The 144,179-nt window shown below is 35.4% G+C and overlaps 6 protein-coding genes and 1 pseudogene across 6 annotated transcripts; 5 read left to right on the plus strand and 2 right to left on the minus strand.

Annotated features, from left to right (window-relative positions):
- Positions 1 to 2,382: 2,382 nt before the first annotated feature.
- LOC147382405 (uncharacterized) lies at positions 2,383 to 5,368 on the plus strand. Its single transcript, XM_086428872.1, has 2 exons — positions 2,383 to 3,949; positions 4,874 to 5,368. The coding sequence occupies exons 1-2, from the start codon at positions 2,528 to 2,530 to the stop codon at positions 4,880 to 4,882; spliced, it is 1,431 nt and encodes a 476-aa protein (XP_086284998.1). The 5' UTR covers positions 2,383 to 2,527; the 3' UTR covers positions 4,883 to 5,368.
- Positions 5,369 to 8,828: 3,460 nt separating this feature from the next.
- LOC147382406 (pentatricopeptide repeat-containing protein At2g13600 pseudogene) lies at positions 8,829 to 10,406 on the plus strand (annotated as a pseudogene).
- A 2,038-nt stretch (positions 10,407 to 12,444) lies between these two features.
- On the minus strand, positions 12,445 to 17,300 carry LOC147382407 (putative phospholipid hydroperoxide glutathione peroxidase). Its single transcript, XM_086427833.1, has 6 exons — positions 17,143 to 17,300; positions 15,506 to 15,582; positions 14,294 to 14,355; positions 14,077 to 14,195; positions 13,017 to 13,184; positions 12,445 to 12,772 (listed from the first exon to the last, which is right to left on the minus strand). The coding sequence occupies exons 1-6, from the start codon at positions 17,278 to 17,280 to the stop codon at positions 12,740 to 12,742; spliced, it is 597 nt and encodes a 198-aa protein (XP_086283959.1). The 5' UTR covers positions 17,281 to 17,300; the 3' UTR covers positions 12,445 to 12,739.
- A 10,321-nt stretch (positions 17,301 to 27,621) lies between these two features.
- Positions 27,622 to 29,217, plus strand: LOC147382408 (uncharacterized). Its single transcript, XM_086427161.1, has one exon. It carries the CDS (start codon positions 27,622 to 27,624, stop codon positions 29,215 to 29,217), a length of 1,596 nt encoding a protein of 531 aa, XP_086283287.1.
- A 15,331-nt stretch (positions 29,218 to 44,548) lies between these two features.
- On the plus strand, positions 44,549 to 54,963 carry BIO2 (Radical SAM superfamily protein). Its single transcript, XM_086428249.1, has 6 exons — positions 44,549 to 44,901; positions 49,230 to 49,409; positions 50,115 to 50,221; positions 51,381 to 51,586; positions 52,177 to 52,316; positions 54,497 to 54,963. The coding sequence occupies exons 1-6, from the start codon at positions 44,719 to 44,721 to the stop codon at positions 54,803 to 54,805; spliced, it is 1,125 nt and encodes a 374-aa protein (XP_086284375.1). The 5' UTR covers positions 44,549 to 44,718; the 3' UTR covers positions 54,806 to 54,963.
- Positions 54,964 to 60,558: 5,595 nt separating this feature from the next.
- On the plus strand, positions 60,559 to 70,432 carry LOC147382410 (uncharacterized). Its single transcript, XM_086428026.1, has 3 exons — positions 60,559 to 61,238; positions 63,020 to 63,451; positions 69,913 to 70,432. Exons 1-2 carry the CDS (start codon positions 60,640 to 60,642, stop codon positions 63,276 to 63,278), a joined length of 858 nt encoding a protein of 285 aa, XP_086284152.1. The 5' UTR covers positions 60,559 to 60,639; the 3' UTR covers positions 63,279 to 63,451; positions 69,913 to 70,432.
- Positions 70,433 to 74,254: 3,822 nt separating this feature from the next.
- LOC147382411 (BTB/POZ domain-containing protein) lies at positions 74,255 to 94,336 on the minus strand. The gene is made up of 9 exons (XM_086428024.1): positions 94,096 to 94,336; positions 87,913 to 88,039; positions 85,241 to 85,757; positions 85,000 to 85,133; positions 84,448 to 84,893; positions 77,000 to 78,142; positions 76,597 to 76,749; positions 74,647 to 75,156; positions 74,255 to 74,523 (listed from the first exon to the last, which is right to left on the minus strand). Exons 1-8 carry the CDS (start codon positions 94,302 to 94,304, stop codon positions 74,727 to 74,729), a joined length of 3,159 nt encoding a protein of 1,052 aa, XP_086284150.1. The 5' UTR covers positions 94,305 to 94,336; the 3' UTR covers positions 74,255 to 74,523; positions 74,647 to 74,726.
- Positions 94,337 to 144,179: the final 49,843 nt, after the last annotated feature.

Raw genomic sequence — 144,179 nt, forward strand, 5'->3', positions numbered from 1 at the left:
GGAACATCAAAATTTTAACAGCCATAGACCATCAAAATTCAATTTATAAAATCAATGGGCCTTGGGCCGTTGAATTTTCCAATTTTTAGGAAGGATGTAAGCATAGGCAGTTAAGCTAATGGTCTCTCTCTCAGTTAGCGATAGCAAAGGTCTTCACTTAGTGTGAAAGAGACACACCTTGTTTTGTTTTTTTTAAAACAACACCAGGCCAGTCGAGTTGACCAACCTAGCAAAACCTTGTTTTCAACCTAATTGCATAGCCCCTAGACCTCAATTTTTTCTAAGAGACTAAAGAAAATAACCTAAATACCCTCATCTTAAATCTCTTGCTAGCTAAAAGTCGATGATTTTTCGATACAAAACTCTCATCTTCAACCTTCATATTTTTATAAATAAACAAAATAAAAAAATAAAATTCCTTAACTGCCAACCTTGACATTTAAACAATTAAACTCAATCAATCTTCAAAGCTCAAGGACAAGAATGGAGTTTTGAGACAGTAGAAAAGTCATTAGATTTTTCTTAGAAAAATTGAGTGTTTTATATAAGAATTGAAGATGGGGTCAAGTATAGGTTTGAGGTTGAAGAGTTTGAAAATGAGAGATTTAGAGATAAAAATCTAAGGGCGTGTTTGATTGCATGACAAACTCTAATGAAAATAGTTTGCCGTGAAAAACTTAAAGTTAACGATATTTGAGTGCAAAACAAATACAAAGAGAAGGGAAAATGATTTGTCACATGCATGAGATTTGTTGTTTGAGGCAGCAAATCTTTTCTCACCCCTCCCCTTTGTCAGCGATCTCCCATTAATTCTAAAATTCACGATTTTTTTCAATTTTTTCAATGAAAGTATTATTCTCCAGATTATTGAATTATTCTAAATAATTCACGCATTTTAAGTTTAAAAAGAATAAAACACAGCTTTTGTTATACGAATTTTACGAATATTTATAAAACTCGGTGGAAAAAAAAATGCTATTGTTCCTCGTTGTATTGTAAGTTGTGACGTATAGCACAAGTCAACTTTGAAGCGGCCATGCTTCAAAAATTTGGAGGAATTTACCTTTTTACGTGATATATGTCACTTTTATCTTTGAAAAAATAATAATATGGCCTTCTACATTTATTTGAGATTAAAATTAAATTTTCCAAATTAATGATTTGTCCCTTGACTTTGGTCTTCTTTTATAAATCAATGGAACAATAACCTCAATCCCTCATTATCACCACCATCATTATCATATTACCGAATTTTTTTTAAAAATTTTAAATTGAGACGGATAATACATGTTGTAGGTGTCAAAATTTTGACAAGATCCCAACATCTTTCACAAATTACAAGAAAAACCCTAAAAGTTATAAATGGGCCACACATCTAAATTAAGCCCATTGATTGATTGAGAATGAGCCTCTTATAAGGGTCGTTGAGTTAAAAAAGATTACTAAATTTGCAATCCAATATCATAACCCTCTAGAATTTCATGGAAAAACTCAGATCCAAAAAGAAAAAATTAATGTTTTTAGACTTGATCCATGGTTTTGAAAATGAATTGCTATTGAATTCTTGGCCAACTCCCAAATTTAAAATTAAAATTTAACAGTGAAAATGAATCTTTTTTAAGTTTATTTTATTTAAGTTCATAGAATTTTTGTCATTTATGTCCCTCTGTCATCGGATCATGTTTTTGGATGCTACAAGGTGAGCTCAACAACCTTTGTAATATTTGAAATCTTACCAAGTAAGGCTAGACTTAATTTGAAAAAATCTAATCAAAAGAACTTATACAACCCAATTTAAACAAAAGAGTATATACAAAGACATTTCTATGTGATTTTCCATGATTTGCTCAAACAGTGGAAAGGAGTTATCGATACATCGTTTGCTTCGCAAATGATTTGTTAGGTAAATATTTTCCTAGCCTAAAGATTTTTTTTTTTTTTTTTTTGCTATGTTAAAGATGAGGGCAATTTTAAGTCATTTTGCATGACTTTTCTTGAGTAGACCAAGGTCAAGAATCTATACCATCAATTTGAAACTTCAGAGAGGTAATCTCAAATATTCCCCCAAAATGGAGGGTGTATGTTTAAATCACCCTTTGTTTTTCTATAACTTTATTAAACCCTTTTACTTGTTCATTTCTTCTTCTCAAAGCCCTTCCATGCTCCGACGGAGTAACATGGAATCTGTTCTTTCGCTGCAATTTTTTTCAGACCCACTCACCTTCTCTCTTCTTCATTTTCCTCAAACCCTAACCCTAAACCCCGAAATTCTCTTACCAGAAACCCTAAAATCAATAACAAAAACAGACCCAATGATTCTCTCATTCGTCGCCGAATCACTCCAATTTCTCATGAACTCAGGTACAATTTCAATCCCCCGTCATCAGAAATATCAGGAATTTCTTCCGCTGATGTTGTTTCAATTTGTTCTTTACTCTCCAAATCGAGTGGGCAATCCAGAAATCTCGATAATTTGCTTAAAGAGTTCAAAAACAAGCTGAATTCAGACCTAGTTTTAGCAATTTTAATGAATTACAGAAATTTAGGGAGAATGAACACTTTAGACTTCTTTTCATGGTCTGGATTTCATTTGGGTTTTCAATTCGACGATTCAGTGATCGAATACATGGCCGATTTCTTAGGAAGGAGGAAGCTTTTTGATGATTTGAAGTGTTTGTTGAAGACGGTGTCGGTGATAAAGGGTCGTGTCTCATGTCGTACGGTTTCGATTTGTATTAGGTTTTTGGGCAGACAAGGGAGGGTTAATGAGGCCATTTGCTTATTTGAAGAGATGGAATCAGAGTTCAATTGTAATCCAGATAATCTTGTGTTCAATAACATGCTTTATGTTCTTTGTAAGAAGGAATCCTCTGGGGAATTCATCGATGTCGCTCTTACAATCTTTCGTAAGATTGAGTACCCTGATACTTACTCTTATAGTAACATAATTGTCGGTCTTTGTAAATTTGGTAGATTAGAGAGTGCCCTTGAAGTTTTTCATGAAATGGGTAAAGCTCAATTGGTCCCCACGAGGTCTGCCATTAACGTTCTCATTGGTGAATTGTGTGGATCAAGTACGAATAAAGAACATATCGAGAGACTTAGAGTTACGAATTTTCGAAGACCCTTTACAATTTTAGTTCCGAATGTTGGTTCGAATGGTGTTACCATAGAACCTGCGATTCAAGTTTTTTGGGCAATTCATGATTCGGGTTTGTTGCCTAGTGCTTTTATAATCAATCGTCTAATTTCCGAGCTTTGTAGATTGAGGAAGATAAAAGAAGCAATTGAGATTATGAAGGTTGTTGAGGATAGGAAATTAAGATGTGTGGATGAGAGTTACACGATTGTGATACGAGCTTTAAGTGAGGTACGGAGGGTGGATGAAGCTTGCCAGTTATTTGGGAGGATGCTTTCCCAAGGTTTGAAGCCTAAGCTTGTAGTGTATAATTCGATTATTTGCTTGCTTTGCAAATTGGGGAGTGTTGAAGAAGCTGATAGGATCTTTGAAATTATGACTAAGAGGAGGTGTGCACCGGATAATGTAACCTATACTGCACTAATTCATGGTTATGGTGGAATTCGTAATTGGGAGGCGGCCTATGGGTTGTTGATGGACTTGTTGGGGATGGGCTGGTGTCCACATTTCCACACGTATAGTTTGGTGGATAACCTTTTGAAGGAGCACGGGCGGGTTGATTTGTCTTTGAAGTTGGAAGGTAAATTGGAAACACAGCTCTTGCTCAAGCATTGCAAAGCGGGTCGGCTTGAGGTTGCATATAAGAAGTTGAACTCTATTATTGAAAAGGGTTTCAACGTGCCAATCTATACTAGGGATGCGTTTGAACGCGCTTTCCAAAAAGCTGGCAAGTGGAAGATAGCACGTGAGTTGCTTGAGAGGATGGACCGTGACCGTAATGTCTCAGAAGTAACCATCGAGCAAGAGGAGGTAAGATATCGAAGCTCCCTATGAAGAATTATTGAAATTTATAGGCAAACCAGATTTCAAGTGTTAGAAGGAACATGAGAGTTACCTGTTGGCCTTGTCTTTATCATGAACTTGAGTCATTGTGAATCAGCTCACACTTCAACACAATAATCGAAATTTTAGGCAAATCAGTTGTAAAAGTAGTGACATGGGTTTGCTCCCTCTGGTCGTCTGTTTGAAATTGGGTGACCTCCTGACTTAGCAGGTTGGGAAACTTCTCTACAATCAGGGTGTATAATTGTAGGGAGTAGTCCCATCCCAAAAGGGTATGGGGATACCCTGCGATCTTAAAAAGAAAAAAAGATGGTCTTCATTTTGTCTAAATTTAATTTTTCTTCATTTTCTCCGATCACTATCCCTTAAAACAAATTATAGCAACACCGATAGGAATTTTAAGCATTGTTGAAGGCCGATACTTTCAAGTTTGAGGATGGAAAGAGACTATCCTCCCTACTCTTTAGTAATCGAATTAGGAATTGGGAAACTCTGTTTGATGGGTCATTCCAAGGAGATATTCTAGACCAAAAACAAACATGTGTGGAAGATCCTAAGCATCAAATGTGCCACCTTTGTTTATCAGAAATATGATCTGATTCATAAAGTTTGTCTATAGATTGATGATTGGGGTCTATCAATATTGGATTTGATACTATTTTTATAATGGTAATCAAACTTGTCTCGTCCTTTATCCTTTCTTTAGATCAGCAATGCAAGCCTAGTGCTTTGATTTAACAGCTTGAGAACAACAGAAACGAAAAGGGAAAATCAGACAGCATATATCAATTCATGCAATCCATTGTAGCTACCTGTATATGTATTTTTTTTTTCTGTTAATTGTTAAGATATTCGACCATTGTTGTTAGTTTTGCTGAATTATACTCTCAGATGTTTTGATAAAGCTTCCATTTCTTATGGAGCAACTGGAAATTAGTCTCTTGGCATTGTCATTGAAGAGAAGGAGACAAACATCGTCCTTCCAAATGCTCCCAATCTTCTTCAGCACCTATGATTGATTATTGGTGACACTGTCACATAGGATCACAGGGTGTCAAATTTGCTGTTTCATAGCTGTGATGAGTGGAAAAGGAAGATTATCGTGGAGGAGCATTTTTGCCAATGTGTTCACCTTCATTGGTTTGCTTTAGTTCTTCAATAGTGAAGCATCAATGGGGATTTAGTGGTTCAAGGGAAACAATTCAAACCAGTTAAGAAATTCTTTCTCAATCAGATGAAGATTAGCCTGAATGAAATTCAATTAATTGTAATAATTTCTTATAATTCAGGCTTAGCTCAAAGAAAATTCAACTTATTTATAGTGGATTTTTGTTCTCTCTGCAAAAAGAATTGTTGAAATATAAATCATTTATTTCTTCATTGTGAGATACCCTTTATTTGTTTGGTTTAACTCTTTTTAACCTACATCACTGGATTAATTTTACAAGCTATACATTCTTTTCCAAAGTGGGTATTCCTAGACTTTTAAATGTAGACAGAAGTCTCTAGAAATTGATTCTGATTGTGAGGGACAAAAGGATATTCGAATGGAAGGAGACCCAATTGAAGATATTATTCTCGATGTTACGAGCTCTTGTTTAAGCTCCATAAAGAATTTCAGGATCTTTTTTTCAAGGATTTCCTCTTTATGGGATCATGTTATGTTGGGAAGGAGTTAGTAATAATCTTTCTCGTTTTAGGTTTTGGCGATAAAATATTTATATATCAATCCAATACTTTTTAATCATGTTTCTCGGTTTCACGAACAACTTTGTGGACTTAAACAAGCACTGCGAGCTTATATTCAATGTTTAACCAATTTTTATTTGATAATCATATTCTCACTAGCAGTAATCCTTCCTTGATACATACTCTTTATCACTCAAATGGATTCACTGTTTGACATGAACAATTTGGGAATATTACATTACTTTTTAGGCATGGAAGTGCAAATGGAGTATTTCTTTCTTTAACGAAAGAATAAGTCCCAAAAACAACATACACTGTTTGACATGAACAATTTGGGAATGTTACATTACATTTTAGGCATGGAAGTGCAAATGGAGTATTTCTTTCTTTAACGAAAGAATAAATCCCAAAAACAACATATAACATAGAGCTTCATAATTCAATCAAAATAAATCAAGTATTATAGCCAATAATATAAATCAACAACATACAAATAAAAGACAGCTCTATCCCAATCCTTACATAGTTCAGAGAGCTTAGTAGTTCAACAACCAAAATCGTAGCCAAAGTGTTTTTGTCCTGTAGGGGGTAAAGTTTCATAATGAGCTGATTTTTTATGAGGGTGAAGATATAATCTTAAAAAAAAATAAAAAAATAAAAAAATCAGCCTGTTCAGAAACTTCTAACCCCAATTAATAGGTTGAAGAATCGTGTATCATTAATTTGAAACCACTTTTTATAGGGTTAGAAGTTTCAGAATGGCTGATTTATGTGAGGATGATCTCTTACCATAGAGATCATCCTCCCCAAAAAAATATATAGATATAAATAAATAAATCACTCCATTCGGAAACTTCTAGCCCATATAAGACAAAACTTTGACTCCCATCTTGGCAATCGAACGTTGACCTATAATCTTAGTCTACCGAATATGTGAAGTTATTCCTTTCAAGGATGTTACCATGTGCCGTAGTATTATGGGCACATTACAATATTTAATATTTAACTTATGTTAGTTCATCCATAGATAAACATTTTACCATTGTCAAACATTATTTGATGATATATAATATTGGATTAGAGGCCATGATTAGATGTAATTATCAGTTATCACATGTCAGCTTGCATTACACCCTTTCAAATTTCAAAATTTGTAGTTATAATGGTTGTAATAATCTATATTTAATGGTCTTGTTAACTTGTGCTCTTAGGGCACACATTAAAGAGCAATAAATACACCTAGGGAATTGGAATCTAAGGAATTTTGGTAAAAACAAAATTTTTTAAGGGCATTTTCGATATAAGATTCAATTTCGAGTTGTATTTATTTCATTTTAATGTGTGCCCTTTGAAAACATGTTAACAAAGCCCTATATGTAATAAGAAAAATTACTTACAGGACAATGATGAAGGGACCTTTTTCTAAATAATCCCTAAGTTTTGGGAGGCCTCTTAATAGTTCATTTAGTAAACTTTTCTTTTCTTAACCTTGGACCTCATCTCCCACATTTCTCCTGATTGAATGCTTAAATTGTTCGAACTCATTATTTTCATAATAAAAAAAATTGGACTTTTGACATCTCAATCGAGTTTCGTAGACTCCATTTTGTAAGAAAATATTCAAGAAAGAAGAAGTCTTTTTCAAACATTTTGAAGATGTATGTAAAAAATTAAGATTTTTTCACTTTTTTTCTTAGTTTTCTTTTTGAATGAAAATCGATCAAGAATGGTTCTTTGGGACTGAAATCATCTAAACAAGTCTTTTATCTCAAGTTTTTAGTTGATATTTCTATGTATTTTAGTCTAAAAAACCCGAAAATTGAAAATGGGTGGGTTTTACCAATGTCGAGTTCACCACTTTTATTTTTAAAGCAGTGAACTCGACAGTAAAGAAAAGCATCTAGTTAGATTATAAATAAGGGAACGGTTCGACAGCCCTAAAATTTGCCAAGTTTGGTGCCAAACATTTTTTGTAAATCACTTTTGATGGGGTTAGAAGTTTTGGAATAGGCTGATTTTTTGTGAAGATGATCTCTAAGGTGAATAGATAATCCTCACCAAAAATCAGCTCATTTTGAAACTTCTAACCCTAGTTTACAAGTTAAAGAATCGTGGACCGTCCAATTTTTGTAAATCACTTTTGATGGGGTTAGAAGTTTAGGAATAGGCTGATTTTTGGTGATGATGATCTTATGAGAGATCATCCTCACAAAAAATCAGCTCATTCCAAAGCTTCTAACCCATATTTTGAAAAATGTTTGACACCAAACTTGGCAAACTTTAGGGCTGCTGAACCGTCCCGAAAATTGAAAATGGGTGGGTTTTACCAATGTCGAGTTCACTACTTTTATTTTTAAAGTAGTGAACTCGACAGTAAAGAAAAGTATCTAGTTAGATTATAAATAATGGTGAGTTTGATAGTAAAAATTATGAACTCGACACTAAATAAAAAAGCTTCGAGTTCAACGATAAATAAAAAGTGGTGAACTAGACAGGAAATAATAAAAACTGTGATTTCACCAATAACAAGGGACCATTAACAAATAAAAAATTTACTAAATATCCTATCAAACTACCATGCAAAACTTATGAACTATTTAAAAGTAAATCCCTCCGTCAGGGTCTTTTAAGTAATTTTTTCCTATTTAATAAGAGTGAACTCTCCCCTCTCTTGCACCACTATTATGAGACGAAGAAATTCTCCAACTCTTCTATTGAGTTGTGCCGACGCTACCCTTCCAAAAATTTATTACTTTTCCTTTGACACTTGTTTTCTTTTTAATTTTCATTCAAGGTGGTGCACTTAAAACAAATGCAAGGTGCAAATAGAGTGATCCATGTTTAAAACCTCCAAAGTTCAAACGTTTCAAAGATTACAGTGGAAATGTAGAAATGTGGCATTTGATGATGAAGGATTCAGTTATTATTGAAAACTAAAAGTCTCTCCATGCTTTCTCTCCTCACTCTCATAGAAACCTGCACAACCCTTCAACAACTTCAACAAATTCATGCCAAATCCATCATCTCTGGCCTCGCCTACTCCCAAATCATACTCACCAAGCTCATCAATTCCTTCTCATCCAATACCAAACATCTCCATTACGCCACTCTCATTTTCGATCGAACCCACCAACCCAATAATTTCATCTGTAATTCCATGATCAGAATCTACTCTTCTTCTTCATCATCAGAAACTACAATTCTCGCTATCTCAACCTACAACAAGATGAGAGATCTTCACGAAAGCGTCCAAGTCGATAACTTCACGTTCCCTTTTGTTTTCAAAGCTTGCGCTAATCTTTCGGTGATTGAAAAAGGGAGGGAGACTCATGGGTTAGTAATTAGAATTGGGTATGATTCGGATCTTTTTGTACAGAGTTCTTTGCTTCATTTCTACTCTGTTTGTGGAGAAATCGATAATGCACGACGGGTTTTCGACAAATATAAGGGGAAGGATGTTGTTTTTTGGAATGCTATGATAATGGGTTATGTTAGAAATGGAAGGATTTTAGGAGCTTTAGAGGTTTTTCAAGAGATGTTGTTAGAGGTAAATGAGATGAGACCCAATGAAGGAACAATTTTGGGTTTGATCTCGGCTTGTTTAGGATCGAAAGACATAGAATTGGGAAGAGAGATACATGGGTATGCTTCCAAGAGGATGAATTTTACAATGAGTGTGAAATTGGGTGCTGCCTTTGTTGATTTTTATGCAAAATGTGGACGTTTGGATGATGCAAGGATGCTGTTTGAAGAAATGACTAAGAGGAATACCGTTGTGTGGAATTCATTGATATGTGGGTATTCACAAAATGGATGCCCACGCCAAGCAATCGATCTTTTTCGGGAGATGCTTGTTTCGGATGCTAGGCCTGATAGATTCACGATCTCAGGCATATTATCTTCTTGTGCGCAAATGGGCGCTTTAAATTTAGGCAATTGGGTCCAACAATTTGCTGAGAAAAATAAAATTTGGGATGTTTTTGTTGGGACGGCTTTGATAGATATGTACGCAAAATGTGGTTTGATTACAATGGCTAGAGAAGTTTTTTGTAAGATGACTCAAAGAAATGTTGCCACATGGAATGCCATTATTTCGGGTTTTGCATCTCATGGGCAAGCTCGAAACACGTTAGATCTCTTCTACGACATGGAAAAATCAGAATCTAGACCAGATTCCATCACTTTCGTTTCTATATTAAATGCGTGTGCTCACGCAGGATTGGTCCAAGAAGGGTGTCATTTCTTTGATTTGATGATTAACTGTTACAAGATTGCACCCAAGGTTGAGCATTATGGGTGCATGGTGGATCTTCTCGGGCGGGCCGGGCTTCTGAGGGAAGCAAAGGAGTTGATAGAGAGGATGGAGGTTGAACCCAATGTAATTGTGTGGGGAGCTCTACTTGGTGCTTGTAGCGTTCATGGTGATGTTGAGATGGGTGAGTGGGCAGCTCAACGTGTCTTACAGTTGAATCCGATGGATGGTGGGTCTTATGTGCTCTTGTCGAATGTGTATGCGGTGGGTCAAAGATATGATGGGGTTAAAGTGGTCAGGGAGATGATGGCACAAAGAGGTGTTCGAAAGGCACCCGGGTGTAGCATGATTGAGGTGGGGGATGTTGTTCATGAGTTTGTCGTTGCAGACAAAGCGCACCCTAGAGTGGAAGAGATCTATGGAGTTTTGGATGAGTTATGCTTGAGAATGAAGATGGAAGGCTATGCACCATGCTTGCTCTAGACCAAGAGAGCTAGAAGTTTGATCTTGTTTGCCCATACGAGGAAATTAAAATTCTTTCTCAATCCTATTTATGTGAAATTAAAGCCCTAGTCCCTCAGTTTCAATAGAGAGACGCCATGGAAGGACTTTTTTACCTCCAACAAAGTTAGAACCCAGGCTTAGACCTATAGCTCAGTTGGTTTGACACATTGCAAAGAAACTTCGAGGTCGTGTGTTCAAGTCCTGCTTACCCATCAAAAAATAAGTTCGAACCCAGGAGAGGGATTTTGTTGCCAACTTGAGAATACTTGTGATTCTATGAGCAATATTTTGTTACCCAAACCATATCCATCTCCCGGGCCAAATTTCCAAGTACAAAGGGGCAGGATTTCCATGTTTGCTCTGATCCATGATTTGTAAATGTTGACTCCCTCAATTTTGATTTATGTGGTTCCAGTGTAATTCCACAATGGTGCTTGATGCCTATTGCGAATGAAGCCTTAGAAATGTGTTCAAGTTCTTGGAGAGCTACTCTAAATGAGTTTTATCCTTCCTTCGGTGCAAAACTATTGGAGAGCTACTCTAAATGAGTTTCGCTACTATGTTAACCTTCCTAGTTGGGGTTTCACAAAGCTCACAGATGATGAACTTGATGCTATTCCTCGTTTAAAAATATTTCCAAGAGAACAAGACCGCCTAAGAAGAAAGGAGAGTACCTCATTCGTTGAAAGTTGGAAGGACCGGAAGGATTGAGCCCTTCTCGACCAAGGCATACCATGAGTTGCTTGCCCCCTAGAAAGAATCCTGTTCGGTTTCAAGAGACAATGGTGACCATGAAGGGAATTATGATGCTGACACAATCCGTTCCTTCGCCCCAAGTACTTCCATAGGAGATACATCTGATCGTTTAGCCGTTATGGCATTCCTCATAGATAGGGGAGCGAAGTAGTATTAAATCTTGGTGGATCTCATCTAATGTCGGAGTCTTCGTCAGGCACCGCATCGCTGCCTCCTTGTTTCATCCACCGGCGCCTACTTGTTCGTATAAACAAAGAGAGGATGATTCTCAAACTATTCTGCAAAAGTTTGGTCGATATTGGCCATATTCCTCACACTTACCATATTGGATGATTCTCAAAGTGCTCTACAAAAGTTCACCTTCGATGTGTTGCTAGTCGTACAAGCCACAAAGATGAAGCATTTATAAAAAGAAGCCTTAAGGAACTTAATCTTCAGTCATCTAATCAAACTCATGGAACGATTAGATTTCAATGTTGGTTGGCTTCGCGATCGCTTAGACCGTGCTTTTGAGTTGCTTAGCTCTCATGACCAAGTCTTAGCCAAGATTGCAGAAGCAGAGGCATTTGTTCATAGAAGAGAAGAAGATATGCGAGCAGATGGAAGGGACTTGACCAATCTTAAAAATAAAATTTTGGTCATTTGTGAGGGATTTCGTATCCTTCACGAAAAGTATGAGATGTCATCATCTAGTACGAACACAATTTATCTTCATAAACAAACATTCAATGTATGTTTGGCAGATGATTTGTAAAAGATGTCTTATGTAAAAGCAAGAGATTTTATATTGACATGGCCTTCAACTTCTTAAGCAAATCGCAACTATTCCTTAAAACAAAACGTGCCTAATTAATGAGTGCAAGAGACCAGTAGTTTGGGAAATTTTCACCCTAATTATCGGCATTTAGCACCCATTTCATCATTTAATCTTCGTTTAAGATGGAAAGTAGAACTAGGACTGCCTCGATCACTTCCAACTATTTGCTTTACATACCTTGGATTGGTCTGGTTCTTGAGAATGTTTCAGTAGTGGGATTATCATAGTGTACTAAGGCTTTGGTTCAAAATATCCACCCCAACTTTTACTTATTCTCAACCATGGGCTTACTATCACTATTTTTTAAATTGAGGTGTAATAAGTACAAGTTGGGGGTGTCAAATACAATCTATCAAATGCATAAGCTACTTTTTACCCAACATTAACAGTCACCAAACAATCGACGTCGCAATATCTACTTAATAATGATGGAGAAAATATCACTACATCATAAACTCCCTGCTTATTCACCAAATCATCTTAACATTTCACATAGTATCTATCACTGATACAGTCATACAACTTACTTTATTCAAATTCATTAATGTAACTTAATAACCTACAAATATTTCCAACAAATAAAGACAATAGATCCTAATGAACCAAACAACTTCCTAGCTAGGCATATCATGGAACACCACTTTATTTTTATTTGAGCTTACAAGACAAAAGTCACATGTTCATAATAGAACAAAAGTCACATGTTCATAATAGAACAAATCTTTGTGCCTCTGCAAATTCACGAAACTCCCAATAGCTTTTTGATGTCTTTCTGTAAAGAGAACAAGTACGGAAAAAAAAAAGTCAGATAAAAACAGAGTTTAAAGTTTTTTTCCATCTTAGAAAAGCTTTGGCCAAGACATTTTGGTTTTGTCCAAGACCATAAACATTGCCCCAAGACAAGATTTTAAACCTTGAATGCAACATTATTCACTCTTAATATAAAAAGAAATTTAAAAAAAAAAATGAATTAGAAAAAAAAAAAAAAAAAAGCAAAAGGGGATCATTTCTCGGACCTCAATTTTCAGTGGAGATGTGGTGGGAGCATATCTCTCCACAATCTTCCCGTCTTTGTCGACCAGAAATTTAGTGAAGTTCCACTTGATGCCATCACCGAATATCCCCCCTTTCTGTGATTTTAGGAACTTGTAGAGTGGTGCTGCATTATTCCCATTCACCTCAATCTAAGAAACCCAGAGAAATTTACAAGAACATTTTCAAAATTCGATCATGGGAACACAACAAAAATATGTCAAGTGAGAGCTGTCAATGTATTAGATCGAACCCAATATTTGATCCAATCCAATCTGATAACTAAGGGCCTGGATCAAGGAGTTGAGTTCTGATATTGACGCAATCCAAAAACAATACAATCAATAATATATGTGAAACCCTTGGTATACAAATGATGCTTTCGAGTTTCTTCCTAAAAACCCAACAATAACCACCTCACTAAAAACCCAATCTTGTTCTTGATATTTGAAGGTTGAAGATAGAATCTTGAGGTTAAAGAGTGGAAAAAAGAAGGGGAGGTGGGATTAATCAGAAAATCATCAATTAATTTCTCAATTGAATCGGTCGGCCCTTATTTTTTCAAGTTTTCGGAAATATTCACCAAACTTTTTGATGGTGGATGCAAGTATTCCAATTCTTTCATTTCCCTTCTACTTCATAAGAAACCATGATTTATCAAACAAATGAAAGAAATCTGGTGACTGCTTGGTTTCGGAATTAAGAAAAGCATCCCTTGTTTCATAAATATAACATGAAATCAGGAGTTCAACAACAACAACAATAACAATAATAATAATAATAATGTTAAAGAAGGCCAAGGTTTCAAACTTCGGGAGGACCGGCCGACCCTTTTTGTCACTCTAAAGGAGAATTGTTAGTTGGACTGAAAATGTGTTCCAAAGTCAGGAATTCAAGCAAACTTGGCCTTGAACCGACAAATATGAAACAAGGTGGAAAATCATTTCATCTTGAATGATTAAATATCTCTCTTCTCCTATGAACACCCTAAGATTGATGGTTTTTATTGTACTTTTTAATTCAGTTACTCGTCAATGATGATACCTTATCAAATACAGGGAATTCAGCTTTGAACATCGTGCATACGACTTCTTGAATCTTCTCATTGTTTCCCGGTTCTTGACCAGCAAACTGGTTGCAAGGAAATGCCAAGATCTCAAAACCTGTCAGAACAATACAACCACTGGTGTGTTACTAACAAAACCTGGCATTTCCTAAAACATTGAAATAAAAGGATCACTCTGCAAGAATAGCTATAAACCTTGGTTTTTGTATTTATCATACAATATGTTGAGTTCCTTGTAGTTTGAATGTGTTAAACCACTGCACAAAAAAGGGAGCGAACAATGTGAAAAAAGATACGAAGTTATAGAATTTACTTGGAATCAAGCACCATTACCGATACAAAGACCAAAGATATAAATGCTGAAGGAATCAAATACTACAAATCATGGATATGAAAAGTTTAAGTGTTGAGTATATATTTCCTCCACTCTTAGGGGTGTAATACCCCAGTTAAGCCCTGTGACCCTCTTATATTCATAGTTCTCCTCTCCAACAAATTGGTCTTTTAGAGTAGTTAGTTGGTTAACACGCTATCAAAGCCTAGGTTCGTATAGGTCACGGAGGGGGAGAGTTGAGTGTATATTTTTCTCCACTCTTGGGTGTATCATACCCCAGTTAAATCCTGTCTTACATTCATAGTTCTCCCCCTCTCTTAACAGATTGGTATTTTGGAGTAGTCGATTGGTTAACAGTAAGGACAAGTGCCAAAACCCAAGACTGGATCGAATTAAAAGTCAATTGTATTTTTCAGTTCAAAAAGCCTATGATCGAAGCTGTTTTTTTTTTTTTTTTTTTTCAAAGTTATTATAGAATTTGGGCATATTCTTCCGGAACTCATTCAAGCGTTCTCAAGATCTAACAATCCAACTAGCCCCTTCAACTCGACTTGAGTCTTTGGATCAATTGGACTCTTTTCACTTGAGTTTTTTAAAAAGTTCAAAAAGTTAAGGCTCACAAGGAAGACATCAGATATAAACATTTGCTGCAATTTGGGTGCTTCTTTCAATCTTTCACTCTTCCTACTAGATAGGTTCAACAATCTAAGCTTATAGAGTATTTCATAACTTATCTAAACACGGAGTAATAAGTGAGAAAAGAATTTGTCATAGAAGAAAGATAATCATTCATTCAAGACACTAATATTGGACACAATAAGAAAGTCTTCCACCAAGCAATAGGTAGTCATCACGAAGCTTCTCCTACGCGATACTATGCAAATGTAGGCCCCCCTACCACCACAATAATATCTTTCAACCCTAACTTTTGGGACAAGCAAGCCCCCCCCCCCCCCCCCCCAAAAAAAAAAAAAAAATGGGGGCTGAAAAAGGCCAGGTTGCTTCACTCTAGTGGTGCAGTGGGGTGGGGGGTGGGGCATCTTAATGAGGATTTAGGTGATATAATCAAATACCATTTGGAAGCAACATTGACTATCATAAGGACCTTTCCATTATAAGTGCTCAGGTTTACATCATTGCCATTAATATCCTGCATTTCAATTTAATCACCAAAAACAAAAGTGAATGTTAGAAAAGAATGTAAAATAAATAAATAAAAGGAAAAAAGAGAGAACAAAAAAAGAAAAGCCTCCAATTTACAAAAAAGAGTAAATCAAAGGAATACAACAAGCATCTACCCTAAGAATTTAATAAATGAAGCAAGGGCACAGCCATAAAGTTCACATCTATAAATATAGAGTCAATTTTTTTCTCCAATGATTGAGTTGAAGGAGTAACAATTTGGGAGCGGGAGAAAAGTGAGAAAGTTACAAAGGCATAAATTATGCCATTTATCTAAAGCATATGCCGCATAGTTGGTTGGCCTAGGAATGCATGGGAACGAGAAGTCCAAGGATGCGACCCAAGCCCTAATTTACTAAATTCATCGCCGTAATCATCTACATATTATCCAAAGTTGGGGTTGGTAATACAAACCTGACTTAGTCAAATGTATGAATTCATTTAAAGAGATTAAGCGCCAATTTTACTATGGCAGCCAACCGTACTCAACCTTCCTCCCTAATTCTTTAACCAATATTTGCAATGACTCCAAGTCCCTTTCTTCTTACATAAAACCCCGATTAACAACATTACTCAAATTGTTCTAAACTACTAGATACCCAATTTCAAACCCTTATAGACTCTTAAATCAAAGAACTCAAGAAAACATGAATATTTCTTCACTTACTATTCCTAAATAGTTCGACAAAATTTCACAACCAAAACATTATAGAGTAAAGTCGAAACCAAGGCAAAAAATTTCAGGAGAAACACCTCTATTTCTAATATTGTTATGACCTCAATTCATAACTTGACAATCAAATCACGAAACATCAATAAAAAACGAAGAAGACAAGAGAATGATCTGATTTGAGGTAGATTGGATGTCCTAGATCAATTAGAGATGGTCAATCTCCTAAATCCAAAAGGATTGTAATAATATTTCTCATTGAATTTCAATTGAATGACAATGCTTATTTATGGAGTAAATTCTAAACCAACACAATTCAAATCAAATTCCTAAACTTAATCTTACCAATCAATATTACTAGTATGTAGCATGACCTATTATATTATAGTATGTAACAGATACACAAAAATAAACAAACCCAACAGAGGAAAAAGGTCAAAAAGCTCAAAAGCAGTCTCCCTAATATGCAAATCAGAGAACAACAAAGCAACCAATCAAGAGTTTTTTTTTATAAAAACGAAAACCTAAAATAAGAAATCAGAGTTAAAATTAAATAATGAAAGAATAATCAATAAAGAGGGCATCATCACCACTAAAAAGTTTAAAAAAATTGGAGATATCAGAAGATAAAATTAAATAATAGAAAGAATAATCAACAAAGACAGCATCAACAATTTAAAGGTCAAGAACTAAAAACATGAAACCATACAAGATTCTTATGGAAATTTAACCTGCCCAAAAGGGTAAAAAAATATCAATAGAAACACAACCCCATTAGAAGAGAAGAACCTTGACTATGAACTCAAAATAATTAAATTAAAAATAAAAAATAAACCATGAAAAGAGAAGAATTATTACCTTGACTGTGAAATCATAAATAGATTTGGGCGATACATCTGCCATGTTTTGAAGAGAAGTAGATTGGTTCTTGTAGAACAATATAGAGAAAGCAAAACCAAGAAGAATAAGAGAAACCCAGTTGATGAAACTATGCATATATATAAAAATAAAAATACCTCTAGAGGTGTGATGGAAACAAAAGCCAACATAAGTAACCGAAATAAGAAAGCTGCGATAGGCACCCTGACTTTTACTTGTTACACTCCAATTAAAATTAAATAAAAAAAATTAAGGGTGAATCTATTTCTTGCATATTCATGCGCGGAATATGACGAAATTCCAAATTCGCCACATTGTTCATTTTAATTCTGAAAATACGCATTCGTCAGTTTTTTAACCTCTAACTCACAAGTTCATCACTTTTAATATTTACAAGTTTGTAACATGATTTTCAAACTCGTGCAAGATCGAGACGTATCGTCCAAATTATCTCAATATCAAGTATGGACGAGACGAATGAACAAGTTGAATTTTTGGATGAGATTTAAAATTTCACATTTATTTTTGAACAAGACATTTTAAACGTGCAAGATCCAGATGTATCGCCCGAGTTGCGCTGAAACCAAGGTTGTAGTGCATTTGTCATTTGTGTGTTTTAATTTTAAATTGGGTGTGATAAATAATTTAAGAAATTGGGATGCAGTAAGTAAAAGTTGGGTGCAAATAGCAGTTCTCAGAGAAAATCCTCAGAGTAACCGGAAAGCTTTGACTTCTAAGTTTGATACCGACGTGGTATCGAGCTCAGATCCCCTGCTCAAGAGAGTAGAGCTTCTAACTGTAGTCCAGCTGTATCCATCTATTTGAATTTACGTTCATACCCTTCTTTTAATATAAAATGAATTTTTTAAGAATAATGCTGAAGTCACCGCAAATCTCACATCGCATTCACTTTCATGTCAACAAATGCAATATAAGGCTCCAGCTTGAGGTCACTCTACCACGACTTAATGTTTAAAGTTTAATAAAAACTTTCCAAAAAGATAAATATAAAAACATTTTTCTCTTGTTTTTTTTTAGAATCTTCAATTTGTATATATTCCTCTAGTGAAGATAATAATCAATTTTCTTTTAATTCATCACCAATTGAATACATATATATAATTTGCCCGTTTAATTTGTAATTTATCTTTATTATTGGTCGTTCATCTCATCGATCTCAACATCCTCATCTGCACTTGTTCAATTTATTAATGTAATGTTTCTCAATTGTTCAAAATTAATTTTCGTGAGGCATAAATTACTTTATTTGTACTCTTATATAGTATTTCTTAGAATCGTGCTAGAGTGATCTCACATCACACACCCTAACTTTTCATTTGTATCTCGTGAAAAATTATTTATAATTCTTATCCACTTTCACGTTAGGGTGTGCGATGTGAAGTCCAATATTAAGGTAACTTCAACATTGTTCTGGTATATGAGTCGGTCACATAGTACTCTAAAGTGGACAACCACTTAGCCACCCACATCTAATCCCTTTGACAATAGTTTCCTCTACGACCCACTTTTATGTATAATAATGGACTTGCAATAACAAAAACGATCACATGAGAATATCTTTGGACTATTATTTTCCACTAAACATTCTTCTTCATAGGTGTGCTAAATTTAAGTTCTAAAGACTCAATTTTGGATGTAGTTATTCTAACGTTATTGGATTTCAATAAAAAAAAATTTATGGATAAGCTGAACTTGAACCCATGACCTCAAAATTGTTTTGCATTATGTCTAAGCCCCTTTGGACTTCAATCTTCAAAATTAAAATGATAAAACTCAAATGGATAGAATTAATAATTATTCAAACTGAATTTTTTATTTATTTACTTTTTTTTGTATTTCTTTACTATTATAATGAGAGAAGGCAAAGTAGAAGTGGTTCGACACTAAATTTGGATCTCAAAAATGCCTCTACCTTTCCATTTAACCTTAGTATGATTAAGATTAATTTAATAAAAAAACTAAGAAAATCGCAATCCCACACCACCTTGGTTAATTTTCAAAATCACAAAAATATATGTTTTACCATGTAATATTCAAAAACCCTTTAAATTACAAATAAGCCCTATTAATACTTGTTAGTTTACACATGTCACCATCTAGTAAACTATATTATAGTATGTTATATGACATTTTAGGATGTTCGTAAGACAAACAAATGAATAATGATTTTCCTAACCACCCCCCCCCCCCCCCCCCCCGCGACCGAAGCCAGGATTTTGCTCATGTGAGGGCAGCTAAGAGTAGGAAAAAATTTGTGGGGACAATTAAGATTGAAAAAAATAATTGTGGGGGCAATAGGGACAGATTTTTTTATCCACCGCTAAAACCTGTCACAATAGCACATTAATCCATAGAATTTGAAAACTCCTGTAGGGGCAAGTGTCCCCATTCTAAATCCCCCCCCCCCCCGACATGTGAGTTTTCAATCTTAATTTCCTATCCCATCTTATTGAAGAGCAATAAAAAGTTGACTTCGATAAGAAGACTTTTTTTTCCAAATCTTTTAAAAGAATAATGCTAAAGTGACCTCAAGATCTTACCTCGTATTGTACTTTCTTGACAGGGAAGTACATAAGAGCCATAGATATTTTTCATCGAGATACATGTGAAAAAGCATATATGGTTCTTACACACTTCCACATCAGAAAAGTACGCTATGAGGTACAATCTTGAGCTCACTGCCGCACAACTCTTTCGAAAAAGAAGAAAAGAAAATTGGGATGACTTGTTAGTTGCATCTCGTTATAAGATGATTTTGGACGAGTCACCTCAGTCTCAAATGATTTTCAAAATCATAACTCATATGCATATGAAAGAGTCCAAAAAAAAAAAGGGTAAGTCATCAAAAGGTACAATGAAACCATCTTATTAACTGGGACATACCCATTTCAAACTATATATACAGTAAAATAAGTATTTTTGATGAATAAATTAATTTTTAATGGTTAAAGGGCAATATTTTAATTAGAAATCCAAGACCAGCTCTCTGGATTTTATGTACAAACTCGAATCCAAAAAAGAAATAAAAAATATTAAAAAATAAAATAAAATAAAATTGGACTTGATCCAAAGTTTTGAAAATGGATGGCCTCAAGTGCGGATTTACAATGGGAGCACTCCCCCCCTTTCACACACACACACACGCACAAAAGAATTTTCAAAGTCTAAGGATTTTATGAAGCATACAATGGGTTAGTGCCAGTCATTATCTACCTTAAAAAGCGCTCTCTATTTTCAAAGGGCAGCGAATCAATGAAGGTTGGGATCTCTATTCCTATTCTAAAAGGGCAAGCGAATTTGAATTGCTTGGGTTAGCATCTTTAATATTAAGCATTGGGCGCTTAGCCGTTCTTAGGTGATTAGTCCATGGATGATAGAACCGGCCCTTTTTCTTTACTTTCTGTTTCTCGGCCCAACCTTTGATTCTAGAATGAACTCCAGCTTTCATTTAGAACTTGGAAAATATAAACGATGGGGTGCTTATAAGATGTGTTTTTCATCCCTTATGAAAAGAAAAGGGCCCGGCCGAACACCACCACATTCACCACCATTGCCCCCACAAAAAAAAAAAAAAATTGGCTCTTAATTGCCCCCATGTGAAAAAGAATCATGGCTCTGTCGTCGATGGTCCCCATTGAACTCTCAAATTTAAAATTAAAATTTAATGATAAAAATTATTATTAATTTTTTTTTCAAGTTCATAAAATTTTGTCATATACAGTCTTGTGCCATGTATTATGTTTTTGAATGGCACAAGGTGAGTTCAATGTCCCCTTATAAGATTTGAAATCTTACTAAGTTAGTAAGAATAGACATGTTAAAAACCAAAAACTTCATTAATATCAAAGTAGATGAGGTTGGTCATAGAATTAAAGAAAGTGGGTGGAAATGCCAACTGATTTGTCTGAATTTAAGTGTAGAGAGAGAGAGAGAGAGAGAGGCGTGTTAAATTGGTTTAGTCAAAGTGCAGATATCGTAGACGTTTTCAATTGGTAAGGTCGATAATTAAATTTGTCAAAATCTATAATTAGAATAACTATGTCGGCCATTTTTTCAATGGTAGAGATCATCTTTTTACAACCATCGAGAATAGTGATTATAAATTGTCCACCTCGACATTTTAATGTGAATTATTGAGATCAACATTTAAATTATCGAGATTGACACAGGTACAATTGTCGATCTTGAAGTTTTTATTATGTGTCCAAACTTCAAGATCGAGTTTGTTATCTGAGGGGTTATTAAGAAAGGAAGTTTTTATAACTGGGTTGTTAAGAAACCACCCACAACTAGATCGCTCGCGTAGGCTAATAAAGAAAAAAAAATTCCTTTTTTTTCTCACTATTACATGAATGTATACACTATCTTTGTTTTGATGGGCCTATTCACTAAAAATCCGACAATTTAGTCATTTTGAGAAGGAGTGTCCATGTTTAAAACAGTATTTCCGTTCCAATGTTTCACATTTCTCAAAATCAGAACGAAATTGAAACATTCGATACATTCAAAATGAGTCTTTCAGAGGAGACCCAAGTCGAGGGTCATGTCATTATTTTCAAAATAAGGGGGTTTCTAAAATATTAGCTTAATATGAAGGGAATTTCCCTAAATCCCTCGAGCCTTTGATAAGAGACTATGGTCAAAGGCATCTAATTGCTTCAAAACAAGGATATCTATTAGGAGGAAGAAAAAAAAAATCAAAAAATCAAAAACCAGAGGATAGGAGAGAAGAAGAAGGGACTGACCTCAAAAGCTCGATCTCCGACGTTGATCAAGTCAGAGCTCTCTCTCTCTCTCTCTCCACCTTGGACCTCTCAGATTTGGTATCTTAACCTCTCCTCTTGATCTATAAGATTCACAATAGAAATCCGAAGTTTAAATATAAAATATGAATGTTTCGATTTCAGTTGTGTTTCATCTCAAAATAATGGAAAACCAAAATGTCTCGGCCAGTACAAATTGAAACGAAACGATATTTTAAACCATGGGAGTGTCAATGGGTCGGTTACAATTCCACTCCTAAAGAACTTAGAACCATAACCATTATATTTTAGTTCGATTTTAGTTGTTATCGATTATGAGTTCGGCTCCAAAATAAATAGAATAAGAACAGCCAAAAATCACGGGTACCCGTTGATTTCGGTTCTCAAGAATTGAATGAGAAAAAAAGTATTTCAAATCATTATAACTTTTTTTCATTTAAAAAAATTATTAACTTAGTCATAATTTTTTATACTAAAGATTCAAATTAATGATTTAAAAAAAAAAAAAACAAAACTTTACCTTAATTAAAAGTAATATTTTTTAGAAGAGTAACTCGTTTTAAGCTCCAATCGATAATTTATAGGGGTGCAACTTGGTTCAGTTTGAGGTCAAATTGGAACCAAACCGCTATAGGTCAGTTCCTCTAAATAAGAACTAGAACTAAACCAAATTCCATTGGAACCAAACCGAACTAAAGTCGGTTTAATTCAATTCGGTTCTATGGGTTGCCAATATTATATAAATTGTAAGTAACATTTTTTAATGAATAAATAAACATAAAATTTCATAAAATAAATCATTAATCTATCTATAGAAAACCATTAATTTATACATAAAGATCATTAATCTATGTCCTAACTTCTAAAATAATTCATAATAATTATTATATACATATATACTTATTTATTGCATAAGTGTTCGGTTATCGATTTGGTTCAGTTCTATACAAGCTTGATCCGAGGACCGAACCAAATTGATTGGTTCTCCATTTTTGTAACCCGGATTTGAACTGCAACTTCTTCCAAATTGAAACAAACCACGCTAAAGTTATCAATTTGGTTTGGTTCGATTCTCTATTTGAATTGGATCAAGTTGCAATTGTACTCCTAATAATTTAAATGAAAAATTGAAGAATTTTATATCACATGCATTTATTTTGAAATAAAAAAAATATATATCTTAAATCATCTATAGTATGGAAAGAAATGACAAAATAAATCGGTCCCGGGTACCTATTAGATAGAACCTAACGGTTCCGGTTCCTAACGGTTCAGCTCCATTTTAGACCCAACTCTAACCAATTCTAGTAGAAAGGGAATCGGAATCAGGGTTTTCGATTCTAGTTCCAATTCGGTTCGATTTCAGTTAAATGAGTACTCATTGACACCCCTACTTTTGATAGGGAAATTTTAGTAATATCCCTATGAAATAGAGATATTAAATTATTCCCATAAAAATGCAAGATTAGGGTCTTGATAGAGAGTCAATGTCTCTTTTTGTCAATGAATTAATGGCAAAAAATTTATTTTGTTAAAAATATCCTTCTAAAACTTAAATTACTAATTCAAAATTTGAATAAAATAAAAAACATACTATTAATTCATTAAAAAAAAGTAAATAAATAAAAATGATGTTAACTTTCACTAATCAAGTCATTCCAAGCTTCTATTTTGTGGGGGAGATACTTGATATCACTAATTTCGCTAGGAGATATTACTAAAATTCTCTTTTCAAAGTTTGTATTCCACAAGCTTTCTAGCATCATAAGCTATTGAGTATTGTCTTGTATTCTAGTTTTTGGGGTTTCTTTTAGGATTGGATTTTCTTGTGGAATTGGTTTTCTTGTTATATTAGGATAGTGGTAACTAACCACTATCCTACTGGGTTAAGAATGTCACTCCACATCTTATTTGAATTTTAGTTGATCTTTAGCCTTCCCTCATAAATATTTGGGTATTGGATTGTACTCTGTACTAAGTCAATTTTTCAAGGGTTTGAAAGAGAAAGAGAGGGGTGTACAAGGGTTTCGTAGCTTGGGTTTGGAATTAAAACCTTGCGTGGTTATTTCTTGTATTGTTTTCTTTTAATTTCTTAGTGAGAAGTTTGGATTTATCCATGGACATAGGCATCGTTGTTGAACCACATAAATCTTGGTGTTATTTGATTTGTTCCTTGATTTTCTTTTTAATCCTATTAAATAGGGATCTCCAAATTTACAACAATTGGTATCAGAGAAATCAAGTTCATACAGAGAGATCGGCTATATTTTGGAGATTGTTATTTTCTTTTGAACTCTTGTAGAAGAACGCACTACCAAACTAAGGTTTAATACAACGCTAGTTAAGTGTTCGAACACGAAGTTCGAGGTTGAAAGATTCAACGAAAGTTATAGTTTCAATCTATGGCAAAGAAAGGTGAAGAATGCCTGGATAGAGTGTTGAAAGGGAAGTTCAATAAACCAGAGAAGATAACGGATGCAGATTGGGAAGACATCGAGATGAGAACAATTAGTACGATTCAGCTCTGTCTTACAGATAATGTTTTGTCTAGTGTTATGGAAGAAGAATTGGCATTGGAACTTTGTAAGAAGTTGGAAAATCTCTACATGGATAAGTGCTTGACCAACAAATTATTTCTAAAATGATAACTATATGCCTTGAAGATGGTAGAAGGTGAAAATTTCTTGGAACACATGAATCTGTTCAATTAGATTTCGGATCAGTTGCACAAAGTAGATGATAAGTTGGAGGAAGAAGACAAGGTCCTTATATTTCTTAACTTGTTTTCAGATTTCTATGACAATTTGTTGACAACGCTTCTATACGGGAAGATACAATGAAGTTAAAACAGGTCAAATCGCACACTTCTATCCAACGATATTAGAAAGAGGCCTAATTTTGAAGGTAATGGTCAAGGGTTTATTGTTCATGGAGGGATTCAATGAGGAAGAACTTTGAATAGAGGATTTGAAAACACTAGGAGTAGGTTAAAATCAAAGGGAAAGGGCAATGTGCAGTGTTACTACTATAAGGAATATAGTCATATCAAGAAGGATTGTCTGGCTAATGCGAAAAAGAAACAAAAAAAAATAGGGATAGTTTTAGTAATGTGATTGTTGTAGTGGTAAGTGAAGATAAACATGAAGGTAACTATGGAGATGTTCTCACCGTCTCTAAAGGAAAGCACACTTTCTCTCATGATGAGCAGATTAGATTCAGGTTGTTGCGTTCACATATATTTTAGAAAAAATTATTTTGATATGTTTCAAGAAAAGAATACAGGTGTGATTTCCTTGGATGATGGCTCTGTTTGTAATGTCACAAGAATTGGTACAGTAAAGATCAAAATGTTTAATGGAGTGATAAGTACTTTGGGTGGTGTAGCTTTTGTCCAAATAGTAAAGAATAATCTAATATCACTTGGCAGGTTAGACTCCATGGGTTGTAGGTGGCTGGATGTGGAGTTATGAAAATCACACAAGGTTGTATGATTTTAATGAGGGAAAAAAAATTTGTTGAGTTATATCGCTTGGTGGGAAATACAATGATACATGGTATTTCTAAGACTTCGACCAGGAAACAGGGAATCTTTTCCGTAAATGAGGCAGAGATGGATTTGAGTTTCCAAATTACAGATGATTGTGAGGAATTCTTACGATTCGAGAGGACAAGTTGAGGTTATTCTCAAGAGTTGACTAGGTAGTTAGCTCAGGAAAACTACATATGTGCATTTTGATAGTATGTGTAATTGATGGTTTAAAAGACCAATGATTGTTTGCGGTGTTAGCAAACATGTGACAGAATTGTGTTGACTTAGGTTTGAGGTGAAATTCCATCTTGGGAATCAATGATGCAAAATTCATTGTATGGGACACATACAATTTTTTTCATGATAGAATTCAAGTCAAGGTGGAAATTGTTGTGTATTGTCTTGTACTCTAATTTTTTGGGATTTATTTATGATTGGGTTTTCTTGTGGAAGTGGTTTTCTAGTTATATTAGAGTAATGGTAACCAACCACCATCCCATTGGGCTAAGAACTCCACCCACATCTAATTTGAATCCTAGTTGATCTTTAGTTTTCCCCCTTATATATTTGGGTATTGGATTGTACTCTATACTAAGCTAATTCTTCTAGGGTTTGAGAGAGAAAGGAATGTGCACAAGGGTTTCAGGGCTTGGGTTTGGTATTAAAACCTTATGTGATAATTTCTTGTATTGTTCTCCTTTGATTTCTTAGTAAAAAGGTCATCATTGTCGAACCAAATAAATCTTGGTGTTCTTTGGTTTGCTTCTTGACTTTTTTTATTTTTTATTTTGTAATAATATTAAATAGGGGTCTCCAAATTCATAGTATAAGCAATCCTCTAAATGACGAGAGATTGCAAATTGAAGGTTCTAAAAACAAACGAGAGAAATACTTAAATCTCCAAATGAAATAAGGTAGCAAAAACAAAAGGGGATATACTTAAATTAGCAATAGAATGACTTAATTAAATTAAAAAAAAAATTTGTTGTTAATGCAAAACATAAGATCAATTGATGGTTGGTTTAGAATGGTGATCGATTTTCTTGCATTCTAGAAGGGGAAGTCAATCAATGTTAATTGAAATCCCACAAAAAAAATTTGTGGTTCTCTTAGAGTTTTTTATCTCATTTTTGAAGATGATGTTTGACTATTCCCTATAAATGAGATTTCATCCAAAGAAATTAGGGAAACCTTGAATTCAATTTTTTCTTAGGCCAAGGCTTCAGGTTAATTGTGGGGGAAATTCTGAGATAAGGACACGTAGCATGTTCTTTAAACCTGGGAGTACCTCCGGAGCTCGGATTTACCGATGGGTAAGCCCGGTAAATGAACTCCTCGGTGCCAATGGATGATTGATCTCGGACCCGATTCACCGATATTTAGGTAGTGCGGGTAATTGAAGCATAGGTTGGTTGTACGGATCTGACATGTGCGACAGTTGATTGACAGCATTAACAACTCATGTCATCCCGGAAGTGACAGGGCAGTTATAACAACTCCTGCAGCTGACATGTCAGAGAGTGAGCTAACTACCCTAGGTCACCTCAAAGGATGGCACAGAAACCAAACCAGATAAATGCCTATAAAAGGGAGAAGGCTATGGGTAAAAAAGAGGGTTCGATCTCTTCTTCTCTAAAAAAGATAACTAAATTACACTGATCAATTTGTCTAACTTGATCGTCGGAGTGGGCTGATTTGCAGGTCTGCCCGAGCTGAGAGAGAAGGAAAGTGTAGAGCAATTTCTTGCATCTACAATTTGGCGCCATCCGTGGGAAACTTACAAAGAGAAAAACGACCAAGATGGGAAGGGCTAGAGGCAAAAATCGTGGAGAGCCATCAAACCCGCTACCAGCAGACTCGCCTCCGAACGCGCAAGACCCAATGCTTGCAATGTACAACTTACTCACAGAGATGAAAGAAGAAATGCACAGGGGGTTGGAGAAACAAAATGATGAGATAAAAAATATAATGAGGGAAAACGAGGAGCTCAGGCAAAGGCTAGGCGAGCGTGCGGAGACCAAAGAGGGCTCAGGTGCGGAGCGAAGTAGCGATCATATTGTCCGAGCAGCAAGGACGGAGGCAGACTGGACCGAAGATTCAGCAGCAGTCAAAACGCAGCAAGGAAGCTCTGAAGTTAAATAAACAATGACGAGGAAGGAAGTGGAGGAAATGCTCAGGAGAAGGGATGAGGAATTCGCACGAGGGAAGGATCCCGCACAAAAGGTGCGGAACGCAATTCGGGAACTCAAAGGGACACCATTCTCGTCGGTGATCATGAAGTCAGAGCCACCCAGATCGTTCCACATGTCGAAGTTTGAAACTTATGACGGAACACGAGACCCTATGGACCATATACTGCACTACAGAAGTCAAATGGTGTTGTACCAGAACGATGATCCATTACTCTACAAGCTATTTCCGTCAACCTTGAGGCTCGGGACAATGATGTGGTTCCAGGCTTTACCAGCTGGGACCATCACGAATTTTTCCGAGCTAGAAGAAATGTTTGTTGGGCAGTTTGTGCACCTGCGAAGGAAGAAGGTCGGAGTTAACACTCTATTTAACCTTCGACAAGAGTCCAGGGAGAGTATTAAGTCATTCGTAACTCGTTTTCGAACAAAAGCCTTGGATGTAGAAGGTATGGACGAGGCAACGACCTGCGCGGCGTATATTGCTGCGGTCATCCTGGGGACACGATTGCATGAGTCCTTGATCAAGTCTGACCCAACTCGTCTGGAAGATTTGTATGCAAAGGTGGAAAAGTACATCCTGGTGGAAGAATCCGTAAAAGGCAGGAGACGAAGCGCTCAGACTGTGGCCAACAGCGAAGGGGGAATGAAAGCTGCAAAGGCACCTGCCCACCTCGGAGGGGAAGGAAGCAAGAAAAGGCGGAGAAATTCGAACGAGCAGTCGTGGTGGAAGAGAGGCCGGGTGTATACCCCGCTCAACGAAAAATTATCCGTGATCCTGAGGCACATAAAGGGGGAACCCGATTTCGTTCAACCACCAGGGGGGTATAAGGGGAAACCCGGAAAACCGTACTGCGAGTACCATGAGGCTGAGGATCACCCTACTGAGGACTGTTACAGGCTGCGCCATATCATCCAGGATATGATCGAAGCAGGGAAGCTCAAAGGTTATGTCTCGGAGGGAAGAGGAAGAAGAGGGGAAACTACCCAGAAAGCCGAGCGGAAGCCCGAACAAAGACGACCGACTAAAGGAGGCCGTAGAGAGACGGAAGAACGCAGAATAGTCCACACCATCACGGGGGTGCTAGGGGCCGAAACGCCATCCAGGCAGGTGATGCGGGAAAGAGTAAAAAAGATCCGACATATGGTCGGGGTTAACAGTGTGGCATCGGGAGTACGGACAGCAGGAACGACGAACAACGGAGCTGATTCCCAGGCAATTGTGTTCACAGAGGATGACCTGAGGGGAACAGCAAGGCCCCATCAGGACGCATTAGTAATCGCACTCCCAGTGGGAAACGTCGAGCTCCGTAGAATACTGGTGGATTCGGGAAGTGCGGTGGACATTCTTTTCCTAAGCGCGGCAAAGAGGATGGGGGTTTCAGGGAGTTTGGAACCAACACCGACCCTCGTCTATGGGTTCAATGGTGCTCCGAGCAGTTCGGTAGGAGAAATCACACTCCCGATCACTGCATGGCCAAAAGTGGTAATGACAAGATTCGTGATAATAGATGCGGATTCAGCTTATAACGCAATCCTGGGGCGAAGGTAGATACACGAGATGAGAGCAGTCCCGTCAACCTACCATCAAGTTATTCGCTTCCCGGGTAAGGAAGGGATAATGGAGATCAGGGGTGACTAGGAGATGGCGCAGAGGTGTTTTCACTTGGCCTTGAAGCTAGACCGAGGCCCCGAGGCCATTCCTCAAAAGAAGAGAAAGGTACCCCCAACTGGGAATGAAGCTTCATAGCAATTACAGAAGCAGCCGCAGCGGGTAACAGTTGAAGAAGTCGAAACCGTGGACCTCGGTGATGATGGAGAGCTAGTTAGTGTTGGAACCACAATGTTGCAGGAGGAGAAGGCAGCACTACTCCAACTTCTGAGGGCAAACAAGGACGTGTTCGCATGGTCATTGGAGGACATGCCCGGAATAGACCCTTCGGTGGCGTGCCATAGACTAAAAGTCGATGAAAGCTTCCGACTTGTTAGACAGAAGCCGAGGAGGCTGTCTCCGCGCCTTAGGCAGGGGGTAAATGAGGAAATCGAGAAGCTTTTAAAGGCCGGGTTTATCAGGGAAGTAGAGTACCCAGAATGGATAGCGAATATAGTGGCAGTACCGAAGAAAGATGGGAGGGTGAGAGTGTGCATCGACTTTACGAACCTAAATAAGGCATGCCCAAAGGATAGCTTCCCGCTGCCAAGGATTGATAGGTTGGTCGATGCCACTGCTGGACATGAGAGAATGTCGTTTATGGACGGATACTCCGGGTATAACCAAATCCCCCTAGCAGTGGAAGACCAGGAATGAACATCATTCATCACCGAGCAAGGGTTGTTCTGTTTTAAGGTCATGTCGTTCAGCCTGAGAAATGCCGGGGCCACTTACCAGAGACTCGTGACAAAGATGTTCGAAGGATTAATTGGGAAGATCGTGGAGGTATATATCGATGATTTACTGGTAAAAAATAAGAAAGCGAGAGACCATCTGACAGACCTTAAGCAAACTTTTGATCGATTGAGGAGTTTCGAAATGAAGCTGAACCCGAAGAAGTGTGTTTTCGCGATCTCCTCTGGGAAATTCCTCAGGCACATTATCACCAGGAGAGGCATTGAGGCCAACCCAGACCAGATCCGGGCGTTGGTAGAGATGCCGAGCCCCACTAACCAAAAATAGGTGCAGAAATTGATAGGGAGAATAGCTGCGCTAAACAGGTTTATCTCCAGGGTATCCGATCGATGCCGTCCGCTTTTCACGTTGTTGCACAAGGAGAAGAATTTCACCTGGAGTACGGAGTGCGAGGCAGCGTTCAGCGACCTAAAGAAATATTTGGGGCAGCCACCAATCCTTAGCTCTCCGGAAGAAGGAGAGGAGCTGGGAATTTACCTGGCAACGAGTTCATCGTCAGTAAGCTCGATTCTCTTTAAAGTTAAAATGGGACGGGAATACCCTATCTACTACGTCAGCAAAACATTGGGCCTATCGGAGATGAGGTACACTAGGACGGAGAAGGTAGGATTGTCGCTCGTCTACTCAGCACACAAGCTCAGACCTTACTTCCTTTCACACCGCATCCGAGTTGTGACGGACACCCCATTAAAAGAGATGATGCACAGATCCGAAAAGTCGAGGAGGATGGCGAGATGGGCTGTAATCCTCGACGAATATGACTTACAATTCGAGTCACGGACGACAATAAAGGGACAGGTACTAACAGATTTTCTCGTTGATTTCCCGATTGAGGATCCGAACTTGGAAGAGTTGGAGAACGAAGACGAAAGGGCGGAAGAAGTGGAAGTGTGGGACAAGCAGGCAGGATGGATAATTTTAGTCGATGGTTCATCGAATTACTCAGGCTCGGGGGTGGGAATAGTACTTGTAACGCCAAGCAACGACAGACTGGAAAAGATAATCAAGCTTGGGTATGGGGCATCAAATAATGAAGCTGAGTACGAGGCAGTCATCCACGGGTTGAGAATGGCTAGCGAGTTGAAAATCGACCGGGTAAAGCTATGTACCGATTCTCAACTTATAGCGAACCAGTGCAATGGGAAATTTGAAGCAAAGGACGAACGCATGGCGAAGTATCTAGTTTCAGTCAAACGGGAAATTAAGAAGTTCGACCAAGTGGAGATATGCCAGATACCAAGGGATGAGAACAGGCATGCAGATTCGTTGGCTTACATTGCCTCAATGCTAGGAGAAACGGAAGGACGGTCATTACCGGTGGAATACCTGTCTAAAGCAAGCATCGAACACGAGGAAAAGGAGTGCGTATAGGCTGGAAGAACCTCGGGATGGATAGAAGAATTCACGCGGTATCTCCACTCAAATGTTCTGCCAGTAGACAAGGGGGAAGCCAGAAAATTGCTTCGGCAGGTCGGCAAATATACTCTCGTTGGGGAGGAGCTGTATAGGATGTCCTTCGGGGGACCACTTCTCAAGTGCCTTACTAAGGACGAATCCGAGCTCATAATGGCGGAAATCCACGAGGGAATCTGCGGCAATCATTCGGGAGGACGCTCGCTCGCCAATAAGGTTATCAATCAGGGCTAGTTTTGGCCAAGGATGCAGGAAGATTGTAAGAAGTACGTAAGGACCTGCGATCAATGCCAAAAACATGCCCCTATGCATTTGCAGCCGGCCAGCGAACTCCACCCTATGAAATCACCCTGGCCGTTCTCGATATGGGGAATGGACATCGTTGGACCTCTACCTCGGGGAAAGGGGGGTAAGCTATTAATCCTAGTAGCTACAGACTATTTTACCAAATGGGTGGAAGCTGTTCCCCTCACACGGATTCGGGAAGAGGAAGTTATCAAATTCACGTGGGAACACATCATAACGCGTTTTGGAATCCCTTATGCGTTGATCTCTGACAACGGAACGCAGTTCAAGGGCAATCGCGTGCAATCGTACTTCAAGGAATACGGAATCCGATTACTGCAGTCGTCACCAAGATATCCACAAGGAAATGGCCAAGCTGAAGCATCCAATAAGACAATCCTCGGGAACTTGAAGAAGAAGCTGGCGGAACACAAGGGAAGATGGGTAGACGAGCTACACAGCGTCCTATGGGCATACCGGACCACGGTAAGAAGGGCAACAGGTTTCACTCCGTTCGCACTAGCCTATGGAACGAAAGCTGTTATTCCAACCGAGATACAGGTTCCTACTACGAGGACGCAAGTGGCCGAGACAGAGTTCAACGATGAAATGGTGGCTCGAAATTTGGATTGGTTGGATGAGACGCGGGAAAGGATCATAGAAAGATTGGCACGGTACCAACAGGTGTTGAAGAGATCTTATGACCAGAAGGTACGTCATAGGGAATTCAAAGTCGGAGATATGGTGTTACGAAAGGTATTTTCCAACACCAAGGAAGTCAATAGTGGGAAGCTCGGATGTAACTGGGAAGGACCATACATTGTGCGCAAAGTCGGGGAAACAGGCGTGTACTACTTGGAGACGTCGGCAGGGGATGAAATTCAATCACCATGGAATGTATTCAATTTAAAGAAATATTATCAATAAAGTCATCTTTGCGCCTATGCTCTGCTACCTAAGGGAAAGCCTCGACCCCTCGACAGGAGCCGAGCCCAACTAAGGAGTTGATCTAAAAAGAAAAGCCTTGGTCCCACCACGGGGACCAAGCCCAACTGAGGAGTTGGACCAAGGGAAAGCCTCGGCCCCTCCACAGGAACCGAGCCCAACTGAGGAGTTGGTCTGAAAGGAAAAGCTTTGGTCCCACCACGGGGATCAAGCCCAACTGAGAAGTTGGACCAAGGGAAAGCCTCGACCCCTGGACAGGAGCCGAGCCCAACTGAGAAGTTGGTCTGAAAGGAAAAGCCTTGGTCCTACCACGGGGACCAAGCCCAACTGAGGAGTTGGACTAAGGGAAAGCCTCGGCCCCTCCACAGGAGTCGAGCCAAACTGAAGAGTTGGTCTGAAAGGAAAAGCCTTGGTCCCACCACGGGGACCAAGCCCAACTGAGGAGTTGGACTAAGGGAAAGCCTCGGCCCCTCCATAGGAGCCGAGCCCAACTGAGGAGTTGGTTCGGAGTTAAAGTTTTGGCCCCTCTATAGGAGTCAAGCCTAACTGAGGAGTTGGTCTAAGGGCAAAGCCTCGATTCCTCAACAATAGCCGAGCCTAGCTGAGGAATTCGTTTGAAACTAAAGACCTGGTCCATACTAAGGAGTTTGGTTCAGAGTCAGAATCCCGGTTCTTCACTGGCATCAAGGCCATGCTAAAATGCCAAGATCAAGACAAAATCTCTGCCTTGAACAGATGACGAGCCTAAGGAGCTAGGTATAGTTAATTATTTCGGGGTTTCTTAAGCAATAGGCCTTAACATAAAAGCAGAAAAGAGAAGCAAAGGATAGGGGAAGAGTCTTGATTTCGTTACCTTACTCTTCAAAAAAGCTAGGGGCCTCCGGTCACCAGGTGGCAGGCAATCAAATGACGCAGCAAGGGCGCGGCGGAGAAACAGCCGAAGGTAGAGAACACGCGAGGAGACAACTGGGAAGAGTAACGGCAGGAAGAGTGAAAGTGAGAATGAAAGTGGGAAATGAGTGGGGTATTTATAGACCAAGTGGGCCTTGAGATGTGCGCTCAAGATCAACGGACGGGGTTTCTCAGATGGGTTATGATGGGGCATTAAATAATGAGAGATCCGAGAAGACCGTTCCCCCCTCATCACGCGAATCGAGCCATTCTCGGGACGCCACGTGTACTTTCGGTAATAATTGCGCCGTTAAAACCAAACAGACATGACACACCCTGCGAGGCCAGCCCGACCGATCGCTGTTCTCGAGAAACGAAAAGGCTAGACAACGGTTAGCAATAAAGAAATCATTAACCCTAGCTGAGATCCATTGGGAAGCTGCCACGTGTCAACTCACCGATTCCTTATTATTTTCTCGAGCACCCAAGCAATCCGCCCGAATCCTCGAGAGGGGGTATTGTGGGGGAAATTCTGAGATAAGGACACGTAGCATGTTCTTTAAACCTGGGAGTACCTCCGGAGCTCGGATTTACCGATGGGTAAGCCCGGTAAATGAACTCCTCGGTGCCAATGGATGATTGAGGACCCGATTCACCGATATTTAGGTAGTGCGGGTAATTGAAGCATAGGTCGGTTGTACGGATCTGACATGTGCGACAGTTGATTGACAGCATTAGCAACTCACGTCATCCCGGAAGTGACAGGACAATTATAACAACTCCTGCAGCTGACATGTCAGAGAGTGAGCTAACTACCCTAGGTCACCTCAAAGGATGGCACAGAAACCAAACCAGATAAATGCCTATAAAAGGGAGAAGGCTATGGGTAAAAAAGAGGGTTCTATCTCTTCTTCTCTAAAAAAAACAACTAAATTACACTGATCAATTTGTCTAACTTGATCATCGGAGTGGGCTGATTTGCAGGTCCGCCCGAACTGAGAGAGAAGGAAAGTGTAGAGCAATTTCTTGCATCTACATTAATGATGAGAAAAGTCACATGTTCTTTAATGGGTCTTGTGGGAGAAGAGAGCTTCTAATAAAATACCTGGATTTTCCTTTGTTTACTTGTTGTGTACCTCATTCAATGTGTCAACCTTTGATTGATCGTATTTAAAAAAAACATGGAGGACTAGAAGTTACACTTGTTCTCATTTGCATAGCGCCTAGAACTAATAAAAAATATTTCTTTTAATTACCAAATGTATTGGTCATTGACATTTACTATTCTAATAAGTTATCTTGAGAAAATTTAGTCTATATTCAATCATTTTTCTTAGAGTGGCACATCATTAGACCAATTAGTGTTTGCAAACATATAGAGTTAGGGGTCTTGGTATTCATCATCTTAGGGATTGGAGCAAGGCTAGGATGATGAAGCTTTTCTAGGAAGTGATACAAAAATGATTGGGTTCAATTGGCAATGAAAGCCTAGTGATAAAGGGCATTAGGTTTTGGAGCAAAGTTGTGTGTAGTATGTTGTGCCTGATGTTGACAATAAATTTCACTATCTACCTCGAGGTACATAAAATAAGATCGCAAATGTTTTTTTATTATTTATTTTAATAATAAATGTGATATAGATCTCAGTGCACTCGTTCAATGAAGTGTTCTCTTTTGATTAACAATCAAGTACAAAAATAATGGCGACCTGTCTGTAGCTTATTCTGGGCTTTACGCATGATCGACTAGGAAGCTTATTTTGATTGATGGTGGTTTTATTATGCTTGATTTTATGTAGAATCTTTATGTAGATTTCTTTTCTTTAGGCTTTGGGTCTGGTCGGCTGAGAAGTAAACTTCTTGATTTGTAGAAGAATACTTAGGATGTTTGATTTCTGTATATTTTCTTCTCTTTGGATTTCGTGCTTGATCGATTGAGAATGATTTCTTGACTTTCGAAGAAGTTCTTTAGGACTTGATTTTCTCATTAATCGAAGTCTAACTCTCTCTTGAAAAGTTTTATTTTGTCTTTAGATCAGGACTTGAGAGCTTCTTCTTCTCTAGAGGAAGGGCTTATGTTTTTTGAGAGAAAATGATCTAGGGATCCTCCCAAATGAGGGAGATTGTAGATGTAAGTTAAATCAACATTTTTCAACTATTCCCCTGCCTTGATAGGCTTTGACTAATTGGTTAAATGCTAAGTTTGTTGATTCCAATTTTAAGGAATCTATAGATTTGATGGGACAAATGTATTTATTTGGGTGTAAGGCCCAATATTTAATATGGATTACGTGGATTTCCTTGGACCAAGGGTTTTATCTGTAAAAATCCAGAATCTAAGCTATAAGAGGCTTGTTTCCAATTAATGGGCCAAATTTGGATGTTTGGAGGACTTTCTAGTGATCTATGTAAAAATTAGGGTCCTTTATAAAATTTTGATGCCTATAACTGAGTTTTTGTGTATTCTGATCTACCTTACATTGTTAGATGTATTTAGACTTCCGCTATTATTCATTTTTGTATATATATATATATGATATTATGTGTATGGTTTATCAGGTAGTTGAGTACCTTGTAATGCTAGCATGAATATAGAAAACCAACCGAAATTTCGAGACGCCACCTAGTGCCTCGAGATTTGACATGAGATTTTGTATGAGCGTTTCGAGGGGTGCCACAAGTATTTTTCAAAAAATATGCTTTTGAATATTATTTTTTTTTAATATGAGTTTTTCTATGAAATCTAATTTGATATTCCATTTGAGCTCAATTACCCTTAGTAAGATTTGAAATCCTACCAAGTTAGTAAGAAAAGTTATTTTTTCTTCAATTTATCTCCAATTAATTCCCGACACCCGATTAATTGACAATTTTTAGGCATGTGCCCTTTTCAAGTCTATTTCTGGAAATGATAATAACATGATAAGGTTAGTAAACCTAATTAAGTGTGGAGCTAGATATTTTCTAGAAAATAACATCAAATATCACAAGTGAGAATAATTCGGTAGTAGAAAGCTTCAGAAAAAATTTAGCAAAAGATCGATAAAGTTAGGAAAACATGGGACAAATTAAAAAATAAGATCAACTTTTTTAAGCATAAAAATATGTTTTTATAAACTAAATGATTAAAACTGAAAAAATAATCTGTGATTTTTCTAAAACTAGTTGATTAAATCACAATTAATAATGATTTTTTTTTTGTTAAATCAAATATATTTTTTAAAAATTTAACAACTTTTTTGAAAAAAAAAATGTGATTTAACCGAAAATATTTAAAATCGTGATTTAATCAAGACTTTTTCAAAAAATAGAAGATTTTTCACCTTGCACGTGAAATGTTTTTTTCTTTATTAAACAATTAAGGATATTTTAGCAACATCCCTGTTAGATAGGTGATATTAGATTTACCCCATAAGCCAATGTTGCCTTTTCTTGATGATTTAATATTGAAATAATTTTTTTTTTTTTCTAATTTTGATTTGGCAATTTTTATATTTGACGAGTATTTTTAAAAAAATCAAAATTTTACCGTTAACTTATCAAGAAAATGCAATGTTGACTTATGGTTGAAGAGGGTAAACCTAAATCACCAATTTAAAAGGGGGTATTGCTAAATTATCTAACATTAAAAACCTCTCTCCAATAATCTGTTTCTTCCAAACTCCATTTTCTTTTGAACAAATTACTAAATGGACCTTGATATTGGGATTTATTGCTAAAATGCCATTACCTTTTAAGTGGTAGTAAAATCTTTCTTTCTTAATGGTCCATGAGCCTCATTTCCCCTTATAACTAATAATTTTTGAGTGCCCAAAACATATCTTTCTTACCTTTTTTAATTTACGTAAAATTTTCAATTGAGATTATGATCCATTCCAATGACTTGTGATGGTAAATCACAAATGGACTATAATAAATTCATAATTTCAAAGATTTAGATGTAATTTTCGATCTATTTCAATGATTTATGACAAAGAATGACTATGATATTCTCATAATTTGATGATTTAGTCAAATCATTTGGACATGTTGAAGTTATGGATTTTTCTACAAAACACCCAATCCATTTTGTATGAGACCCATCATAGTCTATGGACTTGAACTCAATTGATTTCAAGAAACAATCTTATGTATATAATTATAATTTCAAATTGAAGTGGATGGAATGTTGACATTGAGAGTGAAATCAATTTTTTTTTTGTACTAAGAGGCTGAAGATTACTGATTTTGGAAAAAAAAGTTTTTATTGTAAGTTGAAGAGGAGGGCATTAGGTCAATTTTCTTTTGGAAATACAAAGGTAACATAATATTCACCAAGACATGGATGGCATGCCTAGAAATTTAAAAATAATTATCGAAATCGATGAGTATTTTTTTATTATTATAATGGGGCATCCTTGTAGCAGCAGATCGAGCCCATATATGGACTTTACCTAGTACATAGACCATGGTCTTGTCCAAGGAGTAGTCCTGGGCCATGTGCAATGCCCATAAAAGCTTTTGTAAAAGAGAGATTGGTTTGCACTCACCAACTCAAAGGATGAGTCGTATGAGATTCTTTTCACTATTTAAAGATATTGGATAGAACTCATAGAGATTTGATTTCAGCTCATAAGGATATGATTTCCCTTATCTATCCACAAAGAAAGGAAAAGATAAATATAAAATAATAACAAAACAGAATGTCCTTGATTCACATAATCGATTGAAGACTCGGAGGATTTGGTTTCCTTGCAACTGACTGTTTACATTTGGGCTGGACTTTGGGCTTGCATTTGGGTTGAACTTTGGGCTGGACATATTGTGAAGTTTCCTTTATACTCCCCCACAAACTGGGTCGTGGGGCTGGCCAAAGACCCAGTTTGGATCGTAAGAAAGCAAATGATTGACGTGGTAAAGGCTTTGTAAATATATCAGCCACTTGTTGGTTAGATGATACAAATCGAGTGACAAGCAAACCTAACGCGACCTTTTCCCTTACAAAATGATAATTAATCTCGATGTGTTTTGTTCTAGCATGAAACACGGGATTGATTGTCATATGAAGAGCTAAAATATTATCACAATATAAGGTTGGTGGTTGTGACAGATGAAGACCGATGTCACGAAGAATGAATGAGATCCATGTGAGTTCTGCAGCGGTAGATGCAAGAGCCCGATATTCTGCTTCGGCACTAAAACCAGCAACTGTTGGTTGCTTTTTGGCGCTCAATGAAATGCAATTTCCACCTAGGTAAGTACAATAACCAGTTGTGGAGCGTCAAGTGAATGGGCACCCGGCCCAATCAGCATTAGAAAATCCATATAAGACCAATGGATTATGAGAGAAAAGATGAATCCCATAGTTAATTGTACCATGAAGATAACATAAAATCCTCTTGACTAATTGGAAGTTGAAGGTGATCGGCTGATGCATATGTTGACATACATAGTTGACGCTATAAGAAATATCAGGTCTGGTGAACGTTAGATATTGCAATCCGCCAACAATGCTTTGATAAAGGTGAGGATCATAAAATGGTTCTTCATTTGATGGAGAACAAAGTTTACCCACCATAGGAGTAGAAGTAGGCTTGCAAGCTTTCATTTGAGCCTGGTTTAGTAAGTCATGTATATATTTCGCCTGATGTAAGAATAGACCACCTGGATATTGATGAACTTCAACTCCGAGAAAATAATGCAAGTAGCCTAAGTCCTTCATGGCAAATTCTTTATTTAGTTGATGAATAAATGAATTAAGGAAGCTAGGATTGTCCCCAGTTAAGATGATATCATCCACCTATAAGAGTAATAGGATTGTACCACGTGTACATGAATTAATGAATAAAGAAGAATCTGCAACACTGTAATAAATCCCATAGAGTAAAAATGTGCTGAATCTATCAAACCAGGCCCGTGGAGCTTGTCGTAGCCTGTATAATGCCTTTTTTAAACAACACACATGATTAGGTCGACTAGGATCCTCGAACCCAGGTGGCTGCTTCATGTAGACAGGTTCAACAAGTTGCCCATGAAAAAAGGCATTTTTTACATCAAGTTGTCTGATGTCCCAATTATGTGCTAGTGCAATTGTGAGGACTATTCTTATGGTAGTTGGCTTAATGACTAGAGAAAAGGTCTTTGAAAAATCAACGCCTGAGATTTGACTGAATCCCTTTGCAACTAGACGAGCCTTGAGCCTTTCTAGAGATCCATCAGATTGGAGTTTGGTTTTAAATACCCACTTACAATCAACTACATTCATTGAGAGTGTGCGGGGAACCAAGTCCCATGTCTCATTTTGATGTAGAGCCACAAGTTCTTCTTTCATTGCCGATGACCAACCCGGATGCTTTAATGCAGATTTCACTAATTTGGGCTCTGTGGGTAAGTCAACTGCTGCTAGAAAATATTTTGGGTTGGGCTTTACTATGCCAATCTTGGATCAAGTCATCATAGAGTGCCCTTCAGTGAGTGTATCTTGAGTGGTTGGAAGTTCATTGTTTATAAGATCATAACCATTAATTTGATCATTAACAACGGGAAGTTGGGCCACCACATCAAGATCACTTGTGGGAACAACGATTGTACTTGTGTATGGTGTCATTGTAGATGCAAGATCACTTGTGGGAACAATGATTGTACTTGTGCATGGTGTCATTGTAGATGCATCGTTAATATCTTGAGACACATTATCATGTGATATAACTGGATCAACAACCCCATAAGTTGGTGGAGATGTTTCTAATATTGGTATTTCTTTAGTACCTGAAAACCACTCAAGAAAGGTAGTCATCTCAACATTAGTATTAACAATTGTGAACAATTTTCTAGGATCATGATAAAGGAACGTGGCTTCATCGAAGACTACATGTCTAGAAATGTATATACGGCCTGTTCAGGGGTATAACATCTATACCCTTTGTGTTGCTGATTGTAGCCAAGAAAAATGCATGGTAAAGATCTAGGATCAAATTTTGTCTTGGCATAATCTCGAAGGTACGGAAAGCATCTACAACCGAACACTCGTAGTGGGTTATAATCCGGTTTCTTTTCAAATAGAGTTTCAAAAGGGGATGTCATCGCCAAAACTTGTGTAGGTAGCCTATTAATCAACCACACAGCAGTATTGAATGCTTCAACCCAAAATCGTCTAGGAACATTGCTATGGAAAAGCATAGTAAGGCCCAATTCAGTCACATTTCTGTGTTTTCTTTCTACAAGTCCATTTTGTTCAGGTGTTTTTGGGTAAGACATCTGATGTCTAATTCCATTATCAACCAAATAGGATATGTATCTATTATCAATAAATTCTCCTCCCCCATCAGATTGGAAGACTTTGATTCTTTTGTCAAATTGAGTTTGAACATATTTATGAAATTCATTAAAACAATGCACAAAGTGAGATTTATGTTTCAAAGGGAAAAACCAAGTAAAACGAGTGCATTCATCTATGAAGATCACATAATATCTAAACCGTTGAAAAAAAATTATGGGGGTTGGTCCCCACAAATCACAATGTACTTTGGCAAATGGCTCATCAACGAAATTAGTAGAATTCAAGAATGGTAAACGGCATGCCTTGGCCATTTGACAACTACTACAGATGCTATCAACTTTATTAATAGAACTAGAAATCAATTGATTCTTGCGTAAATGATCAACAATCTTCATATGAGGATGTCCCAATCTTTGGTGCCAAGTAGTATCACTCACAACTCGAAAACGTGTTGAGAATAAGACCTCCATTTCCTTTGGCCGCAAGGCATAGAGATCACCACATCTAGTTCCCATTGCTATCATTGACTTGGTTTTCCTGTTCTTTATCACAAATCCACTAGATGAGAATTAAAAAATGTAAGGTTGTTCTGAGGTTATTTGACTAACAGAGATTAAATTTTTTTTAATCTTAGGAACAACCAAAACATTGTTTAAAGTAAGTTCACTATTGCCAACATTAATGGAAGTTTTCCCAATATGTGTAATATCAAGAGAATTTCCATTTTCAACCATAATTTTTTCAGGGCCATTATATGGGATAAGAGATTGAAGCTTACCAGCATTTGCAGTCATATGTGCAGAGGCACCAGTATCAGGGAAGCAATCATTATCTTGATTGTCAGAGATGGTTAGTGCTGCAAGAGCTTGGGGAACATCCTCTGGTTGATAAGTTTGATTGAACCTTTGCCAGCATCGCATTGGCGTGTGATTTGGTTTGCCACAAATCTGACATATTTCTCCATTTTCTCGTTTGGATCGTGGTTGCTGATTCTGTTTGTTGATTTTCTCAAATATCACAGCTTGTCGATTTCCTTGAAAATTACCATGAGTGTCTTGGTGGTTAGCTTGAGTAAACCCACGAGTGCCTTGGTGTGCAGTTTGAGTAAACCCATGACCTTTAAAAGTAAAGGTGCCCTGTGCCTGTCTTTTGAAATTTTTGTTCCTTCCTTGTCGTTGGCTAACAAAGGCAACATTTTGATCAGTCAACCCCTATCCTTCAGAGTTATGTATAGTTTTAATTGTTTCATGACTCTGAAGGAGAGGGACAAGCTTTTTATATGATGGTGTGGGTGGTTTTAGCATGGTAGTTACAAAAGATTCATACCCGGGTCCAAGTCCATGGAGAATGGTAAATACCTTTTTTTCTATCATCTACAGGCTTCCCAATGGCAGTCAAGTCATCACATATAGCCTTGAATATGCGAACATATTCTGTAACAGTGTTTGATTCCTTACGATGAAGTTGAAGTTTTTGTAATAAATAAAATTCCCGATCTTGGGATTCTTGAGCAAAAGATTCTTCTAAAGTTTTCCATACCTCAGCGGTGGTGTCAAATCCGACAACCAGCCCAAGTACTTCCTCTGATAGCGTCCCAGTGATCTAACCGCGAAGAAGTCGATCCGATCGTCTCCACAGTAAGTAGTTTGGATTCACATTTGAGCTTTTCTCACCATCATTTTCAAGTTGTTGTGGCATGGGCCATTCACCATTAATGAAACCCAGCATATCTTGGCTCTCAATGAGGCATGTGATTTGTGTTTTCCAGAGGAGAAAGTTCGATTGTGTCAACTTTATTGACACAAAGTTACCTATGTTTAACGTTGGAGGTAGGGATATTTTGATGATGATGAAGGGCTTGTGGAAGTCATGATGGTATGAAAGGGAACCTTCTATGAGCTCACCTTTATGGCTCTGATACCATAAAAGCTTTTGTAAAACAGAGATTGGTTTGCACTCACCAACTCAAAGGATGAGTCGTATGAGATTCCTTTCACTATTTAAAGATATTGGATAGAACTCATAGAGATTTGATTGCAGCTCATAAGGACATGATTTCCCTTATCTATCCACAAAGAAAGGAAAAGATAAATATAAATAATAACAAAACAGAATGTCCTTGATTCACGTAATCTGCTGAAAACTCTGAGGATTTGGTTTCCTTGAAACTGACTACTTACATTTGGGCTGAACTTTGGGCTGGACATATTGTGACGTTTCCTTTATACATATCACATGAGTCAGGTACGTGAAGCAATGCTCTCGCGAGTGGCTCCTAGGGAATTAATACTCATATTGGGTATTGAACTCATGATCAACAAGTATGAACACACATATGTTGTGTGTTAAAAGAAATATTTTCAAAATCAAACTCCTCCATTCAAAGTAAAACACAAGTCTCCAAGTTATGCCTTTGACGTTAGGAATCCGTCCATACTAGTTTTCCCTACACATGGTATGCCTAGAAGTCTTAGTAAGGCTTTTTTCTAGCAAGTGAGGCTACTCTCTCTTTTTTTTGTTTTTTTTGATTTTTTAGCATCTACTCTAGCAATAATTTTCCTTTTCTCTAAATTATGATGTTTTGACTTTCTCTAATATTTTTTTGACTATTTCAAATACAACTGTGGTTTCAACTAAAGATATACAATCCTTCATCTATATGGCAAGACTAACAAAATGACCCAAATGCCTTCATCTTGAGCCTCTAGCCAAAGATCCTTCGTATTTCTTCATGTAATTTTTCATCTTCAAACTCTTAAATTTCTCGGGTATATTATTGTAATTTATTCAATCTCATCTTCAATCCATTGTCTTCAACCTCATGTTGAAAATCCTTGATTTCTCTATTAAAAAAATTATATCCATCCCATTCTACTTCCCAGAATCTTACCTTCTTGACGTTTGAAAATTAAAGGAGATATAATCTTAAGGATGAAGATGATCAATTTTAGAAGTAAAAAAAGAACAACAATTTTTTTAAAAAAATTATCTTTAAATCATCAAGAAAACACAACATTGACTTATGGTCGAGGGGAACACCAAATATTGTATTTTGAAAGAGGGCAAATATGATATTACCAATTTAACAAGGGTACTACTAAGTTACCCCTTTGAAAATATAGGGGCATCTCAATATTCACCAAAACATATAGGGTATATCTAAATCATGGTTTTAAAACTCATTGTTACCTCTCATTTTGGACGAGTTTTCATCATTTTCATTTAACAATGATAAAAATGAATCGATGTCTTAAATCTTATCCGATACGTTTGACTTGTCTATATGTTTCATTGGTAGATGATACTGAGACATATCGGATGAGATCATGATTTTATAACTCGGTTTTACGTCTTATCTCGTCCATGCTAGATACCGAGTCGTCTTAAATGAGTTTTCCAATATGTTTGAGATGTCTTGTAAAAAAATTCCAAAAATTAATGTGAGATATTAAATCTCTATAAAAAAAAAAACTGACTCGTGCATCTGTATCGTCCAGCCCTGATACTGAGTTAATACGGATGATACGTTTCGGACGAGTTTTGAAACCATCGATGAGATTTAAAGCCATGATCTAAATCATCCTAATTTTGACTCATCCGATTCGTCCGACTTAGAGTTGACTTGGCTCGTCCAAACCGATTTCAAAATCCGATTCTTAAAACCATCATGCTTTAGGGTATCTTTCGCAACGTAAACGGTTAGGTAAGTAGTTGAAGAGGTAGGCCACTGCCACGCACGCTCTTTCTCTGTCTGAATTGCAAGTCAATCGTTCTTCTGCAATTCTAGGGTTTATTTTTGTACTTTCTGAGAAATCTGAGCCACATTCACAAATTCTCTAGAAAAAAGGGCAAAAAATGCTGACGATTCGATCTCTGCAACGTCGACTCCAGCCTTTGATCCCGTGTTCTTCGTTTTCTTCTTCAGCTGCCGCTGTTCAAGCCGAGAGATCGATTCGAGAAGGTCCGAGAAACGATTGGGATAGAGAAGAAGTCAAATCCATTTATGATTCTCCTGTTCTTGATCTCCTCTTCCATGGAGTGAGTTTTTCTGTTAATTCCATAACATTTGAATTAGTTTCTTTTTCCTTTTTTTTTTTTTTTTTTTTTTTTTTTTCTGGAAAATTAGGTTGTTTTTTCCCCAGAAATTATGATGTAGTAATTGTATGATTGTAAAGGTTAATTAGATTTGCTTGATTATTATGCTTTTTGAATGATGGTTTTGCAACTCGTCCAAAATCGAGATGACTCGGGCGAGTCACCCCAGTGTCAGAGGCATCCGAGCTAGATGATTAATGTCAATCGTTGACTCGTTAGAGATCCGAGATGACTCGTCCAATAGTCTGAAAAACTTGGCCGAGCAACCGGGTTATGTATTTTTTAATATAAAATAAAGATTGTTTTTGTAATTTTTTAAAGGTTTGTTATCTAACTGATTAAGGTTTTAAACTGATGTAAACTATTCGAATCATCTGAGATGGGATGACTCGGACGAGTCAACTCGGTAGTTTGGGAGTTAGGAGATCAGATACCGAGTTTTAAAACCAAGTTTGCAATAATATCACAAGAGTCTTACAAAATGGTTCTTGAATCCACCAGTCAAGTGGGTTGCATGTTTGAGGCAAATCCGCTGAAGAATTTTACCCAAAAACAACCCAAATAATGTCAATCTTCTTCTAATAGGTTTACATTGCTCATATTTTTAGCAAAACTCGAGCACCAATATAAGTAAAACTAAAACCCCATGAATTGCCAACTTTATCATATTAGAAACCGTCCTAAACATGATAAAACTCTAAAACTAATACCTAAATCAAACTCCTAATTCTCTAAATATACCAATTTTGAGTTTTACCAAAATTGCAAAATGAAGTTGGTATAGCTAGTAAATATAATATTTACTAAATAGCAAAAACAAGTTTTACTAAACATTGTAAAATATAGAACCTGGAGATGGGCAGGGCCAAGATTTTGCTCATGTGGGGGCAACTAAGTGAGGAAATTTTTTTGAGGGGCAACTAAGAGTTGAAAAAAATTGTTGGGGCAATAGTAGTGGATCTTTTTATCTGCCACTATTATCTATCGCAATAGCTCACTAAACTTTAGATTTTGAAAATTCTCGTGGGGGCAAGTGCCCCCACTATCCCCAATGTAAATCTGCCCCTACCTAGAGATTCCTTTTGGCTTTTCTCTTCTTCCTTCTTTTGCAAGATCATCTTTTTTTACTACAAGATTGTTTGCTGTAGCACATAGATGCTCCTTCATTACTAATTCTCTTTAGCTTTGTGATGGATCCTTCTAATCTCTAACATGCTTGAATTTTCTATAATTTGATAGTGTGGCTCTTGAGTTTATCCCAGGTTCCAAAATGTGCCTCATTGTTCTTTGTATAGAATTTTACTTTATTTTATTTTTTTTGGAGTCGGTTAGCTTGTTTTAATGAGTTCAGTAACTCAGTGCTGGCAGGATTTGAACCCAAGTCTTTGGTATCATGACCCAAAGACTTTACCAATTAAGCTAGTTGGCACCTGCCTTTGTGTGGGAACTATGATACTTAAACATTTTGTTTAGTTCGAAAAACACACTAGAAATGCAAAGCTCATCTCCAAGGGGTATATGTTTAGTCCGTAATTAAAGGTAGGAAAACGAGTGACCAATAAATATTGGTGAATTTATCGGCAACTATGATTCCTCACTTGAACCAATGCTGATCCTTCCATTTGCAGTTTGCTTGTCGAAGAAAAACTCTTATATGGTGAGAACAATCTTCCATAGGCTCCAAGGTGTTTCCTCCATTCGTCCAACATTTTCATTGTACTCAACTCTTATCGAACATTTTATTCAACTAAGAAAATCTAGTTTCTACTATGGCTTTCCACATCTCTATTAGAATAACTTATGTTCCCAAAGTGTTTAGTGTTATTTTCATTGCTTGAGCTTCTTTAACTTCCTTTATCCTGGTTTTACAGATATAAATGCTCTTCACATTAACCAAGGAGTCTTGAAAATTGGTTTTTGGAGCTATATGGCCCCGGGTTATTATTCTCTATGATCTTAACCTTTGATCCATAACTCGTCGTTGTTGAGCTCATGAATCTGATTCCACAATAGCTTATGCAATTTAGTATGCCTCCTTTATTTTCTATAAGAGTACTATTTGTCCAATATTTTCTTCTTTAAATTCTTGTTAAAAATCATAGTCAACTAAGAAAATTTAGTTTCTCCCATGTATTTCCAAATATCATTTGGATTCCATCTGGCCCCAAAGCGTATCTTATCTCCATCCTTTCTAGAGCTTTTTTTTTTACTTTTCTGGTTGCAATTCTATTGAAGTATATATACTCTTTGGTCTCTACAAAATTTGGTTTTTCTTCTAGATCTAATCACTTTTGTGTAGTTGTCATGTGTTATATGTATGATATAATCAATTATATAAGCTTTTGTAGGAACCTCTATAGGACTAGTTGGGAACTACTACTTTCCCACACATACTTCACTTCTTCATCATGCAACTAACTTTTGGAGGTCACTTCAGCATTTTCATCTAGAATGAAACTAATTGATAAAAAAGCACCTTCGATTGTGATTTTGATGCAGCTAAAAGTAGGAACTCTTCTAATCATGGTTTACTATCAAAGATCAAGATTCTTATGAAGCATAATGAACAAATATTGAGTTTCAAGCTTTAAAACTGTGTTAAAAGTTTTGACATAATAAAAGTAGAGAAAATTAGTGATTTTTAGTCATTTTAGAAAATATTTATGTTACTTTAGTTGGGTAGCTAGAATTTGTTACTTAGGTCAAAAGTTAGGTTTTAGGGTTTGTTTTCTTATAACTAGATGTTATAGCAAACATTAAGCAAAGACTTTTTGATTATGGAATGATATTTGCTTCTAGTATTTTCTTCATTCCTTCTGAACTGTTGGGATTGTTTGGATTAACACCCTTCATAAGCTTTTCTTAGATTTTTCTAAGAAATATTTTCTTTGATAGGAGCAATGAATGAGGATATGATCGACATATTCCCCAAAGAATTGCATAAGGAGCATAAATCATAGAGGTTATACCCTGGGATATGATGTTGTCAATTGTTGTAATTTCTCTAATGCCATGACCCAAATAAAGAAGGCTACTTTTGAAGGAACTTTGGGACCCAAAATGGAAACAATAGGGGAAGGAAGAGAGAGAGAGAGAGATGAAAAATTGCATGAAAAAAATATTTTGTTGCCCCATCCTGACCTAGGTTACCCAATTCATTGGACATGGAGTGACCCGTGAACTGGTTCGAAACGAACCAATTCGGGGTGATTCGCACCAGGTTTGTGAAATGTAGCGAACTAGACGAACTGCCTTAATCCAACTTACTTTTAGGTAACCCTCCTTGTTTTGACAGTGTTTGAGGTATCTCACCAAGTTTCCAAATTGGTTGAATGCCCCCTTGACCTTAGTCTGTATTAATAGACTAATGAAAAAAGCATCAAATGCCTTCTTCTTTAATCTGTAGTTACAAAATCCTTGACTGCTGCTTCTCAAAATCAACCACCTTCAGTCTCTTTTTATTCTACTTTTAACTTCAAATGCTCTCATCTCTGTCTACCCCTATGAACTGGGTTCATTCTAGAGTGGCAAACTGCGAATCGTGAACCCGAATTCAAACCGATTGAACCCACGAACTAAGTAACATTGATCCTGACTCCTTTTCTAGACTCTTTGGTCCTCATTTGAGGGAGAGATTAGAATTGCCAAAATCTGACTATAAGGTCAGCAATATGCTTGATTTCCCATCATTAAAAGTTCACCTGAATCCGAAATCCCATGATATGTCACCCCTAGTCCTAGACATGAAACACTTAAGTGGTCAGATTTTTTTGGAGATATTCATAAAGGGTGGGGAACTAATCTTTAAAAGGAGAAGGCCCCATACTAGAAATCCTCTTAGGAGCGGATTCTCTCCCCCTTCGACCTATCCACTTACAAAACTTCTGGGGCACCTTCAATATCCATTATCGCACTCTGCACCCATATGAAGTGATTTCCTCCCCAATCTCCCAAGCCAGATTGCTAGAATCAAATTTAGTTTGAATGATCTTCTTCCATAAACTATCTGAGTCTCACCCAATGCACCTGTAACCATGAAATTCATAACCTAATTGCATAAAGATACGTAACATGTATGGCACTAGTGATTCCCATGTTGATGCTCATACAGATATTATGGATTTCATTTAAGTGTAGATGAACTTCTGGATAGAGTGTTTTGTAATTGTAAATTTTTTTGTTCCCATCTATCTTTTTGTTTCACTTCTCTAAAATAAAGTTGTCTGATATAGGTTTGGTTATTTTAATATGAAATGTATGGCTTCTTATAGGCTCAAGTTCATAGACATGCTCACAACTTCAGGGAAGTACAGCAGTGTACACTTCTTTCTATTAAGACAGGTGGGTGCAGTGAAGATTGTTCATATTGTCCCCAATCGTCCCGGTATGACACTGGATTGAAAGCTCAAAAGCTGATGAACAAGGATGCTGTTCTAGAATCAGCACGGAAGGTGCAATTTATTTTCCTTTTGGTAACTTGCATTGTATTGATTTGAATTATAATAAGATCATGATTGTTTACACTATTTTCATGAATTGGCAGACATCTAACAATAAAAAAATAAAAACTGGCAGACATCTACTTTTATAGTTGGGATAGTAGGAGATGCACTAGTTAGACCTTTTACTGATGACAACTCTTTATGCATTCTGTACTACTGCAATTCTATGCAAGCATGTAACTTAGACGTGGATGTCTTAGCCTTCAACTATATATTGTCCTATATGAATCTTCCCTTAACATTTCCTTCCTTCCACATGCCTCTACAACATGTATAACGAAGGATTTTATGTGGAGTCTTATATCTCTTGTCAAGAATTGGCTTTGCACACCTATTGTGCCTATTTGGAGGAAAGTGACCTATATTAGAAAGATGATCGGCTATGAGGATCTAGTCCAAACAGTTGTCTCAGTGAAGGCCTTGACTCTTAAAGGGCTGAATTTCCCCAAATCCCCCCGATCAACAAATGAAACAAAAGCTCTAATAATGACTTTATAAAAAAGGATTGTGCATGGGAGTTGCTATAGGATTCCACTTTGAAATTCTTCTATCCCGGGGAAACCCATCATGAGCCTAAGAAGAAAATTAATATACAATGAACTTATTTGCTAATGTTCTAATTCATTTTGAATTGACTTTCTTGTACTTTGGCAGGCAAAAGAAGCTGGTAGTGCTCGTTTCTGCATGGGTGCTGCATGGAGGGATACAGTAGGCAGGAAGACTAACTTCAACCAGATCCTTGAATATGTAAAGGAAATAAGGTAAGGAAAACTTCAAGTATGTACTTGTGTGGTGAGAAATTTTTTTTTTTAAAGATTTAAGGCTCTAAGAGCTAGTTTTATTGTTGTTTCTACTAAGAAGTGCTTGATTCTTTCGTAGCTTTGTAACAAGAACACACTATTTTTTGGATTTTTCCATGTCACATATGTATCAGCACACAAGCACACTCCGACTCACATCCTAACAAGTTAGTGTCATAATTTGTTTTAATGATTTTGTATAAAAATGGCCCCTGAAAGAGTGTTGGTGAATCCATCCTGCATGATTTTTGTTTTTTTAGTTGTTAAACACTGTCTAGTTTGATATTAGAAATATACTTTTATCCAGTCGGGCTGTATAGAAATGTTCCTTCTTTGTTTAATGAATTTCTTTCCTTAATATAATTTTAAAAACTTTTGAGTCGAAAAATAGCTAAAATATTGTATGATATATATGTATGGATGTGTTGGCATTTCGTTCATCTTAAAGGCATAAGTAGCAGACACCTTGTGCCTGTGTTATATGCCTACACGAGTTCTTGTCCTTGTCACATAATAGTTGCATAGTAATGAGGAGCAAAGTAAGTGAATAGAAATGTTTTCTTTTAATTTTCATGTATTTCTTCCTTTCTTTATTTTTTTAAAATTTATGAATTTAAAAAATTGCTAAAATATTGTAACATGTGTACACATATGGATGTGTTGTTGTTTTGGTATTCTTAAAGGCATGTCATCCATGTAATGTGTGTCAAACACCGACACATCCATGTTCTTGTTATATAATTACACGATAATGAGGAGCAAAATAACAGATTTTAATCTAAATCATATAAATTAGCAGCCAGCTGTATATCCTATATTCTGATTGAACGACGTGTCCGCACCTATTAGTTTCCTATCTCCCACATATGAAGATTCTAGATTAGTACACTAAACACTTTATTCGGTATATTGCAAGTCACCATATTGTCTAGTGGATTCCATCATCTGTCTCTCAATATATGGTGCTTGAATAATGCTTGTGTAAGGACTACACTTTTTTTATTATTTATGTCATCATAGGTCAAGCACCATCTATTGTGTGATGCATTGTGTTTGTGTCTACAAACTACATTAACAAGGTAGTTTCCTCAGTTACCCTTCTGAATGATAATGTTACCAGAGATATGGGCATGGAGGTGTGTTGCACTCTGGGCATGCTTGAGCAGCAGCAAGCTGTGGAACTCAAGAAGGCTGGGCTCACTGCTTACAACCATAATCTTGATACTTCGAGAGAATATTACCCCAACATCATAACCACGAGATCCTACGATGAACGCTTGGAAACTCTTCAGTTAGTCCGTGATGCAGGGATCAGTGTCTGCTCAGGTGAACTTTCTTTTCCGTAAAATTTGTAATTTTATATACCAAGAATTCAGATATTCTAGAGGAATAAAATGTGCATATACTCCAATGTATGTATACTATTTTTGTATACCTTTTCCATTGAGGTGTACCCCAAGTGTATGCATGCTTTGTTGATGTTCCTCATGTGTTCCTTTGACATGCCTCACCTTGCAGTGAACAACCTGTATTCCTTGTTTTCTTTTTTTTCCTGATAATTGTAATATTAGGTGAAACAGAAGGAAGAAGAGTGATACAAAGAGGTCGAGAGGACCTATTAGGAGGAAAAGAAAGCCACCAAAAAAACAAAAAGGCTCAATGCTACATTCCCCCTCCCCTATCACCTAATCCCATCTATGTACAAAATCCTCGAACATTGCACCAAAATGCTGACAACTTCCAGAATCAGTTGAACCTTCTCATTGAAAAATCTTTTTAAATTTGCTCCTTTATCTCTATTTTTAAACTTATTCTGTTGTTTCTATGTAAGTAATGATACAGGTTTTATAATCTGAGTGCTCATTCTTTTTCTGCTCTTCGCCCCCCCCTTCCCTTTTTTCTCTATCTGTTAACAGGAGGAATAATAGGGCTTGGAGAAGCAGAGGAGGATCGAATAGGCCTATTGCATACTCTGGCAACACTCCCTACACACCCTGAGAGTGTTCCCATCAATGCTTTGGTTGCAGTCAAAGGCACCCCCCTTCAAAATCAGGAGGTATTTTTCTGGTTTCTTCTTTTAAGTTTATAATGTTGCCTTGGTTGCAGTCAAAGGCACACCTCCAGTTTTATACTAGTTGTCCTTTTATTAATGTTTCTGGATTTGAATTTTCGTTAAAAATCTATGTTTATTTTAAAATAATATAAGCAACAAAAAAGTCAATTGTTTTGTTAATATTTCTTTGTTATATTTAAAAAAAAGCTATGTTATATATGTTTGTAGAATAAGCCATAGACCTAGATGTCTTTCTTGATCTTTTCAGAGCCATCACCTTCCCTGCTCCTCTTGAATTTGCAATTTCTTTGCTTCTTGTTTGTGCTAATAAAAATCAGCTTTCTAGTCTGATCTATGAAACGATGGTGATAATGCCTGCATTATGGTAATTTTTCTCCAATAGATTCCATGTTTGCACTAATCAACCTATTGAATGGTTGCAAATATATCTTTTGAAACTAATTATATTAAATATTGTTCATGCAAGTGTTATTCTTTAAATTATTATCCAAAATAAGTGAGTAGTTATAAGCCAAAATTTAGGTTAATTCATCTCTATTTGAATACTAATGATTGTAGGTATGCTTGGTAATTAGAAATTGTTTCTCTCAAGAAGAATGAATAGTTTAGATGCTGTTAAATCATGTCTTCTGCAGGATTTATTAGTATGTTAATGTTTTTTTTTTACTGAAATTTCATTGGAATACCATTGTTAAAGTCAACAAATATATGATAACTAATAGGCAAGATGATTACACCATATAAATGACAAATCTACATTGATAATGACCAAAGACCTAAAAATTCATCTACATTATAAACTGACAGCACAACAAAGACAGTTAGCTTTCCGCACGTGATCATTATTTTTTGTATGTGTTCTCACTTGATTTAGAATTTCGTTCTCGCTTGAAACATAAATGTGATCTCAAAATTCAGTCCAGATACTAAAACTGGTGCTTGGGAAAGTGAATTAAAGGTTTTTATTTTTATTTTTAAAATTTTTTCTGAAATTAAAACCTTGTATTAGAAAGCCAGCTCTGTTGTGTACAACCCTAATCCGTGCACGGGTTGTAGTACAATGTCACCTATGAACCTGTATTCATCTCATGAAAATAAGTAGAATATTTGGTAATAATTAAATAATTATGCATGCAAAATTAATAATATAAACAAAATTTCTAAATAGAGTGAATGTTTGTATGAAAAATAAAGAATAAATGGTTGTGTTGCTACATGCTTCCAACAGGGCTTGTTCTCCCTTTATCAGTGAGAAGTTGTGCTGGAACCAAAGTTCAGATGTTCAAGTGTTTTGATATTATGATAATAAAATAATTTTATCGAATTGGATGTATTACTAAGAAGCCTGGGCAATTAAGGATAAAAGTACCCTATAGGCAATGTGGGACTAAACCCTAAACATATAAAACTTGGGGTGCAGTTTGGGTCTGTTCAAATTGGGAACCAAACCAATAGCTTTGGGCTGGTTTGGAATAAGTTGTGTCTCGGTTTTGGGTTAAGAAAATGGAGAATCGATCAATTCAGTTCGGTTCTTGGTCCAAGACTTGTATAGAACTGAACCAAACCTAGAACTGAACCCTTAATGACATCCTACTTTTTAGGAGTTAAGAATAGATTAATGACTTTTTTATGAATAGATTAATGATTATTTTTTAATAAATAGATTATTCACTTAATTAGATGATATTTCATATTCATTATTTATTTGTTTTTGTTTTTATTTATTTTTAATTAAAATTATGTTGATATTGGCAACCCATAGAACCGAACTGAACCTAACCGACATAATTTCAGTTTGGTGTGCTTCAGCTCTATTGGCCCCAAACTGAACCCAAATCGAACCAAGTTGCTCCCTATATAAAACTACCCGACTTAAACATAAATCAAAAAGATTAAACAATATTCTAACAATTATCTCCAACAAATACATCTAATCGAAACTGGTCTATAGGATATTGGCAACCTATAGAACCGAACTAAACCTAACTGACATAATTTTGGTTTGGTGTGCTTCAGCTCTATTGGCCCCAAACTGAACCCAAATCGAGCCCAAACCGAACCAAGTTGCTCCCTATATAAAACTACCCGACCTTAATGATTAAACAATATTCTAACAATTATCTCCAACAAATACATCTAATGGAAACTTCCTCTTTCTTTAGCCAGTTGAAATATGGGAGATGATTCGGATGATTGCAACTGCTCGCATTGTAATGCCAAAAGCGATGGTCAGGCTCTCTGCAGGGAGGGTTCGATTTTCCATGCCTGAGCAGGCGCTATGCTTCCTTGCCGGTGCCAATTCCATCTTCACTGGTGAGAAGCTGTTGACAACACCAAACAACGATTTTGATGCTGATCAGCTTATGTTTAAGGTTCTCGGGTTGACTCCAAAAGCTCCAAGCTTTACTAAAGAAACACCAATAGGCATAGAAGCAGAGAGATGTGTAGAAGCAGTCTCTAGTTCAGGTTGAGCTTATTAATGACCGAGGATGTAATTTTACAGGTATGCTGCAATGTACCTTTATTTATTTGGAATTCGTATTGTAATTCTAGAATCAGTCAAGAAAATTTAGAAAAATTCTCCAAATAAGTGACATTAAATTTAATGAATTAAACTCTTCAACTTCAAGATTCTATCTTTCAACCTTGAGACGTTGAGAACAATATAGGGTTTTTAGGGCGGTTGAAGTTGATGGATTTTTTGGGAAGTGACCTAAAACCATCATTTGTATAACCAACAACTTTTTCTCAAGCTTTTCTTGATGTATCCGAATTAAACCGAACTGACCCTCACTGAATAGTGTTTCCGAATTCCAACTTGGTTATATGTACTGTGGTTAGAACAATCGATATTTTGTAATCATCCTAAATAATCTCATATATCAAGAGAGAGAACTTCCCTATTTTAGTAATAAGCACCAACAGCAATTTGATGTGTATATCTCATGCACCTATATTCAATACACCTTTATAATCTAATAGATTTGGGCATTTTTTGCCTAAGACTTGAAATCCTAAACCCTAATGTTTATTTCTTGTGGCTCTAGTTCGTGGTGATAAAATAATTATAATAATTGAGATCTGCTATTGGAAACTGAACTTTTACTTATTACACCCCAATTAAAGATTAAAACACACACTTCAAACATTTCAAAGGTTTGGTTCAAATTATAATCTCAGCATTACAAAACATTATTACACTCAATCTAGCCGAAAAATCAAAAGAGAGTTTGTATTGGCACCCCCAACTTTTTACGCATGCTCAACCATTCACTTTATGTTCTTTATTTTTAGTTGGGATGTAATAAGTAAAAGTTGGGGTTACCCCATAGCAGTTCTAAAAAAATAAGGAAAAAAAAAACTCCAAAGAAATGGTTGGAAGTTACAAAAGTCATGAGAATAGTGGCAAATAGTACTCTGTTAGCTAAAACTGGACTGCTCTTTCATCTCCATCTGGGCTATATGCCCCTAGCCCACCACTACTCTCTTTGTGTCTGTTGCTAGGAATGCTTCCATTCCTTCCCTTCTGCCCAAAATGCTCCCTGACAAGGAAATTAACCAATGTTTTAAGAATCAAACTGAGGATTGGACCGAATATTTTCAAATTTGTCATACCACCGTCGGATCCTCGTTCCAAAAAACATTTAAAAAAAATAGAGGTTACCCGATCATTTTTATTGAGACGATCAATGAGAAAGCGACACATGAGAAGAGAAAGTCTAACTGGCGATTTTTCTCCCCTCTTCGAAAAAAAAAAAAAAATACGAGGGAGAAAGAAAAGGAACCGATTGCCTTGATTCATGTGGCACAATGTTTTCATATTTTAAAGTTTTATTCATTATGATTAATCCAAGTATCTGTTTTGTCAATGTAATACATGCATTTGGGATATTTCGGAAAAAAAAAAAAAGAGAATATCAAGTGTCCAGCTTATAAAAAAACAAAAATCGTCGAGGCTCAACGTTTTAGCGTTGAGCATTGCTCTTTTAAATGTTGAGGTTCGACATATATTTCAACCTTTTAAAAGGTCGAGGCTTGATACTTTGAACTTTTAAAAGGTTTTGACGATGTCTTAGTTTCCAGCCTCGGCTTTTTAAAAGTAAGGCTCAAAACTTTGACCTCTTAAAGGTTGAGGCTCTTAGCGATGTTTTACATTGGATGGATCTCTTTGAAATACCCAAATACGTATATTTTAATGATTTTTTGCGTTTTCTTTGTTATTCAGTTGCAAAATTTTACAGGAATTTTCTGAAGATACTACCAACCACTCGATGGGTGAAAAGGTAGTAAAAAAATCCATAATTGTAAAACATCATAAATTCAACGTTTTGCATCTTACGATGTTTAGGGCATGCCAAGCAAGGCCATATACAATCTGCATTTGGCCTATACACCCAATAAGAGGGGTCAGTCCATGAATGACACACAAACCCATCAAACTAATAGTTTGATTATAGGCCTTCAACCCAAAGAGATAGGTGAAACCTAGCCAAAGTCACTAAAACTACTGAAAATGAAATATATCCATTATGACCTTTTAGACCAATTAAAAAAATTCTATTACTTAAGGACTTAATTAAAAAGTCATTACGAGTAGATGTATAAATAACAAGGTGAAGAACATTACAGGGCTTATGAATTATTTTCTATCACAAAACCTAAAGTCACTCTCCAAAGAACAACAAGCTTAAAAGGCCTCCTCCAGATGGTAAGCAAAGTTCTATACACATTGCCCGAATTCTAGAAAATGTCTACTTTGAAGCCCCTCTCCATAAAAATAAAAAAAATCATCTTTCTTTGTTAGTCAAGCTCAAAGAGAACAAAATCCTATAAAAAGGCCGTCACTAAATATTAAGCCTAAAATCCTTTCTTTGGAAGTAAAATCTTCTTCTCGGTCCATCAAGAACAAGTCTATAAAATTATAGAAGAAAATAAAGTTTACAAGTCCTTTCCAAAATTAACACCTCATCTATCTATTAAGGTGAAACTCAAAGAGAAGAAAGCTACACATTATCTTTTTTACGATAATAAATTTCGTAAATCGGCTCTCATCTTTTCCCCAAAAGTTTGATTGTTAATTATAGGATAACACTTATGTTCATGATTGTAAATTGAGATATTTTTCATCATTTTAATCAATTGAAATCATTTGTTATCTTCTTTGTACATCCGAAGATGATTACATGAAATTGACATATATTAAATAAAAACATTGAAAAGGATCCAAACCACTTGACATAGCTTAACTTTCCAAATACTTTGGCCAATTAATTTGACTTATTTTTGGGATGAGTCATCAAGGAGGTGCATGATTCAAAGAGTATTTAAGTTATTCTAGAGAATTTCGCTCATACTCGTCTAAGTTTCAAAACCATTGGGAAAATTACTCAATGCATTCTGTGGGAGGGACTTCTTTCTAACTCTCGATTCAATCAATATTTTAGTTAGTCCCAGAGAATTCGGCTTATACGAGTCTAAGATTCAAAACCATGACAATTAGGGGTGGGATAAAAAATATGAAAACTACTTAATGCACTATGTGGGCAGATTTCTTTCTAATGCCTCCAATTTTTGGTAGTGGTGCAACTTTCTAGTTCAAACCGAGGACCGGACCAAACCGAGAGCTTTGGATTGGTTTGGTTCGATTTATAATGAACTTCGGTTCGATTTCGGGTTAATAAAGTAGTGAACCGACCAATTTGATTGGGCTCTTGATTCATGTCTTGTATAGAATCAAACCAAACCGAGAACCGAATCCTTATATTAATATAATTATAAATATATGTTATTAATCCATTTAATAATTTTTTTATGTATAAATTAATTATTTTTTTATGGATAGATTAAAGACATTTTTTGGATGGAAGGATTGATGACTTTCTTTTCTTGATGGAAAAACCATTGACTTTTTTTTTTTTAAATGGATAAATTAATAATTTATTATTATTATTGATTGATAGATTAATAACTCATTATATGAGATTTCATATTCATATTTATTTATTTTTATTAAAAATATGTTGATTTGATTAGGTTTTTAAGATATTGGCAACCCATAGAATTGAACTGAACTAAATCGACCTTAGCTCGATTAGGGTTGGTTTCGTTCTATGAAATTTGGTTCGGTTCTGGTTCTCGTTTAATGGAACTGGCCTAGGTCGGTGCGGTTTCAATTTTATCTCAAATCGAACAAAATTGCACCCCTAATTTTTGGGTAGGGGTGTCAATGGTGTAGACACTCAAAAGTTTCTTAGACAGTCTCAAACGGAATTTTAAAAAGCCTACTAAAAGGAAGTCGAGAGTCGAATTCGCACAAAACCTAGAAAAGAGGGAATCCGAGAGAAGATTTGAAGGCAAAGAAGTCAAACCAAGTGGGGTCCATGCCTAAGGCATGAATTAGAGCAAACTTTGCTTGTTTGATGCCTAAGGCATGGACAAGCATAAACTTTGTTTGGTCCATTCCCCAGGCATGGACCAATGCAAATTTGCACAGGCTCTTGTCTTGTGTCCTAGGAATAGATCTAATAGATTTTTCTTACAAATTTGGCCATCACCAGCCACATGGCATTCTCCTCACATGTTTTCTTAGGCCACCTCTACTTGGCTCCGTTTTAGAGCCTAAGAATCCCTAAAAATAATATTTTAAGATGGTTTTACACTTTAACCCTCCCAATAATTAAGCCTCGTATCTATGCTTAAAAGCATCGTTGGGGATTTTCCTCATTTTCCCCTCTAATATAGATAAATTCATCCCTCACCAACACATCTATTGTAATAAATTGGATCTTGAAGGGTCGAGGCCTATGTGCCTAAAAAAGGCTTCTCTAGAAAGATCTTAAGAGACAATTACTCTTTTAGTCTCAATTAGTTGAGACACACGGGATAATATTTGGCTATTAAGACCTCCCAATTGTGAATAAATCCATACCATTATCAATGTAATTATTGAAATTCTCATTAATGTCAAGGGTGTGAACATTCTTATCCCTCAAATAATTCTCTAGAAATCTTGAGAAAAATTTATAACATTAATCTTTGATAATCATGATTGTTAAGACTCATTAAAGTTTAAATTACCATTAAAATCTGTTTGATGAAAGATAATTACGATCTACCTCTAAGGGTTCTTTGAAATTAACTTTAGATATAAAATTTTGGACTACTTTAACCCCAAGGAGTCATGAGAAGCATATATATATATAAATAAAAGAGGGTTGCAAGGCTTGAACATCCAATTCTTTTAGCTCTCAACTCTGTTAAAGTCTCTTTTCAAAAACCTTCAAAACATCAAAACCTACAAAGTCTCTTCTCAAGTCTTCCAATACCCTTCTTCTACCTCCAAACTTGAAAATTAACTTTAAAGATGTAAGAAGAAAAAGAAGAAGAAGAAGAAGAAGATCAAGATAAGCATAGTTTTTTAAATTTTTTTTTTTTACTATTTTAATTCATGGTAAGAAATGTAGGATTATCGTTTCATCATCACAAATCCTAATCTCCACCATTGAATCATATATGCTTTTCATCGAGATGCAATTGCGATATGAGGTACAATCTCATATCTCGAGATCACTCCAACAAGACTCTCCACTATTAGCATGTAGCGCACGTTAGCTTTTTGGCGCATTTTAGCATGACAAATAATAGGGTCAAAGTCCATACATAGCAAACAAAGATACCGAACCCACCACCATACTAATATATAATTAATTAACATTTAATACAAAGTTTTACTTATAGAAGGTAATTTCCTAAAGACTAGTGATGACCACGCGATGAAATATAAGTGATATGTACGCGGATGACGTGGCAATCTCAGAACAGTCGATTTTTTCCTCGTATTTAAAAGATCTATGGTCCTACGCCCTTGCCACGTCAGCCACGTACAAGCGCGTACATTTTTCCGCGTCCAGTAATTACGACTCTTTTCTAAAGGGTATCTTTGTTCGCCGTGTCTCTCATATTCACGCTACACTCTATTGCTGTCGCCAACCCACGTAACACAGTCATCTCTAGTTTTTACACCATTAGATTATTCTCGAGATTCACATTATCAAACAATCGACTTTTGACACACAAATCTTTACTTATAACACACCAATCTACATGAGCACAAGCAGTCCAACTCAAGTACAATCATTTATTTAATTTGAAAGGATTGATGTGTTATAAGTAAAAGTTGGGTGTGCCAATAGAATCTCTCTATAATAAACACTCAGGCCTTAACCTTCACCCACAAAATCAGTTCATACTTCTTAACGTGCGCCCACCTCATCAGTCCTCTGTTTCTCTTCTCTGTTCTTTGACGATGGGTTCTGCTAACAAGCACCATCGCTCCAAACCCAAATTTCCCAATAAAAACCCCAGCACAAGCAGCGATACAGAAGATCGAAACCCTAACCCTAATCTTGATCTTCATCTCATGGATTCTGAAACGGCAGCAATACCTCCTCTCACCATTAATGGCGCAGAAGAGGACGCAATCTTCAGCAAATCCGAGTTTCTGACTCGGGAAGAGGTGATTCGTCGCCGATCTCGTCGAGTCAAACAGCTTGAGAAGATCTACAGAGATCACTATTGGGCGTTAATGGAGAAACTTAGGTTGAAATACAGAGAATATTACTGGAAGTACGGTAAGAGTCCTTTTAAAGAAGAATCGGAGATGGAGAGTGGAGGCGTAGTAGATCGTGTTGTCGAAGGCAATGGAGAGATTAATAACCATAACAGTAGCAATAATCGATTAGGGTTAGGGTTTGGTGAGAATGGTAGTTGTGATGGAAAAATAAAAAAATGTGCTTTTGGTGGATGTAAATCGAAGGCGATGGCGCTTACAAACTATTGTCATCCTCACATTCTCTCTGATTCCAAGCAGAAGCTTTACAAGGCTTGCACATATGTCATCAAGAGGTTTGTTCTGATTCTTGTTTGGTTTGATCTTTTTTAATGGTGTAGTGTTTTGTTTTTTTAAATTTTATCCATTTATTTATTTACATTATATGTTTTAAATCAGATAACATCTAATGAAATTTCACAATTAGGGAGAAGTGAAACCCATTTTTGTTGATTGAATTTTTCTCTGTGATCTTTCATGTGTAACTAATTGTTCGATGGCTTGGATAGTTGAACCATATTTGGTCCCATTGTTTAGATTTTTAATTAATTTTGCTAGGTGTTGTACTCTCATCAGTTAAGCTTGGATTTTCAACTCCTCTAAAATTAGTAGTTGAGGGTGTTCTTGGAATTATGACTCTTAATGAAGTTACACTCTGTCAACCAAATGCTCACGTAAATTGTTAGATTTACAGCATAATTACTTTTTAAAATGCATTTCTGGTGGATGGCTTTCTCTTTCTGTAAAACGTTCAACTTTTTATTCTATGATTGTTTTGGATTACTTAAATCTATAATTTTACAATTGAATTGGTTTTCACTATTTAACACAATGGTTTAATAACCAAGCCGATGGTCGTATTGAAATTTTGTCAAATTCGTTGGACGCTTGGACGGATGTACATTTATATAGGATTTTAAAAATACGTGTGACCTTTGCCTAAATTATCGTTGTTTATTTTCATGGAGTAAATTTTAATTATTAAGGTATCTTTTCCATTAATGAAATTATTTTGTCTTCCCCAAAATCTTATATTAAATTAGAATATCTCAAAAGTTAAATTTTAAATGGGTTCCAAAAACCAAAATGGTTAGAGTTGGTCAGATTCAGTTTCGTCTGATTTTAAAAACACTTGTTTAATTTTAACATGAATGAAACGTCAAAAGTCCATTTTGATATGCATTCTGGAAAGAACATGTTATACAGAAAATTGTGAAACAATTAAAATGTGTCAAATGATGACAGGCGTGGACTTGTTTTCTAGATCAGACAACCATTGTGTTGCAAAACCCACATTGGCATCACAGTTTTTGACCCTTCTGTTTCGCAACCCACTCAAGAACAGACTCAAAATGACCAGGATTCTTGGTCACATTTTTTTTGACAATTATTGTTAGAAAATTGTTTTCTTACTAAAGAAAAATAAGCTTATTGGTCACATTTTGACCCTTTTGTTTCGCAACCCACTCAAGAATGGTCTCAAAATGACCAGGATTCTTGGTCACATTTTTTTTTGACAATTATTGTTGGAAAATTGTTTTCTTACTAAAGAAAAATAAGCTTCCTATGAAAATATATACATTTTCTAAGCAAGCGGAGAGTTAAATTAGAGGAAAAAAAAAGTGAATTACTAACAAAGATTCAAGAGCATACCCCTACATTTACAAAACAAAGGCAAACTCATTTTATATGCTACATTAGGTTCAAAAAAAAAAAAAAAAAAAAAATTGCAGATGAGGCATTGAGAATGTCTCTAACGATCTATAAAATTGCAGAGCTCATTTTCTTAATGTTGATATAGAGTTTTTTACCACTCGGAGAAACTGTACTACACTGAGGATTATCTTTTAGCAATCTCCTTGAAAAGTAGTAACTTTTCTATTATCAGTTATTTTCATGGCTTTATATTATGGTAGAAGACAGAAGGCATTTTAGCAGTTATTTTTGAAGTTTCCAAAATCATGGAAATATCTAAAATCAATTTCTTCGGTATTTATTCTTTATGCTGTCAATAATAAACCAATTTTTTTTTCTTTTTTTTCCCTGATGGTTTTATGGATCGAATGCCTGTCTGCAGTGCACAGACAGGACCTATACATTGTGGGAAGCCAATACTAAGATCTACTGTACCTTCTCTCTGTACTCTCCACTTTCAAAAGGCTCAAAAACATCTCACTCGAGCTCTGAAGAAAGCAGGTCTTAATGTCTCCTCATCAAGTAAGCTGGCTCCCAAGCTCCATGTCATAGTTGCAGAATCAGTGAAACAAATCAATGCTAGAAGAAGAGACTTAAAGGCAAATGTTGGTAATGTTGTGGTGAAGGAGGAAACTGGTTGAACTGCTTGATTTCTAACTACGGAATCGGTCCATATGGTATTTAGGGGTTGGCAGAGTAAATTAATGCCATAATATGTGGACGAGAAAAAATATCTCTAATCAACTGGAGCAGAATGAACTTTGGACTGACAGCGGGTTTATGCCTTGAAAAAGAGCTCTAATGCCCATTTAAGGTACCTTTTACCTTCCATTATTACTTTCCGATCCCTTAATTTAATATGTTTCCTTGCTTATAAATTTTGAGCTAATGATCTTTTACGTTTTCTTTTCGAAATGGTCTCCTTTATCATATTGCTTCTGTTTTAAAAAGTGAGACTCTTCAAAAATATTGGTGACAGTCGACAGACCATGTAACAATCATGACAAGATTTTGATATATTCCATCTGATATAGTGTGTATGAGTTGCATATTAGCAACAATTCCTTCGTTTACTTTTCTCGAAAAGAAAAGGAGAAGAATTGATTATAGCTATGATAAGTTAAAAATATCTGTAGCTTATGTATCAATGGATATAAATTTTATTAAGAATAGAAAAACAAAGGAGGTCGAGGAGACCTTCCTATCTCAAGAAAAGGGAAAGAAAAAAAAATATAACAATTGATGGATGACAGTCAAACAACAAAACCACAGCCTTTGACATTTCCTTTATACATAAGCTGCGATTTATAAAGAAAATGTTCAAAAAGTACACCCATGGAATTCTCAAGGGATTTGCTCCAGAAGAACATGATGCTTAAAATACTTATAATAACCTCCAACATGGTGAGAAGGTGCCAACCTAACTAAGTTGGTAAGGCTTGTAGTGTGTTGATACACAATCTTGGTTCAAAACCCATTGAACCTGCCTCTCCTTTTCTGACCACTAATTCTTGCTTGCCTAAGCAAAATAAAAAAATAAAAATAAAAATCGTATATAGTAAATATCTTTTCCTTGAAAGCTCTGATATTTCTCCCCTTCTAGAATAATATGATGCCTAAAATACTAATAATGACCTCTTGTATGGCATACATATGATTAACATCACGTATATTTTGAGTTTAGGGGTGTCAACGGGTTGATTCTGGGTTTGGTTCCTAGAATCATAGCCATCATATTTTTTGTGTTTAAAGTTCTTGTCAGTTAATAAGTGGAACCTTCAAGAACCATGGTTATCTGTCAGTTCCGGCTCTTAAGAAAAAAAGTATTTGAGTGATAGTATTTTTTTTTACAAACACGTTTTTTAATCACAAATGATTCCTACGAATCATTGCAAACATTTTTTTCCCCTTTTAAAACACAACTTATTATCAACAAAAGCATCAATAACATATTACAATTTGTTTTAGTAAGATAGATGTCAATATTATTTTTTTACAAAAACTAAAATTCATCTTCTTTATAAGCAAAAAACTTCTAAGAGACTCAAATACATAATTTATATTGGAAATTTAAAAAACTGTGTAATATCTATCAACTTTAAAGGTAGGGATCCACACTATAAAAAGAAAAGACAAGATAAATCGGATCTGCGGTACCCACCTGATAGAACCGAATCGGTGCCTATTGATTCGGTTTCGTTTGAAGCCATCTCTAATCGGGTCTAGAATAAAGGGATCTGGAACCTGGGTTTTGGGTTCTGGTTCTGTTTTGGATCTGTTAAATGGGTACCCATCGACACCCCTAAGTGAGTTTTGTCTTTGGATGGTTGATGGGAGGATTTCCTTCTGACTTACATCATATAATTTCTGCACATATTTGGTTTTTGGAGTTGGCGTTGTCTATTTCTTTGGCCAAAAGTTGCATCTGATAATGCTAACTATTGATTCCCCTCATAATTTTTGGATGGTCACAAAAGGGATATGGACTGTGCAAATTGAAGTTTATTTCAGGTGCTTAGAGTCATTTGATACTTGGGCAAGTTGATTTTTGACATAGACCCATTATTGGTTGCCTCTTGCATTTGCATTACATACATAAAATCAGGGTAGGAAGGTATAATAATCTGTTTCATCTCAAGTACTCCACCAAGCACATAAATGTAACAATCATAATATTACATGCATAAACATTAGTCGTTAGGCAGCTGGTCTGATAGATTTCCTGTACCAATAACCAATTCTTAACATATCAAACAGGATTATGATCCATGAATATACATTTTTGTGGACTATCAATGGGGCTAGTCTGACAGAGTGTAGGAAATATGAGAATTTCTATTCTTGCTTCTCTCTTTATGAAGTAGGTTCTTAGGTTTGCTTCTCACTTTTGACTGTTTGTGAGGCATTTCACGAGGATAATATTTTAAAGCAGTTGGTTTACATTTTTTCTTGCTAAGATGACTGGACAATGACTAAGAGCAACTTGATTAATTCCCTCATGCTTGTTTCTGTTATGTATACTAGAGTTGCCTGTGCCAAGTTTGCCCTTGCCTACAATATGGGCATCTTCTGTGGGGTCAAGCGGGTAAAACTGGAAAGATCATAAAGTTGGAGGGATAATATTGGAGAAGGGGAAAGGCAATAAAGTTGGGGGTATTCTTGGAAATGGAGAGAAGAGAAAAGGGAATAAAGTTGAAAGTTGTCCTCATGATACGTTCTTTATGGGGGAATCGGGGGACAGTCATTCTGTTTATTTTACTTATATATATATAACCATATAAACACAAAATCCAATAGGTGGAAATATCTGGAGATTAGTATCACTTTATGTATTATTATTATTATTTTTTTTCGAAATTAAGCAGGGGTTAGGCAGACACCCCCCCCCCCCCAGTGGGTGGAAATATCTGGAGATTAGTATCACTTTATGTATTATTATTTTATTTTATTTTTCAAAATTAAGCAGGGGTTAGGCTGACCCCCCACTCTCCCTGGAAACCAGAAAGGCCCAAAGGTTTACAATCTTCCGTAGGCATGCCCATTGGCATCCTTTCTAACAATCTCTTTGAGCTCACTTGGGAAAACATCATAAGTTAAATCTATCTTACCATTGGTATTAAGGAAGGAGGCTAGGTAGGCTGTTGCATAGTGGCTCTGTAGCAAAAATCAAGATTTATCTCCTCAAACTTTTCCATATATTCTTTAATTTGTCTGACCAGCTTGGTCATCTTCCAAGGGGTGCCAAACTCACCTTTGATGCAACTCACTGCCACTTTAGAATCGATTCTGATCCACATCTTCTTTATGTTGGCATTGATAGCCAACCTCTGCCCCTTCTGAAAAGCTTTCTAGCTCATGAGCCAATACTGATTTTGTTTGAGTGCTGACTGCCACTCCGCAAACAGGGATTCCTTCGTGGTCTCTCACCAAGCCATCAGAATTCATCATGAAGTATCCTTCAGGTGGTCTCAACCAGCTGTAGTATAGTAGTATGTAGGAGCCTTGTTACTGAATTCAGCTTCAATGTTCCAGGAATTCATCAGGCTGCTGGGGAGTCTTCCATTTTCAAGCCTCTTGCTGCACAGCCAGGAAGACATCTTGGATAATAAGCCTTTCTAGGATCTGCACCGATTTGAATTCATTTCTAAATAACCTTCTGGACCTTTCTAAGCATACATGGTACACAAAAGCTTTAAAAGCCAGCTTCGTGCTACGTACCACCCACTGGATCTCCTGCTGCCAATTTTTTTGTTGTCTCTGTTAATCATGGATCTTCTCTGAATCAGTTGCCATAATTCGAATGAGTAGTCGCAGCCCAGAAGATACATTAAGAGGAGGTCAAGCACCCTCTACTCATAAGCCTATCTTGAGTCTTTAAGCCCCTGCTCATCATCAGCCAAGTAATAGCGCAATGTCTGGGAATTCTTTGAGGGAACCAAATTAGCCCATGCCAACTCACTTTTTCTCATTGTCTTTGAAGGAGTTGTATGCTTTAGATAACTTTCCTTTTGGATCAGTGGTCCAAATGACTGTCTTCCTGGGTTGGGTCCATCTGAATTGAGGCCCGGCTGCTCCAGAGCTACTCTAAGTTTTTTGTCAACTGGGGGGTCCCTTCTCACTGATTGTTACTGATGAGGCTACTAACTTTGGCTTCTCTATTCAGCTGTGGGCCCAGTTGCAAGTCTTCTTCGAATCTATCAAGAAGGATCCCATCTGAGTTCCAAGGGTCGTGCCAAATGTAGGTTTGGTTGCCATTTCCCAGATCATGGATAACTGTCTCCTTCATCAGGCTTCTTATTTTTAGAATGTCTCCACATCCAGGAGGTTGATCTTGGTTCCTTCATAGTCCAAAAATGGTTCCCTTTATAAGGTTCTTTTGCACCCACTTGACCCAAAGATTATCTTTGTTCGGAACTATAGACCACATCTACTTTGCTATTCCAGCGCTATTTGAGAGATCGAGGTCCTTAAACCCCAGACCTCCTTCTTCCTTGCACTTAGTCATTCTCTTCCAACTCACTGCATGCTGCTTCATCTGCATTGATGACCCTGGCCATATGTATCTGGTAAGAATTTTTTCAATTTCCTGAGTTACTTTCCTTGGGAGCTTTAGGGCACTTGTCCAGTACACCTGGCTGCAGCTTAAGACAGATTTAACTAGCTCAGTTCTCCCTGCAAGAGAGAGGAATCTAGCCTTCCATCACTTGATCCTTGATGTTATTCTCTCCGCAAGTGGTTGACAATCCTGGTACTTAAGTCTTCTTGTTGTCAGGTGCAGACCAAGATACCTCATCTAAAGCTGACCCTCCTTCATCTTTAGGATATTAGATAGGACCTCCTTCTCCCTTTGCTTGGATCCCAGAGAAGAAAATATGGCTTTTCCCTTCATTCATTCTAAGGCCTGTTGCATTCTGGAACCATTCCAAGCTGTTTCTAATGGCGTTAGCTGATTTTTCATTACCTTTAAGGAAAATCATGAGGTCATCTGCAAAATCAGATGAGTTATCTCAGGACTTAAGCATTTGATCATCAGGTCCAGCTCTACACCTAGCTTGGAGGTCTCCAGACAAAAACCCCTTGCCTTAGCCCTCTTTTCCCCAGAATTATCCTTTTAGGAAACCATTAATAGAAATAGAGTACATGGGTGGACACACGGCCCCACACCCAAGCTATAAAGTCTTCGGGGATGTTCACAATCTCTAAACTCTTGATGATGGCCCCAAGCCAAGTGAATCATAGGCCTTCTGCAGGTCTGTCTTGGCAAAACACTTTGGAGTTTGTTGATCTCTAAGTAAGTTTCTGATAATCTCATGGGACAGCATAATATTGTCTCCTACATTCCTTCCTTGCACAAACACCGATTGGTTCATACCGATGAGCCCATGAAGCCAAGGTTTAATCCTTTTAGCAAGTATCTTAGATACACATTTATACATGACATTACAACATGCTATTGGTCTGAAGTCCCCTACTCTGGTAGGCCTCTCAATATTAGGAACCAATGTGATGGCTGTTGCATTAACTTCCTTCACAAACTTCCCCTTCTTAAAGTATCCATCTATTGCAAGACAGAAATCATCAGCAATGGTGTCCCAACAGGCCTGGTAAAACTTTGTTGTATACCCATCTGGTCCAGGGGACTTATCTCCATCCATAGATAATATAACTTCCTTTATCTCATCCTTAGTGATGGCCCAGTGGTCTTCATCCCTAATCTTCCTCACCTTGCCAGTCCACTCCCCCCCCCCCCCCCCCCAGTAACATTGCTGCTAGAACCATACAACTTATTATAAAATAGAAGGATCTCGTCTTCAACCTGCTGAGCCGAATTTGGCCATTGATCATTGCTATCCTGGATAGCTACTATTCTGTTTCTAGATCTTCTGGCTTTGAGACTTGTGGAAAAATTCTGTATTACTGTCTCCCAACTTGAGCCAAATGATCCTTGCCTGCTGTCTAGTGGAATCTTCCCTTCTAGCCACATAGCAATAGTCCTTTGTGATCTTCTCTCTTCTCTAGCAAGGTCTTGGTTTAAGGGGTCTGCTTGACTAGCCTTCTGCATTGATTCTAATTTCTTACTTAAGAATCTTGTCCATCTCTTCATCTCTGCCAAAGTTTGTCTCTTAAAGCTTCTTTAAGGGTTTTTTTGTTTGAGCAACACTCTGTACATTGGGTTCCCTCTGACAGGAACACCCCAGACTCTTTAAGAGGGGGGAGGAAGCTTCTCTGATGAGCCCAATGCTTAAAGAACTTAAAAAGGTCTTATGGTTCCCTGCTGATTTGTTTCCATATTAACCACCATAGGGCTATGATCCAATATTCCGCTTGTCAGGAAAGTAGCTTGGGATTCATTCATCTCATCCACCCACTGAATATTAGTCATCACTCTATCAATTGCTGACACTATCCTTTGGCCTTACTGGATGTTGTAGATTGTGGGGAGCGTGTGTTATTCCCATGAATCAACAGAATGAGTCACGTCTTGTGCTACCATGTAAATTCTAGTAATGTCCATATTAATATCTAGTTTCCAGGACCTTGCTTGGTATTTTTGCAAATATGAACCAGTTGAAGTTCCTTTTTCACAAGCCCAAAAAAGGCTTTAACATTACTCTTTGAGGGGACTAAGTGAAGATAAGAAACCAGCAATCTAGCGAGTTCCCATGAGCTTTTGTAATTTGTCCTTCAATTATACAATAATAAAAGCATATTTTTAAGAATTTCCCCTGTTTTGTTACTTCCCTAATACTCTTAAGTTTCTTCTACTTATTGCAGGACAAGACTGCAAATGACTTGTGGTGTGAATTATTTCGCCCACAGTCCCTTTGGAGATCCAGGTCCAGGTCCAAGTCAAAATTTCTAATGGAACGAATTCTTTATTCGGCTGGAATGATTTTAAACAGAGAGGTACATGTCAGGGATATTCATTGAAGTAACTTTACTAAAGGAAAGTGCACGATAGGGAGCAAGCATTTGATGGCGAGATTCTGTAGCAAAATGTGTAGTAGTGTGATTATGTCAAAGATAGTTCTTCAGCTCTCCTTGTTTTCTTGTTTGATAGAAAATTTACCTGTGTTTCAATGCTCTTGAGGTCACGAAGACCATTGTACTTGTTCATTCTTAGCACTTTGGTTTGATCTTTTTGAATTTGATGCTAGTTTTTTTTTTTTTCATGGTGGTACTTGTTTGAGATTGGTGGTGTTGTAGATTATGATCGGTGTTTCTTTTAGTTAGTCGAATTTGGTGAGAAGCAAGATGAAGAGGTTGTGTATAATTTATGAAATGCTTGAGGTCAGATCAGCTGTACGTTACATGGTTCACCCTGTCTGAATTTAGTTTCTTGGTTCATCGCTCAAATGAACCAGGTTTGTAGAGGCCATCTATGTTATTATGTTTCTCAGAGAAGAAATCACTATTCATCTCTCTCTCTCTCTCTCTCTATGAGATAAACCCTTTATAACTCGATTTACAAGTTAATGGTAAAACTTGATGGTCCCCATGATTCTTCAATTTGTAAGCCTCTTTTGATGGGATTAGAAGTTTCAGAATGGGTTTGATTTTTTTTTTTTAGTCTGAAACTTGTAAGCCAACAGTATAAGACAAATGGCCTCGTCCAAAATAATTTAAGAAATTGGGATTTAATATGTAAAAGTTGGGTTGCCAATAACATCCCTGTTAGAAAATTCAAATTCAAGAAAAAGGACTGAAAGTGTAGAAAAAGATCTTTAGACTTAGACGAGGAAAGAACGCATTTGTACAGAGCACTTGGGATCCATATCTACAGAAGAAAATAATTCAAACGGATGGTTCTTGGTCATCACGAACTCTTAGAATCTGAATCTGTTTATAATTCAATATCTGAAAATTTTAACGATGAAGTATACAAGTCTTAACTCTTATAATGTGAAAGATTAACTAAGTAGCTCTCAAATGCTTCAAGAAAAGATACCCACCATGGTTTTGGGAGAGAAAAAAGATAAAATTTTACATTATTATTCCTTTGAATATTTTGCTCAAGTGACCTGGGGCTGGAACCTCTTATCGCCACTTCGAGATACAAGTAAAAAAGTATCTATGGTTCTTATCCACTTTCACATCAAGAATTGCGGTATGAGGTTGGTTTCACTACTTCATAGTGACAATTCCAAAGTTAATTGAAAATCTTTAAATTCTTGGAAAAATTACTTAAAAGGAGATTTCTTTCTAATTAGTAGTCCTTGGGTTTTATGTGGTTGTTTGATAGTCCATTTAGTTATACTTTTTTTTTTAAATTTCTGAATATTATAATATTTTTGAAATACTCAAAATACCCCTTTTTCAACTTCACATACTTGATTGTCACCGACGATTCCAATAATTTTCAACTTTTATTATTATTATTATTGTGAATGATGAATGAAAATAATATACTTCTAATTTTAAAATTTTAGATGTATTTTTTAATTTATTTTGACAATTTATAACAAAAAATAAATAACAAAGTTTAGATTCAAATTTTTTTATACAATGTTGAACTCACTACTTATTGTTGAGCTCATCAATTTTGATTTATTACCAACCTTGCCAGTTTTATTTATTGTTAAGCTCATCAATTTTTATTTATTACAGACATCACCAGTTTTATTTATTGTCGAGCTCACCAATTTTTATCTATTGTCGACCTCACTAGTTTTATTTATTGTCGAGCTCACCAATATTTATCTATTGTCGACCTCACTAGTTTTATTTATTGTCGAGCTCAATAAATTCATTTAGGCTAATCATTCATTGATTCAAGTTATCTAATTCAATCAATTATCAAGAGTCAAGTTAACCCATCATAGTCAACTCATCGCATTCTTTTTTTTTTTTTTTCTTGAGTCAATAACTACTCCAAAGAGAGTGGAACTGATCACTGTATCCTTCCTCAGTTTCATACCAAGTAAGCATTTACGATATAAGATCAGTGTTTTTTTTTTTAGTATGATACCTCCAAACCCAAAAAACAAAGTCCATCTAGTCGAGAAGATTGGAAGAAAAATCCTAGGGAATATAATAATAAAAATAAAAATAAATAAATACTAAAACTTGGGGCATTGTCTCTAGTATTCCAGGAACCTCGCTCTCCCATGATGAATCAAGATTTGAAAGAATCCAATTCATCTTGGCTTCCAGGAAATAAAAAAGCACGAAGAGTACTCCGTACCCATTAAGAAGTAGAAGATGAGCTGCTTTTAAGATACTGGACGTTGAATGGGTCCATATTCACCGTCATGATGTTCATACGTAAGTAGTAATCCTTAGCATCTTATCAAGTTCAAAACTAGGAGCAAATTCAAACCCAAATCAAAAAATTCTATCAACCTTGATCACGATATCTACCTACCAAAGCCATCCTATGTACATGCTTCACTAGTATATAGGATGGAAGTCATTTTCTTCCCATAAAAGTATAGATCATTTCTTCTAGAATTCTAATGTAGGCCACTATAAGAAGCCAACTGGGAGGTCTAGCCTCAAAAGAGAATAATAAAATTCAAGCCCTACTACAACAAAAAAAAAAAAAACAAAATACAACTAAAAAAAAGTTGTCAGACTGCAAGATTAATATGTTCAAACTACCAAAGATCAATAAACCTTAATTAGATCAAGAGGTATTTCATCTAAGGAAGCCAGTAATCATCTCTCAATCATCACCTATCGACAAATTTCACCTCTAATAACCTCTTTGCAACAATGAACCCATTCTTTTTATACCAACCCCCAACTGGGTTTGGGATCGATAGCTTAGATTGAGCTATGTTTGACCCAATCCCTTCAAAAGTGGTAAGTGGATAACATGGGAAGTTACTCCAGGTCCAGTCACAATAAAAAGAGTCGCAACAACAAAAAAAATTCAAACAAGAGCCAAGAAAGAAAGAAAAAGGGCAAACTAGAAGCTTTTTTGAGATATTGAACCATCATTCCAAATAATTCATCACAAATAAAGAGTTCAATTCATTATATATATTTGATACATCATGATAACGAAACATGACTACGTTCAATTATCCATGAGATGGTCGATAAGATGAGGAATGACTCTTTTGATCTTGATTGAGTAATCAGCTTAGGAATGATGCAGGAGTTTCAATAAACCAGTTCTTTCTACCTTAAATTAGTCACAACCAAATGGATGAAATTGGACAGTTAATCTATTTTCACTATAACAGTACCAGTATGTAATCATTAGATGAGAAATAGCTAAATAGATTTCTATCGTAATGGAGATTATGCGAACAACACGTGAGTGTTAAATTATAGAGAGATTCTATAACCACACCCACTTTTGCTAACACCACCCCTAATTCATATGTAAATCACCAAAGAATTAGCACGCACTTGGGGTGCTGTAGTAAAAGTTGGTGTGTGTGGCAATAGAAGCTCTCTAATCATACAGTAACAAATTGCAAGTTAATTTTTCTATTTACAATCTATTATCGAGTCCCAAACAAAATATGTTACTGGTTATCTATTATAATCGGAATGGATGTGTAGTATCTACCATAAACAGGGTTTCCATGATGGGTAGAACCTAATGAACCCTCTCTAAAAATAGGTGACAATGTCCATACCCCACTATTCATTTTTTCTCTTTTTTTTTTTTTTTTTTGAAACTGGAACTAGAAATCCCCATCACCATCATGTAGAAGAGAGTTGAGATGAAGCACCGGTTGTTCATGGTCGAAATCAAAATTGTCCAACAGAAATCAACATTGAAAAGAGAAGCTGGGCTTTTTAAATTATTAAATTAATTTTGTTCTTCCAAAAATTTACTATTCACTATTTTTCGGAGAACCAAATAGTAATAAATAATAAGAGAAACCAAGGTAAAAAGGGTTCAATATAACAGTGTAATGATCAAGGAAATAATGCCAATCTCTATTATAATAGTACCTGAATGGCAATACCCACAACAGTGGGGCCCCTAGACAATATTAATAAGTGTTTGAAATAATGGATTTTCCAAATGGAAATTTTGAAATCATGTTTGAAAACCGAAATTTGATTTCAAAATAAGGAACTTATGCTTTCAACAAAAACCAATCAAGGATAATATCTATATTTCAAAATCATTTTTTCCCCAATATAATGCCACTACATAAAGTTATAACGACCATTATTTAAAGCTGTTTACAAAAATAATAGCCATTATCCTATAACAGATCTGCAATATTTTAAACTATGAGAAAAAAATAAAATAGACGAAAATGAATTGAGCCTAAAACCCATAATTGATAAAATTGGTACCGTCTTTCATATATTGCCCTATACAAAAACCTTCGTGTATACTTGGTTACAATTTACATACCTCATTATACATACATGTAAGGTTAACTCTATCTCCATCTCGAGACCAACTAAATCCTGCAGGAATAGATTTGCAAACAAATGTTAATTTTGTATCACCAATCCAAAACTGGCACTAAAAAAACAAAACAATAGAATGAAAGAATTTCAAGATCTAAGTTATCAAACATCGTTACTGACCTCTTCTTTGGAAATGATTTCGGTAAAAACTCACAGAAAAATATGGTGAATAAGGTTATTATCACTTGAATTCAGAACTATCAGCTTGTTTGAGAAAGCTGAACATACGCAACCCGTACCAAGTCAACCACCTCTTCATTGAGGGCATCAAGATCACCGGAATCACGCAGTTGAGGATATAAAGGGGCCATATGATTTGCAGCTGCTTCGACTAGCTCCCATTGAGAAAAGTTGGCGGCAATCTGAATGATCTTCACAGACAAGTGTCTGCTACAATTTAGGCAAGATACAACCACTCTTAAGGCATCTTTCCGAATATCTTCCAAGAACCAGAAGTCAGCGAGCCAACAAAGTTCTACGTATGGATGTACTTCTTGAAGCTGTTGATCGACATTCATATTGTCCCATGTACATCCAGAAATGGGTTTTGGTAGCTCATCCAAATAGAACCAATTGACCAGTTTATTCAATGCTTCCCACCCAATACGGACCTTTATGGTTTGAGAATAGCTGCAAGGAATACAATGGAGGTGAAAAACATAATAATGCAATAATGCACACTAATTGACCAATCTCAGATCGACAAAGTAGAGAAAATTGGAATGCCCGAAAGCTGCTCACTAGTCAGCTTAGGTCGAATTTTTGCCAGCTAAAAAAAGAACTGTACATGATCCATCAGCAACTTTTCTAGAACATTGCCCGCCAAAATTTCTAGTGAGCCAAATTCTCCAACAAAAGTGGGATTTCAATGAGAACTGGCCTACAAAAATAGTTCACTAATTTAATCCCTCAGCTGTGGACCATGGTTTTAGATCTCGTTCGAGACCAAGATAACTCACCAGAGTCGAGTCATCTCGGTATCATCCATGAATGAGATGGTTAAACATGGCGTCTCACATCTACCGAATCTGGCTAGATAAACGAGTTGACTTGGGTGATATTTTGAAAAATCTAGGACGAGTAAGTAAAACTCGTCTGAGTCAACCAGGTTTCTTATTTTTTATTTTTTTATGAAAATAATTAATTTTTTTAGATTTTAAATTTTATTATCTAAATAAAATATGATTCTATAATATACCATCTTCTAATCTAAATTATTTTATATAAAAAATTTATAATTATTTTCATATAAATATATCAATAAATAATTGTAAACCGAGTTAAATGATTTATCTAGTCCAAGACAAGTTGACTCGTCCGAGACAACTCGATCTCGTTACTTGTTAGCAATCTCCCGTTTAATTTGCGAAAAATTTGTGAATTTTTTTTCGTTCTTTTTTTTCAATGAAAGTATTATTCTCCGGATTATTGAATTATTCTGAATAATTCACGTAACACAAGTTCGACTTTGAAGGGGCCATGCTTCAAATTTTGGAGGAATCCACATTTTTAGGGCACAAATGTCCCTTTCATTTAAAAAAAATAATGACATGCCCCTCTACATTTAATTGAGATACCACCTTAATTTTCCAAACTGATGATTTGTCTCACAATAACCTCAATGCCCTCATTATCACCACCATCATTATTACCATCACTACTATATCATCACCTTCACCATCACCACATCACCACCATCACTATCATATTACCAAATTTTTTGTTTTCAAATTTTTGAAATGAAATGGATAATACACATATAAAGCATATGCCGCATATTTTCCGTTTATCAAATTTTTGACCGAACTTTTGACCATATTTTTGCAACCCAAAATCCAAATAGAACTCGAATTTTTGTCGTGTTCCAAATTGCTAACAAGGGTCTGGTCCACGGACGAGACAAGACGTCAAACCAATAGGTTCCAAACTATTATAAATATAAAACTGATAGTTTCCAGCATTCAGCTTCGTATAGTTTTAGCCAATTACAATGTAGTGAATTCTAGTTAGTCTTCAAAATACTATCTACTGATCTAAATAGAGGAAATAAAAGTTTCTTTAAGGTAGTACCTCTCCTGCATGCCCGACTGAAACAATGCCCTCATATAATCACAGCTTAACCACAATATGATTTTGTGTGTATGTATGTGTGGCATCGGAAGTAAGCAAACACTGCAAGTCCAGTGCGTCACTTCACTAGCTTCAGCTTCCAAGATGATGTCACTGTAATAGTAATATAAAATAAAATAAAAAGGAACTATGTTAGAATCATTTCTGTTGCAGACTAACAATTCATTTTAGTTGTGATGTCTCATTATGGATCTATGAAATGTCAATTTTGTTTTCTAAGTCCACGGTGACATGCATCATGAAACCTATTCCACCAAATGCAGAATTAAGGCTTAAACTGAGAAAAGAGTAAAGACTTACAAAAAGCTAATCCAATGCAATCTATTTATAAGTAGAGACTTACGAAAAATGATATCCAGACGGTCCAAGAGCAGGAGTGAGGTCAATGCATGGGACAGCTGCACCCCATTTGGGACGTTTCCGACCAAGCAAATTTGAAAGAGAATGAAAGTTACAACATCTAGCAAGCATTTTCAACTGCTTCACAAGGTCATAACCAACTTCTACAAATCCCGTATAAACAAATTCAAGCAGTTTCATTAATGTTTGACGATCAACACGGCTAGACAAACAAACTTCTCTCTTGAACTTTGTGCACAACTGCTCAATATTTTGTCCTGCTGCAGACCCATCACACATTTTCTCATTGGAAGGCAAAAGAGATGGACACATAACCGTTAGAACAACACCATGAACCCACACAGATTCCCCACTCGAAAGTTTGAGTTGCACGTCAGCATATTCTTTCTCATAAAGTGCTTTCCCAAATCTTTTCCCAAGCCCACTTTGAAAACCATAGAAACCAAAAAAACTCAGAATATATGTGGCATACCATTTAGGTCCAGGACCATACGTACTGCCACAGATCTCATGCAGTCTATCAACTAATATTTGAATATCTGATCCTCCGGATTCGACACCAATCACCTGATCAGAGATATTATTTCTTACAGAACTAGAGTGTTGTATTAACTCAGCTAGCCCCCACAAACTATAAAATAAAAGAAGATCTCTGCCTTCCCAATCTTCAGTGTCAAGCCAGCAACAAGTATTCTCATAAGATGTATCATGTAGATGAGGGGCAATGCTTGGCCTGGTAATATGAAAATGATTGCTTAAGCACCACCCAATAAAGGTTGACAGAATCTTTATGCCATCGCTTTCAATGATGAAGAGTTCATACTTTGGCAAACCCAAAAAGCATGCCAAACCCATCAAGTTCATGACAGCTTGACAATTATCCACCACACCAAACTTGCTCCCAGTAGTAGTAGACTTCAAGGTATCAAGTAAGTATATTAGATATTCCTCCATGTTTGGCATTAGTACTTCAGATAGAATGTGTCTAGTTTGGGATGCAATATACTTGCATGGTGAGTAGATCATTAGAAGAACTGCCCTAGATGCAGGTTCAAGCTTGGATGTGTAAGAAGCATCATTCTGATAAAGCTGGCGCCCTTTATGAATTGAGTCCATCAATATCAAGCTATTAACAAACATGCACACAAGTACAGATATATCAGCTGAAAAAACAAGAGTCCAAAGTAACAATAAATAAAAGCAGTGCTCAAAAAAAGAGTGTTTGTGAACCACAATAATGTCTAAGCACAGCTCGCCAGTTCAACAACCGAGTCAACCCAGGTAAATCATTATGTCATATGAAGCAAAAAAAATTATTTGAACTTTTTTTTTTTGTTGAAAAAAAGGACAGTCTAACCATACTGGTTGAAGGTACCAGCTTGCTAAGTTGGTTAAAGTATGATGTGAGTGTTGATATCACCACATGGGTTCAAAACCCACATTCACCTACTAATTACTAACCAATCATCTCATTTGCCTACAAAAAAAAAGGGTTAACAACACTGGTCCAAGGGGACAGTTTTTTCTTTTTTTTCTTTTTGATGAGCAGAAAACTTTTATTGATAGAGTACAAGATGTCCTCGGAAGAACAATAAGAACAAGCTAATCACTCTCCTAATCGCTCTCCTTACACACTAAACCCCATCTCCACAAAAAATCCTCAAACAAGTAACCTCTAAACTCTCTAGATTGCTTACACCAATAAAACAACAAGCCAAGAATACAAAAAATGACTTCATGAGTTTGATTGTCCTTCCCTTCAGAGATAACCCCATTCCTTTCTTTCCACAAGCCCCAACAAACTGCAAAGGGGATGAGACTCCAAAGAATCCTCTCTCTTTCTCGAAAGGCTGTGAACTTCCAACATTGTAGGACAAGAACAGAACAGGGTTGACACCAATAGATATTAAATAAGGATAAAAAATGGGACCAAACAGACCAAGCAAGATCACAATGGATGAGAAGGTGACCCACAGACTCCCCACTTGACTAACGCACATAAAACAGAAATAACACCCCTAGCCATGGGATGGTCTATTGTAACAAGAGAAGAATTTTAGAATTGTCAAGTCTCTAATTAAGAGCTTGGCAGATATATATAATAATAAAAAAAGTGAATGGACAAAAATGTCCTTACATAGGTGAATGGACATAAATGTTCTTACACAGAAAAAAAAACATAGAAATAACAAAATTAGACTACTACTATCTACTATTTTCCAATATTCCCCCTCAAGTTGGAACAAATATATCAACTAAACCCAGCTTGATAAGATGAGAGTTAGAGATAGAAGGACCAACAGACTTTGTAAACATGTCGGCGAGTTGATCTGAACAAGATACAAAGACTGTCTGAAGGGTACTAGATCGAACTTTCTCCCTGAGAAAGTGAACATCAACTTCTATATGCTTAGTTCGTTCATGAATAACTGAGTCAGAAGCAAGCATGATAGCAGACTTGTTGTCGCAGAACAACGAAGAAGAACCAGAAAGAGGAAATCCCAATTCTGTTAGTAAAGATCGAAGCCAGAGAAGCTCACATGTCCCAAGAGCCATAGCACGATACTCAGCTTCAGCAGAAGAACGAGAGACCACACTCTGTTTCTTACTTTTCCATGAAATAAGGTTACCTCCATGGAATGTACAGAAACCAGAGGTAGATCTCCTATCTGTAAGAGAGCCCGCATAATTAGCATCAGTGAAACATGACAAATGTGGTTGAGCAGTGAATGAGTAGAAAAGCCCAAGGTCAGGACGTAACTTTAAGTAGCGAAGAATACGATGAACGGCCTCAAGGTGAGATGTACGCGGAGCATGCATAAACTGACTGACTACACTAACCGCAAAGGTCAAATCCGGTCTAGTATTAGTCAAATAAATCAGACGACCTACAAGTCTCTGATAAGAAGCCGGATCAGATAATAGATCACCAGATTCGATATGAAGTCGATGATTCTGATCCATAGGAGAAGAGGCAGGACGACAACCAAGCATACCAGTATCCTGAAGAAGGTCCAATGTGTATTTGCGCTGAGATAGTGAAATACCTCGTCGAGAGCAAGCTACTTCTATCCCCAAGAAGTACTTGAGAGGACCCAAGTCCTTAACCTCAAAAACACGACCCAATATCATCTTCACCCTGTCAATCCACTGGGCATCATCTCCTATCAAGATAATATCATCTACATATACTAAAACAATGGCACATCGACCATCCAATCCTTGATGAACAAAACAAGTATGATTTGAGTGGCATCTGGTAAACTCCATAGACAAAATAACTTCTGAAAAACGCTGAAACCAAGCTCGCGGGGACTGTTTCAGAGCATACAGAGATTTGAGAAGGCGGCATACCTTCCCACAATATTCCCCCTGAAGACGAAACCCAGGAGAGGGGTCCATATATATAACTTCAGTCAAATCACCGTTCAAGAAAGCGTTCTTCACATCGAGTTGATGAAGAGGCCATGAGTGACAAGCAGCTAAAGAGATAAGAAAACGAACAGTGGAAAGTTTGGCAACAGGAGCAAATGTGACACCAAAATCCTTCCCTGGAGTCAGCGTAAACCCCTTAGCAACTAGTCGCGCCTTGTACCGATCAACAGTGCCATCTGCGAGGTATTTCACCTTAAAGACCCATTTACAACCAACGGTTCGCTCCCTAGATGGAAGGGTAACAAGTTCCCAGGTATTATTTTTCTGCAAAGCATCCATCTCAACAGTCATAGCTCTAGTCCACTGAGGATCTTGCAAAGCCTCTGATACAGACCGAGGAACTCGAATAGAATCAATAAGAGCAAAGTAGGCCTGATAAGAAGGAGAAAAACCCTGATAGGAGACAAACTGGGCAATGGGATGATCAGTAATACACCCTCGTTTACCTTTGCGAAGAGCAATAGGTAAATGAGAGTCAGAAACAAAAGGAATAGGAGCAGGTATAGGTGTAAGAGTAGGAGATGATATACCTGAGTCGAAGGAGGAGGTTGGCAAAGGTGGAGATGGACGAGGGCGACGAGTGTAGACCTGAAACTCCGACGGAGGTGAAGGAAAGATCGGAAAGGGTAGCACTATAGGTGATGGGTCCTGCGAAGAAAAAGGTTCCTGCAAAGTAGAAGTTGTATGAAAATATGGAATATTTTCAAAGAATGTAACATCAAGAGAATGTATGACACGGTGAGAAACCGGATCATAACACCGATACCCCTTGGACATAGTAGAATAACCCAAGAAGACGCACTGAATGGTTTTATCATCTAATTTAGTACGAATGGGAGTCCTATCTTGAACAAATCATGTGCACCCAAAGACTCTAGGAGTAATGGGGAAGAGAGTGCGATCGGGTTGAAGAACATGAAGAGGTACCTATCCTCCTAAGGTGCGACTCGGAACGCGGTTAATAAGAAAAGTCGCAGTTAGAACTGCCATATTCCAATATGCCTTAGGAACATGCATGCCTTGAAGAAGACACCTGACTGTATTCATGAGATGACGATTCTTACGTTCTGCAATCCCATTCTGCTCAGGAGTGTATGGACATGTCAACTGATGGAGCATACCATTCTCATAAAGATGGGAACGAATTCCATCCGAAATATATTCCCCCCCCCCTTATCTGACCTGAGAGATTTAACAGTGATGTTGTACTGAGTTTGAATCATCTTAAGAAAATTAACAAAAATAGGAAGCACCTCAGAACGAGAACGCATCAAATAAACCCAAGTGCAACGAGAATAATCATCTATAAATGTAACATAGTATCTATGACCATTAAATACAGTAACAGGGGAAGGCCCCCAAACATCAGAATGAACTAAATCAAATATTGCATTAAACTGATGCATACGAGGAATATTCGAGGTACGAGTGTGTTTAGAGAGTTCACACACAGAACACTGAAATTTGTGCCCACTACAAGAAGTTTTTAAAGCAGGAAATAAAGAACACAAGTGCTGAAAATTAGCATGTCCTAAACGAGCATGCCATAAATCTAAAGACTGAGATGAAAAAGTGTGGCCCCCAGACGATGGAAGCACAGAAGCTGGAGCCGCAATCGATTGAGATCCAAATATGTACAACCCATCCTTCTCATACCCCTTACCAAAAATCCTTCTCGAAGTCAAGTCCTGAAAAATACAGTGAGTAGGAAAAAATATTACAGAACAATTTAAAGATTTAGTAATGCTACTCACAGATAAAAGGTTAAGAGATTGGTGAGAGACATGAAGCACAGAGTCAAGAGAAAAATTAGGCGATAATGAGATAATACCCTTGCTGTGGATAGGTGTGAGGGACTCATCAGCAAGACCAACCTCCCTATGAGTAGTAGGGAAAATAGAGGATGTAAAATGACTAGACTCACTAGTCATGTGATCAGAGGCACCAGAATCAATTACCCATGTCAGTGGAGCAGAGCCAGACTGAGTAGCATGAAGTGCAGAGGATGTACCTTGAGGTGTAATAACCGACGCAACAGTCGAGGATGAGGGAGTGTGAGCCTGGATTTGATCCCGTACAATGGCTACAATCTGAGTCTGGAGATGTTGCAAATCGATGGTGCCAAGAGTCGCTTGAGAAACTGATGCAGACTCTACAACAACAGCACGAGGAGAAGGATGTCCCACAGAAGGCTATCCCATAGAAGATCTCAAAAGGTAGGGATAAAGCTGAAAGCAACGGATCTTCTCATGTCCAACCTTCCCACAATGGCTGCAAGTAAGGCCACTCCCTTTACCACGTCCACGGCCTCCACGGGCTCGACTGCCATGTCCTTGAGTACGAGAATCAGAGAACCCTGAATTGGCTGCTAGAGCCATCTGATCTGTAGCTGGGGCAGAGATAATCCCAGGGACTTGAGTATGAGAAGAAGCTACATGGCGACGACGCTCATCACTATCAATGGTCGCAAATGTCTCAAATAAAGATGGTAAAGGAGTGGTGTTAAGAATCTGTGTCCGAAGTACTTCAAACTCAGGACGTAGACCCATGAGGAATTGGTATGTCTAATGTCGACCAATCCGCTTAACCACATACCCAGCTGCTTCTGCGGATAACTCAGCCATAGACTCATAGTGCGAGAGCTCCTCCCAACAAGACTGAAGGAAACCAAAGTAATCTGCCACACTCTGAGTGCCTTGGGTAGCTTGAGCAATATCCCGATACAGCTCATAAATCCTCGAGTCATTCATAGCATGCGCATATGTCTGAGTGAGGGCCGACCACAAAGAAGAAACAGTCTCATGGTACATGAACATGGTATAGATGCGCAGTTTCATAGAGTTAAATAACCATCCAAGAATGGTACAGTTATCGATTTCCCATTGTTCAAATTTGGGATCAGTGGGGGGTGGCTTAGGGATGGTGCCAAATAACCAACCGGATTTACCTCTACTACCCAAATAAAGTCGCACAGACCAAGACCAGGATTGAAAGTTATGACTATCTAACAAAGCAGTAGTAATCTGTTGTGTAGAAGAATTTCTCCCAAGAGCAGTGTGGGAGTCCTTTATCTCGTGAGTAGATGTCATGGTTTATACTAAACAAGAAGTGACGTAACTTGTGGATTGAAGGGAGATCTCGTACAGTCGAAAATAAGGAGGGTCACTTACGGATAGCTATCCGATCGGATAGTGCTATATCTGAATTCGAATCCGAAGAAAAAATATCGGATATCCGATAATATCCGAACCGATAAAAAATCCTGAACGATCGCCGACTGGAGAAGATGGTGGTTATGGCTGGTTCGTCTACGTTCTAATTGTCGGGAATCAAAGCCAGGAAGTCGTAGTTGCTGTCGTTAATCACACACAACACTAGTGCTATATCCGAATTCGAATCCGAAAAAAATATCGGATATCCGATAATATCCGAACCGATATCGTAGGTCTCTAAAGGCATCCTAAGTACTGTCGCACGCCTCCACAGGCTGCAGTGCTACTATCGCAGATAAAAAAAAAAAGGGACCCAACAGTCCAGCCAATAGGCTAACGATGAACAAAATAGGGCATGAAACACAGTGCAGAGAGTTATCGCAGCATGTGATAAAAAAATATGAAGGAGATCGAAAGAGAACCAAGAGAGGAATTCTAATGGCTCTGATACCTAGAAGAATTGTAGAATTGTCAAGTCTCTAATTAAGAGCTTGGCAGATATATATAATAATAAAAAAGGTGAATGGACAAAAATGCCCTTACATAGGTGAATGGACATAAATGTCCTTACACAGAAAAAGAAACATAGAAATAACAAAATTAGACTACTACTATCTACTATTTTCCAATAACAAGTTCATCAGTAACAACCACCCATGTAAAAAAGCAAACCTTAGAAGCAATTCTACGATGCCTAAACTAAGGTCAATATTCACGTGAACACAGGCAATGGTAAAAAATACAAAATTAAGGAAAAAGTGAAAAAAGGGAGAGCGTACAGTACCATCCAGAGGCAATAAGAACATCAAGGTACTGTTTGTTTCCATGTATATCAGGGTTGAAATTCTCCCCACAGTGCGTTGCAAGCCATCCAAGAATATCCCAAATGTACGGCCTCAAAACAACAAGATAATTAGCATCAAGACCCTCCCGTGCAGTGGTAATCATTTCTTTCAATGACAAGAAAGTCTGTGATTGCTTTGTCTTATGGAAATTTCCTAGAAGAAGATCAAGAAGAACTCTGTCAACCCCAAGTTTCCAAAAGTAAGTATGATGGTCCCCAGCCCAACGTGTTATTAAAGCTAATCGGCATGCCTCCAGCAGTAAAGGCACCTGATCTGTAGAAACCTTTCCATAGCATGAACTCCATCCACCCATCGCTTTAAGTATGGCTTTGACAATGGGCTTGCAATACAGTCTAGTAAATGTTAAACATCCTTGTTCTGATCTCTACATTTTAAAAAAGAATCCTTGATACCCGAATGATTTTTTAGTAAAAAAAAACAGGAAAAAAAAAATGGAATAGCAAGATAAAGGAACCATTAATAATAGATACCACTAAGCGTTGGGTGAGTTTAAATGCCTCCACTTGAACAGAATGAGATTGTGAGCTGTCCATGCAGCGCAAAATCGTCGGTAGAAGGGTATCCCTGTTTTGAAGAAGCTTTGTGGCCCCATTACCACATAGGGCTGGTAAAAAAATTCAGAATTCTTTTAAGCCGCAGTAGTAATAAGATATAAGAAAGCTTGCATTTCAAAATGGGAAGGAAAGACATTGACCATAAGAAAATGGGTACCTAAAGCAGAATATAACTGAAAAATAGCAACTTCAATGGAAGAATTGGGCTTTACACAGATAGCTCCTAACCCTTCCAACAGTTTAGAATTACTCCAAACAAAGTACCTCGAACGAGGCCACCGTGATAGTATTGTGTTCAAAAGAGATGTCATCTCTTGGAAATATTCAAGTGGTTTACTCCCATTGATAAAATCTTCTAAACCACGGACAATAATGTCAACTACATTTTTTTCTTTTAAAATTTCCCAAACCTCATTGTAAGTTCTAAGTCTCCTCTGTGTCATCTTTGAGAGGATCTGGTTCAAAGCAATAGCACATGAAACTGCAACTGTTGATTGATGGAAAGATAGCAAGCATGAAAAAGAACAGACAAGCTCTGACACTTGATATAGAAGAATGGAATTGCCCAGAAAGTTGGTCAACTTCACTGCGACAGTTGTTGCCATTCCCAGCAATGCCTCATTACTGGATTGAAGAATTCCTTCCAGCGCCACTAGCATATCAGGAATGGAGTTCTGAAAAGCGAAGCAATATAAGTATCTTAAGATTTAGAATGAGCAATATTCCAAGAAGTTTCTCATAATATGATTAAATGAAATTAAGCTTTTTGTTCAGATACATAAAAAGTGTACTCCAACATTGCTAGCCACACCAACTCTCTCGAATATGTGCTTGAAAGTTGACTTCATGGGACTGCTTCCTGAATATATGCCTCAACTTCTCTCCAAGCCAAGAATATATCAAATAATTTCTAATTAATGGACCGACATGGAGCTGAATCAAGGGTTGAGTATTGGTGAGACTGATCTTTTCATCATGGAGACCATTTCTCAAAAATATCAGCCCATTCTGATTTATAAAAACTGGATTAGAAGCTGAACAATTATGGAACCTGTTGGCTCCTTTTCTGAGGATAATATTGAATGGTGATAGGTGGCACAAATATCTCCTTCAAACCCACTTTGTTTTACAGAAATGGAAGATGTTGAAGGAAGCAAAGTTAGGCGTGTAGAACTCTAGTCTTCCTACATTTAAACACTGATTTGAAGTCTACATTGATGGGGTTAGAAATTAAACAAGGGACTGCTTGTGAGGATGATCTCCATGGTGGCTAGTGAAGAGATCATCTTGCTCACAAATCAATTGTTGGCTCACTTCATGTCTGCCTAATGATAATACATCATTTTAGACATCAAGTTTTTCAACTCCCACACCCATGATGATGATGTGGTACTAAACTACTCATGGTATTCATAAAAGAGACCAAAGAATATGAAACATATTTCCTATGTTAGAGATATTTCATTTCTTCTTACACAACGAAGTAGTTTTCATCTAGATTGACAAACTGGGGTTATAACGGAAGCCCCACCCCCACCCCCAAAATAAAATAAATTAAAACCAAGAACTCCATAACTACTTTCAAAAGTAATTACAAGTTACATCATCACTCAAAATAGATACAAGCTTTTAAGGGATACTTGGCTCATCTAGGATAATTGAGAAGGCTCTTGAATGGGGTCCACGTTTGGCAAGGAAGTCAGCAGCTCTGTTCACCTCTCTCCAATAGAACTCAAACTTGCAATAGGCTGGTTGCCTAGTTCTCTCCTTAATCTCACGAATAATACTTTTACATTTCCAAGAAATCTCAACTTTTCCTTTAATGCAACAGATAGCATACAACAAATCTGCATTTATTAATAGCCAATGAAAGCCTCTTATTGTTGCAAATTTAACGGCTTCCTTGATAGCTTCAAGGTCAACGAAAATGATAACTGCCAATCTCTTTTATCCCATGCACCAAACAAGAATTTACCAACCCCCACCTCTGAAATAGAGCCATCCGTATTTATTTTGGTGACGCCCTCCTTTGGACTGCACCAAAAAAGAGATCTGGAAATCTTAGGAACAATCTGACCTGAACAATTCTAAAAGTTGAGAAAAAATTTACCCAATCTTGTCGAGTCATCATCAATAACTAACCCTTCAAAAATAGCACAGAGCGGGCAGCCCTCCCTTTATTAACAGAAGCTTGGCTTTATTAAAGGACCTTTTGAAGCTCTCCGAGGATCGATGTAATTGACTACCGAGTTTACGAGGAACAAGCAACTTGCTTCTATATTCCACCCCGTATATTGATAGTTATACCCATGCCATATTATCTCAATAGTAGAGCAAGCTTCCAGTCATGGGAATGGCACTTATGAAAGGTTCAAGCGGAAATCCAGTTTTAACCTGGTCACCTGATTCAGCCAACTCCAACCACTCACACTACACACCATCGCTGTACTTGGTCAATAAATAGTTCCCCAACATCTGAAAGATATAACCCGGTAGCCATTTCTGCTTTTGGAAGTGGGCGGAGTAGAAACTGCTCAACTTCATCCATAATCATCCCCAAAACCGTAGATTTATGGGTGCATTAGCATTCGAAATCCTTTAGTAGTTCAGGTAACTTGAAGTCTTAATGTGTGGGATGAACTTGCACAATAGCAAAACATGTTCTAGATAGTATTTTCACAGATTTAGAAAATTCTTAGGTGTTTTTCATACTAAGAAGGTAACAGTCAACTCTATCAAAAGTTTAGTACCTACTTTGCTAAGCCCATGCTTGGTTTAAAACATGTATGTTTATTTGTTTTTAATAGTCTCTTGAAACAAATAAAGTACCTTAACAAGAGGATGCCGCAACATGTCCTGAGAAAGACAATCAACAAAAGCAGAAATTGAGCGAACTGCAAGCCTCTGTATCTCAATATTTGTGCACTGCCATTTTTTTCCTTCATTATAATGACATCTGAAAATGCAAAAGCCACCCCATAAATCTAAGAGTCGAGTAGTAGAAGTAGTATTCCAAGATTATCATTGGAAGATTTTTCATATTATGTAGAAAAAAAAAAAACCAAAAGTACATTGTGGTTGGTTTGAGTTTTACCAGTAAATTGCACAATACAATTAGGGAGAGAGAGAGGCCATCCTATGTTACAGACGTGAAGATCAACAATTATAACAAACCATACAAACCATCATCGAACAACTATGAGAACCATGGTTAAGGACAGGACATAATCAGGTAATTTACTTTTTAATAGGACTTTCAACTTTCAAAAGAGAAACAAAAGTAATATGTACGTGTGTGTGTATATAAGGTTGGGATGCGTTGACTCGTGGAATAAACACATGATTCCAACCATGTAAACATAAAGTCCAACGGTTGAAATTTATCTTTAAAAAAAAGTATCATCGAGATTTGTGTTATTTGGATACATATAAATCCCGACCATTGGATTTCATGTTTACACAGTTGAGATCATATGTTTTCTCACAAGTCACCAGAGCCCAGCCCATATATTACTATTATTATATATATCGGGTTTTGTTGACTCAAGAAATGACCCAAGATCCCAACCACGTAAGCACAACATCTAACGGTTGGAATTTATGTGTATCCCAATAATATATATCCCAAAGATATTTATCTCGATGATAATTCCGAACTGTTGGATTTTGCATTTACACGGTCAAGATCATGTATTATATATATAACATATATTCTCAATTATATAATATGAAGAACTTCTAACCAGCCTCCACTATTTATAGATTATTTTTCAATAATATAATAAAGGATAATGCAACACTCCTAAGAGGTTGAAAGGATACACAAATGATGGACCAATAATATACAATCACAAACACTATTCCTCCTCCACACACAAACTACTAAGTATACCAAAAAAAAAGCCTTCTAAAAGATCTAGAAAACAATGACCAGTTGTAAACGAGACCTTTAATGTTTAGGATAATGTCTTGAATATCTTCCTCTTCAACACCAAAAACTATCCAATTCCTCTTCATCCATAGAAACCAAAGTATCACAGATGGCACTAACATCCATAAAAAATAACCTCTAGAAGAAAATAAAAAAGTATACCAACTCCTTCAACATGCCATAACAACCTCAGCATGATCCAACTCATCTCAAACTAAGAAAAGAATGGCTTGAAGATTCCCTAGCCAAATCAAATGGAGGAGGAAACAATAAATTGATTCATCAATGGTCTTCCACATAGAACATAAGTGAACAATAACTCTTTTGCAAAGAATGCTGCTCTGGAAGACAATAGCAAGCATCTCGTTATCATAGAGGGACAAATTCAGACTCTTACTAAGAAAAGCAAGGGGTTGACCTTTTTGCACTAAAACAGCCCCAATTCTCCCACCCTAGGCATCACATTCAAGCCAAAGTGGCTTAGAAAAATCTGGTAAGGCAAGAACCGGGGTCGTAGTTATAGCAATTTTCAATCTCAAAAAGGCACGATCAGTCTCATCACTCCAAATAAAGGAATCCTTTTTTAGAAGATTAGTTAATGGAGTACTAATCTTACAATAATCCTTGACAAATTTACGGTAATAACCAATTAATCCCAAGAATCCCCTTAGTCCTTTTAAGGTTTGAGGAGTCAGGCCAATCAACTATACTTCGAATTTTTTCTGGATCTACCGCTACACCATCAGCAGAAATAATGTGGCCCAAGTAATCAACAGAATTTCAAGCAAATAAGCATTTGGACGTTTTGGCATATAATTTGTGTTGACGAAGCAGACCAAGGACTAATGATAGATGTTGCATATGTGCCTCCAAAGAAGTGCTATAAATAAGCATATCGTAGGTACGAACTTACACAAATATGCTCAGAAAATATCATTCATAAGGCTTTGGAAAGTCACTGGTGCATTAGAAAAAATGAAGGGCATGACTAAAAATTCATAATGGCCGTCGTGGGTTCAAAAAGAGGTTTTGGAAATATCTGATTCATGGGCCCTTATTTGGTGATAACCTAATCGAAGATCCAACTTTGACAAAATTGTGGCACCATGCGGTTCATCAAGTAATTCATCTATAACAGGAATATGGTAGCACTCTTTTACCATCACAAAATTGAGGGAACGATAGTTCACACATATCCACCAAGATCCATCCTTTTTACGAACAAGTAACACGGGCGATGAGAAAGGGCTTGAGCTAGAATGGATGAGAACAAGGTCATGCAATTCTTTTACCAAGCGTTCGATCTCATTTTTTTTATGTGCATATAACGGTATGATCAAACATTAACCGGTGTACAACCCGGTTGTAGAGGAATGTGATGATCATGCTCGCGATGCAGAAGAAGACTGAAGGGGTCGCTAAACACATCAAAAAATTTACTCAATGTAAGGGAAATTGGTGGAGAAATGATGCTTTACACTATTCTTCACTGATATCGTTTCCAATTGCAAAATCATACCATGAAGCTCTTAGAGGAGAAGGGTTGGATGGAGCTCTAATTGGTAACCAAAGTCGATGGAGACCCCTCACCAACTAATGTGTATGTATTCTCATTCACCTCGAAAAGCATCATTAAGTTAGCAAAGTCTTATGCAATAAGACCGAAGGAATGTAGCCACTGTTACCCAAAACAATGTCGCATCCGCTACAGGAAGAAAAAGATCGGATGTGAAAATAAACCCCTGTAAACATAACTAAACTCCTTTGCACTTGCCAAGACTTTGAAGAAAGCTACCATCGGCAACCATAAGTTGAAGTGGATTTATGCATTGTACTGTACACCCACAATGCTTTGCCAACAAATGATGCAGAAAATTATGGTTGAACTAGAATCGATTACCATCATAACCACTTGTTTCTTCAAGTAGCCCATAATCCTCATAGTATCCAATCCAATAGTGTCAATAATAACATGGATGAGAGCAGAATCAAAATCATCACTTAAATGTTCCTAGTATGGCTCCGTTGCATCCAAAAGTAGGATTTGCGGTGTTTTACATCATTGTCCTTGAATTATTCATCACAATTGACACATAAGTCTTTCTCTTGTTGTTCATTTTGTTCTGCAAGAGTGAGGCTTTTATAATTTGGGAGGCTAAAAAAGGGATGAAGAGGAGTTGGACTGAAAAATGTAAGCCCTAACAATGGCCAAATATAATTAGATCAGCCTGGATGATGCTGAGTATATCATCTCTGTAACAAAAAAACTAATGAAAGAGGACTCGCGTAGTGTCGTTGTATGATTGGAGAGGAGTTCAAACTTTCTTTGATAGTCACGTACTATACCCTCTTGACGAAGCATTTGTAATACTCCATCCGGATCAACACAATCCTGAGTTCCAAATCCAACACATAAGCCTCAAGTAAACTGATCGCAAAGCATAGGTCTTACAGTGCAATTCATCCATCAAAACCATGAAAAGGCATCACATGTAACGTGAATGGCGGCCATCTGCATCATCTAATCGTTAGAGGGTCTTTTCAATTGTTGATATTGCTCGACATGAAAAACCCAACCATCTGGATCATCGTTTTCGAACCGAGGAAAATCAATTCGAATTGGTCATCCAGATATTAGTGGTCCCTCAAGATTGGGTCGTTGGTATTCAGGACTCTGATCAATTGGATGACCACAAAGTTGCTGATCAATTCGCTGTTGGTGTGGTGCAGGTGGAGGAGGGCCAAGAGCTTCATGTTGGCTGTTGCTGGATAGATTGGACAGCCAAAGTGAGATCATGAATGGAAGACAGGATTTTCTTAATCTCCGAGTGCATACGATCCTGATGTTGTTTGTACTCGGGAAGAAATTGCTCAAAACGATCATGTAATTCCTTTACCGTCACCATGGTAGAGATTGAAAACCTATCTCTGAGACCAGATGATAGGACCTAGAGTCAATTCACTTAGAAGGGGAATGGTTCCCTATATAATAAACTAATTTTTTATTGCAAAATTATGCTGCAAAATCCATAACAGACCCTCTTTAAATAAACAAAGACTCCTACTACTAATGAACTTATCTAAAATAAGGAAAAGACTCATACTAATAATAAACTCAGTAAATAAAAATAGACTCCTACTAAGAATAGAAATAATGCTTCTCTTGACTAAAAAATAGAATTCAAATAAGCAACAAACTCTATAGATTCCTAACAGAAATTGACAATGACCCCAAACATAGCATCCCTACCATCATAATAACCCTAGATTTATTTTTTCTAATTCAGTTAAGGATTCGTGAAAATGTTAGGACTCTATTTCGTTAGATTTGCTTTCTATTTCTATTAGAATTCTATCAGTAGGATTTATTATTGATTTATTTGATTTGGATAGGTATTTTAGTAGGAGTAGAATTGACAAATTATTAGGACTAGGACTCTTTATTTATAAAAGGATGTAATCTCCTTATCAATTGATAGAGAATATTGTTTAATCGTGTTTTTACACAATTCTTGGTGTGTTGAGCACTCGAGATTGCCCTTTCTCTCGTTTGAGTGGGTACATTAGGAACTAGATTCCTAACAATTGGTATCAGAGCACTATTTTGGGCATGCCAGCAAAGAAGAAAACAAAGATGAGTATCTTGGAGAAGCGAGTGAACCATTTAGAAAAAATTATCGCCACTATGCAAGTTACCTTCATGTCAATCCAACAGGCTATGGAGAATTGACGGTTCAACAGCCACCCCCTGTACCGAATCCTCAAGTACAAGCCCCTGAGGTTGTTGGTGGAAATTCAAAGGTAGGAGATCAGGTTGGTGATCTTGTTAATCGAACCGTTCCAAGGCCTCATAAAGGTCAAATTGATGGACAATTGTTGCCACGCTTTACTCGGACTGATTTCCCTCCTTCTGATGGGAATAATCCGTTGCAAATTTATATACAAAGTAGAATAATTTTTCTATTACCATCAAACTGTTGAAAATGAAAAGGTTTTCCTCTCCTCGTTCTACATGGAGGAAGTTGCGTCAAATTGGTTTCAATGGTATAGTCGTACCAATCCAGATCTTATATGGGAAAGAACGGCGAAAGCCATGTTGGTTCATTTTGGATTAACTGATTACGAGAATCTTGATGGAATGTTGGCAAAGATACAACAAGATTCTGGATCTGTACAAAATTACCAAGAAGAGTTTGAATGACTTTCCAATCGAGTTGATGGTTGGACAAATAGAACCTTAATGGGATCCCTCATTCAAGGCCTTCAAGATGAGATCAGGTAAGAAGTGTTGATGTTTCAACCTTCAACATTACAAGAGGCAATGATGTTGGCTCGACGACAAAAAGATAAATTGTTCCGACTTCGACATGCAAATCAACCAATGCCAGGATTGGTTAGCAACGATCAAACACACACCAAATATCTACATGAGATGCGCACAACGAATTTCAAGTGATGAGATGAAAGTTCAAAGAGACAAAGAGTTGTGTTATAATTGTGATGAACATTACACTATGAGATGAAAGTTCAACGAGACAAAGAGTTATGTTATAACTGCGATGAACATTACACTCCAGGCCATCGATGTAAGAAGATGCAAATATATTTATTTACTAGAAGGACGAGATGAAGCGGATGATGAAAATATTCCAATAGAAGTTAGTTTACCGCCATGAGGACATGATCGATATTAGAGGGGCATTGTTAGGACTCTTTTTTGTTAGATCTGATTTCTATTTCTATTAGAATCTATCGGTAGGATTTATTATTGATTTAGTAGGTATTTGCTTTGGATAGGTATTTTAGTAGGAGTAGAATTGGTAAATTATTAGGACTAGGACTCTTTATTTATAAAAGATCCAGAATATTGTTTAATTGTGTTTTTACATAATACTTGGTATGTTGAGCACTCTTGAAGGACATATTAGGAACTAGGTTCCTAACAGAAAATCAATCAATCGAAATTTAAGTAGATAAACTAACCAGAATTTATCATAAAAGAAAAGAAATGAATATCAAGAAGATTCTAACTGAAATTTTGATTAAAAGCCAAGATAAATGATAAAGAATTTGGGGTTTACTTGATTCCAAGGTTGAGAGCTTGGTAGAGGCGCTGAAGTAGAGTGAGAAAATGATCGCTGAGTCTGCAATTCTTCTCTGATCCTCGTTTGGAAGCTTTCATCACTGCTGTACGTTTCTGAAAGATTTCTAGGGGTTTGGAGAGACAGAGAGTACTATCGATGATATGTTCTTCGAGTGTTCCAAAGCTTGAAATTTCTCGAAATCTCATTTACTTGTAGCAGGTTTCTCCTCCTGGCTTTCACCCCCCCCAAATACTGAGTTGACGCGTCCGAGAAATGTTGTATTCACGAGTCAAACCGTTTAAACTGATTTAAATTTAGGGAAATTACACTCTGACCCCCTATGGTTTAATATAATTCCAATTTGACACCCTAACATTTTGACAGTTGCACTTACCTTCCCTTTCTTTCACAGACGGTGTTAAAATTCTAATGTTATTTTACTATTTTACCCTGTTATTTTATTTTTATTTTATACAAAAGAACTAACTTTTAAAATTATAAAAATTTATCCCACTAAACATTCACAAGTAAACCCATTTTTTCAGTAGGTTATTTTTGTTTTTAAAAATATAACATTTAAAAAAGGGTAAAATGGTCTTTATAAAAATTAGAACTCAATTTTTTTTTAACTATTTTAGGGTAAGTGAACCCTCTAGATAACTATGAGGGAGGTAAGTGTGATTGTCAAAATGTTAGGGGATCAACATAAAATTATGCCAAATCAGAGGTGACGAAAGTATAATTTACCCTTAAATTTATTTATTATACACAAATCATTGACTAAATGATTTTTGAATAGTAAAAAAAATAAATAAATAAATAAATAAAAATATATATATATATATATATAGGGAAATGTTCAGCACCCTAAGTTTTACCACACACTTTAACAAACGTTTTTTGTCCTACATCGGTTAGAAGTTTTGGAATGAGCTGATTTTTGGTGAGGATGATCTCTATGATTAGAAGATCATCCTCCCCAAAAATCAGCCCATTCCGAAATGTTTAGCCCCATGTTTACACGTTGAAAAATTGTATACCGTCCATTTTTTGTAAATCAATTTTGATGGGGTTAGAAGTTTTGGAATGAGCTGATTTTTGGTGAGGATGATCTCCTCACCATAGAGATCATCCTCACCAAAAATCAGCTCATTCCGAAACTTCTAACCCATGTAAGACAAAACGCGTTTGTTAAAGTGTGTGGTAAAACTTAGGGTGCCGAACGGGACCCATATATATATATAATTGATGGCATTCTTCCTTGACCTCAGTCTTCTAAATATATTAAGGAGAAAAGACTCAAATGCCATCAAGTCAAAAACTCATATTTTTCTTCTCAAAATCATTTATCTCCAATATCTTTGGATAAAAAAATTAACCCTCATCTTCTCTCATAAGATTCTAACTACTTCAAGTCTTCAACCTTCAAATCTTAAGACAAGATACAATTTTTGAGGAAGTATCAAATGATAAAATTTTGAATAGAAAAATCTAGGATTTTCTACAAAGGGGGCAAGATAGAAAATAATGGATGAAAGTAAGGTTGAATGGATTAAAGTTACCCTAGAGGTTGAAGAAGTTGAAGAAAGATTATTTTTGAAAATTTTGATAAATGATGGGATTTTGGGTAGAAAAATCTAGGGTTTTACGTAAATGGTTAGTTCTAGGTTGAAAACGTTGAATTGAACGTAAAGTTAAGTAATTAATAATAAAAAAAAAAGAAAAAGATAAAGTTGAGTAATTATATCATGGAGGTTGAAGAACTTGAAGATGAATGGTTTTGAGAAGAGAAATCTAAGTTTTTTACTAGAGGTTGAAGATGAAGGCATTTAAGTCTTTTCCCCTTGATCTATTTAGAAGATTGAGGTCAAGGATTGCATATTGTTAGTTTCAAAACATAAGGGTCACTCTAATATTCAGCAAAGCATAGGAGGCATGTCTAAATCATCCTAAAAAAAGCATATATTCATAATTTTGGAAACTAACTTTCTAGGGTAGTTGGCTATAATTTTCTTGTTTTTTTTTTTTTACCAAATTGACCTTGATTATATTAAATTTAATGTAAAAATGGGGGCATTTAAGGGATCCGAAATTTGGTGTCTCGCTTCTACTCCGCATTCTCTCATTTTAATTTTAATAGTAAACATTTATATCAAATAATTATAATTTTTTTGAACATAAGGTTAATTAGTTGATATCCAGTCACAAAATTTATATTTTATTGAAAAATACTTAGGTCAATAAGAAATTAATTATTTTACATCAAAGGTTGCCAAGTTCTCCCATACTCCACCAATTTTTCATAATGTTTGATGAATCAACTTGAATATCGAATGAATCAATGTGATCAACGATTGACATTAACCATTAACCATCACATCATTTCCCTTCAATCTTATGAGTTTTAAAGTCATGCTTGCTAGTTGATAAGTACGATTTTAAGAACCAACTTTTGGGATTGGATTGGTATCCACCAAGTTAAGGGTTTGGCCATTCTTATTAAACTTGATCGAGTCAAGTCCCTTGCTCAAGTCCTTCCATTCATAAAATATTTGCACATTTCCAAAATATTGGGATCAATTAAAAAAAATATGTGTATAAGCTGACACCAGCCTTTGACATACACCCCCATACACCTCCATCACAAAATCGTAAATCATTTGCCTCGGGATACATAAAAAAATATTTATGATTTTACGTATCTTGAGGAATGATCTACATTTATGTGATTGGGGCTTATGGTAGAAGGGGCATCAGAAAATCATTATTCTTTCTCAAATATTTTCCATGCTCAAAGCATCAAATTTTGATGTTTGGGGTGCCTTCTAGGGTGCCACTTATACATCAAAACTGGTCCAGAGGATGCAGGCTTAAAGTTAATGGTGTCGTTCCCTGGAAATCAAGCTTGTTAGATACTTTCATAAGGCTCAATCTCATAGTGTAAATGTACCATTTTCAATTATAATATGCATATGTCTATAGTTTTTATGGGTTGAATATATTCCTTATAATTATGATAAGATAAAGTCTTAGATCCGACTCATAAATTTGTTAATATGGTAATGTTTCTTATTTTTATTTTCCTTTCTTAAATATTAACCAGTTGTAACAATGATTTAAGCAAACTATATATATAGGGAGCCGTTCGAAGGCCCTAAAGAGTTCAAAGCATCTTGCCAAGTTTTGTAAAACATTGGATCTTGCAAGATCCAACAGCCTTGAAATAATCGAACAGCTTGTTAACAACTTTAACAAAGAGCTTCAGAAAATTAAAAGTGACCATTTTGACTTGTTTTTTTAAAAGACCGCTCTCTTAACTCAAACTCTCTCTCCTTCTTTACAAAAATTAAAAACAGAACCAGCTGGGGTTCCATCTCCCTCTCGTCTTTTGCCCTCTCTCTATCTTGAACAAAACCATCGTCTTCTCCACCCTTCCTTACTCGAATCGAGATCGAACCTCTATCTCTCACACAACCATCTTCTTCTCTCGTCTTCTTCATGCGAAGCTACAAAGTTCCACTCGTCTTCTCTTTACGAATATTTTTCTAGCACTCTCTATTTAAACCCTACAGTCTCTCCCTCTCGCACTATCATTTAAATCCTAATCCAAATTTGGTCGAAACCATAACTTCAACCCTAACTCCCTCTATCATTTTTGAATTTTTTAAAGCTATTAGTACCTTAACTTTTACTTATTACATTCCAATTAAAAATAAAGAAAGTGAATGATTCAAATTTTCATTTCACTTCAATCTTGTGTGATGTTTGGGTGAAGACTGAAGAGGTATGGACTTCCATACTTTCCACTGTAAAGTACAACTGAATCCATAAACAATCCCACCACCCCACTCTTAACTCTTCTTATTATTGTGAATTAGTTGAGGCTCATAAATTCAATACCTTCTTTCTAGTTGGTGAGATTATCTTTCTATTAATTAGTATCTAATTTTATTTTTCCTTAAAGTTCTAATTTTTTTTAGTTATTTATTTATTGTGAATTAGTTGTGCCATTTATGTTATTTAGAGATTTGCCTTTTTTCTTGTTGAAACGGTTAGTTCCCGAAACTCATTTTGCTTGTTTCAGAACCCTTTCTTTTGTTTTTCACTTATTTTATTTTTATAATTTGGTGATTATAGTGTTTGATTTTTTGCTAAATTAGATTTGTTGGATTTTAACATTTAACATATGAATACCTTATTTTTTTCAAGAAACAAATGCAAAAAAGTTAAATTTTTTAATAAAATGCAGACACCTTCACGATGGGAGATGGGAAGCAAGGATAGGGAGAGTGTTTGGGAACAAATACCTCTATCTTGGCACACATAGTAAGTTCTACTCAATAAACTAATCAATCTCCTTGTATTATATCTTGAGGAAAAGAAGATTTTTGTAAATAAAGGTGGAGTCCAAAACTTATCTAATGGTATTGTATGAATTTCTTTCAACTTCAAAGCATTCTATTTTTCATTTATGCTCTGCTCGAAACCCCTTTATTATATCCTGCGTGTAGGGATTTTGCTAGACTTTATTTATTTAATTTTCAATTTTATTTATTTGATTAGTCATTTATTTGAAATATTCTAATTTTACAGGTATTTAGGCTGATAAAGTTTTATGTCGTTTTTATTGAGAGTGGACTTGAGATTTACACAACGTGGAGAGAATGTCATAAGTAGACAAATGAATACAAGGGTAGTTGTTTTAAAGCATTTGATATATTTGAAGAAGTTGAGAGACATTTATTGATTTATAATCATCACTAGGAAACCCAACACAATTCCCTGAAGAAAGACATGAGCTAGAGTAGAAGTCACAAATCCTTGAAGAAAGTCAAGGGCCAACAAAGAGATTGCATAACTGTGAATGTCCCTTGCTTTACATAATTTTTTTTTTGTTGTATTTATGTTTATGTTAATGATGTATAAATTTATTTAATAAAAGTTTATCTGTTGGCAGTGATATTTAAATGACTAAGTGTGGTTAATCTTTTGTCATCCTGAATATTCTATTAATGATTTAATGAATGGTGAGTCTTTTGCCATTATGAAATGATGAATAATTTTACTTTTTTTTTTTTTTTGCACCTTCCATGTTTTAATTGATGGAATCTAAGATGATCAAAGGGGAATGAACGAGGTTGCTAATAACATTTTTTTTTTCTTTTTAGTATTTAACTTAGGGTATAATAAGTAAAATTGAGTTGCTAATAGTAAATTTTCTTTAACATTAGTTATGAAACGATGGCTTGCGCTTAGCGGATGGCCTGTCTAATGGCTAAGAGGATGGCCTTATATTTCTTCACTTTGTCATTTAGTTTGATTTGTGAATTACTAATCTTATTTATTCTCTTCATTAATCTGGTTAGTTTGGTTGGTGGGGTTGTAGACACCTCATTTTTGCATTCGTCCGATTAATCAATTCGTCAACTCAATTACGACGGTTCCCAATGATGGATGAATATTCTAATGTTTTTCTTTGTTACTAGATGTATTTCCAAGGTCTGGATGAGATATTTCAAACAAGCAAAACTTTAGAAACCATGTTACGAGAAAAATTAAGAAGCGGATCTAATGACGAAGACAAAAATAGGAAAACTCACATAAAGAACGCTTTCTGTTAGTTTTGAGGGAATCGACCATCGCAATCACCTAGGTAAATAAGGTATTATTTTATTTTATTTTAATTTTAGGTCATTTTTTACAATGTAAAACTTTTGAAAAAAGTAAAGACCGACTTTTGCTGGACGAGATTACTACCTAACACCTTCCAATCCTGTAACGTGATCCCATGACCTATTCTTTTCATAGATCGGTATTTTTTATCTGTTTAGAGTCATATTTCGATTTCTAAACTGTAAAACTAGGTGGAGATTCCCAAAATACAAAAACCAAATCTGCACTTACGGATCAAGAGCTTTTAAGGGTAAAGCTAAAAATTTGGCTTTGGCAAAGTATCGACGAGTGAGGTGGCAAGGGAAGATCTTAAACTCTAAGTTTACTGATGAAGAGTTGGGAAATCAGGGGCGTTGCCCATTGACCCCTAAAGAGATTCGATTGTTTTTTGTAGCTTTGGGCTTTGACAACAATACTCGCCTCTATCTTGCTTTCCACGAGATTCATTTTATACCATTTTCGTAATGAGGAACATTTCTACTATTTTATATAAAGCTTGAAACCTGGATGGTTTGTGTTTCCAGGTCTATGATGGGGAATCAAGGATCTCAACTTTGCAGATGTTATTTTCGTTGATGGAAGATAAGAAAAGCCTTGCTTCTCAAGAGAAACGTGCCAAAATTGGGGGCAAGGCTTCTTTGCTAGCAGTAGTTGATTACTATGTGAGCATGAATAGTGACATATTTATCTCTGCTTCTCTTGGCAATATGTACAACGTTTTGGTAAATATTTTTGATTGATTTATATGCTCTTTCTATGTATGAAATGTGGTCCATTCATGGCATTTAACCTACACATTTCACAGTAATAATACATGTAATTGTTGCACACAGCAAGCAACGGTACATGTAATGGTTATAATCAGCTTATAGTTTAATTGTCAGAGTAATGTAGGTGTCTTTTATAATTTAAGTTGATTAACATTTATGTGATATCATCAAGTGGGACATCAGACTTACAAGAATTTGAAGATGATAAGGTCGAACATGGCTTTGTTGGGTCAGCTCTTCCTAAATAAGAGCAAAGAATGGTCAGAATTCCAAGAGGCAGTCCAAAAGGGGCACAAGAATAGACAAGGATAGATGAGGTTGAAGAAGGAGAAGCAATCCATATATACATATCTTGCTCTCGATTGCATGTGCAGGCTTAGTTACTTAAAAGTAAACCTAGTTGTATGTTTCTTAAAGAAAAAAAATGGCAAACCTTCTATTTGTATTTAATAATTTGGTGCAATAACCACGGACCTATTATGTAATATTCTTATCCAGCTTTTATGATTTCATATTCAATAGTTAATTGTTCAAAGTTGTCTTGAATTTTTTTGTTTCTACATCTGAAACATCAAATCTTTTATCAAAAAAATTGGAGGGGGGGGGGTTGGTTTAAGGAATCTTATTTTCTCCATGTCTTCAACACAACATGATTTTCCTCTACAGGGAACAGAAGAACCAAATCTATCTTACATAAGTCAATTGTATAGTTAGAAACCATTTTCTTCTATGCATGTCTACTAATAACAAATCAAATAGTATTTTCTCTCTCACGTGGTAACGTAATGGTCAAACACGTTCTAAAAACAAACTTCCTTTCGATACAAGCTGCATATAAGAGTAGATTCTTGTCCAATTCTGATCTATCTAGAGACTCTGGACTCGCTTTGGGTTACTTCAAACTTAAAGTGTCAATACTAGAAGCCAATTACTTATACATGCATGGGTCTATCAAACACAAGCTAAAAAAGTAAAAACAAATCAAAATAACAAGCTTTCTCTCACGTAGGGAATGGTTTGAATTCTGGAACTTTAAAAACAAATCATTGCTAAACATGCCATATACGATAGCAACTAACTGTTGCACTATTTCATTAAAACTTTTTATATCCTTACTCAAATAGAACATTGATCAATTAGTTTACACTATTTCTTGGACCAACATTATAGGCCATTTACTAAGCAAAAAAAAAAAAAAAAACATTCTATCCATTAAAATGGGGATATTACAATTGATGCACTCATAGTCAAATCTTTTGTAATTACACATTTTAACGTATGAGATAACTCTAAATTATCATTTAAACTAATGGACTCCTCTAACAACGCTCCTCCCTTGGCTAACAGATCAGCGGTTTATCTCGTTTCTCTCCAACCCGATCATTTACAAAATTCGACCCGAACATTCACAAACTTCCTTTTTAACTTCTTAGTGCTTCTTAGGATCAATAGATACTTCCAAGAAAGCTCCCATTCTCCATCTATATAACTTGTTGCACATCAAGAGTTTGTGGAAACAATAACCTGAATCATTCCTTTTTTATATGCCAAACATAGCCCTTCAAAATACAAATCAAGTTTAATAGCAACAATATCCTTTGATTTAGATTTTCTAAAGTTAGCAAACAGAAAGTCACCTTTAGAGTCAATCCTTTGTATACTTTGTTCCATCCACCAACCTATATCACAATAATTTTTTACAAGAAACCATTAGATCCAACTACATGCTGTAGAAAAGGAATTTTTATCTTAACAATGAAAATTCAAATTCAACACTATTTGTTTGAAATTGATATTTTAACAACAAAAATTTATTTTAACAAAAGTAGGGCACATATTGAGACAAGGGCTATTGATACTTGTATCACATCAAATCAATCTTAATAATAGTATGATGAACTTATTGTTTTCAAAAGGAGTAAAATGACATCTAAGCAAAATCAATTGAATTTGGTGAAATCAAGTGTAGCATAAGAATTCAAATAGATCAACTTCAGTAACTAATAACCATATAAAGGTTACCTCTGTCTCAAGTAAAATATTATGCTAACTTGTTCACTTGAAAATAAAACACAATAGCATAATCAAATTTAATGGAAAATTACGTAAACCAATGAATTCAGTAAAACACCTTAAATCTAAAAATCCTACCCCAAAGGTAATGCATCGTAATTGCTATCAGTTTCTTGGTCTAAATCTTGTACTTCCTCGTTCACTAAAAGAAACAAAGAAGAAAATAAAAACTAACGTCATATTTCATAAGATATAAATGTGTATTATCTTACAAATTTAAATTTAATTACCTTCGATAGATCCAATCTGCTTTCTATTTGGATTTTCAAAATAAATCTGTTTGTCCTACCCAAGTTTTTGACATAATGCACAGTTGTTTTTTTTTCTTATGTTGGGCCAACTCAACATTGTTTTTCAATCTACAAAGATATTGAACATTTTCTTTTCTTTTCTCATCCTTCTTCCTACCCTTTATTTGTGAGACATTTGGATCCAAAAGTAACAAATTCATTTAGTTATTATTGTTTTTCTCATCTCTATTATCAAATGCATCAATTGTAAGTTTCATTTCTCTAATTTTTTTGGATGTTTCATTTAAGTCATCCAAGAAGATTTTATTTCTCTTAATTGAAGTTCTTACAATACAAATCAATTGAGTAGCCTGTTAACATAGATAGCTAATTCTCATTGCATCTGACTGTTCATTCTCACTACCCATTTTGTGTGAACCTGTGATTCTGAATTTACGGTTGGTTTCTTGTCTCCATCTTTCGAGAATATAGTAGGACGGTGAAAGCGCCCTCGATCCATAGGGTGCGCGAATCTGCTTTTAACCTTTGAGATTTGGGAGTCGCCACCTAGTTATTACGGTCTAGAAATCGAACATTGACTCTAAAAGACAAAAAAAACTCATCTACGAAAAATAAGAAACTTAGTCCGGTTATCACGTTATGGAGTTGGAAGGTGTTAGGCACCAATCCCGCCCAGCAAATGCCAATTTCTACTAATTTTCAAATAGAACTACATTGCTAAAAAGACCTAATTAATATAAAAAAATTTAAATCTTTATCTTTATGAAGACAACGGTCTTGTTCCCTTAGATCTGGTAGAACCGGATTCGTTTTGGATCTCCAAAATAAAGTATCTCCTTATGAATTTTTTTATTTTTTTAATGGATTTTTGGGGTGTTTTGAAAGGATTTCTAGGTATTTTTTGAGCTAAAGTTGGGGTATGGATATTAGGTAAGGAGTTGGGACTTCAAAATCAAGGTTTATGGGATGCTAGGAAAGCTTTTTGACTTACTTTTTCTAGGGTTTATTTTTTCATACGAAAATAGGTTGTAAGTACCCCTATTTATAGATTTTTTTTAAATGCTTGTTTTGATAGAGTTAGTGTTTTATTATAATTCTTTTAGAGAGAGTTATTATTTAATTATAATTATTTTAGGTAGAGTCATATTTTAATTAGAATTATTTTAACTAGAGTTATTATTTAATTAGGATTGTTTTAAATAGAGTTATTATTTAATTAGAACTCTATTAGGGTTTTGACTTTTAGTCTCACTTGATTGACTTGACTTTAAGATTTTGACTTGAGACTTACTTGATTGACTTTAATATCTTGACTTTAGTCTTACTTGATTGACTTTAATATTGACATTAGTCTTACTTGATTGACTTTAATTTCTTGACTTTAGTCTTATTTGATTGACTTAAAGATTTTGACTTTAGTCTTACTTGATTGACTTTAAGATTGACTTTAGTTTTACTTGATTGATTTTAAGATTTTTATTAAGATTTCACTTTATATTAATTAATATTTTAATTATTAATTTTAGAATTTTTAATTATGTAAAATTATCGTTTTGCCCTCGAAGAAGACTTTTTGCGTTTTAAGTCGTTTTTCAATGTTCCATGATGTTTTGAAATCAATTTTTCTTAAGAAATTTCAATGGGAATATTGGTTTGTGTCATTTATGAAATTTTTCGTGCAAAATGATCTTGAACTTTATGATGGGTATTTTCGTAATTTTGTCAAATTTTGTGAAAATTGACGAAATGATTTATTTGGTTTCGATTTGTTGTTTTATGTGTTTGAAAGGATTTTCCTAAGTGTAACGTAGGCTCTAGGGATGTTTTAAGGTTAGGGGTATTTTGATAATTTGATCATTTTTATTGATTTTTATCATAAAGCTTCTTTTTGTCGGCAAGATGATGATTTATATGTTTTTGGGGTTATATTTTTTTAGCGTAGTGTGATTTCTATAGTTTTATCAGTTCGAGATACCTCAGCTGAATTTCTGAAACATATTTAGTAACAAATAAAGCATTGGAATAAACATCCATCATTGGGAACCGTTGTAATCGAGTTGACTAGTTGATTAATCGGACGAATGCAAAAATGGGGTGTCTACAGACGGTATCATATCAATGTCATGACGAGCAAAAACTTTTAGAAAATGTCGACAAAGTATTCCAACAAATTCAAATTTTTTGCATCAACAAGTACTCTCGTATGTTTTTTAATTAAACTTTACTATGAACTTCTAAGGTACATCATACTTACTTTTCACTACATACAATTGATATACATTATCGATTTTTTATTCTTCTTCTTCAATTCTAAATTTCATGACTTTGACCCATTCTTGCTTTAATTTCTTGAACATATTTTATGTATATACTTTCATCGCGTGCTTTATAAGTAGCTCACCCTTTTTGACACATCGAAACTTATCCTTTGAAATGAAATTTTCTTTACTCTCTTCATTTACATTCATTTAAAGTGTTTGCTCATGCATAACAATAAATTCTTTGAGATTTGACCTCGAAGTAACGAACCCATCGAAAAAGGCATTAATAGTTTCACTATGATCGATGGTATTCATACTAACAAAAAAGTGTTACGATTATAAACTGGCACCCACAACTCTCTTATTTCAAATAATTGTTGGTCATTCATTATGTTCTAATCCATTTTTTATGATCATTGACTTCCATTACTTTTCGAAGTCCTCAATCGTGCATGTCGACCATATATAATTTCTCATTTTACCTTTGAAGTTAGTATTTTTAGAGTAGATATGAGATAATTTATCAACGAACTTATTCTCGATATGCCAAATACAAAGACGGTGACGGGCGTTGAAGAACATTTTGACAATTGCATTCCTTATTGCCAAATCTTGATCTGTGATTATGATATTGGATGGCGTCCTCCCATTACTTCTACCTAGGTATCAAACAACCATATGAAAGTTATCTCTGTCTCATCTTGTAGAAGAGCACCCCCAAATTGTATTGACTAAAGATGATGATTTATCCCATTAAATAAGACAAACAACATATTATACTTCTTTGTCCTATAAGGTATGTCAAATGACACCACATCCTCAAAATATTCATATGCCATTTGTAATCAAAAATCAACCCAAAAAAATTAACTACCTTGCAATCGTAATCGTGTTGTACCACATAAAAAATTTGTGAATTTTCGACTTGTTTCTTCTTGAAATAGTTCAATACTAGTTGTGCATCACCCCCTTCTACCTTCATGTGTCTAACATCTCTTAAATGTTGTAACATCTCTATCATCGAAATCAATCATGTCCTCATCCAAAATTACTGAAACTTTCCCAACTGGCATGTTTTCTCTATGGAATGTTTCGACTAAATTCTTAATTACTTTTGGTATAATTCGATTTGATTTTATCTTCATTATCCTAACTGGTATAACTACCTTGTGATTATGGTCGTCCTTAAAAATCGATACTTTCCTTCTAGTACTCCATCTATCGTTTAAAATACGCATGGTTGCCTTACATCCACATTTAACAATAGAATAACTTTTTTTCTCGATTTAATGTTCTTCTTCTACCTTCTTTAGTTTAAATTTACCTTGATATGAGCATACGTATGTTATTCCAGTTGCCTCATCTGAAACCGTCATGACTTAGTAGTGGTTCGAATTCGAATTTGAATCCAAAATCCTTGTAGATTTTCATAATCCTCATAATATTTTTGAACTTCTTTACTTGAGTCAATTAACATCCCCACATATGGTGCTTTTAGATCTTCAATATCTTTGTTAGGACTTCTGCAATCAACATATTCACCATTATCTACTTCGATTATCGATGATTCTACAATGTCATTAATAAGCATTTTATCATCTTTGTCAGCACCAATCTTATCCATGATGGACTACTACAACTGATAAAAGACCAATAAACTAAAAACGATTCTTAGGCCTGATAACAATCAATATACCACTAAAAAAAAAATATTATGAAACCTAAAAATAGAATCTCATATATTATGAAGCCTGATTTGCTAAAAGACTATTCAAATATGAACAAAATCATGATTTTGAATTTATTAATAAACTATCATGACACATTAGTATCTAAAAGGCTACAACATTGAATCATTCTAAATGTTAAAAGATTATAATCTTAAAAGAATTTTCAATGCAGAAAAGAAAAATATCAACCTACATGGAATCCCTAAACAAAAGTTTATTTTTTCATTATGAATTTTGATTCAAACAAGGGTTTGATTCCCACATAAGGTAGTAAAAGTAAGCGTGCCAATAGCACTCTCCTACCAAAAAAATATTCTTCCTGCAATGGCTAATAGCCAATAGTATTCTCCTAAACACATTCAAACAACATTCTTCTTGTGCTCTTATTTTTATTTCAGTTCAAACATGGGTTCAATTCCCATACAAGGTAGTAAAAGTTAGGGTGCCAATACCATTCTATTACCAAAAACCCCGAAACAAATAAGAACCCAGAAAATTGGAGAAAATAAAAAAGAGATGGAAATTTGAACAATTCACTTCCTTTCTTTATTTTTATTTCAATTCAAACTTGGGTTCAATTCCCACACAAGGTAGTAAAAGTTAGGGTGCCGATAGCATTCTCCTAAACAAAAAAATACATTCTTCCCACAATTGCTAATATCCAATAGTATTATGTTAAACACATTCAAACAACATTCTTCTTGTGCCCTTATTTTTATTTCAATTCAAACATGGGTTCAATTCCCATACAAGGTAGTAAAAGTTAGGGTGACAATAGCATTCTATTACCAAAAACCCTAAAACAAATAAGGACTTAGAAAATTTGAGAGAATAAAAATGAGATAGAAATTTGAACAATTCATTTTCTTTCTTTATTTTGAACTGGAGTGTAATAAGTAAAAGTTAAGGTACCAATAGCTCTAAAAAAATTCAAAAATGATAGATGGAGTTAGGGTTGAAGTTATAGTTTCAACCAGATTTGGGTTAGGGTTTAAATGATAGTGCGAGAGGGAGAGACTTTAGGTTTAAATAGAGAGTGCTAGAGAAATACATGTAAAGAGAAGATGAATGATAATATGTAACTTCGCATGAAAAAAATGAGAGAAGGAGATGGTTGCGAGAAAGATAGAGGTTCGATCTCTATCTAGTTTCATTCAAGTGAGGGAGGGTGGAGAAGACGATGGTTTTGCTCGAGATAGAGAGGTGCAAAAGACGAGAGGGAGAGATAGTCACTCAAATGGAGAAGATGAATAGATAGAACCCCAGCTAGTTCTATTTCTAATTTTTAGTTTCTGATTCATTTTTTGTAACTTGAGAGAGTTTGAGTTAAAAAAGGGGTCTTTTAAAACAAAGTCAAAAGGTCACTTTTAATTATCTGAAGTTCTTTGTTAAAAGTTGTTAACAGGTTGTTCGATTATTTCAAGGCCGTTGGATCTTGCAAGATCCAAGGTTTTACAAAACTTAGCAAGATGCTTCAAACTCTTTAGGGCCTCCAAACGGCTCTCATATATATATATATATATATATATATATATATATATATATATGTGTGTGTGTGTGTGTGTGTGGGAGCATTCGACAGCCAAAATTAGTGAACCTGAAGGCATCGTGGAAAATCTCAAGGGGCAAACCCTCGGGGAAATTGATTTGAAAGTCGCCACCTAGTTTAGGTCTAGGAATCAAATTTGTCACCAGATTGGATTCATGTCGACCTACATTTGAGATCCTTGGTATGTATGCCAGATTACAAAATTCAGTAGCTATTATACACCGATTCTACCAAACTCGAAAATCGATCTCTACTACGATCCATTAACTATCTTAAGGTCAAACTAAGTGGACTATGGTCAAAATGCAATTTTAGAGGAAAGGGTCCTCAACAATTTCCAATTATGAATGCCACATAGCACTAAACAATGACATGATTCACAAATCAATAGAGTAAATTTCAGATTTTATGCATGCCACGTTGCATAAAATAGAGAGCTAAACTCAATATACACATTGTGAAATAAATCAATTTTCATTCCATACCATACTACCGAAAGCAGTGAATTAACATGGGTGCATATCAAGGCACTTAAATCAATTTTCAACATTTGCCACGTGACCAAAATAGTGAGTCAACTCATGTTTTTATTAAACAACAAATCAATTTTTTTTTTGGTGATGCCTATGTTGCCAAAATAGCGAGTGGACTCAAATTGGGTTACCCCTTAAACAATGATGTGGCAATCCAACGTCACAGCCTTTTAAAAAAAATACCATAAATAAATAAATAAAAGTAAAAAAAAAGCAATATATGAGGAATACCTCTCTGTTGCAAATTTTTTACAAAAACTCCCTTACTTTACAAGGTTGTTAGAGCACAAAACTTACTTTATGGGTCATATTAATATGACTACCTTAGTGAAATTTTGAATCTTATTGAGGTTCATTAGGCCCACATGGATGATCAAATTAGAAATCCAATATCATATATTTCTAAATTTCATGGAAAAAGTAAGATCCAAAGAGAACAAAAAAAAAAACCTTTTAAAATTTGATCGAAAGCATTGAAATTTGGTGGTTATCGAATTCACGAATTTAAAACTAAAATCAGTTAAATTTTTTCTTTCAAAACTCTTAGAATCTCATCCTCGACAACCCTATAGCTTCAAATCACATTTTTAGGATGTCACAAGCCCAAAGAGCCTTGGTAAAAGTGAAATTTTACTAAAATAGTGAGATTAATCTTCCTCCAAACCACAACAATAGTATTGGTTCAAGTTCAAAAATGTTGCAAGGTGAGTTCAACATCTTTAGTATGACTATAAACTTACTAAATTAGTAAGATTAGTCCCCCAATGTAACAACTTGATTAGAACTCCAGGGCCTTAACGAAATGAGATATCACAAGATCCCACATGTAATTAAAATATAAAAATTAAGACAACATATGAACATAAAATAGATACGAACCTTGCAAAGTCCTTCAAAGACGAAACTTCTTCAAAATATTATTTCTTTGCCTCATTTTGGGAGTGGAATAAAAATGTGGGTCTTACGAGGTGGTATTTTTGTAATTTTTTTCAATTTAACTATATAGACAGGAGAATGTTCATCTTTGAATCTCATTGCTACGCTGTTTGGAGTCGCCACCATTCTTTTTTGAAAATAAGTGTAAATGGGCACTCGAATCATTTTTTTTTAGAAAAAATCATTTTTCATAGCATTGTAGTGACTCTCATTTATGAAAAAGATATGGCCTACCTAAAATCTAGGTAGGGATTCGGTTAAAGAATGGAGAAGGTATTAAGCACTCCATTTTCTCCACCTAAGGTGATTACCTTTTAAATTTGGTCATTTTTGAATAATTAACATACCAACAAAAATACATGAGATACATGAAGTGTGTGTACACATGGTGAGTATGTGTCTCTTTGAAAGAGGGTTTAATGCTAGTGTTGACATGAGAAATATCCTATGGAATAAGATATCTTATGGAGTCATCACATTTTACATAAGTTGAAATGTTGGTTTAGAATTTTAGAAAAATCCATGGATGGAATTCCCTTAGATCCATAATCTTGATGCATACATGTTTAACTAAAAACTTAGTATTTTAACTTCATCAAGAGAGTTACACATTTATTTATCATGGCCAAGCATGTGTGCATAGTATACATTGTAATGCATGAGGGGAAAATGGGTCAAAAAAGACTTCAACCTCCATCCTTTTGACCAAACAGCCTCAAGCACTCCATACCTATGATTGAGGTTCAATCTACTCGAGATAAATGAGGATTCTCCATTACATCCTAAAGGTTTCTTTAAAAAAAAGAGGGATAAAAAAAATGCAAGCTTAAAATAATAATAAAAATAAAATAAAAACTACTACACCTACCTAATCCCTTGATGTTCTTGAATGATCTTGAAATTTGATGGTTGAGAACTTTAATTGAGGGTATATGGTTAGAGAAGAAGAAGGTCATTTGAAAGCGCCCTCGATCCACGGGGTGCGCGGATCCGCTTTTGACCCTTGAGGTTTGGGAGTCGCCACCTAGTTATTGTGGTCTAGGAACCAAACTGACTCTAACATGGATAAAAAGAACTAATCTACCATAAAAAATCTGAATTCGGGGATCATATTACCGGGTTGGAAGGTGTTAGGCACCAACCCCGCCCGGTCAAAGCCGGTCTCTACTAACTTTCCAAGTATATCACATTGCTAAAAACCTAGATAAAAACAAAAATAAAAATTTCATACCTTTCCGATAGCAAGGATTTTGCTCCCTCAGATCTGACAAAAAGAGCTCCTTGTACTGTACTCCCTTGCTTTGTTCTGTCTCCGGATTTGACTTCGGATCTCCTAGATCAAGGTATCTCCTTGTTTCTGAATCTGAACTCTTCAAGTTTGTTGCGGATTTATGGGTGTTTTTGGAGGGATTTTAGATGTTTTCTAGACTAAAATTGAAGGGGGGATGTTAGGTAAGGAGTTGGGACTCCAAAACTAGGGTTTATGGGGGGCTAGGGGAGCTTCTAGACCTACTTCTCTTAGGGTTTATGATTTGATACGAAAATAGGGTGTGAGCACCTCTATTTATAAAAAAAATTTAGGGGTTGATTTGGATAGAGTTAGTATTTAATTAGAGATCTTTTAATTAGAGTTGTGTTTTAGTTAGACTTATTTTAGGTAGAATTGTGTTTTAATTAGAATTGTTTTAGGTAAAATTATTTTTAAGTTAGAACTCTATTAGATAGAGTTATTATTAGAATTCTATTATGACTTTTGGTCTTATTTGATTGACTTTTAATGTTTTGACTTTAGTCTTAATTGATTGACTTTTAATATCTTGACTTCAGTCTTGCTTAATTGACTTTAATTTTGACTTCAGTTTCACTTGATTGACTTTAATACCTTGACTTCAGTCTTGCTTGATTTAATTTTAATTTTTAGAGAACCCCCCTCTAAAATATCTTTAATTCTTTGGACCCCTAAGTGGAGGGGTCTTTAAAGAAATATTTCACGAACCCTCAACAATTTTGCCTGAGAGCCCGATTGATCGATTTTTTAGGTTCAAAATTTTAAATTAATTTCATTAATGTTTCACTTTAATTATTTAATGTTTTATTTATTAATTTCAAAATTTTTAATTATGAAAATTGTGAAATTACCATTTTGCCCCCGGAGATGACTTTTCACGTTTTAAGTCGGTTTTTAACGTTCTAGGATGTTTTAGAATCGATTTTTTATAAGGAATTCAATGAAAATATTAGTTTGTGTCATTTATGAAATTTTTTGTGTGAAATGGTCATGAACTTTATGAGGGGCATTTTCGTAATTTTGTCGAATTCTGTTAAAATTGGTGAAATGATTTATTTGGTTTTGATTTATTATTTTATGTGTTTGAATGGGTTTTCCTAAGCGTAATGTAGGCTCTAGGGTTGTTTTGATGTTAGGGGTATTTTGGTAATTTGATAATTTTTTAGTGATTTTATTGTGAAGTTTCTTTTTGGTCTGTAAGATGATGATTTCTATGTTTTTGGGGTCGTATTTTCCTAGCGTAGCGTGGTTTATAAGGTTTTGTCAGTTCGAGATACCTCATCCGGATTTCTGAAACACATTTGGTAACAAAATAAAGCAATGGAATACACATCCATCATTGGGAATCATTGCGATCGGATTGACGAGTTGATTAATCAGGCGAATGCAAAAATGGAGTGTCTACACCGTTGGTTGAGAATAGAAAGATAGATAAGAGTTCTTGAGTTGAAAGTTGGGTTGAGAAAATATTAAAGAGGTGAGTAGGGATTTTGGTAGAGTTTGAAGTTAAGAGATAGGGGTTTGAGAGCATGAATTGCTCATAGAAAATGGGGTTATTTATAGAGTTTTTGGAGAACTTTTGGGGATAAAATAGTCTAATCTTAAAAATAAAAAGAATGTACATGATGTTAATTTATTTATTTTTGAAATTTTCATTTGTATGAGGGTAAAAATTGAATTTGTGAAGAAATCCTAAAAGCATTTTTTTGGTCTTTACTTTTTTAATAAATAGATATGAAAGAACAAAAACACTTTTAAGAGGATAAGTAGGGGAGTGACATGTGAAAAGGTGAAGTGGTGGTAAAAAGTAGACATTGATTTACTTGTAAATAACTTATAAAATAAGGGTGGATGTATATTTTTGAAATGAATTAATGGGATAGCTCCATGTATGCACTTGAAGATTCCCACATTTTGAAGGTAGGATTGAAAGTTCTCTCAACTTTAGAGATTTTTACCAAAGACCATAATACTTTTTTTGTTTGACAACATTAATAAGGGTGTTCTTGAATTCTCATAAGAGGGAGTTGACTCTCCAATTAGATTAGAGCATTGGACACTGGGGACTTATAAAATATAAACATGTGTCATCTTTTGAGGGAGTGTAAGGGAATGAACTTAGAATGGACTTGATATTGGATTTATAATGGACTTGGACTTGGATTTGGATTTTGATTATAGACTTGGGCTATAAACTTTGAGTATTAAGGTTAGGTTTGAGAGTAGATATGAAATTTGGTTGATCTATGATTAGGAAGGTGGGTGTGAAATTGGATTGGATTAGGGACAAGATATGAGCATGTAAAATAATATGAGATGATGCATATGTGCATGTATGTATGAGGAAATGAGACAAGTGACAATTTTTATGCAATGTAGGCCCATTGAAAGGTTTTAGATTTTTAATTGAAATTCACTTGAGATTTTTGAAATTTTCTAATGGGTACGTGCAAATTAGGTGTCTATATCTGCCCTTTTTTGTAGGATTTGCTTACAAAGAACTACAAAGAATAGATTAGACCCTTATTTGTGCGAACCCGAAACGATTCATCGCAAAAATGATTAGAAATGTCGGATAAGTTGATGATTTTATTTGAAATGTGTCTACCCAAGCATGGGGTCTGACATGATTAACCCTTTTTTGAAATCCTTTACTTTGTGGCACGGAACTCATTTGAAATCTTAAATAAAATTTTTACGATTTTTGAAAGTGCTTGATGCTTCAAACCATGTAATGCAATTTTGAAATATTTTTTATTTTTCCCTTGTTGATTCAAAATTTTGAACTTTCTTTTTCCCTTTCATGGTAGTTACGGGATCGTTTGAAAGGAGAGGCTTGCTTTGACGATGCATGACAACATGATATTTAAGTATTCTGTGAGTTGTCCTGCTTTGGATGCAAAGAGAATCCTTATTAACTAGACTACTTAGATCAAAGCCTTAGAAGATAAGTTTGATGCCTATTATGCTTCCCGTTGAAATGTTTAAGGGGGTTCTTCCTCCATTATTCTCTTTTGTATCTTGACTTCAAGAAGATGATGTCCAATGGATATAACATTTTTTTAAGTGAATGAAATGAAAAATAGGTTTTTTATGTATTAGCCTCAGATATATCTATTACTTTTAAAAATTCTTAGTTTTGATAAAATCCTAAATTCTTCGTCACAGTTCAAAATATTCATTTTGATGATGCATTTTTTTATTTTTTTATTTTAGATTTTGAAAGATTGTTTTTGTTGAGTAATTTGTGAAGACTAATGTTTGACAACTCTGTAGTTTGAGAATCATGGTGCTTTTGCCAAATACCAAGGATACAAGTGTCAGCTAATCCTTAACATCTTTAGAGTCATCCCCGAGATTGAGAATTTTGATTGAGCTATCTTCATTGTATTTACCAAAATATTGAAGTTTCAAGATTTTTTTCGTTCACAGTTTATCATTTTTATTTTTATTTTTATTTTTATTTTTTATTTTCATTTTTGCTCCTAGCGCCAGTTATGATTTTCACCAGACCTGATTTCCACATTTTTGTACTGTACGCCCTTTTCGAATTTTCATCGTGTCGGTGGTTTTAATCTTGTCATAGACTGATTCTTTTACTCATAATACCCTTACAGGTTTTCACCATGCCCCTTCAGTTTATGCTCACTTTATAGATTTTCACTTTGAATACCTTCTCGATTTCTCTATGTCTTTCATGACTTGGTAACTTAAGTTGAGCTGCGAGATCAAACACTCTACTCTTTTAGTAGCACTTTTTCTTGAGTAACAGATCTGGACTCCCCTCTCAAGTTCTTCTGACAATTTTCATGGTGCGGTGATGCAAGTTGAGCTTCGAGATCAATGATTCTACACTTTAAGTCGCTCTTCTTTTTCAAATATCTAACCTAACCTCCCTTCTCGGGTCTTCCAACGACTTCGCTAACTTGAAATCTAAATTGAATAGCATGATCAAATATACCTTGACGATATTTCTCATGACATGCTTCCACCGTGATTAAGTTGCCTTGAACCATTCCCTGATCTAAGAGGTGTTTAAGTAGGACAAAACGCAGGTTTTTAGGGTTGCGAAAGGTTAAAGAAAAATTGAATCTGAATTTATTGAAGGATAAAATGAAAATGGGATTTGTCTATTTTTGTTTTGAAAATATGATGTATGTCTCCTCCTAGCATCTTACAAACTTATTTAGGCTGAAGATTTTGATCGAACTTAAGATCAAACATTCGAGATTTTTTGACAATTTTTGTATTTTTAGTTGTTCGCAGTTTATCCTTTGGTATTTTATTTTGATTTTAAATCCCTTTTTTTATTGGTTTTCTTGATAACGATGACTTGTCCAGGTCCTAGGTTAAGAAATGAATGTGATGGCTTAAAAAGGGATAATTAAAACTAAATAATTGTTCAGGTAGTAGAAAAATGGCCTATCTTCATTTAATGCATAACTTTAAGTGTAGTACTTCTTTACGGTGTCAACGTTGATTGGTTGTGGAAAGACTTCCCTATCCATCTTTGTAGGATTAACACTCCTCCAGATAGTACCTTTTGGACAATGAATGGCTCCTCATAATTTGGGCAAAATTTTTCTTTTGTGTCTTCTTGTATTGGCAGAATCTTCTTCAGAACTAGGTCTCTTTATAAAAATTCCCGCGGTCAAACTTTCTTATTATAATCTCGTGCTATTCTCCGTTGATAAGTTTGACTATGGTAGATTGTTAAAAGACATTTCTCTTCTATTAAGTTTAACTGATCGAACCTGGCTTGGACCCATTCTGCTTCATCTAGTTCAACATCTTTCAAGATCCAAAGGAAATGAATCTCGACCCCAACAAGCAAGACTTATGCCGTATACTAGTGAATAAGGCGTTGCCTCAATTGAAGTTCAGATTGACATTCGATAAGTATGTAGAGCGAAAGACAACATCTCGTACCAATCCTTGTAAGTGATAGTCATCTTCTCAATGATCTTCTTGATATTTTTATTAGCGGTGTCGACTGCTCCGTTCATCTTTGGTCTGTAAATGACTGAGTTAGGATGGCTGATTTGAAAGTCCTTACACATCTTGAACATGTATATGTTCTTGAGATTCTTGGTGTTATCCGTTACTATCCCGTTTGGGAGGTCGTACCGACATATGATGTTGTTTTTCACGAACTTCAAGATGTTGTCCCTCATAACATTAGAATAGGATGCGAGTTTTACCCATTTTATAAAATAATCGATGGCAACCAAGATTAAACGATGCCCTTTAGAAGTTTGAAAATTGATCTGCTCGATGACGTCCATACCCCATAGTGAGAAGGGCTAGGGAGAATTCATGTTGTGCAATTCTAAAGGTGGTGCATTGATCTTATTAGGTAAATTGGACACAAATGACATTTTTGAATATATTGGTACCCGTCGCTCTCAATAGTCATCCAATATTAACCCATTCTCATTATCTTATTTTTGAGCATATGTCCATTCATGTGAGCTCCACAGACTCTACCATGTACAGTTTCGATCATATGTTGAGCTTTTACTTCTTTTACACACCTAAGGAGGATATCATGGTGTGACTTTTGTACAAGAGACCATTATTTAAGAAGAACTGACCTTCCAATCTTTGAATAGTCCTTCGGTCATTTGTTGTGGCATTCGGTGGAAAAATAAGATCCTCCAAAAATCCCTTGATGTCTGCATACCATGATTTCGTCCCAAGTTCTTTGATTTCTATAGGTATGCAGTATGTTGGTCCGTCTTGAATACCAATCTCAAGGGGGTCGACAATGGTGTATTTAGAGATGTAGACCATTGTTGTGGCATCCGGTGGAAAACTACGATCCTCTAAAAATGTCTTGATGTCTACATACCATGGTTTCTCCCCAGGTTTTTTGATTTCTACAAGCAAACAATATGTTGGTCTGTCTTGAATACCGATTTCAAAAGGGTCGACAATAGTGTCTTTAGATATGCTGACCATTGAAATAAGAGTGACCAGTACGTCTACAAACTAATTCTTAGCCCTCGGCATATAAGTGAATGAGATATAAGTGAAATTTGAGCTTAGATCCTCGAAATACTCATGATAAAGAACTAGTCTTTGCTCTCGAGTTTTTCACTCTCCTGTTGTCTGGCAGATTACCAAACTTGAATCTCCAAATACATCTATTTCATCCAATTCGAGGTCAATCGTTGTTTTCAACCCCACAATGCATGCTTCGTACTCGGTTTCGTTGTTGGAGCATTAAAACTTTAGTCTAACTGCAATGGGGATGTGAGTTCCGTCTAGTTTAACTAAGACTAGGCCAATTCCATTTCCATTTTGATTTACTACTCCATCAAAGTGCATTTTTTAGCTAGAGTTTTTATCTCCATCGTCATCTTTGACTTCAGCAAATAAAATGGTTGCATCGAAGAAATTTGTCTTTAATGGCTCATAGTCAGGCAAAGGGTACTCCGCTAAGTGATCAGCAACGACTTGTCCTTTAATGGATTTTTAAATGACATAGGTGATGTTGAATTCAGATAATAGTAGTTGTCATTTTGCAATACATCCTGTTAGTGTCAATTTTTTGAAGTGATATTTTAAAGCGTCCATCCGGACGAAAAAAATAATCGAGTAACTGGGTAAGTTATGGTGTAGGTATTGGGATGCCTAGACAAATACACAACACGTCTTTTCGAAAGTCCAATACTTCACCTCATAACTTGTGAACATTTTGCTAAGGTAGTAGATGACTCGTTCTTTTCAGCCAATTTCATCATGTTGTCCCAATATACGTCCATGAAATTTTCTTACACAGATAGATACATCAACAGAGGTCGACCCGATATAGGAGGAACCAGGACTGGTGGATTAAGTAGATATTTCTTGATCTTGTTAAAAGCTTCCTAACAGTCTTCATTCCATTCTTTCGACTCATTCTTCTTGAGTAATTTGAATATTGGCTCACAGATCGATGTGAATTCTACGATGAACTGACTAATGTACTGAATCCTAGTTAAGAATCTCGTGATCCCTTTTTTTGATTTGGGCGATTCCATATTTATAGTGTACTTCATCTTAAATGGATCAATTTCGATGCCTTTTCTATTGATGATAAATCCTAACAATTTTCTTAACGTTGCCATAAACATACATTTTACCGGATTAAGCCTTAGATTGCACTTCATTAATCAATTGAATAATTTCTTCAAATTTACCAAATGATCTTCGTCGAGATTTGATTTGACTATCATATCATCCACATATACTTCTATCTCTTTGGGAATCATGTCGTGGAATAAGGTAGTCATTGCTCGCTGATAAGTTGCCTCAGCATTCTTGAGACTGAATGATATGATCTTATAGTAAAAGATACCCCAAGATGTGATGAATGTAGTCTTTTCTTGATCTTTTTTGACCATTTTTATCTGATTGTAACTTGAGAATTCATCCATGATTGAAAACATACCATGTCTTGTTGTATTATCGACTAGAGTCTCGATGTGTGATAATGAAAAGTCATGTTTAAGGCTGATTCTATTCAAATCACGGTAATCAATACACATGCGTACCTTCCCATCCTTTTTGGGCATAGGAACGACGTTAGCGAGCCACTAGAGGTAGGTGGATATCGCGAGAAACCTTGCTTGAAACTGCTTCATTACCTCATCCTTAACCTTAAGTGTCCATTCTAGCTTTAATCTTCGTAATTTCTATTTGACTAGCTTGTTTCCCAGTATGATAGGTAACTTGTGAACGACTAAATTTGTGTCTAAACTGGGCACGTCTTGATAGGACCATGTGAAGACATCTTGCTACTTTTGTAAAAACTTTGTGATTTCTTTTTTCTGCTCAACTGTCAATAAGATTTCGATCTTGACGATCCGTGAGTCATCTTCAGTGCCTAGGTTTATTAAGTTTGCATTCTTTATATTTGGCTGAAAACCTTTCTCGTGATGCTCTATAAGTTCTTTGATTTCTTTTGGAGGATATTCAACCTCTTCCTTTAACTCTTCTTCAATCTTCATGAGATCGAAGTCGAGCTCGAGGTCGAAGTCGTATTCATCTCTTCCATACTCTGTTCTGTCACAAGATTCATTCAATTGAGGTAATTCTTTGAAATATTTTGATATTTTGAAGATTTCTGATTTTTTGAAAATATTTGATTTTTTTTTGGATTTTGTAAAGTTTTTTATTTTTTTGGATTTTAAAAGATTTTAAATTTTTTAGATTTTGTGAATTATTTGAACTCCTGAAACAGGATAAAAAAAAATCATGCAAATCATTAGTGACGAAGGTGAGGCCCCAAAACAGTCTTGCCTTGAGGATGAAAGCTCATTATGGTCCTCGAGAAAATGAGATTCTACTAATGACATTTTTTTTATATCGTAAGGATTCTAGATCCCATTGCGACCTCATAAGTGATTGGATATTCCTCTCATTTTTAGAGGATTTTTCCCTCTTTTACATGGTAAATAGGTTGGGAGAGTGATTCCCTTGATGGTTCAAATATGACCATCACTTCTGACTAATTATCGTCAAATCTGGGTATAAACACCTAAAGGGTGGGTGGAATTACAATAGATCCCCAATTGATCTTGAAGGGGAATAGTGATTCTTTTTCTTCACATATTGCAACTTCCGCCTCGATAGGCTCTCTTTCTTCTCCACTCTATCCAGAATCCCCTTTGAACAAGATGTCTAAGCCATCCATGAGGGAAGGTAGGGACTCAACAAATGAGTCTTTTTGTGTTTGAATAGACTCGATACTTACAACACTTGACTTTCATGTGTAGTTTGTCGGCAATGGCTGTGACAAATCATCTGGTATTTTCAATGATCGTGGGAAACTGATGCTGATGCTGATGTATGGTATTTTACCTAAGTTCCATATATTGGACTCTCGATTTCGTTTTTTTGCGAGTCGAAGCTCCTTCTTCTTATCATTCATGTCGGAGATGTCTTTTTTCATAGGCCTGAATCCCAGACCAAAGTAGGGAGTGTGTTTTTGAACATTGATCAATGTGGCCCGACCTCTTTTTTCAAGTCCTAATCCTTGCTTCGGACGATACTCTACTTTATTCATTACTCGTCCAATCATCAAATTTGATTTTGACAATTCTACATTTGTCTTTTATTTTCCTTTTGGGATATGATAGACGGATGTGAACTGAAAGGCGTGATACCCCTCTTTATCCCCAATCATTTCCAAATCAATGTAAGGCACATCCGATGATCGATTGATTGGTATGAGATTTTCTACGATAACGGAAATCACCCTCTGTCCCATGATGAATTTGACCCGTGGTGCAAGGAGTAAATGATTACCCCTACGATATGGATCCAGGGTCTTCTGAGAAGGAGATTGAATGCTGAGGGTAGGTCCAAGATCTCAAAGGTTACTTCAAACTTGTCGATGGTGACAAGAAGATCTAGTTCCCCTAGCGACTTAGTTTTCTTGCTGTCAAAAGCTCTAACGATCCTCCTAGTCGGCTTGATAGGAAATAGATCTGTGTTTAACTTTATACAAAGTTTGTAGAGGAAAAATATTTAAAGTTGAACCATTATCGATCAACACCCTTGCTACCATCATGCCCTTGCACACTACAATATGCAATGGTTTAATATAACCATGTCCTCCGTTGATAAATTCGTCTTCTGTAAAGGTGATTGGATTAGGGGCTATGATTTGTCCCACCGTTCTCTCTTACTTTTCCGGTGAGGTAGTCTAAAGTACTTTAAGTAGCGTTTCCTAGTGTTGTTCTGAATTTAATAAAAGGTTGAAGATACTAATCTGAGTTGGCATTTTGTTCAACTGCTCCATTATGTAATACTCACTTTTTCAAATGAGTTTGAGAAGGTCATCTGCCTCCTTATCGGTTACTCTACTATTATTTTTTTATAACTTTCTTTGCAGTATTCATTCCTCTTCCCAACCTTTTTTTTTTCCTTTGTTTGCCTCTTCTGCTATTTCTTTGGTGCTTTATAGCACATTCCTAATCTGGTCATATGACCAATGTTTGTAAGCATAGCTTCTTTCAACTTCTCAACTGCTGATGTGACAATCATTGTCTCATAACCCCACGGGACGGTTTGATTTTAATGGTACAAAAAAGTTTTAGGAGATATAATGGTCATGGGTTGAGGTTTTGACTTTTTGTAAAGGATAAAAGGTGATAGATTGGGTTTGGTGATTGGTGTAACAAGGTTAGGAATTTTTTGACTAGTACAAGATAGGATGAGAACTGGTTGGAAGGAAAAAATTTGAGATTTGAGAGGTTGGTGTAGTGTAAGATATGACAAGGAGTGGTCGAGAGGAAGAGCCTGAAGTTGGTATGGTATAAGGTATGATGAGGGGTAGTCATGAAGGATTCGAGATTTAGGAGTTGGGGTGAATAGTGAAACTGGCCATTCTTATTGGGAGTTGGGATGACAATTGGTTAGTTGTGTCTTGCGATAAAGCATTTATGCTTGAGGATGTTAGCTCCTTCCTTAAGTCAACTCTGACTTTTGAGCCAATAAGTGCTATCCAAGCTAAAAAGTCAAAGCTTAGCCCATTTCTCTTTATGGCATTGTCTACAAGCCTGTTTCCTCTCCCGTTGGACGTTGGTAATGGATTTTGGTTGATGTTTTACTGAGGTGCTTGGGTTATCGGACCATCTAAGATAATTGTCTTCTTGTTGATCAGATTTTGAACATGGTGCTTAAGTTTCCAACATTGCTCGGTGGCATGTTTTGATGCACCCATATGAAATTTGCAGAATTTACTAGGATTGTACCTTGGTCCCTTTATTGCATTTTGGTTTGACTACTTCGTGGTGAGGAATTCTCTTTTGAGCTGGGAGTAGTTTTGATAAAGTCATAGGCAGATGAATGAAAACTCAAGGGATTTTGTTGGGTTTGCACTGCTCGACTTGATAATTCTGGGTGAACTCCGGATTTTGACCAACCACTGAGTTTTGACCAAATGAAATGCTTGTGGAATAGGTGCTGCTTGAGGCAGGTTAACCTTGAAGGGGACCTGAGGTGATGGTGGCCTCTGGTTGGGTATTGGAAGAAAGAAAGATCGAACAGGTTATATATTGTTAACTTGTGCTTCATCCTTTTTCTTATTCAAAACTACGACTTTTCGTTGGGTAAACCCCTTACTGGTGCCCCTAAACTAGACAGGTCCTAAATCAGACTCGACCAGATGACATCTTCAACTGGATCCGTCACTTGGAACAACGACGAAAAGCTTGCATTTATGTGACCTACTAGGTACGCGTAGAATGAAAAGCCCAAAGTTTAGATAAATATGGTGTTCATCTCTTGTTCAGTTATCAGTGACTTTATTTTAGTGGTAGATTCCCGCCACCTCTGGGCATACTCCTTCACTCTTTTCTTTGTTTTCTAAGTCATCTTTGTTAGATTATTCCTATCCAATCCCATGTCGATATTGAATTTGTACTCCTTCAAAAAAATTGTAGCCAGATCTAGCCAGCTCTTAATTTGAGAGTGATCTAATTGAGAGAACCATGAAAGGGTCGCCCCCGTTAAACTTCTTTAAAAGAGTTGGACCAACAACCTGTAGTCATCCCCAAACTAACACATGGATCCATAATAAAGCTTCAAGCAAGACAGAGGGCATCCGATGCCGTTATATTTCTCAAAATTAGGGCATTTGAACTTTGTTGGTAATTATGCATTCGGGTATAGGTAGAGATCTCTAAATCTTATTTTGCTTGCAAAATCCTTTTCTTTCATTCTTTTGATTTCTTCCTCAACTGCCTCAAGCTTGTTCGTCGATTTATCCTTTGTGGTACTTTTTACTTTGACTACTTTAAATTCACATTCTTCTCCTTGAACGATCTCATGTCACTGTGGGTTGTAATGAATGTGAATTGGTGGTTCCTAATTGGCGGGGGCCATGGGTGGTAGGGTATTTTGTACTGGTAGCGGTTGTTGTTGTTGTTGTTATTCCAGTATATCTTGATTTGAGTCGAAAACTTGATGTTGAACAATCTGAATAATGGTTGGATTTGCCATCAACAGATCCAAAATCTTATAATGTTTTTTAGTGCCTTCACTACCAAATCTAGCTTCGAGGTGAGATCTATTACCACTTCTTTCACTGACTGTTGAGGATGCTCTAATGTGCTCATGGTTGGTTGTGAGCGTAGAAAATATGGATGATTATCTGGCGGCAAGTACTTCTTTCTGAGTTGTTTGGCTACCTATAAACAAAAGGTTGAACATTATTATATTATTTACACAATGAGGATGCATGATGATTTATTAAGTCAAATTGGATTAATTGGTAAAGTTGAATTAAGAAAACCCTGGAGTAGGTTTGATATTGAATTTGAAGTTAGATTTTGGTTAGCACGGAGTTAGAGGTTCGTTGGCATGGAACCGAATATTAGTCAGTGCGGGGCTGTAAGTTTGTCAACACGGGGCCGAAGGTTTATCATCACAAAATGGAAATTCATTGGTACAGAATCGGAGGTTTGTCAACACGAAACTGGGTATATGTCAGCGCGAAACTGAAGATTTATCGGCACAGAATTTGAGGTTTGTCAGCACTGAGTCGAAGGTTTGTTAGTACGGAGCTGGAGGTTTGTAAGCATGGAGCTGGAGGTTTGTCAAGATGGAGTTGGAGGTTCATCGGTATGATGTCCCGCAAAACACTAACACAAATCCCAAGGCCAGATCCCAAGGTACTAGGTGGCACCTCGAAATTTGGGCATGACTCCCTCTGTTTATGTTAGTGTTCCACGGAACTTGAAAATCTGATAATCCAAAATATAACAAATCCTGTATATAAAAAAATGTAAACATGAGAGAAAGCAGTGGAAGACTAAAAATATTTAACCTATAAGTAGATCAGAGTGTGGAAGTTTAACTATATACAGGATTAAAAAAACACTCTTACTCTAACATGAACTTAACGCTCAACCTCAAGATTTTTATACACCTAGACGAAATTGACTACACTAAAAGGCATAGCCCTAGTACTCATCGTGCAACAAACGCTGATTGTTGATATGACCGATCAGGTAATCTTCATTTGCCGACTTCAGGCCTGTCTCGACAACTGCAAATTATGAAATTAAAAAAAAATAGGAAGGAAATGATGAGTAACAATGGTTATCCAGTAAGTCCACAACCAATTCCTACTAATAACCTCCCTTAAACATGATCGAGTAAGCATATTGAACATTTTAATACATGCAAATCTTTACAAGAGAAAATATGATTAACTGGTACATATAGTCAGGGATGAGTAGCTAAACAGTTTAAAAGTTTACACCACCTCAATCATCAATACTCATTATACATTTTCGATTTTATACAAATCTAAATAACAACATTGGAACAGTAGACATGTTTTTCAGTTTATATCTCAAAATAAAGCAATAGGTATATAATACATAATGGTGGAGCAGTAGAATTAGAGAGTTGGGATTCACAACTGGATCGCTCCCAGTCGGGACATGATATTCCTTAATAAAATCGTAGTTCCTGATTTTGTGGTTGGTCGCTGTTTACCACACTTGCGAAATCATTTATCCGGCTCAGGTTGGCCGTTTGACATGACCGTAACTAATGGGTCTCTTTTCGATGTGTCAGAACGTTCGACTACTACTAGATTGTTAGTAATCACTGACTAATCATCTTCGTCTAAGCCTATTAGGCGTGTATGTGATTCCCAAAATAAACACTTCATTCGTATATGACCACCTTTACAATACACGTTCACCGGTAAGGATAGAAAGAAATGGACCCGAATTCCAATTGTGACTTTACTCTCATACGCGTCTCATACCGCGTATGAGCTTGGTGGTCCCTACCGTACATCCCAGGATAGTACACCACTCCGGATAATATGATGCATTATCCCTTCGGGCATTCACGAACTCTTTAATAACTCACAACATATATATATATATTATTTTTCTTCAAAATCCAAAGAGAAATTAACAGAACAAGGTTGAGAATGGATATCCAGTTCCTACCATGCAACAGTGGCCACCCGGCCTAAAATAAATAATAGTACTCAACGTCTCTGCACTAACATAATTGAAATAAACATGTAACCCTTTCTTTATCCCTGGATATTTTTCCACTAACCTACACACAACATACAATGTAAAATGTAGACATCACCCCTCGGGTATGATTATAACATTTACCATTTATCCCCTTTCCCATTCTTTCAATGTTTTAATTTCTCAACTTTTCAAATCACACATTTCTTTCTCAAGTTCCCAAAGTCACTTTGATCATTCAATCGACAAAATAATTAAATTTTTGTTAAAACAGAGTCTCAATGGGTACGTGAAGGCAATTTGCCAAAATTGGAAAAGCTGATGAAATTTTGGCTAAGTGTCGGAAACTCAATTTTTCAAAGTTCTCGAAATTGAAAACGGATTTTTGGAAATGAAAGCCTTGAGTACGAGATTCGACACCATATATTTTTTTATAATCTAATTCAAAGTAGCACGAAAGATATTAACTTTTGAAAACTTGTCGAAAACATCAAAATTTAAGTTTTGTTCTTGAAACCAAAATTTGGATTTTGATCCTTTGAGATTTGAATCTTGAAACTATTCCCATTGTTCCAAAATGGGGAGTAAAATTTTAATTTCATTAAAGAACTTAAAGTAAATGGAAAGTAAAAAATTAAAGAGGACATTTACTTAAATGTTTGTACAAGTTATAAGGAACTTAACCCAAGAGTTAGAAACTATTTTGCAGATAGTTCTGTTGGTGGCAAAAGCATGTTTTTATGGGTGGGACCGACAGAATGGCCTTCGATAGGTGTAGGTGGGACCGACAGCTCCTATTGACAGCACTAAACACTCTCGCAAATTTTGGGTTTTTCGATCGTATTTCAAATTTTTCTTCCGCTCTTCAAACCCTTCAACCCACCCACGAATTTGTTGTTAAAACTTGGTGAGAACACATCAAATCTCTAATTCTATCATGATTTAAAATCAAACACAAGATTTCTACGATTTATAAACATAAACAACAAGTTTTCTTAAAAACCTAAATGCACATTTCGAAATCTAAAGTTATTATTAAGAATTAGAGTCCCTTATAGTTGTGGACGCCATGGGTATAAGCTAGCACTACAAATCAAGGTTGGATGGCTCAAGAGTCAAGGTTGGGCTGACTTGGATGCAAAATGAGCGAGGGTTTGCAAAGCATCCGATGACGGTGCTCTTATTCACTTCTACAATGAAGGGTAGCTTTAACTCCTACTCGAGGAAGCCTTTGGATGGGAGGTGTAGAGTTTCCCTCGAACTACACGGCAGGTTCTTGATGGAGGGTAGGGAAAACGAACAAGAATGGACAACCAAAGATGGTGAAGTTGTAGCTCTCGTCGTGATCGACAACTTTGCCTTCTTCGTCAATATTCAACTCGACCTCGTTCGTGCTAGAACTTGATGGGAATGGGTCGAAACCCTTGGGTTGAAAAGTGGCTGTCGATTGGTTATTTGGAGAAGAAGATAAATGAATAAAAGAAACCAACTCCCTTTTAAATAAAAGGCTTGAGGGTAAACTTGTAATTCTCTTTTCATTATTCCTAGTTTTGACGATAACTCGACCATTCGAACTCGAAAAATGATGAACAAATATTCTATTTTGAATCATTTTTCATTACAGTCCTAACGGTGTCATCAAGTTTTTTTGATTCTCGTTTTAACAAAAATTTCACTGTTTTGGATCCCACTCAATGCGAAATTCGAAGATTTTATAACTTTTTCATTTGAACTTACTTACAGGCTAAAGTATATATTTCGACCTTTTTGAATCTAATGGCGAAGTTGATTTTTCTTGGAAATGAACAAAAATATTCGATTATTTTATTCTAAGTCTCTCTTTCAAAAATTTCCTCAAAATATCACCATTTTATTTTCTTCGAGATACGAATTGAAAATTTGGGGTATTACAATCAGCATGGAACCACAGGTTTGTCAGTACGAAATTGGTTTGAAAAAAAGAATTACATTAGTACGTAGCTGGCATCTACACGGAGTTGGTATAATTTGATAAAAGAATTACATCAGCACGTGGCTAATACTAACATGGAGTTAGTATCATTTGAAAAAAGAATTACATCAGCACATGGCTGGCACCAACTTGGAGTTAGTATCATTTGACAATAGAATTACATCAGCTTGTGGCTAGCATTAACATGGAATTGGTAAAACATTTTGTAAAAATAGATTACTGCAAATAAATCGAGTTAAAAAAATATTTTTTTTTTAGCCTCTAATCCAACTCTCTGAAATCAAGATTGATCAATCAGATCTCCAGGGAAGAGGTGGCACACAATACTCTAAGCAAAGAGCACTCTTAAGTCACATCATTTCCTTGATCATATCTAAGTATGAAGCATCTAGGTTAAGCATAAAAGTGTATGTGTTCATCTCTAGTCTTAATCCACAGGAGTGGACAAGCCTTGAAAAGAACTTATAAACATTAAAGAAAATTAAGAGGTAAGAAATTAAATACAACAAAGTAATCTTGCTCTAGACTTCTCCACTCTCTAATGGAGAGGAGATTTGACTAAGGTCATTGCAAGTGATAAAGAAAGATAGATGGAGAAGAACAAGTCTTGCTTTATTAGACGAAGATAATTACAATTTCTCCTCAATCACTCATTTGTAAGAATTATAGAAATTTAGGATCTGTTATTTACAAAAGCCAATTCCAACTGTAGAAGCCAGGTTTTGGAAGAAGCACAAGCCTAAAGCCTAAAAAACTACATTCAGTAGAAATTTGTTCGTTACAAAAGCATATAAACTAGAAATTGATGTTCATTTGACAGCTTTTTATTGTTAGATTATGATAAATGACCAGAATACCCTTAATGTTGATAATGTACCTAGAATGTATGTATATATATATATATATATAAAGAATTTATATTTAAAAATTATAAAAATAAATATTTTTAATTTAAATAAATTTATAAATTTTATAATTTTATCAAAATTTCGACAACATCTCCTTTTAAAAATGGACATATGAAAAATGTCATTAACGCACTGCCATCATTATCATTGTCATCGTTATTATTTTCTCATCATCATCATCTGTATTATTTTATATAAAACTAATTTTTGAAAGAAAATTCAAATTTTTTATAAAAAATCTAGGATTTCATTTAGTGATTTTTCATTAATCACCAAAAACAAATTATACTAGTCCCTAAACATATAATATATAATCATCTATGGTAAATTTTAGTTATTTTCCTTTTATCTCAACCGTCATTTAATGAATAGTAAACCTCTTATGCTTGTCTTTGAATCCTTAGGCTAAAAAAATAAGTCTAATTTTATTTTTTGTCTTAGAACTTGAGATGGTATGTTTTTAAGAAAAAATCAAGACTTTTTTGGCTAAGATTAAAGACAAGGGTATTTCCATCATTTTATGTCAATATTTCATGGAAGACCAAAGAAAGATTATGTCATCAGTTTGAACTTTGAATTTCAAAACACACAGGATTATCTATAATTAGAACTTTTATTGGCACCCCAACTTGTACTTACTATACCCCATCTAAATTTTATATTCAATGGTGGCAATGTGAAAATGTTAATTCCTATTTTAAATACCCCGTGTTAATTTTTTTTGTTGGGAAGTGGTGATAAATAATTTGAAGTAATTGCGTTGTGATAAGTAAAAGTTGGGATGCCAATAGAATTTCTCCATAACTTTAACAAAAAAAAATCAAATTGCTTGGGGTGAAGTCATAATTAATGGTATGGTAATAACACATCGCTTTATTTATTCTCAAATCTTTATCACACACTCTTTCTCTTTCCATTATATGTGGCGGACTCATCTAGGACAATTCTTTTTATTTTTTATTTTTAAAGAAGGGTATAAATCATTTGGTGGAATATTATTTAAAGAAGAAGGGTATTTAAGTCATTTTAGGTGGAATTGTTTTCGATCTTTGCTTCGCGCAAAAGCACATTCGCGGAGCACCTCTAAGGCGACTTCAATTTGAAGTTCCATTAGCTCCAAAAACTCAAATGAACGTAATCCAACGGACTTTTTTAGCTTAAAAACAATAAAACTAAAAAAGTCCGGCTCCAAAGCTCAAACGACAGTGCCTTAATGGAAAATCTAAGCTAAAAATAAAAAATACAAGAGAAAAGACCAAGGGACATTAGGTTAAAGGTAAAGAAACAAGAAGCCAAAAGGGACCCAAGAAAGGGGCGAAAGAAATGACCATTTTTGCATTGAGAAATACATTATTTATAGAAATCCTAGGTTCTGGAAGTATTTATTTTTACCTGCCTTAACTATTACAGATAAGATCACGTGCAAAACATACTCGCTTAATTTTAGGGAGCTCAATCGAGGTCTATCGCGCCGCGGTAAAGATGAAATCTTTGATCTTTAAATTTGATCAAGATGCTTGATTGGCCCGTCAGATTGAAATGCAATGTCTAATTTCTGATTTGAGAGCTTAATTTGATGCTTTGATATTTGATCTGCATAATGAACATACGTAATCAGGATTTTCTGACAAATATATTTATGCATAATTAAGCCTAATTAGCATGGAAGAACATGCAGCGTGATATTTCGAGGCTTAACATGATTATTTACTTAATATAGATAAATATGGATAAAAATCGAGATAAATCAGTATTTTGAGACACTTATCAAACTCCCAAACTAACATTTTTCTAGTTCTTAGAAAATAAAACTCACTTTCGTAAGCATCTCAACTGTATTTAACGAATGCAACAAGCCCTTAAATCTCTAGGTTGCCCCTAATGGATAAGTTTGACTCATGTAGATTTGCAAAGAATATACTCAAAAAATTTCAAAATCAAAACTTGTATTGAAAAGAACAGGTCAATTATAGTTTGTTAGTCATTTGGTATAGAAGTCCCAACTCTTATTTCTCTATGCACAAACTTAGACTTAAATTGACCTTTAAGAAATAGTAATTACAATTTAAAAACTTTAGAGATTCTGTTTCCTAGTGTGAATTCAAAAAAACCTTCAATCTACCCAAGAATAGTTAAATTAACTTGAGGTTTAATTCAAAACTTAGCATCATGTCTAAGTAGTGTGGATGTACACTTTAATACCTCTAAGGAGCTTTATCTGTGATATTCCAATGTACTCACATTTTTACCCTTGACGGTTTACACCCTATTGAAATTTTAAACTTGTAAACTTTGAATCTTTGATTTTTTTTTCTCACTTCGAGGGATCTTTTTTTTCTTGTTTTTTTTTTCTCTTTTCTACTTCTTTTACGTTCTTTTTCAAAGAAAATTAGGCAGTCATTTTTAAGGTATCCAGTCTAATTCAATGGTTATTGTTCAATACTTATTCAACCCAATTCTATTTACTTCTAATTAGCCAACGAAATGAACAAGGAAGTCAAAGTTCATCAACCCAATTTTTCCTCATATTCTAGGTAAAAAAAAGGTAAAAACTCACTTAATTCAATCTTGACTCTTGATAACTTTATTAGAAGTAACTACAAACAAAAAGATAATTTTTTGCTTAAGAGAAACACAAATGGGGACTCTAGATCAAAATTTCCAATCAAAGACTAATTTAAGATTTGTAACCAACTGCTTAAAGATACAAGCTAATTTATTGAAAATAATACAAGAAAGTTGCCACCAAAATATTTTTCAAAATTTTATGATTTTTGGAATAGAAAAAAAAAAAAAGGTAAAAATCTGACTCATACACCCCCAAACTTAAACATGATATTATCATAAATATTTCAATAGCATATACACATACAAAATTGAAATTAACAAAAGAAAATAAAGTGGGTTGGATAGCACCTAAAAAAGATCTTAAAGTCTTATTGATACCAATACAATGTCTCCTGAATTGAGACAACACACCATTCACCGTTGTCATAACGTATGTTGTATGAAGTCGAGAGGTATTGTGCTCATAATCTGGATGAATGATTCTTAGGCTATGTTGGATAAACACACAAGATAAAATAACTACAAAAAATGTAGGTTGCCTCTTAATAGTGCTAAGTTTTATGTCTTCAACCACACTTATTAGAGTTGAGGATCTCAACTCGAATTACATGGTTGTCTCCCAAATAACGCTAAGTTTAATGTCTTCAATCGGACCTATGAAAATGTTTGATTTCTAGGAATTTTTTTGTCACTAAATTTGATAGACTCCATAATTGATTTTCCATCTCGTGTATAACTTAGACAAATATCTATAGCTCGAACAGTATAAAAATTATATTACAAAACACCCAACATCCTTCTTATGTCCCTCTGCATTAAAGAATTCACCTTGTTCCCTGTGATGATGAAGATTATAAGACAGATAGGGTCCTTATAATTTTACGAAATTATAGGTTGAAAGGAACACAAATTTTGATCAATTTCTAAAGAGGTTTCCATATTGGTTGTGATTAGACTCTTAGGAGTTGGTGTAAATAAAGGATCAAAATTGTTTATCATGTTTTCTAAGATAAGATTGTCTTTTGAGAATGACTTGATAGACAATTCTAAATGAATTTCTTCTTCCTTAAGAAATTGTTTCAAAGTTTGATTTTGTGAGATTGTTCCTTTTAGGATAAATCACTCTCTTCTAAAAAGATAACTTGTTGCTCTAGTTGTAATTCTATTTTCCCTATAGTTGGTGTTGTAACTTGATTGATGTCTATTTTGGCTTCAAAAGAAAGTGAGTTATCAACTATGGATGAGTAATTATGGAGTTTCTCGTTAAATTGAAATTGGTCATTAAAGTTATCTTGGAAGAGTAGTGGATTTTTTGGGATTAAGATATCCTCATTTTCGAATTAATCATATTTTCCTTCTTTTAAGGATAATTTTAGGTGCCTTAATAGGGTATCCATACGGACTAAGGCTTGAGTATTCACTTGTTGTTGTTGGAGAAGTTGTTATTGATTTAACAACTCTATCATCATAGATTTTAATGAGATTGATGGTTGAAAAGTTTGAAGTAAGACAATTGTACATCAATCAAGACTCTATAAATGGTTGAAAGGTTGAGTAAGATTGTTGAAGAATCATTAAATTGTCATGCGTATGGTTGTCAAAAAAACTATCCTTAGTGAACTCATTATGCTTATATGAGAAATTTAGAGGAGACTAACTTTTCGAATGATATGGTTGACTAAACGGTTAAGGGGTCAACATCGAATAACAATTGAAAAGATTTTAGAATCAAATAATGACATTAGTGTGCAGTCAAATATTGAAAAGTGAGACTTGATTTGATTAGAAGACAAAAGATGACTTAAAAATTTGAAGACTATTATTTTCAACAACACAAAGATTCATTTTTATTGATAAATGAAGTCGATGCCAATGATTTGGATAATCCATTGGTCAAAAAATGTATGAAAAGCCTAAAGAAGGAAAAAAAAATATAAGATATGCATTGATAAGATGCAATATTTTATTTGTAATGTTTGTTTTTATTTTGATTACTATTTTAATAGTAGCATTTTTTTACTTCATCATTAATTGAAGGCATGTAATAGACTAAAACATGTTGGTGATATATTTATATTATATATTTTTATATATTTGTATGAACTATCAAGGTTTTTGTCAAAATATTATAATTTATAAAAAAAATTTACATGTAAAGGCATTTTGGTCATTATTCTAGAATCAAACAAATAAAAATTTGAAACAAACAAGTTTTTTTTGCGAAACCTAGTACTTTTACAACTTCTGTAACGAACAAAACTCTTTCAGACACAATTTCCTAGACTCTAAGTCTCTGTTTTTTCCAAACATAGAAGTCTGAAGTAGAAGCTGAAATCTGTAACAAACAAACCCTAAATGAATTTAGAAAGTCTTATAAGTATGGGTGAAGATCTCAAAGGTATTTCAAGATTTATTTTTGGGTTGAAGAGGCCATGCCTTGCTAGGGGCATCTTGATCATTTTTTATTTTTATAAAATTAAGGTCTTTTTGAAAGTAGTATGTCTCGAACTTAAACTGATGTGGCACCCCACCAAATGCTAACACAAATCCCCATGTCAGATCTCGAGGTACTAGGTGGCACCTCGAAATTTCGGCATGGTCTCCTCTGTTTATGTTAACATTCCAAGGTGTTCAACCTGCACCTGATAAATGACATACAATCCTGCATAAAGACAAAAAAAATATAGTACTAGCGGAAGCCTATATATGTCTAATAACGTACGATAGATTAGAGTATGGAAGAAGAAATTTATACACGGGATTATACAAAAATTTCTCGCTCTAACAAAAGTCCTAACGCTCAGAGCAAAATCTATAATACTTTTAGATAAATCGATACCACTAGGGGGTATAACCCCAATACTCACCAAGTGACGGACTCTAACTGTTTATCTGACCCACCAGATGATTCTTACTCATGTTCTGCACCGGCCTCGCTAAACTTCGGATCTAAAACTAAAAAAAAATAAAGAAGAAAAAGGTGAGTAACAATGACTATCCAGTAGGAAAGCAAACAATTTCTGCCAATAACCTCTCCTAATATGAACGAATAAACATACTGAATCATTTTAAAATATGCAAAATTTTATAAAAAAACTACGATTAACTGGTACATATAGCCAGGGATTAGCAACTAAACATTTTAAAACTCACATTACATCGATCAGCAGTACTCACTATAACATTATCTTTTTATACAAATCTAATTGATCAAATGGAAACATTAAACATGCATTTCAGTTTGTATATCAAAATAAGGTAATATATACATAATACATAATGGTGGAGTATTGGAATTAGAAAGTTGGGATTCATGACTGGATTGCTCCCAGTTGGGACATGATGTTACAATTCTTCTATGGCTTTTAGTTCTTGATTTTGTGGCCGATCGCTGCATTTACCACGCTTGGTTGACCATTTATCCGGCTCAGGCTAGCCATTTGACGTGACCGTAACTAATGGGTCTCTTTTCGATGTATCAGAACGTTCGACTATTATAGATTGTTAGTGATCACTAACTAATCATCTTCGTCTATGCCTATCAGGCGTGTATGTGATTCCCAAATATACAAACCATTCATATATATTACAAGTTCACTGGTAAAGATAGAGAGGAATAAACCCAGATTTCAGTTGTGACTCCACTCTCATACGCGGCTCATACTACGTATGAGCTTAGTGGTCCCTACCGTACATCCCAAGATAGTACACCACTCCGGATGATATGACGCATTATCCCTTCAGGCATTCACAAACTCTTTAACAACTCACAAAATAGTTATATATATATATATATATATATATATATATATATATATATATATATATATATATATATATATATATATATATATATATATATATATATATATATAATATATATTATTTTCATTTGAAAACAAAAGAGAAATTAATAATACAAGGTTGAGAATAGATATCCAGTTTCCTACCATGCAATTGTGGCTAATCGGCCTAAAATAAATAACAGAACGAAAAAGTAAACATCGTCTCACGCTAACAAAAAGTAAATAAACATGTAACCATTAACATTATCCCTGGATATCCGTTCATCAACCTACACACAATATAACAATGTAAAATGCAAACATCACCACTCGGGTGTGATTTTGACATTTTACCTTTTTCATACCCTTTGTCCCTTTTTCCGAATTTTACAGTTTTCAATCTCTTCAATAAAATATCCATTTTCTGATATTTATCAACTCAATATGAGTTCATTGAATATTAAATCATATTTTTTAACTATTGAATTTATTTTTATCAATAATATTGAAAATATATAATTTTTATATCAAAACGGGGTCCGAGTAATGCACAAGACCTAACTGATGGAAATAACCCGTTAAAATACCCTACCCATGTATAATTTGTTAAAAATACAATTAAACATATCAAACATGCAATTTCTGGCATGAATTTTGAAATAACAAAAGAATTCTATATTTTTGGAAACTTACCACAAATTTTTAATAAAATTCTAAATGCAATTTTCATAATCTACGATTACGGATAGAAATTGAGAGTTCCTTACTATCTATAGGCGACAAAATTGAAATACGTGCATGAAAATTGAGACGAACGATGCGAAAATCGAGACAAATCAAATTTCAAAACGGTTTATTTTTTAATCTAACCCAGTGATTTTGAAAATCTCGACGCTGTCGTCATTTCTCCATTTTGCGATAGAGGACGGTTTGACACCAAAACTGATGAAATTTGAGGTCGAAGTTTCAAAATTTTTGTATATAAATACCACTGATTTTTTACGATATTGGATGAAAAAGAAAGTGAAATGGAAAGAGGTTGGGTGAGTTTTATAGAGAACGCAACTGCGGACATTTCTCCCTTCTGCGTCGATCGTCAATCGTTGATCGTCGATGCCGAGCCGTTAGTGAGGGATCTGGGTTTGAAACTTTAAGAAAAAAAAATTATTTATTTATTTATTTCGTTGACTGTTGGATGGTTTGGAGAAGACGAAGTGTATAAAAAAAATTTAAAATTTTATTTATATAAAATTTGGGACGAAATCGGTATTTCGCCTATTGTTTTGATTGACGATAATTTGACCATCCGGACTCCAAAAATGACGAATGAATACTCTATTTTCTAATTTTTCATTCCAGATCTAATGATATGGTTAATTTCTATAAATTCTATCTCTAACAAAAATTTATATTTTTGGCCTGAGGTGACCCTTAAAATTGACGTCATTTTTATTTTTGACGATAATTCGACTTTCTGTGTTCAAAAAATGACAAATAAATAGTCCATATTTAATAATTTTTCGTTACGAACCCAATGGTATGATCGAATCTTAATAATTCTTTCTTTAACAAAAAGTTACTATTTTAGCCTAGTTCGACTCGGTAATCGAGGATTTTGTAATTTTTATATTCGGACTCACAATTAAGCGTGCTTACAAGTTAAAGTATATTTTTCGATCATTTTGAATCCAATGGTGAGGTCGGATTTCATTAAAAATGATCAGAAACATCTTAAAGTTTTACCCCTAAGTCCCACTTCAAGATTTTCTCAAAATTCCACTATTTATTTTTCCTCGAGATATGAATAAAAAAATTGGGATTTTACAACTGATGTGTTATATTTTGAGATAATATGAATTTTTCTTAGCATAGTGTTGTCAAATGTTGCCTTAGGATATATTACTTTGGACTTTCCTAAACCTATAAACTTACCACAATTAATTTGTTTTGGAATAAAAAGTAATCTGAGGTATCAATGTAGTAGTTAAATTCTCAAAACTAAATATTTTATTTATTTGGTCTCTTCAACAAATACATGATTTGTTGTTTCCTTCCATATCACAATATTTCATGTATAAACTTTCTAAGTTTAATCCATGCGGCATTGGGATCTAATTTATCTGGTCTCTTCAATAAATACATTGATCTGTATAGAAGTATCTAATCGGTCTTTTTAATTTTTTTTTTTTAAAACATTTTTATTTTGATATTTTTCAATAACTCATACCTCTAATCCTCAATCCTTAGATTTTTAAGCACATGAGATACTCCACCAAGTTTTGGTTAATATTTGAGACACCTCTATATTTTCAAAGTAATGATATGTCCTTGACCTTGATCTTCTATCATAAACCAATGAAAAATGATGTCAATATACAATCTCCAACCTCAACCTCACCTTATTCCCTACAAACAAACTCTTTATGATGTATCATCATCTACTCTTGATTCTTTTTTCCAAAATCAATTTGTTTTCAAACTCTTTAATCTCTATGGTAAATTATTTTTAATCTGTTGAACTTTTTTTACAATCAATCAAATCTAAAATAACTCTTGATAACGATGTATCACTATCAATTTAAAATTTTTTTTTTTTTTTTTTGCTTCTTGAGTTTTGAAAGTTGAAATTGATAGAATCTTAAAATTGAAGAGGATAATAGCAAAAAAATAGTAGTTGAAGAGAACGACTTTGGGATAATTTTATATTTCAAAGAAAAATTACTCAATGAATCTTGACCAAAGGATTTCTTTCAAATACCCCTTAAGTTTTGGGTGGTAACTTGATAGACTAGTCGATCAACAAACTTTTTCTTTACTACCTTTTAATCATTGAGATTAACGATTCAAATTGTCCTTCGATCCAATTGTTGAGATCGACCTTTACAACCATTTTGATTAACAATTGTAAATCACTGATCTCAACACTTGATCATGATTCATTGAGAGAGATGATTCAAATAATCAAGATCGAGGAATTGAATGGTTGATTCCAATGATTTGAATAGTAAATCTCGAGTATTATAGGAGTGAGGAGCATTAAGAAAGAAAGATTTCACTAATTAGATTGTTAAGCTACCGCCCAAAAGTTAGGGTGCATTAAAAAAGAAGTCCTTCCGTAAGTCATGTTTCTAAACATCATAATATATCATTTTCATTAAGCCCTCTATTTCTATCTATCTTTCTTGGTAGTTGAAGGTTAAAGCAAATAAAATGTTAAGGTTGAAATATAGAAGAAGCAATTTTTACCAAAGACATTGAAGATGACTAATTTTGAGAAGAGAAATTAAGAGTTTTTGTTACTAGCTAATAAAAGATGAGGACATTTAACTCATTTTACATTTTTTTATTAGCTAGAGAATACAAATGTCCAAGGTGACATGTCACCTACTTGAAAATTCGGGGTAACACAAATATTAACTAAAACATGGAAGGTTATTATTATTATTTATTATTTTTTCAAATCAAAGAATTTGTAACATATTGAACACAAAAATATTTTAACTTATTACATAAAAGTAATTTTAGTTTTTATGGTATTATTTGATGTGTACTCATCATATTTCTAATAAATTTTGAAGTCATATCATTAATGACTTTGAATCCAAGTTTGATTTTGGGTTAGATTTTGGTTAATCAAGTTAAAGATCTCATATTCCATGCAATGGGCAGATGTGTAAACATTTAAATGACCTTATTTTGATAATTTTGACCTCAAGACTTAAGTTTCATTGGAAAAAATCAATCAAAAAAGTTATTTGTGTTTGTTATTAAGCGAGGGTAGAACTAATACAACTATTTTGAATAGAGGGTATCATAAATTTCATTTTCTTCGTTGTTTAATGTTTTTCTCTCATTTTTTTTTCTTAGTATCTTGCAAGTGGACATTCTAAGCATTGGGTCATTGAATGCCTTTGGGTTGGGATGAAAACAATGAGATTAGGATGAACACAATGAGATTAGGTTGAAAATAATGAAATTGGATTGAAAACAATAAGAATGGGTTGAAAATGATGAGATTTAGCTTCAAAACAACAATTAGAGTTCCACTAGTTATAATATTTAGAGTGATTAGATCGAACACAACTTGATTATTTTAATCAAAGGATATTTCCATAATTTCAACATATGAAGATATTTTTGACATTTTACTATTTGTGTTAAAAGACAATTGTTTTTGTTAATTATTTGACTGGGTCAATGAAAGTCCATGGGGGCAAATTTCATCTTGCATTTCACGGGGGGAAACGCTAATATCACCCATTTTGCAAGGTTTTTTTTTTCCTAAAATACCTATTTTTTATTTATAAAGAAAATGAACTTTAGTGTTGAAAAAAATGTTAAACTTGTATCTTTATTAGAACAAATTGTAGTAATGTCATCAATGCTTTTTATAGACGATGTGTTGTGTTTGAAAGAAAACTAAGTTTTGAAATGATTTGTAAAAGATACGATTTTTTTTCATATTTTGTGCTAGAAAAAAATTGTATGTAAAGGAAATGGAATGCTACTATCATTCAAAATATTTTTGTCTTATACATTTCTTAAGAACCAAAAGTGATGGGTACATGTGATTTTTGGCGGTTTTAGTTCTTATTACACTAATTTTAGAATAGGAATCAAATTTTATTTTAATGGTTATGGTTATGGTTCTAGGTACCTTAGAAATCGAATCGGAACCGACCCAGTGACTGACTCCTCTATGTTATATTTATAAAAAATCTAAATAAAAAACTTAAAAGATTAAAATTATAATATCAAATCAAAATAGATTTTAAACGGAGGCTTGTGAGGGATTAAACAAAACAAAACAACCCAATGAAAAGCAAAAAATACTAATGATTCACATAAATCTATCTAAAATAAAACCAAGTAAAAAATCTCAATTTTGGAGTCGGTTCCACCTATGCCCAGAACTCGAACCTAAATATAATCTCAATTCCAATTCTTATCAGTTTCAATTCTGGGTTTGAGATGCTTGGACCTAGAACTTATCCTACAAAATACCCAATGCCCATTGGGTACACACTAAGATAGATAATGTTCTTTTGAATGAGAAAAAAAAATGCATATCTAATATAATTATTTACAAATGTTACAATTTAGCTTGTATTTGTAAATTAAAAGTTAAAATCAACAATAAACTCTTCAAGAAAATAAAAAATTTGAGAATATAGCCATAAAAAGTTATAGTATGAATTTTATTTGTTGTTGAAATTGTATAAAGAGATGGGAAATGAATGGAAGTTTATATAGAGAACCGATAAAAATTAAAAACTTTACATTTTCTTTATATCTTAATTTTAGTTTAACTATATTTACTTCAAGATATATTTTTGTAAGTATTTAATAAGACTAGTTATTTTATTATAAATGTTATAAAGTTACTAGTCGGGTACTCAAAGGAGACCCGATTCTTATCGATTCCATATTAGTAGATAAAGAACCGACTAATCGGTTAATTGGGTATCCACACACACACACACACACACACACACACAATAATTATAAAAAATAATAAACTTCAAGTAAAATTGAAAGAAAGGAAAGTATGAAATACAAGATGAAGCCAATATAAATAAAATTACTAATATTTTAATAATAACATTTCAATAATAATGATTTATAATTTAATTAAGATAGACATAATGCATGCGCATTTTACCAGTCTATTAGATACACATAAATATGACAGAATTGAACTTCAATCCAACCAATCAAGCAAAATTTTGAATCAATTATGGGTCCGATTTCTAAGAGTATCTACAACCATGCTCTATGAATCCACAAAATAGAGATCTGTCATATGAAAATCATGTTCCAACTAAGCTCTTTCTAAAGGAGTCCTATTTGAGAGACCGTAATTTGATTATCCAAATTTGAAGACCCTTTGTCGAGTCTTTAAATTTTCTCTAACATTTAATTTTAGTTATAATTCTTATGCTATCCTTCATCATATATCATATTTAAATTTGATACTAGTTATGTCATTTACCACCTTATATGTGACGTCCCGCCAAACGCTAACACAAATCCCGAGGTCGAACCTTGAAGTTTGGACAGTTTCCTCTGTTTATGTTAGCGTTCTACGGAACTCAAATTAAAGAAAAACTGATAACGAACAGATCCTGCATATGACAATGAACCAAAATATACAAAGTACGGAAGACATTAAACTGCGAATAACGTAGAATTTGATCAGAGTTGCGCAAGAAGAAGGAAATATACATGATTACAAAAATTTCCTCACTCTAACATAGACCTAGTACTCAGCCCCAAAAAGAATATATACCGCTCTTAGGACGAACGAACTCCTAGTAGAAGTAGTCATGGTACTCATCGGGTAACGGACTCTGGATGTCAATATGACCCACCAGGTAGTCCTCGCTAAATGGCTCTACGATTGCCTCTCCGGCTGCAGGCTCTGAAATTTAAAAAAAAAACATGAAGGAAAGGGTGAGTAACAATGATTACCCAGTAGGTCCACAAACAACCCCTACTAATAACCTCATCTAATATGAACGAGTAAGCATACTGAAACATTTCAATACATGCAAGTTATACTGTTAGAATTACGGTTAATTGGTACGTATAGCCAGGGATAAGCAACTAAACAATTTAAAAGTTTACATCACATCAATCAACAGTATTCACTATACATTTTCATTTTGTTATACAACTACGATTTATCACATTGAAATAACAAGCATGTTTTGCAGTTTATAATTCAAAATATAACAATAGATACATAATACAAGTTGGTGGAGTAGTGGAGTCAGAGAGTTGGGATTCATGACTGGATCGCTTCCAATCGGGACATGATGTTACAATATAAATTTGGCTTTTAGTTCTTGATTTTATGGCCGGTCGCTGCTCTTACCACACTGATGACCATTTATCTGACTTAGGCGGGTCGTTTGACATGACCGTAAGCAATGGGTCGTTTTTCGATGTGTCAGAACGTTCGACTACTACTAGATTGTTAGTGATCACTGACTAATCATCTTCGTCTATGGCTATTAGGCATGCATGTGATTCTCAAAATAACACTCCACTCGTATATGACCACCTTTATAATACACGTTCACTGGTAAAGATAAGAAATGAATGGACTCGGATTCTAGTTGTGACTCCACTCTCATACGTGTCATATACCATGTATGAGCTTGGTGGTCCCTACCGTACATCACAAGATAATACATCCCTCCGGATGATGTGACGCATTATCCCTTGAGGCATTCACAGACCCTTTAACAATTCACAAAATAGCTATATATATATATATATATATGGTTTTCATTTAAAACAAAAGAGAAATTAATAGAACAGGATTGAGAATGGATATCCAGTTCTTACCATGCGACTGTGGCCACCCGGCCTAAAATAAACAACAATACTCGGAGCCTCTGCGCCAACATAAATTTAAATAAACATGCAACCCTTTCATTAATAACCTAGATATCCTTTCACCAACCTACATACAACATACAATGTAAAATGCAAATATCACCCCTCGGGCGTGACTCTGACATTTTGTCGATTCATCCCCTTTTTCTTATTCTCTCGACATTCTCACTTTTCATCTTTTCAACTCAAATCATTTATTTTCAATCTTTCAAAGTCATTTTTGGTCTTTCCATCGAAAACCATCAACTTTTATTCAAAATGAGGTCCCAACAGGTATGCGAAGGCAAACCGCCAAAGTTAGAAAAATCGATGAAAATTTGGCTAAGTGTCGGAAACTCGATTGTTCAAAGTTGTCGAAATTGAAAGTGGATTTTTGCAAATGAAGTCCCTCAATAATATAAGAAAATTCATGTAATTTTGTAACCTAATTCAAAGAAATGCAAAAGATATCACGCGAATACTTAAAACATTCTCGTTGTGATGAAAATTTATTTATTTTTTCTCACTTCGTTTGAAGAAGTTACGGGGGTCATAAGTAGTCGATTTGACATGTTAAAAGCATGAGGAATCAAAAAAAAATATCAAAAAAATTTTTGGACACTTTTTGATTTTTACGGTAGCACCGTGAATAGTGTATGGCGGCACACGATTGCACCGTCAGAACGCTGGAATTTCGTGAATTTTTTCATTTTTTCTTCATTTTTCACTCGTTTTCAATTCTAATAACCCACCCACGGATCCAATAATTAAATCACGATAAAATACATTAAATACCTTAGGTCTAGCATGAATTTGAAACAACTACAACAACATTCTACGATTTTTAAAACACAACAAAAGTTTCGAAAGATCTCCAAATGCAATTTTTTTTGAAATCTACGGTTATTAATAAAAGTAGAGAGTCCTCTACTTGGTTTGTGGTTGCCAATGGTGATGAACCAACACAAATGGTCAATGTTCGGCGGCTCGAAGTTCCGATAGTGGTTGAGCTCGGGTGTCAATGGTCGAGTTGATTCCAAAACCCTCTTTGAAGGTGTTCTTCCCTTTTTCAATGATGATGGACAACTCTCCCTTGGTTTTGATGAGACTCTAAGTGGGTATAGATGAACCTACTTGCTGATTTTTGTGAGAGAATCAAAGAAAAAAAGGAAAATGAAGGTTAAAGGCGTGGAGTTCGTCGATGCCGACAACTTTCTCTCATTCGTCGATGATCAACTTGGGCTCGCTTTGCGATAGATCTTGATGGGAAGAGTTGAAACCCTAGGATTGGAGAATGGGCTGATTCTTTGTGAGTTGGAGAGGAGAAAATGAAAAAAAGAATAAGTTAGTTCTTTTTATAATAAAAGTTGAGGGCATTTTTGTACTTTTCTTTCATTTCTATTTTCGACAAAATCTTGACCATTCGAACTCGAAAAATGACATATGAGTATTCCATTTCAAATAATTTTTCATTGTGGATCTCATGGTGTGGTTAAATTTTTCTGATTCTTCCTCTATAAAAAAAATTCACTATTTTGGGTCCCACTCAACACGAAATTCGAGGATTTTATAGTTTTCTAATTCCAACTCGAATGTGAATGTTCTTACAGACTAAAGTATATATTTTTATCATTTTAAACCTAATGGAGAAGTCAAAATTTGTTAAAAATGAACAGACTAAAATTCAAGTATTTTACCCTAATCATTCTTTTAGAATTTTATCGAAATTCACAATTAGATTTCCTCGAGATATAAATTAAAAATTCGGGGTGTTACATTATATTTATAAAATTAGTGTAACTTTCAATCAGTGAACTCAATTTTTATAAAATTCGTATCATCTATACCTTTAAAATGAGACCAATATTAGATATAGTTCTCCTAGCCTTATTAAGTTATTAAGGATTTCACCCTTTCTGAGGGTCCTTGGGCTCACATCTTAGCACCCAAAAACATGATTTGATGCTTCAGAGTTGTAGAGGGTGGAATTCTATGAATTTTGAAAAAAAAAAAAAAAAATTCATTGATGAATTTGACTTTTAAGTATGGGAGTTATGTGGAAGTTCAGTAGTCGTCCATTTTTAAAACCTTGGATCTAGTTCTAAAAAAAGTGTTTTAATTTTTTTTTTATCTGAGTTTTTCGATGAAACTTAGACCACCCTTAATAAAGTTCAAAATCTTACTATGTCAGTTAGGAAAGGATTTCACTATTAGATATTTTTAATATATATTAAAATAAATTATTTGATGTTTTTAAAAACAAAATATTAGAATAATGGTTTTAGAGATTAGAACAAAGATGTGTGCTTGAAGTTGAAACTAATACCATGATGCTTTTAAAGCACTTTATCATCAAAGAATAATATTTTGGTACCCTAAATAGTAATCTCATTTAGAGATGCTC

The sequence above is a fragment of the Akebia trifoliata genome, chromosome 16 (genome assembly GCF_017979445.1).
Source record: "Akebia trifoliata isolate Shusen 1 chromosome 16, ASM1797944v1, whole genome shotgun sequence".
In the NCBI taxonomy this organism is placed as follows: domain Eukaryota; kingdom Viridiplantae; phylum Streptophyta; class Magnoliopsida; order Ranunculales; family Lardizabalaceae; genus Akebia; species Akebia trifoliata.

Coding starts and splice junctions, on each gene's coding strand:
- LOC147382405 (XM_086428872.1), top strand. CDS start 2,528: ATGAATTACAGAAATTTAGGGAGAATGAACACTTTAGACTTCTTTTCA.
- BIO2 (XM_086428249.1), top strand. CDS start 44,719: ATGCTGACGATTCGATCTCTGCAACGTCGACTCCAGCCTTTGATCCCG. Junction 49,410..50,114: donor TTCTAGAATCAGCACGGAAG/GTGCAATTTATT, acceptor GTACTTTGGCAG/GCAAAAGAAGCTGGTAGTGC. Junction 50,222..51,380: donor GAATATGTAAAGGAAATAAG/GTAAGGAAAACT, acceptor TAATGTTACCAG/AGATATGGGCATGGAGGTGT.
- LOC147382410 (XM_086428026.1), top strand. CDS start 60,640: ATGGGTTCTGCTAACAAGCACCATCGCTCCAAACCCAAATTTCCCAAT. Junction 61,239..63,019: donor TGCACATATGTCATCAAGAG/GTTTGTTCTGAT, acceptor GCCTGTCTGCAG/TGCACAGACAGGACCTATAC.
- LOC147382411 (XM_086428024.1), bottom strand. CDS start 94,304: ATGAGATTTCGAGAAATTTCAAGCTTTGGAACACTCGAAGAACATATC. Junction 85,134..85,240: donor TCAGTTATATTCTGCTTTAG/GTACCCATTTTC, acceptor TTTTTTTACCAG/CCCTATGTGGTAATGGGGCC. Junction 84,894..84,999: donor AACTCACCCAACGCTTAGTG/GTATCTATTATT, acceptor TTTAAAATGTAG/AGATCAGAACAAGGATGTTT.
- LOC147382408 (XM_086427161.1), top strand. CDS start 27,622: ATGACGAGGAAGGAAGTGGAGGAAATGCTCAGGAGAAGGGATGAGGAA.
- LOC147382407 (XM_086427833.1), bottom strand. CDS start 17,280: ATGCATAGTTTCATCAACTGGGTTTCTCTTATTCTTCTTGGTTTTGCT. Junction 15,583..17,142: donor TTTATGATTTCACAGTCAAG/GTAATAATTCTT, acceptor ATTGAAATGCAG/GATATTAATGGCAATGATGT. Junction 12,773..13,016: donor CATCTCCACTGAAAATTGAG/GTCCGAGAAATG, acceptor TTCTCTTTACAG/AAAGACATCAAAAAGCTATT.